The following is a 144,179-nucleotide window of genomic DNA, read 5'->3' as shown; positions in this document are numbered from 1 at the left end:
TCATGGGCGTATAAATTGGGAAAACTAAAAATCAGCAAGACACAAGCACCCCAAAGTTTAGGGCTGCTCTGTTGACAAAAACCTCCACTTTGTTACACCTTAAATATCCCACGAAAGAGAAAAATGGATAAAGAAGTTGTGGTCCTTATGTACAATGGAATATCACTCAGCCATGAAATCAACGTCATAAGGCTAGTAGCAGCATGATGAGTGGATTTAGGTACGACGATTCTAAGTGCAATAAGTCACACAGAAAAAGACACTTATCATAAGATATCACTTATAGAGGGAATGTAAAAACCAATACCCTTGAACTGAATTACAAAACAGAACAGAGTCACACGGTTAGAAAACACACTATGGCTGCCTAACGGGAAAGGTGAGGTGGGGTGATGCATAAAACAAGGGTTTCAAATTAGCTCAGATACCGTTCCAAAAACCCAATATGTAATAGACAAGACCTACTCCTTGCTCAGTGAACTGGACTCAACACCCCCTATTCACCGCCCAAGAATATATCTGACTAGAAAGAATCTTAAAACCTATGTATTCTTATCTCTCTGTAAGTTAGTCAAGTGAGTGTAAAGCTGCATAAACACAGCAGTGAAAAGCAGCTAAACCCCATTATGAAACTCAATTAATTTTAAAAACCCGTGAAACAAAGACAGTGAAAGAGAGAGAAATTCTTACAAAATTCGTTCAGGGGCTGTGATGCCACCTGGGTTGACCATATCTAGACCCGCAGCTGATTGAGACATAAGGGTGGACACTCTTGGGGCTGAGAGGTTTGGTGAGGTTGGGTGAGCAAACACAGACGCTTTAAAGTAATACTGCGTGGTACCCATCCCATGGGTCCCAAATCTCCAGGTTCAAGGGCATCTTCCTACATCGAAAACATGCATGAGAAACCCAGAAGACGGTACACCGAGTGATCGGGAAAGGTTTCTAAAACGCACCTCATTTCTCATCTCCTTGTGCTCGGGTTCGCCATTCCAGCCGCTTTACTAGCAATCTCCCTCCTTAGAGAATCAGCACCTTTAACCTCCTGTTCCGTACAGGTTGCAAAGTGTTCTGAGGATGAACGGGAAGAGGGGGAACCAATGAGAGACTAGCTCTAGGTGTTGCGACAGGCACAGATCACTCTATTTTCCCATCAGGAAGAAGAATTAACCACAGGCTCAGTCTGCCGCCCGGAAGCAGAATAGGGCCTAAAGCAATCCTGCGCTTTTTCGGCCAGCTCCCAAGAGAGCGAGTTGAAAAATGGAGCTCAGGGGCACTGCAATTCACAAACCTGCAGAATTATAAATGATAACTCTCGTCTAAAAATATATTGAGGGAAGGCAACAAAGAGGATTTGAAAGCAAGGCAGAATTGCAGGAAACAGATTTCAGGAGGCAGATTCGAATCGCCTTTAAAGCACAGGAAAAGTGGCAAAACCTCGACAATGATGCCCTTGGCCAAAAAGGGCGTATGCGTTTTTTCCTGAATATATTCAGGAAAAAACGCATACGCCCTTTTTGGCCAACCAAGCAACCTGGAAAGGCAAATCAGCGCTACAAAGAAGTCTCGCTTCCCATCGGTCAAAAGGGCCATGCTGAATAAAGTGTCAAAACCAGAAACGCAGGACAGGCCATGGAGAAACACGAGACTTGCTACGCTGATGGGCTGGATGTAAATTGCCAAGAGGCACTCTGGAGAAGTGTACGGTGTGTCCTGAAACATCTAAAAAACTCAGCTTAGAGAGCATAGGGCACTTCCACTCATGGGCGTATAAATTGGGAAAACTAAAAATCAGCACGACACAGGCACCCCAAAGTTTAGGGCTGCTCTGTTGACAAGAACCTCCACTTTGTTACACCTTAAATATCCCACGAAACAGAAAAATGGATAAAGAAGTTGTGGTCCTTATGTACAATGGAATATCACTCAGCCATGAAATCAACGTCATAAGGCTAGTAGCAGCATGATGAGTGGATTTAGGTACGACGATTCTAAGTGAAATAAGTCACACAGAAAAAGACACTTATCATAAGATATCACTTATAGAGGGAATGTAAAAACCTCTACCCTTGAACTGAATTACAAAACAGAACAGAGTCACACGTTTAGAAAACACACTATGGCTGCCTAACGGGAAAGGTGAGGTGAGGTGATGCATAAAACAAGGGTTTCAAATTAGCTCAGATACCGTTCCATAAACCCAATATGTAATAGACAAGACCTACTCCTTGCTCAGTGAACTGGACTCAACACCCCCTATTCACCGCCCAAGAATATATCTGACTAGTAAGAATCTTAAAACCTATGTATTGATATCTCTCTGTAAGTGAGTCAAGTGGGTGTAAAGATGCATAAACACAGCAGTGAAAAGCAGCTAAACCCCATTATAAAACTCAATTAATTTTAAAAACCCGTGAAACAAAGACAGTGAAAGAGAGAGAAATTCTTACAAAATTCGTTCAGGGGCTGTGATGCCACCTGGATTGACCATATCTAGACCCGCAGCTGATTGAGACATAAGGGTGGACACTCTTGGGGCTGAGAGGTTTGGTGAGGTTGGGTGAGAAAACGCAGACGCTTTAAAGTAATACTGCGTGGTACCCATCCCATGGGTCCCAAATCTCCAGGTTCAAGGGCATCTTCCTACATCGAAACCATGCATGAGAAACCCAGAAGAAGTTACACCGTGTGAACGGGAAAGGTTTCTAAACCGCACCTCATTTCTCATCTCCTTGTGCTCGGGTACGCCATTTCAGCCGCTTTACTAGCATTCTCCCACCTTGTAGAATCTGCACCTTTAACCTCCTGTTCCATACAGGTTGCAATTTGTCCTGAGGATGTACGGGAAGAGGGGGAAGCAATGATAGACTAGCTCTAGGTTTTGGGACAGGCACAGGTCACTCTATTTTCCCATCAGGAAGAAGAATTAACCGCAGGCTCAGTCTGCTGACCGGAACCAGAATAGGGCCTGAAGCAATCCTGCGCTTTTGCGGCTAGCTCCCAAAACAGCGAGTTGAAAAATGGAGCTCAGGGGCACTGCAATTCACAAACCTGCAGAGTTATAAATGTTAACTCTCGTCCACAAATAGATTGAGGAAAGGCAACGAAGAGGATTTGAAAGCAAGGCAGAATTGCAGGAAACAGATTTCAGGAGGCAGATTCGAATCGCCTTTAAAGCACAGGAAAAGCGGCAAAACCTCGACAATGATGCCCTTGGCCAAAAAGGGCGTATGCGTTTTTTCCTGAATATATTCAGGAAAAAACGCATACGCCCTTTTTGGCCAACCAAGCAACCTGGAAAGGCAAATCAGGGCTACAAAGAAGTCTCGCTTCCCATCGGTCAAAAGGGCCATGCTGAATAAAGTGTCAAAACCAGAAATGCAGGAAAGGCCACGGAGAAACGGGAGCCTTGCTACGCTGATGGGCGGGATGTAAATTGCCAACAGCCACTCTGGAGAAGTGTACGGTGTGTCCTGAAACATTTACAAAACTCAGCTTAGAGAGCAGAGGGCACTTCCACTCATGGGCGTATAAATTGGGAAAACTAAAAATCAGCAAGACACAAGCACCCCAAAGTTTAGGGCTGCTCTGTTGACAAGAACCTCCACTTTGTTACACCTTAAATATCCCACGAAAGAGAAAAATGGATAAAGAAGTTGTGGTCCTTATGTACAATGGAATATCACTCAGCCATGAAATCAACGTCATAAGGCTAGTAGCAGCATGATGAGTGGATTTAGGTACGACGATTCTAAGTGCAATAAGTCACACAGAAAAAGACACTTATCATAAGATATCACTTATAGAGGGAATGTAAAAACCAATACCCTTGAACTGAATTACAAAACAGAACAGAGTCACACGGTTAGAAAACACACTATGGCTGCCTAACGGGAAAGGTGAGGTGGGGTGATGCATAAAACAAGGGTTTCAAATTAGCTCAGATACCGTTCCAAAAACCCAATATGTAATAGACAAGACCTACTCCTTGCTCAGTGAACTGGACTCAACACCCCCTATTCACCGCCCAAGAATATATCTGACTAGAAAGAATCTTAAAACCTATGTATTCTTATCTCTCTGTAAGTGAGTCAAGTGAGTGTAAAGCTGCATAAACACAGCAGTGAAAAGCAGCTAAACCCCATTATGAAACTCAATTAATTTTAAAAACCCGTGAAACAAAGACAGTGAAAGAGAGAGAAATTCTTACAAAATTCGTTCAGGGGCTGTGATGCCACCTGGGTTGACCATATCTAGACCCGCAGCTGATTGAGACATAAGGGTGGACACTCTTGGGGCTGAGAGGTTTGGTGAGGTTGGGTGAGCAAACACAGACGCTTTAAAGTAATACTGCGTGGTACCCATCCCATGGGTCCCAAATCTCCAGGTTGAAGGGCATCTTCCTACATCGAAAACATGCATGAGAAACCCAGAAGACGGTACACCGAGTGATCGGGAAAGGTTTCTAAAACGCACCTCATTTCTCATCTCCTTGTGCTCGGGTTCGCCATTCCAGCCGCTTTACTAGCAATCTCCCTCCTTAGAGAATCAGCACCTTTAACCTCCTGTTCCGTACAGGTTGCAAAGTGTTCTGAGGATGAACGGGAAGAGGGGGAACCAATGAGAGACTAGCTCTAGGTGTTGCGACAGGCACAGATCACTCTATTTTCCCATCAGGAAGAAGAATTAACCACAGGCTCAGTCTGCCGCCCGGAAGCAGAATAGGGCCTAAAGCAATCCTGCGCTTTTTCGGCCAGCTCCCAAGAGAGCGAGTTGAAAAATGGAGCTCAGGGGCACTGCAATTCACAAACCTGCAGAATTATAAATGATAACTCTCGTCTAAAAATATATTGAGGGAAGGCAACAAAGAGGATTTGAAAGCAAGGCAGAATTGCAGGAAACAGATTTCAGGAGGCAGATTCGAATCGCCTTTAAAGCACAGGAAAAGTGGCAAAACCTCGACAATGATGCCCTTGGCCAAAAAGGGCGTATGCGTTTTTTCCTGAATATATTCAGGAAAAAACGCATACGCCCTTTTTGGCCAACCAAGCAACCTGGAAAGGCAAATCAGCGCTACAAAGAAGTCTCGCTTCCCATCGGTCAAAAGGGCCATGCTGAATAAAGTGTCAAAACCAGAAACGCAGGACAGGCCATGGAGAAACACGAGACTTGCTACGCTGATGGGCTGGATGTAAATTGCCAAGAGGCACTCTGGAGAAGTGTACGGTGTGTCCTGAAACATCTAAAAAACTCAGCTTAGAGAGCATAGGGCACTTCCACTCATGGGCGTATAAATTGGGAAAACTAAAAATCAGCACGACACAGGCACCCCAAAGTTTAGGGCTGCTCTGTTGACAAGAACCTCCACTTTGTTACACCTTAAATACCCCACGAAAGAGAAAAATGGATAAAGAAGTTGTGGTCCTTATGTACAATGGAATATCACTCAGCCATGAAATCAACGTCATAAGGCTAGTAGCAGCATGATGAGTGGATTTAGGTACGACGATTCTAAGTGAAATAAGTCACACAGAAAAAGACACTTATCATAAGATATCACTTATAGAGGGAATGTGAAAACCTCTACCCTTGAACTGAATTACAAAACAGAACAGAGTCACACGTTTAGAAAACACACTATGGCTGCCTAACGGGAAAGGTGAGGTGAGGTGATGCATAAAACAAGGGTTTCAAATTAGCTCAGATACCGTTCCATAAACCCAATATGTAATAGACAAGACCTACTCCTTGCTCAGTGAACTGGACTCAACACCCCCTATTCACCGCCTAAGAATATATCTGACTAGTAAGAATCTTAAAACCTATGTATTGATATCTCTCTGTAAGTGAGTCAAGTGGGTGTAAAGATGCATAAACACAGCAGTGAAAAGCAGCTAAACCCCATTATAAAACTCAATTAATTTTAAAAACCCGTGAAACAAAGACAGTGAAAGAGAGAGAAATTCTTACAAAATTCGTTCAGGGGCTGTGTTGCCACCTGGATTGACCATATCTAGACCCGCAGCTGATTGAGACATAAGGGTGGACACTCTAGGGGCTGAGAGGTTTGGTGAGGTTGGGTGACCAAACGCAGACCCTTTAAAGTAATACTGCGTGGTACCCATCCCATGAGTCCCAAATCTCCAGGTTCAAGGGCATCTTCCTACATCGAAACCATGCATGAGAAACTCAGAAGAAGTTACACCGTGTGAACGGGAAAGGTTTCTAAACCGCACCTCATTTCTCATCTCCTTGTGCTCGGGTACGCCATTCCAGCCGCTTTACTAGCATTCTCCCACCTTGGAGAATCAGCACCTTTAACCTCCTGTTCCATACAGGTTGCAATTTGTCCTGAGGATGTACGGGAAGAGGGGGAAGCAATGATAGACTAGCTCTAGGTTTTGGGACAGGCACAGGTCACTCTATTTTCCCATCAGGAAGAAGAATTAACCGCAGGCTCAGTCTGCTGACCGGAACCAGAATAGGGCCTGAAGCAATCCTGCGCTTTTGCGGCTAGCTCCCAAAACAGCGAGTTGAAAAATGGAGCTCAGGGGCACTGCAATTCACAAACCTGCAGAGTTATAAATGTTAACTCTCGTCCAAAAATAGATTGAGGAAAGGCAACGAAGAGGATTTGAAAGCAAGGCAGAATTGCAGGAAACAGATTTCAGGAGGTAGATTCGAATCGCCTTTAAAGCACAGGAAAAGCGGCAAAACCTCGACAATGATGCCCTTGGCCAAAAAGGGCGTATGCGTTTTTTCCTGAATATATTCAGGAAAAAACGCATACGCCCTTTTTGGCCAACCAAGCAACCTGGAAAGGCAAATCAGCGCTACAAAGAAGTCTCGCTTCCCATCGGTCAAAAGGGCCATGCTGAATAAAGTGTCAAAACCAGAAATGCAGGAAAGGCCACGGAGAAACGGGAGCCTTGCTACGCTGATGGGCGGGATGTAAATTGCCAACAGCCACTCTGGAGAAGTGTACGGTGTGTCCTGAAACATTTACAAAACTCAGCTTAGAGAGCATAGGGCACTTCCACTCATGGGCGTATAAATTGGGAAAACTAAAAATCAGCAAGACACAAGCACCCCAAAGTTTAGGGCTGCTCTGTTGACAAGAACCTCCACTTTGTTACACCTTAAATATCCCACGAAAGAGAAAAATGGATAAAGAAGTTGTGGTCCTTATGTACAATGGAATATCACTCAGCCATGAAATCAACGTCATAAGGCTAGTAGCAGCATGATGAGTGGATTTAGGTACGACGATGCTAAGTGCAATAAGTCACACAGAAAAAGACACTTATCATAAGATATCACTTATAGAGGGAATGTAAAAACCAATACCTTTGAACTGAATTACAAAACAGAACAGAGTCACACGGTTAGAAAACACACTATGGCTACCTAACGGGAAAGGTGAGGTGGGGTGATGCATAAAACAAGGGTTTCAAATTAGCTCAGATACCGTTCCAAAAACCCAATATGTAATAGACAAGACCTACTCCTTGCTCAGTGAACTGGACTCAACACCCCCTATTCAGCGCCCAAGAATATATCTGACTAGAAAGAATCTTAAAACCTATGTATTCTTATCTCTCTGTAAGTGAGTCAAGTGAGTGTAAAGCTGCATAAACACAGCAGTGAAAAGCAGCTAAACCCCATTATGAAACTCAATTAATTTTAAAAACCCGTGAAACAAAGACAGTGAAAGAGAGAGAAATTCTTACAAAATTCGTTCAGGGGCTGTGATGCCACCTGGATTGACCATATCTAAACCTGCAGCTGATTGAGACATAAGGGTGGACACTCTTGGGGCTGAGAGGTTTGGTGAGGTTGGGTGAGCAAACGCAGATGCTTTAAAGTAATACTGCGTGGTACTCATCCCATGGGTGCCAAATCTCCAGGATCAAGGGCATCTTCCTACATCGAAAACATGCATGAGAAACCCAGAGGATGGTCCACCGAGTGATCGGGAAAGGTTTCTAAAACGCACCTCATTTCTCATCTCCTTGTGCTCGGGTTCGCCATTCCAGCCACTTTACTAGCAATCTCCCTCCTTGGAGAATCAGCACCTTTAACCTCCTGTTCCATACAGGTTGCAATTTGTCCTGAGGATGAACGGGAAGAGGGGGAACCAATGAGAGACTAGCTCTAGGTTTTGTGACAGGCACAGGTCACTCTATTTTCCCATCAGGAAGAAGAATTAACCACAAGCTCAGTCTGCCGCCCGGAAGCAGAATAGGGCCTAAAGCAATCCTGCGCTTTTGCGGCCAGCTCCCAAGAGAGCGAGTTGAAATATGGAGCTCAGGGGCACTGCAATTCACAAACCTGCAGACTTATAAATGATAACTCTCGTCTACAAATATATTGAGGGAAGGCAACAAAGAGGATTTGAAAGCAAGGCAGATTTGCAGGAAACAGATTTCAGGAGGCAGATTCGAATCGCCTTTAAAGCACAGGAAAAGCGGCAAAACCTCGACAATGATGCCCTTGGCCAAAAAGGGCGTATGCGTTTTTTCCTAAATATATTCAGGAAAAAACGCATACGCCCTTTTTGGCCAACCAAGCAACCTGGAAAGGCAAATCAGCGCTACAAAGAAGTCTCGCTTCCCATCGGTCAAAAGGGCCATGCTGAATAAAGGGTCAAAACCAGAAATGCAGGACAGGCCACGGAGAAACGGGAGCCTTGCTACGCTGATGGGCGGGATGTAAATTGCCAACAGCCACTCTGGAGAAGTGTACGGTGTGTCCTGAAACATTTACAAAACTCAGCTTAGAGAGCATAGGGCACTTCCACTCATGGGCGTATAAATTGGGAAAACTAAAAATCAGCAAGACACAAGCAGCCCAAAGTTTAGGGCTGCTCTGTTGACAAGAACCTCCACTTCGTTACACCTTAAATATCCCAGGAAAGAGAAAAATGGATAAAGAAGTTGTGGTCCTTATGTACAATGGAATATCACTCAGCCATGAAATCAACGTCATAAGGCTAGTAGCAGCATGATGAGTGGATTTAGGTACGGCGATTCTAAGTGAAATAAGTCACACAGAAAAAGACACTTATCATAAGATATCACTTATAGTGGGAATGTAAAAACCGCTACCCTTGAACTGAATTACAAAACAGAACAGAGTCACACGGTTAGAAAACACACTATGGCTGCCTAACGGGAAAGGTGAGGTGGGGTGATGCATAAAACAAGGGTTTCAAATTAGCTCAGATACCGTTCCATAAACGCAATATGTAATAGACAAGACTTACTCCTTGCTCAGGGAACTGGACTCAACACCCCCTATTCACCACCCAAGAATATATCTGACTAGTAAGAATCTTAAAACCTATGTATTGATATCTCTCTGTAAGTGAGTCAAGTGGGTGTAAAGCTGCATAAACACAGCAGTGAAAAGCAGCTAAACCCCATTATAAAACTCAATTAATTTTAAATACCCTTGAAACAAAGACAGTGAAAGAGAGAGAAATTCTTACAAAATTCGTTCAGGGGCTGTGATGCCACCTGGATTGACCATATCTAGACCTGCAGCTGATTGAGACATAAGGGTGGACACTCTTGGGGCTGAGAGGTTTGGTGAGGTTGGGTGAGCAAACGCAGACGCTTTAAAGTAATACTGCGTGGTACCCATCCCATGGGTCCCAAATCTCCAGGTTCAAGGGCATCTTCCTACATCGAAAACATGCATGAGAAACCCAGAGGATGGTCCACCGAGTGATCGGGAAAGGTTTCTAAAACGCACCTCATTTCTCATCTCCTTGTGCTCGGGTTCGCCATTCCAGCCACTTTACTAGCAATCTCCCTCCTTGGAGAATCAGCACCTTTAACCTCCTGTTCCATACAGGTTGCAATTTGTCCTGAGGATGAACTGAAAGAGGGGGAACCAATGAGAGACTAGCTCTAGGTGTTGGGACAGGCACAGGTCACTCTATTTTCCCATCAGGAAGAAGAATTAACCACAAGCTCAGTCTGCCGCCCGGAAGCAGAATAGGGCCTAAAGCAATCCTGCGCTTTTGCGGCCAGCTCCCAAGAGAGCGAGTTGAAACATGGAGCTCAGGGGCACTGCAATTCACAAACCTGCAGACTTATAAATGATAACTCTCGTCTACAAATATATTGAGGGAAGGCAACAAAGAGGATTTGAAAGCAAGGCAGATTTGCAGGAAACAGATTTCAGGAGGCAGATTCGAATCGCCTTTAAAGCACAGGAAAAGCGGCAAAACCTCGACAATGATGCCCTTGGCCAAAAAGGGCGTATGCGTTTTTTCCTGAATATATTCAGGAAAAAACGCATACGCCCTTTTTGGCCAACCAAGCAACCTGGAAAGGCAAATCAGCGCTACAAAGAAGTCTCGCTTCCCATCGGTCAAAAGGGCCATGCTGAATAAAGTGTCAAAACCAGAAACGCAGGACAGGCCATGGAGAAACACGAGACTTGCTACGCTGATGGGCTGGATGTAAATTGCCAAGAGGCACTCTGGAGAAGTGTACGGTGTGTCCTGAAACATCTAAAAAACTCAGCTTAGAGAGCATAGGGCACTTCCACTCATGGGCGTATAAATTGGGAAAACTAAAAATCAACACGACACAGGCACCCCAAAGTTTAGGGCTGCTCTGTTGACAAGAACCTCCACTTTGTTACACCTTAAATATCCCACGAAAGAGAAAAATGGATAAAGAAGTTGTGGTCCTTATGTACAATGGAATATCACTCAGCCATGAAATCAACGTCATAAGGCTAGTAGCAGCATGATGAGTGGATTTAGGTACGACGATTCTAAGTGAAATAAGTCACACAGAAAAAGACACTTATCATAAGATATCACTTATAGAGGGAATGTAAAAACCTCTACCCTTGAACTGAATTACAAAACAGAACAGAGTCACACGTTTAGAAAACACACTATGGCTGCCTAACGGGAAAGGTGAGGTGAGGTGATGCATAAAACAAGGGTTTCAAATTAGCTCAGATACCGTTCCATAAACCCAATATGTAATAGACAAGACCTACTCCTTGCTCAGTGAACTGGACTCAACACCCCCTATTCACCGCCCAAGAATATATCTGACTAGTAAGAATCTTAAAACCTATGTATTGATATCTCTCTGTAAGTGAGTCAAGTGCGTGTAAAGATGCATAAACACAGCAGTGAAAAGCAGCTAAACCCCATTATAAAACTCAATTAATTTTAAAAACCCGTGAAACAAAGACAGTGAAAGAGAGAGAAATTCTTACAAAATTCGTTCAGGGGCTGTGATGCCACCTGGATTGACCATATCTAGACCTGCAGCTGATTGAGACATAAGGGTGGACACTCTTGGGGCTGAGAGGTTTGGTGAGGTTGGGTGACCAAACGCAGACCCTTTAAAGTAATACTGCGTGGTACCCATCCCATGAGTCCCAAATCTCCAGGTTCAAGGGCATCTTCCTACATCAAAACCATGCATGAGAAACCCAGAAGAAGTTACACCGTGTGAACGGGAAAGGTTTCTAAACCGCACCTCATTTCTCATCTCCTTGTGCTCGGGTACGCCATTCCAGCCGCTTTACTAGCATTCTCCCACCTTGGAGAATCAGCACCTTTAACCTCCTGTTCCATACAGGTTGCAATTTGTCCTGAGGATGTACGGGAAGAGGGGGAAGCAATGATAGACTAGCTCTAGGTTTTGGGACAGGCACAGGTCACTCTATTTTCCCATCAGGAAGAAGAATTAACCGCAGGCTCAGTCTGCTGACCGGAACCAGAATAGGGCCTGAAGCAATCCTGCGCTTTTGCGGCTAGCTCCCAAAACAGCGAGTTGAAAAATGGAGCTCAGGGGCACTGCAATTCACAAACCTGCAGAGTTATAAATGTTAACTCTCGTCCACAAATAGATTGAGGAAAGGCAACGAAGAGGATTTGAAAGCAAGGCAGAATTGCAGGAAACAGATTTCAGGAGGCAGATTCGAATCGCCTTTAAAGCACAGGAAAAGCGGCAAAACCTCGACAATGATGCCCTTGGCCAAAAAGGGCGTATGCGTTTTTTCCTGAATATATTCAGGAAAAAACGCATACGCCCTTTTTGGCCAACCAAGCAACCTGGAAAGGCAATTCAGGGCTACAAAGAAGTCTCGCTTCCCATCGGTCAAAAGGGCCATGCTGAATAAAGTGTCAAAACCAGAAATGCAGGACAGGCCACGGAGAAACGGGAGCCTTGCTACGCTGATGGGCGGGATGTAAATTGCCAACAGCCACTCTGGAGAAGTGTACGGTGTGTCCTGAAACATTTACAAAACTCAGCTTAGAGAGCATAGGGCACTTCCACTCATGGGCGTATAAATTGGGAAAACTAAAAATCAGCAAGACACAAGCACCCCAAAGTTTAGGGCTGCTCTGTTGACAAAAACCTCCACTTTGTTACACCTTAAATATCCCACGAAAGAGAAAAATGGATAAAGAAGTTGTGGTCCTTATGTACAATGGAATATCACTCAGCCAGGAAATCAACGTCATAAGGCTAGTAGCAGCATGATGAGTGGATTTAGGTACGACGATTCTAAGTGAAATAAGTCACACAGAAAAAGACACTTATCATAAGATATCACTTATAGAGGGAATGTAAAAACCAATACCCTTGAACTGAATTACAAAACAGAACAGAGTCACACGGTTAGAAAACACCCTATGGCTGCCTAACGGGAAAGGTGAGGTGGGGTGTTGCATAAAACAAGGGTTTCAAATTAGCTCAGATACCGTTCCAAAAACCCAATATGTAATAGACAAGACCTACTCCTTGCTCAGTGAACTGGACTCAACACCCCCTATTCACCGCCCAAGAATATATCTGACTAGAAAGAATCTTAAAACCTATGTATTCTTATCTCTCTGTAAGTGAGTCAAGTGAGTGTAAAGCTGCATAAACACAGCAGTGAAAAGCAGCTAAACCCCATTATGAAACTCAATTAATTTTAAAAACCCGTGAAACAAAGACAGTGAAAGAGAGAGAAATTCTTACAAAATTCGTTCAGGGGCTGTGATGCCACCTGGGTTGACCATATCTAGACCCGCAGCTGATTGAGACATAAGGGTGGACACTCTTGGGGCTGAGAGGTTTGGTGAGGTTGGGTGAGCAAACACAGACGCTTTAAAGTAATACTGCGTGGTACCCATCCCATGGGTCCCAAATCTCCAGGTTCAAGGGCATCTTCCTACATCGAAAACATGCATGAGAAACCCAGAAGACGGTACACCGAGTGATCGGGAAAGGTTTCTAAAACGCACCTCATTTCTCATCTCCTTGTGCTCGGGTTCGCCATTCCAGCCGCTTTACTAGCAATCTCCCTCCTTAGAGAATCAGCACCTTTAACCTCCTGTTCCGTACAGGTTGCAAAGTGTTCTGAGGATGAACGGGAAGAGGGGGAACCAATGAGAGACTCGCTCTAGGTGTTGCGACAGGCACAGATCACTCTATTTTCCCATCAGGAAGAAGAATTAACCACAGGCTCAGTCTGCCGCCCGGAAGCAGAATAGGGCCTAAAGCAATCCTGCGCTTTTTCGGCCAGCTCCCAAGAGAGCGAGTTGAAAAATGGAGCTCAGGGGCACTGCAATTCACAAACCTGCAGAATTATAAATGATAACTCTCGTCTAAAAATATATTGAGGGAAGGCAACAAAGAGGATTTGAAAGCAAGGCAGAATTGCAGGAAACAGATTTCAGGAGGCAGATTCGAATCGCCTTTAAAGCACAGGAAAAGTGGCAAAACCTCGACAATGATGCCCTTGTCCAAAAAGGGCGTATGCGTTTTTTCCTGAATATATTCAGGAAAAAACGCATACGCCCTTTTTGGCCAACCAAGCAACCTGGAAAGGCAAATCAGCGCTACAAAGAAGTCTCGCTTCCCATCGGTCAAAACGGCCATGCTGAATAAAGTGTCAAAACCAGAAACGCAGGACAGGCCATGGAGAAACACGAGACTTGCTACGCTGATGGGCTGGATGTAAATTGCCAAGAGGCACTCTGGAGAAGTGTACGGTGTGTCCTGAAACATCTAAAAAACTCAGCTTAGAGAGCATAGGGCACTTCCACTCATGGGCGTATAAATTTGGAAAACTAAAAATCAGCACGACACAGGCACCCCAAAGTTTAGGGCTGCTCTGTTGACAAGAACCTCCACTTTGTTACACCTTAAATATCCCACGAAAGAGAAAAATGGATAAAGAAGTTGTGGTCCTTATGTACAATGGAATATCACTCAGCCATGAAATCAACGTCATAAGGCTAGTAGCAGCATGATGAGTGGATTTAGGTACGACGATTCTAAGTGAAATAAGTCACACAGAAAAAGACACTTATCATAAGATATCACTTATAGAGGGAATGTAAAAACCTCTACCCTTGAACTGAATTACAAAACAGAACAGAGTCACACGTTTAGAAAACACACTATGGCTGCCTAACGGGAAAGGTGAGGTGAGGTGATGCATAAAACAAGGGTTTCAAATTAGCTCAGATACCGTTCCATAAACCCAATATGTAATAGACAAGACCTACTCCTTGCTCAGTGAACTGGACTCAACACCCCCTATTCACCGCCCAAGAATATATCTGACTAGTAAGAATCTTAAAACCTATGTATTGATATCTCTCTGTAAGTGAGTCAAGTGGGTGTAAAGATGCATAAACACAGCAGTGAAAAGCAGCTAAACCCCATTATAAAACTCAATTAATTTTAAAAACCCGTGAAACAAAGACAGTGAAAGAGAGAGAAATTCTTACAAAATTCGTTCAGGGGCTGTGATGCCACCTGGATTGACCATATCTAGACCCGCAGCTGATTGAGACATAAGGGTGGACACTCTTGGGGCTGAGAGGTTTGGTGAGGTTGGGTGACCAAACGCAGACCCTTTAAAGTAATACTGCGTGGTACCCATCCCATGGGTCCCAAATCTCCAGGTTCAAGGGCATCTTCCTACATCGAAACCATGCATGAGAAACCCAGAAGAAGTTACACCGTGTGAACGGGAAAGGTTTCTAAACCGCACCTCATTTCTCATCTCCTTGTGCTCGGGTACGCCATTTCAGCCGCTTTACTAGCATTCTCCCACCTTGTAGAATCTGCACCTTTAACCTCCTGTTCCATACAGGTTGCAATTTGTCCTGAGGATGTACGGGAAGAGGGGGAAGCAATGATAGACTAGCTCTAGGTTTTGGGACAGGCACAGGTCACTCTATTTTCCCATCAGGAAGAAGAATTAACCGCAGGCTCAGTCTGCTGACCGGAACCAGAATAGGGCCTGAAGCAATCCTGCGCTTTTGCGGCTAGCTCCCAAAACAGCGAGTTGAAAAATGGAGCTCAGGGGCACTGCAATTCACAAACCTGCAGAGTTATAAATGTTAACTCTCGTCCACAAATAGATTGAGGAAAGGCAACGAAGAGGATTTGAAAGCAAGGCAGAATTGCAGGAAACAGATTTCAGGAGGCAGATTCGAATCGCCTTTAAAGCACAGGAAAAGCGGCAAAACCTCGACAATGATGCCCTTGGCCAAAAAGGGCGTATGCGTTTTTTCCTAATATATTCAGGAAAAAACGCATACGCCCTTTTTGGCCAACCAAGCAACCTGGAAAGGCAAATCAGGGCTACAAAGAAGTCTCGCTTCCCATCGGTCAAAAGGGCCATGCTGAATAAAGTGTCACAACCAGAAATGCAGGAAAGGCCACGGAGAAACGGGAGCCTTGCTACGCTGATGGGCGGGATGTAAATTGCCAACAGCCACTCTGGAGAAGTGTACGGTGTGTCCTGAAACATTTACAAAACTCAGCTTAGAGAGCATAGGGCACTTCCACTCATGGGCGTATAAATTGGGAAAACTAAAAATCAGCAAGACACAAGCACCCCAAAGTTTAGGGCTGCTCTGTTGACAAGAACCTCCACTTTGTTACACCTTAAATATCCCACGAAAGAGAAAAATGGATAAAGAAGTTGTGGTCCTTATGTACAATGGAATATCACTCAGCCATGAAATCAACGTCATAAGGCTAGTAGCAGCATGATGAGTGGATTTAGGTACGACGATTCTAAGTGCAATAAGTCACACAGAAAAAGACACTTATCATAAGATATCACTTATAGAGGGAATGTAAAAACCAATACCCTTGAACTGAATTACAAAACAGAACAGAGTCACACGGTTAGAAAACACTATGGCTACCTAACGGGAAAGGTGAGGTGGGGTGATGCATAAAACAAGGGTTTCAAATTAGCTCAGATACCGTTCCAAAAACCCAATATGTAATAGACAAGACCTACTCCTTGCTCAGTGAACTGGACTCAACACCCCCTATTCACCGCCAAAGAATATATCTGACTAGAAAGAATCTTAAAACCTATGTATTCTTATCTCTCTGTAAGTGAGTCAAGTGAGTGTAAAGCTGCATAAACACAGCAGTGAAAAGCAGCTAAACCCCATTATGAAACTCAATTAATTTTAAAAACCCGTGAAACAAAGACAGTGAAAGAGAGAGAAATTCTTACAAAATTCGTTCAGGGGCTGTGATGCCACCTGGGTTGACCATATCTAGACCCGCAGCTGATTGAGACATAAGGGTGGACACTCTTGGGGCTGAGAGGTTTGGTGAGGTTGGGTGAGCAAACACAGACGCTTTAAAGTAATACTGCGTGGTACCCATCCCATGGGTCCCAAATCTCCAGGTTCAAGGGCATCTTCGTACATCGAAAACATGCATGAGAAACCCAGAAGACGGTACACCGAGTGATCGGGAAAGGTTTCTAAAACGCACCTCATTTCTCATCTCCTTGTGCTCGGGTTCGCCATTCCAGCCGCTTTACTAGCAATCTCCCTCCTTAGAGAATCAGCACCTTTAACCTCCTGTTCCGTACAGGTTGCAATGTGTTCTGAGGATGAACGGGAAGAGGGGGAACCAATGAGAGACTAGCTCTAGGTGTTGCGACAGGCACAGATCACTCTATTTTCCCATCAGGAAGAAGAATTAACCACAGGCTCAGTCTGCCGCCCGGAAGCAGAATAGGGCCTAAAGCAATCCTGCGCTTTTTCGGCCAGCTCCCAAGAGAGCGAGTTGAAAAATGGAGCTCAGGGGCACTGCAATTCACAAACCTGCAGAATTATAAATGATAACTCTCGTCTAAAAATATATTGAGGGAAGGCAACAAAGAGGATTTGAAAGCAAGGCAGAATTGCAGGAAACAGATTTCAGGTGGCAGATTCGAATCGCCTTTAAAGCACAGGAAAAGTGGCAAAACCTCGACAATGATGCCCTTGGCCAAAAAGGGCGTATGCGTTTTTTCCTGAATATATTCAGGAAAAAACGCATACGCCCTTTTTGGCCAACCAAGCAACCTGGAAAGGCAAATCAGCGCTACAAAGAAGTCTCGCTTCCCATCGGTCAAAAGGGCCATGCTGAATAAAGTGTCAAAACCAGAAACGCAGGACAGGCCATGGAGAAACACGAGACTTGCTACGCTGATGGGCTGGATGTAAATTGCCAAGAGGCACTCTGGAGAAGTGTACGGTGTGTCCTGAAACATCTAAAAAACTCAGCTTAGAGAGCATAGGGCACTTCCACTCATGGGCGTATAAATTGGGAAAACTAAAAATCAGCACGACACAGGCACCCCAAAGTTTAGGGCTGATCTGTTGACAAGAACCTCCACTTTGTTACACCTTAAATATCCCACGAAAGAGAAAAATGGATAAAGAAGTTGTGGTCCTTATGTACAATGGAATATCACTCAGCCATGAAATCAACGTCATAAGGCTAGTAGCAGCATGATGAGTGGATTTAGGTACGACGATTCTAAGTGAAATAAGTCACACAGAAAAAGACACTTATCATAAGATATCACTTATAGAGGGAATGTAAAAACCTCTACCCTTGAACTGAATTACAAAACAGAACAGAGTCACACGTTTAGAAAACACACTATGGCTGCCTAACGGGAAAGGTGAGGTGAGGTGATGCATAAAACAAGGGTTTCAAATTAGCTCAGATACCGTTCCATAAACCCAATATGTAATAGACAAGACCTACTCCTTGCTCAGTGAACTGGACTCAACACCCCCTATTCACCGCCCAAGAATATATCTGACTAGTAAGAATCTTAAAACCTATGTATTGATATCTCTCTGTAAGTGAGTCAAGTGGGTGTAAAGATGCATAAACACAGCAGTGAAAAGCAGCTAAACCCCATTATAAAACTCAATTAATTTTAAAAACCCGTGAAACAAAGACAGTGAAAGAGAGAGAAATTCTTACAAAATTCGTTCAGGGGCTGTGATGCCACCTGGATTGACCATATCTAGACCCGCAGCTGATTGAGACATAAGGGTGGACACTCTTGGGGCTGAGAGGTTTGGTGAGGTTGGGTGACCAAACGCAGACCCTTTAAAGTAATACTGCGTGGTACCCATCCCATGAGTCCCAAATCTCCAGGTTCAAGGGCATCTTCCTACATCGAAACCATGCATGAGAAACCCAGAAGAAGTTACACCGTGTGAACGGGAAAGGTTTCTAAACCGCACCTCATTTCTCATCTCCTTGTGCTCGGGTACGCCATTTCAGCCGCTTTACTAGCATTCTCCCACCTTGTAGAATCTGCACCTTTAACCTCCTGTTCCATACAGGTTGCAATTTGTCCTGAGGATGTACGGGAAGAGGGGGAAGCAATGATAGACTAGCTCTAGGTTTTGGGACAGGCACAGGTCACTCTATTTTCCCATCAGGAAGAAGAATTAACCGCAGGCTCAGTCTGCTGACCGGAACCAGAATAGGGCCTGAAGCAATCCTGCGCTTTTGCGGCTAGCTCCCAAAACAGCGAGTTGAAAAATGGAGCTCAGGGGCACTGCAATTCACAAACCTGCAGAGTTATAAATGTTAACTCTCGTCCACAAATAGATTGAGGAAAGGCAACGAAGAGGATTTGAAAGCAAGGCAGAATTGCTGGAAACAGATTTCAAGAGGCAGATTCGAATCGCCTTTAAAGCACAGGAAAAGCGGCAAAACCTCGACAATGATGCCCTTGGCCAAAAAGGGCGTATGCGTTTTTTCCTGAATATATTCAGGAAAAAACGCATACGCCCTTTTTGGCCAACCAAGCAACCTGGAAAGGCAAATCAGGGCTACAAAGAAGTCTCGCTTCCCATCGGTCAAAAGGGCCATGCTGAATAAAGTGTCAAAACCAGAAATGCAGGAAAGGCCACGGAGAAACGGGAGCCTTGCTACGCTGATGGGCGGGATGTAAGTTGCCAACAGCCACTCTGGAGAAGTGTACGGTGTGTCCTGAAACATTTACAAAACTCAGCTTAGAGAGCATAGGGCACTTCCACTCATGGGCGTATAAATTGGGAAAACTAAAAATCAGCAAGACACAAGCACCCCAAAGTTTAGGGCTGCTCTGTTGACAAGAACCTCCACTTTGTTACACCTTAAATATCCTACGAAAGAGAAAAATGGATAAAGAAGTTGTGGTCCTTATGTACAATGGAATATCACTCAGCCATGAAATCAACGTCATAAGGCTAGTAGCAGCATGATGAGAGGATTTAGGTACGACGATTCTAAGTGCAATAAGTCACACAGAAAAAGACACTTATCATAAGATATCACTTATAGAGGGAATGTAAAAACCAATACCCTTGAACTGAATTACAAAACAGAACAGAGTCACACGGTTAGAAAACACACTATGGCTACCTAACGGGAAAGGTGAGGTGGGGTGATGCATAAAACAAGGGTTTCAAATTAGCTCAGATACCGTTCCAAAAACCCAATATGTAATAGACAAGACCTACTCCTTGCTCAGTGAACTGGACTCAACACCCCCTATTCACCGCCAAAGAATATATCTGACTAGAAAGAATCTTAAAACCTATGTATTCTTATCTCTCTGTAAGTGAGTCAAGTGAGTGTAAAGCTGCATAAACACAGCAGTGAAAAGCAGCTAAACCCCATTATGAAACTCAATTAATTTTAAAAACCCGTGAAACAAAGACAGTGAAAGAGAGAGAAATTCTTACAAAATTCGTTCAGGGGCTGTGATGCCACCTGGGTTGACCATATCTAGACCCGCAGCTGATTGAGACATAAGGGTGGACACTCTTGGGGCTGAGAGGTTTGGTGAGGTTGGGTGAGCAAACACAGACGCTTTAAAGTAATACTGCGTGGTACCCATCCCATGGGTCCCAAATCTCCAGGTTCAAGGGCATCTTCCTACATCGAAAACATGCATGAGAAACCCAGAAGACGGTACACCGAGTGATCGGGAAAGGTTTCTAAAACGCACCTCATTTCTCATCTCCTTGTGCTCGGGTTCGCCATTCCAGCCGCTTTACTAGCAATCTCCCTCCTTAGAGAATCAGCACCTTTAACCTCCTGTTCCGTACAGGTTGCAATGTGTTCTGAGGATGAACGGGAAGAGGGGGAACCAATGAGAGACTAGCTCTAGGTGTTGCGACAGGCACAGATCACTCTATTTTCCCATCAGGAAGAAGAATTAACCACAGGCTCAGTCTGCCGCCCGGAAGCAGAATAGGGCCTAAAGCAATCCTGCGCTTTTTCGGCCAGCTCCCAAGAGAGCGAGTTGAAAAATGGAGCTCAGGGGCACTGCAATTCACAAACCTGCAGAATTATAAATGATAACTCTCGTCTAAAAATATATTGAGGGAAGGCAACAAAGAGGATTTGAAAGCAAGGCAGAATTGCAGGAAACAGATTTCAGGAGGCAGATTCGAATCGCCTTTAAAGCACAGGAAAAGTGGCAAAACCTCGACAATGATGCCCTTGGCCAAAAAGGGCGTATGCGTTTTTTCCTGAATATATTCAGGAAAAAACGCATACGCCCTTTTTGGCCAACCAAGCAACCTGGAAAGGCAAATCAGCGCTACAAAGAAGTCTCGCTTCCCATCGGTCAAAAGGGCCATGCTGAATAAAGTGTCAAAACCAGAAACGCAGGACAGGCCATGGAGAAACACGAGACTTGCTACGCTGATGGGCTGGATGTAAATTGCCAAGAGGCACTCTGGAGAAGTGTACGGTGTGTCCTGAAACATCTAAAAAACTCAGCTTAGAGAGCATAGGGCACTTCCACTCATGGGCGTATAAATTGGGAAAACTAAAAATCAGCACGACACAGGCACCCCAAAGTTTAGGGCTGCTCTGTTGACAAGAACCTCCACTTTGTTACACCTTAAATATCCCACGAAAGAGAAAAATGGATAAAGAAGTTGTGGTCCTTATGTACAATGGAATATCACTCAGCCATGAAATCAACGTCATAAGGCTAGTAGCAGCATGATGAGTGGATTTAGGTACGACGATTCTAAGTGAAATAAGTCACACAGAAAAAGACACTTATCATAAGATATCACTTATAGAGGGAATGTAAAAACCTCTACCCTTGAACTGAATTACAAAACAGAACAGAGTCACACGTTTAGAAAACACACTATGGCTGCCTAACGGGAAAGGTGAGGTGAGGTGATGCATAAAACAAGGGTTTCAAATTAGCTCAGATACCGTTCCATAAACCCAATATGTAATAGACAAGACCTACTCCTTGCTCAGTGAACTGGACTCAACACCCCCTATTCACCGCCCAAGAATATATCTGACTGTAAGAATCTTAAAACCTATGTATTGATATCTCTCTGTAAGTGAGTCAAGTGGGTGTAAAGATGCATAAACACAGCAGTGAAAAGCAGCTAAACCCCATTATAAAACTCAATTAATTTTAAAAACCCGTGAAACAAAGACAGTGAAAGAGAGAGAAATTCTTACAAAATTCGTTCAGGGGCTGTGATGCCACCTGGATTGACCATATCTAGACCCGCAGCTGATTGAGACATAAGGGTGGACACTCTAGGGGCTGAGAGGTTTGGTGAGGTTGGGTGACCAAACGCAGACCCTTTAAAGTAATACTGCGTGGTACCCATCCCATGAGTCCCAAATCTCCAGGTTCAAGGGCATCTTCCTACATCGAAACCATGCATGAGAAACCCAGAAGAAGTTACACCGTGTGAACGGGAAAGGTTTCTAAACCGCACCTCATTTCTCATCTCCTTGTGCTCGGGTACGCCATTCCAGCCGCTTTACTAGCATTCTCCCACCTTGGAGAATCAGCACCTTTAACCTCCTGTTCCATACAGGTTGCAATTTGTCCTGAGGATGTACGGGAAGAGGGGGAAGCAATGATAGACTAGCTCTAGGTTTTGGGACAGGCACAGGTCACTCTATTTTCCCATCAGGAAGAAGAATTAACCGCAGGCTCAGTCTGCTGACCGGAACCAGAATAGGGCCTGAAGCAATCCTGCGCTTTTGCGGCTAGCTCCCAAAACAGCGAGTTGAAAAATGGAGCTCAGGGGCACTGCAATTCACAAACCTGCAGAGTTATAAATGTTAACTCTCGTCCAAAAATAGATTGAGAAAAGGCAACGAAGAGGATTTGAAAGCAAGGCAGAATTGCAGGAAACAGATTTCAGGAGGCAGATTCGAATCGCCTTTAAAGCACAGGAAAAGCGGCAAAACCTCGACAATGATGCCCTTGGCCAAAAAGGGCGTATGCGTTTTTTCCTGAATATATTCAGGAAAAAACGCATACGCCCTTTTTGGCCAACCAAGCAACCTGGAAAGGCAAATCAGGGCTACAAAGAAGTCTCGCTTCCCATCGGTCAAAAGGGCCATGCTGAATAAAGTGTCAAAACCAGAAATGCAGGAAAGGCCACGGAGAAACGGGAGCCTTGCTACGCTGATGGGCGGGATGTAAATTGCCAACAGCCACTCTGGAGAAGTGTACGGTGTGTCCTGAAACATTTACAAAACTCAGCTTAGAGAGCATAGGGCACTTCCACTCATGGGCGTATAAATTGGGAAAACTAAAAATCAGCAAGACACAAGCACCCCAAAGTTTAGGGCTGCTCTGTTGACAAGAACCTCCACTTTGTTACACCTTAAATATCCCACGAAAGAGAAAAATGGATAAAGAAGTTGTGGTCCTTATGTACAATGGAATATCACTCAGCCATGAAATCAACGTCATAAGGCTAGTAGCAGCATGATGAGTGGATTTAGGTACGACGATTCTAAGTGCAATAAGTCACACAGAAAAAGACACTTATCATAAGATATCACTTATAGAGGGAATGTAAAAACCAATACCTTTGAACTGAATTACAAAACAGAACAGAGTCACACGGTTAGAAAACACACTATGGCTACCTAACGGGAAAGGTGAGGTGGGGTGATGCATAAAACAAGGGTTTCAAATTAGCTCAGATACCGTTCCAAAAACCCAATATGTAATAGACAAGACCTACTCCTTGCTCAGTGAACTGGACTCAACACCCCCTATTCACCGCCAAAGAATATATCTGACTAGAAAGAATCTTAAAACCTATGTATTCTTATCTCTCTGTAAGTGAGTCAAGTGAGTGTAAAGCTGCATAAACACAGCAGTGAAAAGCAGCTAAACCCCATTATGAAACTCAATTAATTTTAAAAACCCGTGAAACAAAGACAGTGAAAGAGAGAGAAATTCTTACAAAATTCGTTCAGGGGCTGTGATGCCACCTGGGTTGACCATATCTAGACCCGCAGCTGATTGAGACATAAGGGTGGACACTCTTGGGGCTGAGAGGTTTGGTGAGGTTGGGTGAGCAAACACAGACGCTTTAAAGTAATACTGCGTGGTACCCATCCCATGGGTCCCAAATCTCCAGGTTCAAGGGCATCTTCCTACATCGAAATCATGCATGAGAAACCCAGAAGACGGTACACCGAGTGATCGGGAAAGGTTTCTAAAACGCACCTCATTTCTCATCTCCTTGTGCTCGGGTTCGCCATTCCAGCCGCTTTACTAGCAATCTCCCTCCTTAGAGAATCAGCACCTTTAACCTCCTGTTCCATACAGGTTGCAATGTGTTCTGAGGATGAACGGGAAGAGGGGGAACCAATGAGAGACTAGCTCTAGGTGTTGCGACAGGCACAGATCACTCTATTTTCCCATCAGGAAGAAGAATTATCCACAGGCTCAGTCTGCCGCCCGGAAGCAGAATAGGGCCTAAAGCAATCCTGCGCTTTTTCGGCCAGCTCCCAAGAGAGCGAGTTGAAAAATGGAGCTCAGGGGCACTGCAATTCACAAACCTGCAGAATTATAAATGATAACTCTCGTCTAAAAATATATTGAGGGAAGGCAACAAAGAGGATTTGAAAGCAAGGCAGAATTGCAGGAAACAGATTTCAGGAGGCAGATTCGAATCGCCTTTAAAGCACAGGAAAAGTGGCAAAACCTCGACAATGATGCCCTTGTCCAAGAAGGGCGTATGCGTTTTTTCCTGAATATAATCAGGAAAAAACGCATACGCCCTTCTTGGCCAACCAAGCAACCTGGAAAGGCAAATCAGCGCTACAAAGAAGTCTCGCTTCCCATCGGTCAAAAGGGCCATGCTGAATAAAGTGTCAAAACCAGAAACGCAGGACAGGCCATGGAGAAACACGAGACTTGCTACGCAGATGGGCTGGAGGTAAATTGCCAAGAGGCACTCTGGAGAAGTGTACGGTGTGTCCTGAAACATCTAAAAAACTCAGCTTAGAGAGCATAGGGCACTTCCACTCATGGGCGTATAAATTGGGAAAACTAAAAATCAGCACGACACAGGCACCCCAAAGTTTAGGGCTGCTCTGTTGACAAGAACCTCCACTTTGTTACACCTTAAATATCCCACGAAAGAGAAAAATGGATAAAGAAGTTGTGGTCCTTATGTACAATGGAATATCACTCAGCCATGAAATCAACGTCATAAGGCTAGTAGCAGCATGATGAGTGGATTTAGGTACGACGATTCTAAGTGAAATAAGTCACACAGAAAAAGACACTTATCATAAGATATCACTTATAGAGGGAATGTAAAAACCTCTACCCTTGAACTGAATTACAAAACAGAACAGAGTCACACGGTTAGAAAACACACTATGGCTGCCTAACGGGAAAGGTGAGGTGAGGTGATGCATAAAACAAGGGTTTCAAATTAGCTCAGATACCGTTCCATAAACCCAATATGTAATAGACAAGACCTACTCCTTGCTCAGTGAACTGGACTCAACACCCCCTATTCACCGCCCAAGAATATATCTGACTAGTAAGAATCTTAAAACCTATGTATTGATATCTCTCTGTAAGTGAGTCAAGTGGGTGTAAAGATGCATAAACACAGCAGTGAAAAGCAGCTAAACCCCATTATAAAACTCAATTAATTTTAAAAACCCGTGAAACAAAGACAGTGAAAGAGAGAGAAATTCTTACAAAATTCGTTCAGGGGCTGTGATGCCACCTGGATTGACCATATCTAGACCCGCAGCTGATTGAGACATAAGGGTGGACACTCTTGGGGCTGAGAGGTTTGGTGAGGTTGGGTGACCAAACGCAGACCCTTTAAAGTAATACTGCGTGGTACCCATCCCATGGGTCCCAAATCTCCAGGTTCAAGGGCATCTTCCTACATCGAAACCATGCATGAGAAACCCAGAAGAAGTTACACCGTGTGAACGGGAAAGGTTTCTAAACCGCACCTCATTTCTCATCTCCTTGTGCTCGGGTACGCCATTTCAGCCGCTTTACTAGCATTCTCCCACCTTGTAGAATCTGCACCTTTAACCTCCTGTTCCATACAGGTTGCAATTTGTCCTGAGGATGTACGGGAAGAGGGGGAAGCAATGATAGACTAGCTCTAGGTTTTGGGACAGGCACAGGTCACTCTATTTTCCCATCAGGAAGAAGAATTAACCGCAGGCTCAGTCTGCTGACCGGAACCAGAATAGGGCCTGAAGCAATCCTGCGCTTTTGCGGCTAGCTCCCAAAACAGCGAGTTGAAAAATGGAGCTCAGGGGCACTGCAATTCACAAACCTGCAGAGTTATAAATGTTAACTCTCGTCCACAAATAGATTGAGGAAAGGCAACGAAGAGGATTTGAAAGCAAGGCAGAATTGCAGGAAACAGATTTCAGGAGGCAGATTCGAATCGCCTTTAAAGCACAGGAAAAGCGGCAAAACCTCGACAATGATGCCCTTGGCCAAAAAGGGCGTATGCGTTTTTTCCTGAATATATTCAGGAAAAAACGCATACGCCCTTTTTGGCCAACCAAGCAACCTGGAAAGGCAAATCAGGGCTACAAAGAAGTCTCGCTTCCCATCGGTCAAAAGGGCCATGCTGAATAAAGTGTCAAAACCAGAAATGCAGGAAAGGCCACGGAGAAACGGGAGCCTTGCTACGCTGATGGGCGGGATGTAAATTGCCAACAGCCACTCTGGAGAAGTGTACGGTGTGTCCTGAAACATTTACAAAACTCAGCTTAGAGAGCATAGGGCACTTCCACTCATGGGCGTATAAATTGGGAAAACTAAAAATCAGCAAGACACAAGCACCCCAAAGTTTAGGGCTGCTCTGTTGACAAGAACCTCCACTTTGTTACACCTTAAATATCCCACGAAAGAGAAAAATGGATAAAGAAGTTGTGGTCCTTATGTACAATGGAATATCACTCAGCCATGAAATCAACGTCATAAGGCTAGTAGCAGCATGATGAGTGGATTTAGGTACGACGATTCTAAGTGCAATAAGTCACACAGAAAAAGACACTTATCATAAGATATCACTTATAGAGGGAATGTAAAAACCAATACCTTTGAACTGAATTACAAAACAGAACAGAGTCACACGGTTAGAAAACACACTATGGCTACCTAACGGGAAAGGTGAGGTGGGGTGATGCATAAAACAAGGGTTTCAAATTAGCTCAGATACCGTTCCAAAAACCCAATATGTAATAGACAAGACCTACTCCTTGCTCAGTGAACTGGACTCAACACCCCCTATTCAGCGCCCAAGAATATATCTGACTAGAAAGAATCTTAAAACCTATGTATTCTTATCTCTCTGTAAGTGAGTCAAGTGAGTGTAAAGCTGCATAAACACAGCAGTGAAAAGCAGCTAAACCCCATTATGAAACTCAATTAATTTTAAAAACCCGTGAAACAAAGACAGTGAAAGAGAGAGAAATTCTTACAAAATTCGTTCAGGGGCTGTGATGCCACCTGGGTTGACCATATCTAGACCCGCAGCTGATTGAGACATAAGGGTGGACACTCTTGGGGCTGAGAGGTTTGGTGAGGTTGGGTGAGCAAACACAGACGCTTTAAAGTAATACTGCGTGGTACCCATCCCATGGGTCCCAAATCTCCAGGTTCAAGGGCATCTTCCTACATCGAAATCATGCATGAGAAACCCAGAAGACGGTACACCGAGTGATCGGGAAAGGTTTCTAAAACGCACCTCATTTCTCATCTCCTTGTGCTCGGGTTCGCCATTCCAGCCGCTTTACTAGCAATCTCCCTCCTTAGAGAATCAGCACCTTTAACCTCCTGTTCCATACAGGTTGCAATGTGTTCTGAGGATGAACGGGAAGAGGGGGAACCAATGAGAGACTAGCTCTAGGTGTTGCGACAGGCACAGATCACTCTATTTTCCCATCAGGAAGAAGAATTATCCACAGGCTCAGTCTGCCGCCCGGAAGCAGAATAGGGCCTAAAGCAATCCTGCGCTTTTTCGGCCAGCTCCCAAGAGAGCGAGTTGAAAAATGGAGCTCAGGGGCACTGCAATTCACAAACCTGCAGAATTATAAATGATAACTCTCGTCTAAAAATATATTGAGGGAAGGCAACAAAGAGGATTTGAAAGCAAGGCAGAATTGCAGGAAACAGATTTCAGGAGGCAGATTCGAATCGCCTTTAAAGCACAGGAAAAGTGGCAAAACCTCGACAATGATGCCCTTGTCCAAGAAGGGCGTATGCGTTTTTTCCTGAATATAATCAGGAAAAAACGCATACGCCCTTCTTGGCCAACCAAGCAACCTGGAAAGGCAAATCAGCGCTACAAAGAAGTCTCGCTTCCCATCGGTCAAAAGGGCCATGCTGAATAAAGTGTCAAAACCAGAAACGCAGGACAGGCCATGGAGAAACACGAGACTTGCTACGCAGATGGGCTGGAGGTAAATTGCCAAGAGGCACTCTGGAGAAGTGTACGGTGTGTCCTGAAACATCTAAAAAACTCAGCTTAGAGAGCATAGGGCACTTCCACTCATGGGCGTATAAATTGGGAAAACTAAAAATCAGCACGACACAGGCACCCCAAAGTTTAGGGCTGCTCTGTTGACAAGAACCTCCACTTTGTTACACCTTAAATATCCCACGAAAGAGAAAAATGGATAAAGAAGTTGTGGTCCTTATGTACAATGGAATATCACTCAGCCATGAAATCAACGTCATAAGGCTAGTAGCAGCATGATGAGTGGATTTAGGTACGACGATTCTAAGTGAAATAAGTCACACAGAAAAAGACACTTATCATAAGATATCACTTATAGAGGGAATGTAAAAACCTCTACCCTTGAACTGAATTACAAAACAGAACAGAGTCACACGGTTAGAAAACACACTATGGCTGCCTAACGGGAAAGGTGAGGTGAGGTGATGCATAAAACAAGGGTTTCAAATTAGCTCAGATACCGTTCCATAAACCCAATATGTAATAGACAAGACCTACTCCTTGCTCAGTGAACTGGACTCAACACCCCCTATTCACCGCCCAAGAATATATCTGACTAGTAAGAATCTTAAAACCTATGTATTGATATCTCTCTGTAAGTGAGTCAAGTGGGTGTAAAGATGCATAAACACAGCAGTGAAAAGCAGCTAAACCCCATTATAAAACTCAATTAATTTTAAAAACCCGTGAAACAAAGACAGTGAAAGAGAGAGAAATTCTTACAAAATTCGTTCAGGGGCTGTGATGCCACCTGGATTGACCATATCTAGACCCGCAGCTGATTGAGACATAAGGGTGGACACTCTTGGGGCTGAGAGGTTTGGTGAGGTTGGGTGACCAAACGCAGACCCTTTAAAGTAATACTGCGTGGTACCCATCCCATGGGTCCCAAATCTCCAGGTTCAAGGGCATCTTCCTACATCGAAACCATGCATGAGAAACCCAGAAGAAGTTACACCGTGTGAACGGGAAAGGTTTCTAAACCGCACCTCATTTCTCATCTCCTTGTGCTCGGGTACGCCATTTCAGCCGCTTTACTAGCATTCTCCCACCTTGTAGAATCTGCACCTTTAACCTCCTGTTCCATACAGGTTGCAATTTGTCCTGAGGATGTACGGGAAGAGGGGGAAGCAATGATAGACTAGCTCTAGGTTTTGGGACAGGCACAGGTCACTCTATTTTCCCATCAGGAAGAAGAATTAACCGCAGGCTCAGTCTGCTGACCGGAACCAGAATAGGGCCTGAAGCAATCCTGCGCTTTTGCGGCTAGCTCCCAAAACAGCGAGTTGAAAAATGGAGCTCAGGGGCACTGCAATTCACAAACCTGCAGAGTTATAAATGTTAACTCTCGTCCACAAATAGATTGAGGAAAGGCAACGAAGAGGATTTGAAAGCAAGGCAGAATTGCTGGAAACAGATTTCAAGAGGCAGATTCGAATCGCCTTTAAAGCACAGGAAAAGCGGCAAAACCTCGACAATGATGCCCTTGGCCAAAAAGGGCGTATGCGTTTTTTCCTGAATATATTCAGGAAAAAACGCATACGCCCTTTTTGGCCAACCAAGCAACCTGGAAAGGCAAATCAGGGCTACAAAGAAGTCTCGCTTCCCATCGGTCAAAAGGGCCATGCTGAATAAAGTGTCAAAACCAGAAATGCAGGAAAGGCCACGGAGAAACGGGAGCCTTGCTACGCTGATGGGCGGGATGTAAATTGCCAACAGCCACTCTGGAGAAGTGTACGGTGTGTCCTGAAACATTTACAAAACTCAGCTTAGAGAGCATAGGGCACTTCCACTCATGGGCGTATAAATTGGGAAAACTAAAAATCAGCAAGACACAAGCACCCCAAAGTTTAGGGCTGCTCTGTTGACAAGAACCTCCACTTTGTTACACCTTAAATATCCCAGGAAAGAGAAAAATGGATAAAGAAGTTGTGGTCCTTATGTACAATGGAATATCACTCAGCCATGAAATCAACGTCATAAGGCTAGTAGCAGCATGATGAGTGGATTTAGGTACGACGATTCTAAGTGCAATAAGTCACACAGAAAAAGACACTTATCATAAGATATCACTTATAGAGGGAATGTAAAAACCAATACCCTTGAACTGAATTACAAAACAGAACAGAGTCACACGGTTAGAAAACACACTATGGCTACCTAACGGGAAAGGTGAGGTGGGGTGATGCATAAAACAAGGGTTTCAAATTAGCTCAGATACCGTTCCAAAAACCCAATATGTAATAGACAAGACCTACTCCTTGCTCAGTGAACTGGACTCAACACCCCCTATTCACCGCCAAAGAATATATCTGACTAGAAAGAATCTTAAAACCTATGTATTCTTATCTCTCTGTAAGTGAGTCAAGTGAGTGTAAAGCTGCATAAACACAGCAGTGAAAAGCAGCTAAACCCCATTATGAAACTCAATTAATTTTAAAAACCCGTGAAACAAAGTCAGTGAAAGAGAGAGAAATTCTTACAAAATTCGTTCAGGGGCTGTGATGCCACCTGGGTTGACCATATCTAGACCCGCAGCTGATTGAGACATAAGGGTGGACACTCTTGGGGCTGAGAGGTTTGGTGAGGTTGGGTGAGCAAACACAGACGCTTTAAAGTAATACTGCGTGGTACCCATCCCATGGGTCCCAAATCTCCAGGTTCAAGGGCATCTTCCTACATCGAAAACATGCATGAGAAACCCAGAAGACGGTACACCGAGTGATCGGGAAAGGTTTCTAAAACGCACCTCATTTCTCATCTCCTTGTGCTCGGGTTCGCCATTCCAGCCGCTTTACTAGCAATCTCCCTCCTTAGAGAATCAGCACCTTTAACCTCCTGTTCCGTACAGGTTGCAATGTGTTCTGAGGATGAACGGGAAGAGGGGGAACCAATGAGAGACTAGCTCTAGGTGTTGCGACAGGCACAGATCACTCTATTTTCCCATCAGGAAGAAGAATTAACCACAGGCTCAGTCTGCCGCCCGGAAGCAGAATAGGGCCTAAAGCAATCCTGCGCTTTTTCGGCCAGCTCCCAAGAGAGCGAGTTGAAAAATGGAGCTCAGGGGCACTGCAATTCACAAACCTGCAGAATTATAAATGATAACTCTCGTCTAAAAATATATTGAGGGAAGGCAACAAAGAGGATTTGAAAGCAAGGCAGAATTGCAGGAAACAGATTTCAGGAGGCAGATTCGAATCGCCTTTAAAGCACAGGAAAAGTGGCAAAACCTCGACAATGATGCCCTTGTCCAAAAAGGGCGTATGCGTTTTTTCCTGAATATATTCAGGAAAAAATGCATACGCCCTTTTTGGCCAACCAAGCAACCTGGAAAGGCAAATCAGCGCTACAAAGAAGTCTCGCTTCCCATCGGTCAAAAGGGCCATGCTGAATAAAGTGTCAAAACCAGAAACGCAGGACAGGCCATGGAGAAACACGAGACTTGCTACGCTGATGGGCTGGATGTAAATTGCCAAGAGGCACTCTGGAGAAGTGTACGGTGTGTCCTGAAACATCTAAAAAACTCAGCTTAGAGAGCATAGGGCACTTCCACTCATGGGCGTATAAATTGGGAAAACTAAAAATCAGCACGACACAGGCACCCCAAAGTTTAGGGCTGCTCTGTTGACAAGAACCTCCACTTTGTTACACCTTAAATATCCCACGAAAGAGAAAAATGGATAAAGAAGTTGTGGTCCTTATGTACAATGGAATATCACTCAGCCATGAAATCAACGTCATAAGGCTAGTAGCAGCATGATGAGTGGATTTAGGTACGACGATTCTAAGTGAAATAAGTCACACAGAAAAAGACACTTATCATAAGATATCACTTATAGAGGGAATGTAAAAACCTCTACCCTTGAACTGAATTACAAAACAGAACAGAGTCACACGTTTAGAAAACACACTATGGCTGCCTAACGGGAAAGGTGAGGTGAGGTGATGCATAAAACAAGGGTTTCAAATTAGCTCAGATACCGTTCCATAAACCCAATATGTAATAGACAAGACCTACTCCTTGCTCAGTGAACTGGACTCAACACCCCCTATTCACCGCCCAAGAATATATCTGACTGTAAGAATCTTAAAACCTATGTATTGATATCTCTCTGTAAGTGAGTCAAGTGGGTGTAAAGATGCATAAACACAGCAGTGAAAAGCAGCTAAACCCCATTATAAAACTCAATTAATTTTAAAAACCCGTGAAACAAAGACAGTGAAAGAGAGAGAAATTCTTACAAAATTCGTTCAGGGGCTGTGATGCCACCTGGATTGACCATATCTAGACCCGCAGCTGATTGAGACATAAGGGTGGACACTCTAGGGGCTGAGAGTTTTGGTGAGGTTGGGTGACCAAACGCAGACCCTTTAAAGTAATACTGCGTGGTACCCATCCCATGAGTCCCAAATCTCCAGGTTCAAGGGCATCTTCCTACATCGAAACCATGCATGAGAAACCCAGAAGAAGTTACACCGTGTGAACGGGAAAGGTTTCTAAACCGCACCTCATTTCTCATCTCCTTGTGCTCGGGTACGCCATTCCAGCCGCTTTACTAGCATTCTCCCACCTTGGAGAATCAGCACCTTTAACCTCCTGTTCCATACAGGTTGCAATTTGTCCTGAGGATGTACGGGAAGAGGGGGAAGCAATGATAGACTAGCTCTAGGTTTTGGGACAGGCACAGGTCACTCTATTTTCCCATCAGGAAGAAGAATTAACCGCAGGCTCAGTCTGCTGACCGGAACCAGAATAGGGCCTGAAGCAATCCTGCGCTTTTGCGGCTAGCTCCCAAAACAGCGAGTTGAAAAATGGAGCTCAGGGGCACTGCAATTCACAAACCTGCAGAGTTATAAATGTTAACTCTCGTCCAAAAATAGATTGAGGAAAGGCAACGAAGAGGATTTGAAAGCAAGGCAGAATTGCAGGAAACAGATTTCAGGAGGCAGATTCGAATCGCCTTTAAAGCACAGGAAAAGCGGCAAAACCTCGACAATGATGCCCTTGGCCAAAAAGGGCGTATGCGTTTTTTCCTGAATATATTCAGGAAAAAACGCATACGCCCTTTTTGGCCAACCAAGCAACCTGGAAAGGCAAATCAGGGCTACAAAGAAGTCTCGCTTCCCATCGGTCAAAAGGGCCATGCTGAATAAAGTGTCAAAACCAGAAATGCAGGAAAGGCCACGGAGAAACGGGAGCCTTGCTACGCTGATGGGCGGGATGTAAATTGCCAACAGCCACTCTGGAGAAGTGTACGGTGTGTCCTGAAACATTTACAAAACTCAGCTTAGAGAGCATAGGGCACTTCCACTCATGGGCGTATAAATTGGGAAAACTAAAAATCAGCAAGACACAAGCACCCCAAAGTTTAGGGCTGCTCTGTTGACAAGAACCTCCACTTTGTTACACCTTAAATATCCCACGAAAGAGAAAAATGGATAAAGAAGTTGTGGTCCTTATGTACAATGGAATATCACTCAGCCATGAAATCAACGTCATAAGGCTAGTAGCAGCATGATGAGTGGATTTAGGTACGACGATTCTAAGTGCAATAAGTCACACAGAAAAAGACACTTATCATAAGATATCACTTATAGAGGGAATGTAAAAACCAATACCTTTGAACTGAATTACAAAACAGAACAGAGTCACACGGTTAGAAAACACACTATGGCTACCTAACGGGAAAGGTGAGGTGGGGTGATGCATAAAACAAGGGTTTCAAATTAGCTCAGATACCGTTCCAAAAACCCAATATGTAATAGACAAGACCTACTCCTTGCTCAGTGAACTGGACTCAACACCCCCTATTCACCGCCAAAGAATATATCTGACTAGAAAGAATCTTAAAACCTATGTATTCTTATCTCTCTGTAAGTGAGTCAAGTGAGTGTAAAGCTGCATAAACACAGCAGTGAAAAGCAGCTAAACCCCATTATGAAACTCAATTAATTTTAAAAACCCGTGAAACAAAGACAGTGAAAGAGAGAGAAATTCTTACAAAATTCGTTCAGGGGCTGTGATGCCACCTGGGTTGACCATATCTAGACCCGCAGCTGATTGAGACATAAGGGTGGACACTCTTGGGGCTGAGAGGTTTGGTGAGGTTGGGTGAGCAAACACAGACGCTTTAAAGTAATACTGCGTGGTACCCATCCCATGGGTCCCAAATCTCCAGGTTCAAGGGCATCTTCCTACATCGAAATCATGCATGAGAAACCCAGAAGACGGTACACCGAGTGATCGGGAAAGGTTTCTAAAACGCACCTCATTTCTCATCTCCTTGTGCTCGGGTTCGCCATTCCAGCCGCTTTACTAGCAATCTCCCTCCTTAGAGAATCAGCACCTTTAACCTCCTGTTCCATACAGGTTGCAATGTGTTCTGAGGATGAACGGGAAGAGGGGGAACCAATGAGAGACTAGCTCTAGGTGTTGCGACAGGCACAGATCACTCTATTTTCCCATCAGGAAGAAGAATTATCCACAGGCTCAGTCTGCCGCCCGGAAGCAGAATAGGGCCTAAAGCAATCCTGCGCTTTTTCGGCCAGCTCCCAAGAGAGCGAGTTGAAAAATGGAGCTCAGGGGCACTGCAATTCACAAACCTGCAGAATTATAAATGATAACTCTCGTCTAAAAATATATTGAGGGAAGGCAACAAAGAGGATTTGAAAGCAAGGCAGAATTGCAGGAAACAGATTTCAGGAGGCAGATTCGAATCGCCTTTAAAGCACAGGAAAAGTGGCAAAACCTCGACAATGATGCCCTTGTCCAAGAAGGGCGTATGCGTTTTTTCCTGAATATAATCAGGAAAAAACGCATACGCCCTTCTTGGCCAACCAAGCAACCTGGAAAGGCAAATCAGCGCTACAAAGAAGTCTCGCTTCCCATCGGTCAAAAGGGCCATGCTGAATAAAGTGTCAAAACCAGAAACGCAGGACAGGCCATGGAGAAACACGAGACTTGCTACGCAGATGGGCTGGAGGTAAATTGCCAAGAGGCACTCTGGAGAAGTGTACGGTGTGTCCTGAAACATCTAAAAAACTCAGCTTAGAGAGCATAGGGCACTTCCACTCATGGGCGTATAAATTGGGAAAACTAAAAATCAGCACGACACAGGCACCCCAAAGTTTAGGGCTGCTCTGTTGACAAGAACCTCCACTTTGTTACACCTTAAATATCCCACGAAAGAGAAAAATGGATAAAGAAGTTGTGGTCCTTATGTACAATGGAATATCACTCAGCCATGAAATCAACGTCATAAGGCTAGTAGCAGCATGATGAGTGGATTTAGGTACGACGATTCTAAGTGAAATAAGTCACACAGAAAAAGACACTTATCATAAGATATCACTTATAGAGGGAATGTAAAAACCTCTACCCTTGAACTGAATTACAAAACAGAACAGAGTCACACGGTTAGAAAACACACTATGGCTGCCTAACGGGAAAGGTGAGGTGAGGTGATGCATAAAACAAGGGTTTCAAATTAGCTCAGATACCGTTCCATAAACCCAATATGTAATAGACAAGACCTACTCCTTGCTCAGTGAACTGGACTCAACACCCCCTATTCACCGCCCAAGAATATATCTGACTAGTAAGAATCTTAAAACCTATGTATTGATATCTCTCTGTAAGTGAGTCAAGTGGGTGTAAAGATGCATAAACACAGCAGTGAAAAGCAGCTAAACCCCATTATAAAACTCAATTAATTTTAAAAACCCGTGAAACAAAGACAGTGAAAGAGAGAGAAATTCTTACAAAATTCGTTCAGGGGCTGTGATGCCACCTGGATTGACCATATCTAGACCCGCAGCTGATTGAGACATAAGGGTGGACACTCTTGGGGCTGAGAGGTTTGGTGAGGTTGGGTGACCAAACGCAGACCCTTTAAAGTAATACTGCGTGGTACCCATCCCATGGGTCCCAAATCTCCAGGTTCAAGGGCATCTTCCTACATCGAAACCATGCATGAGAAACCCAGAAGAAGTTACACCGTGTGAACGGGAAAGGTTTCTAAACCGCACCTCATTTCTCATCTCCTTGTGCTCGGGTACGCCATTTCAGCCGCTTTACTAGCATTCTCCCACCTTGTAGAATCTGCACCTTTAACCTCCTGTTCCATACAGGTTGCAATTTGTCCTGAGGATGTACGGGAAGAGGGGGAAGCAATGATAGACTAGCTCTAGGTTTTGGGACAGGCACAGGTCACTCTATTTTCCCATCAGGAAGAAGAATTAACCGCAGGCTCAGTCTGCTGACCGGAACCAGAATAGGGCCTGAAGCAATCCTGCGCTTTTGCGGCTAGCTCCCAAAACAGCGAGTTGAAAAATGGAGCTCAGGGGCACTGCAATTCACAAACCTGCAGAGTTATAAATGTTAACTCTCGTCCACAAATAGATTGAGGAAAGGCAACGAAGAGGATTTGAAAGCAAGGCAGAATTGCTGGAAACAGATTTCAAGAGGCAGATTCGAATCGCCTTTAAAGCACAGGAAAAGCGGCAAAACCTCGACAATGATGCCCTTGGCCAAAAAGGGCGTATGCGTTTTTTCCTGAATATATTCAGGAAAAAACGCATACGCCCTTTTTGGCCAACCAAGCAACCTGGAAAGGCAAATCAGGGCTACAAAGAAGTCTCGCTTCCCATCGGTCAAAAGGGCCATGCTGAATAAAGTGTCAAAACCAGAAATGCAGGAAAGGCCACGGAGAAACGGGAGCCTTGCTACGCTGATGGGCGGGATGTAAATTGCCAACAGCCACTCTGGAGAAGTGTACGGTGTGTCCTGAAACATTTACAAAACTCAGCTTAGAGAGCATAGGGCACTTCCACTCATGGGCGTATAAATTGGGAAAACTAAAAATCAGCAAGACACAAGCACCCCAAAGTTTAGGGCTGCTCTGTTGACAAGAACCTCCACTTTGTTACACCTTAAATATCCCACGAAAGAGAAAAATGGATAAAGAAGTTGTGGTCCTTATGTACAATGGAATATCACTCAGCCATGAAATCAACGTCATAAGGCTAGTAGCAGCATGATGAGTGGATTTAGGTACGACGATTCTAAGTGCAATAAGTTACACAGAAAAAGACACTTATCATAAGATATCACTTATAGAGGGAATGTAAAAACCAATACCCTTGAACTGAATTACAAAACAGAACAGAGTCACACGGTTAGAAAACACACTATGGCTACCTAACGGGAAAGGTGAGGTGGGGTGATGCATAAAACAAGGGTTTCAAATTAGCTCAGATACCGTTCCAAAAACCCAATATGTAATAGACAAGACCTACTCCTTGCTCAGTGAACTGGACTCAACACCCCCTATTCACCGCCAAAGAATATATCTGACTAGAAAGAATCTTAAAACCTATGTATTCTTATCTCTCTGTAAGTGAGTCAAGTGAGTGTAAAGCTGCATAAACACAGCAGTGAAAAGCAGCTAAACCCCATTATGAAACTCAATTAATTTTAAAAACCCGTGAAACAAAGACAGTGAAAGAGAGAGAAATTCTTACAAAATTCGTTCAGGGGCTGTGATGCCACCTGGGTTGACCATATCTAGACCCGCAGCTGATTGAGACATAAGGGTGGACACTCTTGGGGCTGAGAGGTTTGGTGAGGTTGGGTGAGCAAACACAGACGCTTTAAAGTAATACTGCGTGGTACCCATCCCATGGGTCCCAAATCTCCAGGTTCAAGGGCATCTTCCTACATCGAAAACATGCATGAGAAACCCAGAAGACGGTACACCGAGTGATCGGGAAAGGTTTCTAAAACGCACCTCATTTCTCATCTCCTTGTGCTCGGGTTCGCCATTCCAGCCGCTTTACTAGCAATCTCCCTCCTTAGAGAATCAGCACCTTTAACCTCCTGTTCCGTACAGGTTGCAATGTGTTCTGAGGATGAACGGGAATAGGGGGAACCAATGAGAGACTAGCTCTAGGTGTTGCGACAGGCACAGATCACTCTATTTTCCCATCAGGAAGAAGAATTAACCACAGGCTCAGTCTGCCGCCCGGAAGCAGAATAGGGCCTAAAGCAATCCTGCGCTTTTTCGGCCAGCTCCCAAGAGAGCGAGTTGAAAAATGGAGCTCAGGGGCACTGCAATTCACAAACCTGCAGAATTATAAATGATAACTCTCGTCTAAAAATATATTGAGGGAAGGCAACAAAGAGGATTTGAAAGCAAGGCAGAATTGCAGGAAACAGATTTCAGGAGGCAGATTCGAATCGCCTTTAAAGCACAGGAAAAGTGGCAAAACCTCGACAATGATGCCCTTGTCCAAAAAGGGCGTATGCGTTTTTTCCTGAATATATTCAGGAAAAAACGCATACGCCCTTTTTGGCCAACCAAGCAACCTGGAAAGGCAAATCAGCGCTACAAAGAAGTCTCGCTTCCCATCGGTCAAAAGGGCCATGCTGAATAAAGTGTCAAAACCAGAAACGCAGGACAGGCCATGGAGAAACACGAGACTTGCTACGCTGATGGGCTGGATGTAAATTGCCAAGAGGCACTCTGGAGAAGTGTACGGTGTGTCCTGAAACATCTAAAAAACTCAGCTTAGAGAGCATAGGGCACTTCCACTCATGGGCGTATAAATTGGGAAAACTAAAAATCAGCACGACACAGGCACCCCAAAGTTTAGGGCTGCTCTGTTGACAAGAACCTCCACTTTGTTACACCTTAAATATCCCACGAAAGAGAAAAATGGATAAAGAAGTTGTGGTCCTTATGTACAATGGAATATCACTCAGCCATGAAATCAACGTCATAAGGCTAGTAGCAGCATGATGAGTGGATTTAGGTACGACGATTCTAAGTGAAATAAGTCACACAGAAAAAGACACTTATCATAAGATATCACTTATAGAGGGAATGTAAAAACCTCTACCCTTGAACTGAATTACAAAACAGAACAGAGTCACACGTTTAGAAAACACACTATGGCTGCCTAACGGGAAAGGTGAGGTGAGGTGATGCATAAAACAAGGGTTTCAAATTAGCTCAGATACCGTTCCATAAACCCAATATGTAATAGACAAGACCTACTCCTTGCTCAGTGAACTGGACTCAACACCCCCTATTCACCGCCCAAGAATATATCTGACTGTAAGAATCTTAAAACCTATGTATTGATATCTCTCTGTAAGTGAGTCAAGTGGGTGTAAAGATGCATAAACACAGCAGTGAAAAGCAGCTAAACCCCATTATAAAACTCAATTAATTTTAAAAACCCGTGAAACAAAGACAGTGAAAGAGAGAGAAATTCTTACAAAATTCGTTCAGGGGCTGTGATGCCACCTGGATTGACCATATCTAGACCCGCAGCTGATTGAGACATAAGGGTGGACACTCTAGGGGCTGAGAGGTTTGGTGAGGTTGGGTGACCAAACGCAGACCCTTTAAAGTAATACTGCGTGGTACCCATCCCATGAGTCCCAAATCTCCAGGTTCAAGGGCATCTTCCTACATCGAAACCATGCATGAGAAACCCAGAAGAAGTTACACCGTGTGAACGGGAAAGGTTTCTAAACCGCACCTCATTTCTCATCTCCTTGTGCTCGGGTACGCCATTCCAGCCGCTCTACTAGCATTCTCCCACCTTGGAGAATCAGCACCTTTAACCTCCTGTTCCATACAGGTTGCAATTTGTCCTGAGGATGTACGGGAAGAGGGGGAAGCAATGATAGACTAGCTCTAGGTTTTGGGACAGGCACAGGTCACTCTATTTTCCCATCAGGAAGAAGAATTAACCGCAGGCTCAGTCTGCTGACCGGAACCAGAATAGGGCCTGAAGCAATCCTGCGCTTTTGCGGCTAGCTCCCAAAACAGCGAGTTGAAAAATGGAGCTCAGGGGCACTGCAATTCACAAACCTGCAGAGTTATAAATGTTAACTCTCGTCCAAAAATAGATTGAGGAAAGGCAACGAAGAGGATTTGAAAGCAAGGCAGAATTGCAGGAAACAGATTTCAGGAGGCAGATTCGAATCGCCTTTAAAGCACAGGAAAAGCGGCAAAACCTCGACAATGATGCCCTTGGCCAAAAAGGGCGTATGCGTTTTTTCCTGAATATATTCAGGAAAAAACGCATACGCCCTTTTTGGCCAACCAAGCAACCTGGAAAGGCAAATCAGGGCTACAAAGAAGTCTCGCTTCCCATCGGTCAAAAGGGCCATGCTGAATAAAGTGTCAAAACCAGAAATGCAGGAAAGGCCACGGAGAAACGGGAGCCTTGCTACGCTGATGGGCGGGATGTAAATTGCCAACAGCCACTCTGGAGAAGTGTACGGTGTGTCCTGAAACATTTACAAAACTCAGCTTAGAGAGCATAGGGCACTTCCACTCATGGGCGTATAAATTGGGAAAACTAAAAATCAGCAAGACACAAGCACCCCAAAGTTTAGGGCTGCTCTGTTGACAAGAACCTCCACTTTGTTACACCTTAAATATCCCACGAAAGAGAAAAATGGATAAAGAAGTTGTGGTCCTTATGTACAATGGAATATCACTCAGCCATGAAATCAACGTCATAAGGCTAGTAGCAGCATGATGAGTGGATTTAGGTACGACGATTCTAAGTGCAATAAGTCACACAGAAAAAGACACTTATCATAAGATATCACTTATAGAGGGAATGTAAAAACCAATACCTTTGAACTGAATTACAAAACAGAACAGAGTCACACGGTTAGAAAACACACTATGGCTACCTAACGGGAAAGGTGAGGTGGGGTGATGCATAAAACAAGGGTTTCAAATTAGCTCAGATACCGTTCCAAAAACCCAATATGTAATAGACAAGACCTACTCCTTGCTCAGTGAACTGGACTCAACACCCCCTATTCAGCGCCCAAGAATATATCTGACTAGAAAGAATCTTAAAACCTATGTATTCTTATCTCTCTGTAAGTGAGTCAAGTGAGTGTAAAGCTGCATAAACACAGCAGTGAAAAGCAGCTAAACCCCATTATGAAACTCAATTAATTTTAAAAACCCGTGAAACAAAGACAGTGAAAGAGAGAGAAATTCTTACAAAATTCGTTCAGGGGCTGTGATGCCACCTGGGTTGACCATATCTAGACCCGCAGCTGATTGAGACATAAGGGTGGACACTCTTGGGGCTGAGAGGTTTGGTGAGGTTGGGTGAGCAAACACAGACGCTTTAAAGTAATACTGCGTGGTACCCATCCCATGGGTCCCAAATCTCCAGGTTCAAGGGCATCTTCCTACATCGAAATCATGCATGAGAAACCCAGAAGACGGTACACCGAGTGATCGGGAAAGGTTTCTAAAACGCACCTCATTTCTCATCTCCTTGTGCTCGGGTTCGCCATTCCAGCCGCTTTACTAGCAATCTCCCTCCTTAGAGAATCAGCACCTTTAACCTCCTGTTCCATACAGGTTGCAATGTGTTCTGAGGATGAACGGGAAGAGGGGGAACCAATGAGAGACTAGCTCTAGGTGTTGCGACAGGCACAGATCACTCTATTTTCCCATCAGGAAGAAGAATTAACCACAGGCTCAGTCTGCCGCCCGGAAGCAGAATAGGGCCTAAAGCAATCCTGCGCTTTTTCGGCCAGCTCCCAAGAGAGCGAGTTGAAAAATGGAGCTCAGGGGCACTGCAATTCACAAACCTGCAGAATTATAAATGATAACTCTCGTCTAAAAATATATTGAGGGAAGGCAACAAAGAGGATTTGAAAGCAAGGCAGAATTGCAGGAAACAGATTTCAGGAGGCAGATTCGAATCGCCTTTAAAGCACAGGAAAAGTGGCAAAACCTCGACAATGATGCCCTTGTCCAAGAAGGGCGTATGCGTTTTTTCCTGAATATAATCAGGAAAAAACGCATACGCCCTTCTTGGCCAACCAAGCAACCTGGAAAGGCAAATCAGCGCTACAAAGAAGTCTCGCTTCCCATCGGTCAAAAGGGCCATGCTGAATAAAGTGTCAAAACCAGAAACGCAGGACAGGCCATGGAGAAACACGAGACTTGCTACGCAGATGGGCTGGATGTAAATTGCCAAGAGGCACTCTGGAGAAGTGTACGGTGTGTCCTGAAACATCTAAAAAACTCAGCTTAGAGAGCATAGGGCACTTCCACTCATGGGCGTATAAATTGGGAAAACTAAAAATCAGCACGACACAGGCACCCCAAAGTTTAGGGCTGCTCTGTTGACAAGAACCTCCACTTTGTTACACCTTAAATATCCCACGAAAGAGAAAAATGGATAAAGAAGTTGTGGTCCTTATGTACAATGGAATATCACTCAGCCATGAAATCAACGTCATAAGGCTAGTAGCAGCATGATGAGTGGGTTTAGGTACGACGATTCTAAGTGAAATAAGTCACACAGAAAAAGACACTTATCATAAGATATCACTTATAGAGGGAATGTAAAAACCGCTACCCTTGAACTGAATTACAAAAGAGAACAGAGTCACACGGTTAGAAAACACACTATGGCTGCCTAACGGGAAAGGTGAGGTGGGGTGATGCATAAAACAAGGGTTTCAAATTAGCTCAGATACCGTTCCATAAACGCAATATGTAATAGACAAGACCTACACCTTGCTCAGGGAACTGGACTCAACACCCCCTATTCACAACCCAAAAATATATCTGACTAGTAAGAATCTTAAAACCTATGTATTGATATCACTCTGTAAGTGAGTCAAGTGGGTGTAAAGCTGCATAAACACAGCAGTGAAAAGCAGCTAAACCCCATTATAAAACTCAATTAATTTTAAAAACCCTTGAAACAGAGACAGTGAAAGAGAGAGAAATTCTTACAAAATTCGTTCAGGGGCTGTGATGCCACCTGGATTGACCATATCTAGACCTGCAGCTGATTGAGACATAAGGGTGGACACTCTTGGGGCTGAGAGGTTTGGTGAGGTTGGGTGAGCAAACGCAGACGCTTTAAAGTAATACCGCGTGGTACCCATCCCATGCGTCCCAAATCTCCAGGTTCAAGGGCATTTCCTACATCGAAAACATGCATGAGAAACCCAGAGGATGGTCCACCGAGTGATCGGGAAAGGTTTCTAAAACGCACCTCATTTCTCATCTCCTTGTGCTCGGGTTCGCCATTCCAGCCACTTTACTAGCAATCTCCCTCCTTGGAGAATCAGCACCTTTAACCTCCTGTTCCATACAGGTTGCAATTTGTCCTGAGGATGCACTGAAAGAGGGGGAACCAATGAGAGACTAGCTCTAGGTGTTGGGACAGGCACAGGTCACTCTATTTTCCCATCAGGAAGAAGAATTAACCACATGCTCAGTCTGCCGCCCGGAAGCAGAATAGGGCCTAAAGCAATCCTGCGCTTTTGCGGCCAGCTCCCAAGAGAGCGAGTTGAAACATGGAGCTCAGGGGCACTGCAATTCACAAACCTGCAGACTTATAAATGATAACTCTCGTCTAAAAATATATTGAGGGAAGGCAACAAAGAGGATTTGAAAGCAAGGCAGAATTGCAGGAAACAGATTTCAGGAGGCAGATTCGAATCGCCTTTAAAGCACAGGAAAAGTGGCAAAACCTCGACAATGATGCCCTTGGCCAAAAAGGGCGTATGCGTTTCTTCCTGAATATATTCAGGAAAAAACGCATACGCCCTTTTTGGCCAACCAAGCAACCTGGAAAGGCCAATCAGCGCTACAAAGAAGTCTCGCTTCCCATCGGTCAAAAGGGCCATGCTGAATAAAGTGTCAAAACCAGAAACGCAGGACAGGCCATGGAGAAACACGAGACTTGCTACGCTGATGGGCTGGATGTAAATTGCCAAGAGGCACTCTGGAGAAGTGTACGGTGTGTCCTGAAACATCTAAAAAACTCAGCTTAGAGAGCATAGGGCACTTCCACTCATGGGCGTATAAATTGGGAAAACTAAAAATCAGCACGACACAGGCACCCCAAAGTTTAGGGCTGCTCTGTTGACAAGAACCTCCACTTTGTTACACCTTAAATATCCCACGAAAGAGAAAAATGGATAAAGAAGTTGTGGTCCTTATGTACAATGGAATATCACTCAGCCATGAAATCAACGTCATAAGGCTAGTAGCAGCATGATGAGTGGATTTAGGTACGACGATTCTAAGTGAAATAAGTCACACAGAAAAAGACACTTATCATAAGATATCACTTATAGAGGGAATGTAAAAACCTCTACCCTTGAACTGAATTACAAAACAGAACAGAGTCACACGGTTAGAAAACACACTATGGCTGCCTAACGGGAAAGGTGAGGTGAGGTGATGCATAAAACAAGGGTTTCAAATTAGCTCAGATACCGTTCCATAAACCCAATATGTAATAGACAAGACCTACTCCTTGCTCAGTGAACTGGACTCAACACCCCCTATTCACCGCCCAAGAATATATCTGACTAGTAAGAATCTTAAAACCTATGTATTGATATCTCTCTGTAAGTGAGTCAAGTGGGTGTAAAGATGCATAAACACAGCAGTGAAAAGCAGCTAAACCCCATTATAAAACTCAATTAATTTTAAAAACCCGTGAAACAAAGACAGTGAAAGAGAGAGAAATTCTTACAAAATTCGTTCAGGGGCTGTGATGCCACCTGGATTGACCATATCTAGACCCGCAGCTGATTGAGACATAAGGGTGGACACTCTTGGGGCTGAGAGGTTTGGTGAGGTTGGGTGACCAAACGCAGACCCTTTAAAGTAATACTGCGTGGTACCCATCCCATGGGTCCCAAATCTCCAGGTTCAAGGGCATCTTCCTACATCGAAACCATGCATGAGAAACTCAGAAGAAGTTACACCGTGTGAACGGGAAAGGTTTCTAAACCGCACCTCATTTCTCATCTCCTTGTGCTCGGGTACGCCATTTCAGCCGCTTTACTAGCATTCTCCCACCTTGTAGAATCTGCACCTTTAACCTCCTGTTCCATACAGGTTGCAATTTGTCCTGAGGATGTACGGGAAGAGGGGGAAGCAATGATAGACTAGCTCTAGGTTTTGGGACAGGCACAGGTCACTCTATTTTCCCATCAGGAAGAAGAATTAACCGCAGGCTCAGTCTGCTGACCGGAACCAGAATAGGGCCTGAAGCAATCCTGCGCTTTTGCGGCTAGCTCCCAAAACAGCGAGTTGAAAAATGGAGCTCAGGGGCACTGCAATTCACAAACCTGCAGAGTTATAAATGTTAACTCTCGTCCACAAATAGATTGAGGAAAGGCAACGAAGAGGATTTGAAAGCAAGGCAGAATTGCTGGAAACAGATTTCAAGAGGCAGATTCGAATCGCCTTTAAAGCACAGGAAAAGCGGCAAAACCTCGACAATGATGCCCTTGGCCAAAAAGGGCGTATGCGTTTTTTCCTGAATATATTCAGGAAAAAACGCATACGCCCTTTTTGGCCAACCAAGCAACCTGGAAAGGCAAATCAGGGCTACAAAGAAGTCTCGCTTCCCATCGGTCAAAAGGGCCATGCTGAATAAAGTGTCAAAACCAGAAATGCAGGAAAGGCCACGGAGAAACGGGAGCCTTGCTACGCTGATGGGCGGGATGTAAATTGCCAACAGCCACTCTGGAGAAGTGTACGGTGTGTCCTGAAACATTTACAAAACTCAGCTTAGAGAGCATAGGGCACTTCCACTCATGGGCGTATAAATTGGGAAAACTAAAAATCAGCAAGACACAAGCACCCCAAAGTTTAGGGCTGCTCTGTTGACAAGAACCTCCACTTTGTTACACCTTAAATATCCCACGAAAGAGAAAAATGGATAAAGAAGTTGTGGTCCTTATGTACAATGGAATATCACTCAGCCATGAAATCAACGTCATAAGGCTAGTAGCAGCATGATGAGTGGATTTAGGTACGACGATTCTAAGTGCAATAAGTCACACAGAAAAAGACACTTATCATAAGATATCACTTATAGAGGGAATGTAAAAACCAATACCCTTGAACTGAATTACAAAACAGAACAGAGTCACACGGTTAGAAAACACACTATGGCTACCTAACGGGAAAGGTGAGGTGGGGTGATGCATAAAACAAGGGTTTCAAATTAGCTCAGATACCGTTCCAAAAACCCAATATGTAATAGACAAGACCTACTCCTTGCTCAGTGAACTGGACTCAACACCCCCTATTCACCGCCAAAGAATATATCTGACTAGAAAGAATCTTAAAACCTATGTATTCTTATCTCTCTGTAAGTGAGTCAAGTGAGTGTAAAGCTGCATAAACACAGCAGTGAAAAGCAGCTAAACCCCATTATGAAACTCAATTAATTTTAAAAACCCGTGAAACAAAGACAGTGAAAGAGAGAGAAATTCTTACAAAATTCGTTCAGGGGCTGTGATGCCACCTGGGTTGACCATATCTAGACCCGCAGCTGATTGAGACATAAGGGTGGACACTCTTGGGGCTGAGAGGTTTGGTGAGGTTGGGTGAGCAAACACAGACGCTTTAAAGTAATACTGCGTGGTACCCATCCCATGGGTCCCAAATCTCCAGGTTCAAGGGCATCTTCGTACATCGAAAACATGCATGAGAAACCCAGAAGACGGTACACCGAGTGATCGGGAAAGGTTTCTAAAACGCACCTCATTTCTCATCTCCTTGTGCTCGGGTTCGCCATTCCAGCCGCTTTACTAGCAATCTCCCTCCTTAGAGAATCAGCACCTTTAACCTCCTGTTCCGTACAGGTTGCAATGTGTTCTGAGGATGAACGGGAAGAGGGGGAACCAATGAGAGACTAGCTCTAGGTGTTGCGACAGGCACAGATCACTCTATTTTCCCATCAGGAAGAAGAATTAACCACAGGCTCAGTCTGCCGCCCGGAAGCAGAATAGGGCCTAAAGCAATCCTGCGCTTTTTCGGCCAGCTCCCAAGAGAGCGAGTTGAAAAATGGAGCTCAGGGGCACTGCAATTCACAAACCTGCAGAATTATAAATGATAACTCTCGTCTAAAAATATATTGAGGGAAGGCAACAAAGAGGATTTGAAAGCAAGGCAGAATTGCAGGAAACAGATTTCAGGAGGCAGATTCGAATCGCCTTTAAAGCACAGGAAAAGTGGCAAAACCTCGACAATGATGCCCTTGGCCAAAAAGGGCGTATGCGTTTTTTCCTGAATATATTCAGGAAAAAACGCATACGCCCTTTTTGGCCAACCAAGCAACCTGGAAAGGCAAATCAGCGCTACAAAGAAGTCTCGCTTCCCATCGGTCAAAAGGGCCATGCTGAATAAAGTGTCAAAACCAGAAACGCAGGACAGGCCATGGAGAAACACGAGACTTGCTACGCTGATGGGCTGGATGTAAATTGCCAAGAGGCACTCTGGAGAAGTGTACGGTGTGTCCTGAAACATCTAAAAAACTCAGCTTAGAGAGCATAGGGCACTTCCACTCATGGGCGTATAAATTGGGAAAACTAAAAATCAGCACGACACAGGCACCCCAAAGTTTAGGGCTGCTCTGTTGACAAGAACCTCCACTTTGTTACACCTTAAATATCCCACGAAAGAGAAAAATGGATAAAGAAGTTGTGGTCCTTATGTACAATGGAATATCACTCAGCCATGAAATCAACGTCATAAGGCTAGTAGCAGCATGATGAGTGGATTTAGGTACGACGATTCTAAGTGAAATAAGTCACACAGAAAAAGACACTTATCATAAGATATCACTTATAGAGGGAATGTAAAAACCTCTACCCTTGAACTGAATTACAAAACAGAACAGAGTCACACGTTTAGAAAACACACTATGGCTGCCTAACGGGAAAGGTGAGGTGAGGTGATGCATAAAACAAGGGTTTCAAATTAGCTCAGATACCGTTCCATAAACCCAATATGTAATAGACAAGACCTACTCCTTGCTCAGTGAACTGGACTCAACACCCCCTATTCACCGCCCAAGAATATATCTGACTGTAAGAATCTTAAAACCTATGTATTGATATCTCTCTGTAAGTGAGTCAAGTGGGTGTAAAGATGCATAAACACAGCAGTGAAAAGCAGCTAAACCCCATTATAAAACTCAATTAATTTTAAAAACCCGTGAAACAAAGACAGTGAAAGAGAGAGAAATTCTTACAAAATTCGTTCAGGGGCTGTGATGCCACCTGGATTGACCATATCTAGACCCGCAGCTGATTGAGACATAAGGGTGGACACTCTAGGGGCTGAGAGGTTTGGTGAGGTTGGGTGACCAAACGCAGACCCTTTAAAGTAATACTGCGTGGTACCCATCCCATGAGTCCCAAATCTCCAGGTTCAAGGGCATCTTCCTACATCGAAACCATGCATGAGAAACCCAGAAGAAGTTACACCGTGTGAACGGGAAAGGTTTCTAAACCGCACCTCATTTCTCATCTCCTTGTGCTCGGGTACGCCATTCCAGCCGCTTTACTAGCATTCTCCCACCTTGGAGAATCAGCACCTTTAACCTCCTGTTCCATACAGGTTGCAATTTGTCCTGAGGATGTACGGGAAGAGGGGGAAGCAATGATAGACTAGCTCTAGGTTTTGGGACAGGCACAGGTCACTCTATTTTCCCATCAGGAAGAAGAATTAACCGCAGGCTCAGTCTGCTGACCGGAACCAGAATAGGGCCTGAAGCAATCCTGCGCTTTTGCGGCTAGCTCCCAAAACAGCGAGTTGAAAAATGGAGCTCAGGGGCACTGCAATTCACAAACCTGCAGAGTTATAAATGTTAACTCTCGTCCAAAAATAGATTGAGAAAAGGCAACGAAGAGGATTTGAAAGCAAGGCAGAATTGCAGGAAACAGATTTCAGGAGGCAGATTCGAATCGCCTTTAAAGCACAGGAAAAGCGGCAAAACCTCGACAATGATGCCCTTGGCCAAAAAGGGCGTATGCGTTTTTTCCTGAATATATTCAGGAAAAAACGCATACGCCCTTTTTGGCCAACCAAGCAACCTGGAAAGGCAAATCAGGGCTACAAAGAAGTCTCGCTTCCCATCGGTCAAAAGGGCCATGCTGAATAAAGTGTCAAAACCAGAAATGCAGGAAAGGCCACGGAGAAACGGGAGCCTTGCTACGCTGATGGGCGGGATGTAAATTGCCAACAGCCACTCTGGAGAAGTGTACGGTGTGTCCTGAAACATTTACAAAACTCAGCTTAGAGAGCATAGGGCACTTCCACTCATGGGCGTATAAATTGGGAAAACTAAAAATCAGCAAGACACAAGCACCCCAAAGTTTAGGGCTGCTCTGTTGACAAGAACCTCCACTTTGTTACACCTTAAATATCCCACGAAAGAGAAAAATGGATAAAGAAGTTGTGGTCCTTATGTACAATGGAATATCACTCAGCCATGAAATCAACGTCATAAGGCTAGTAGCAGCATGATGAGTGGATTTAGGTACGACGATTCTAAGTGCAATAAGTCACACAGAAAAAGACACTTATCATAAGATATCACTTATAGAGGGAATGTAAAAACCAATACCTTTGAACTGAATTACAAAACAGAACAGAGTCACACGGTTAGAAAACACACTATGGCTACCTAACGGGAAAGGTGAGGTGGGGTGATGCATAAAACAAGGGTTTCAAATTAGCTCAGATACCGTTCCAAAAACCCAATATGTAATAGACAAGACCTACTCCTTGCTCAGTGAACTGGACTCAACACCCCCTATTCACCGCCAAAGAATATATCTGACTAGAAAGAATCTTAAAACCTATGTATTCTTATCTCTCTGTAAGTGAGTCAAGTGAGTGTAAAGCTGCATAAACACAGCAGTGAAAAGCAGCTAAACCCCATTATGAAACTCAATTAATTTTAAAAACCCGTGAAACAAAGACAGTGAAAGAGAGAGAAATTCTTACAAAATTCGTTCAGGGGCTGTGATGCCACCTGGGTTGACCATATCTAGACCCGCAGCTGATTGAGACATAAGGGTGGACACTCTTGGGGCTGAGAGGTTTGGTGAGGTTGGGTGAGCAAACACAGACGCTTTAAAGTAATACTGCGTGGTACCCATCCCATGGGTCCCAAATCTCCAGGTTCAAGGGCATCTTCCTACATCGAAATCATGCATGAGAAACCCAGAAGACGGTACACCGAGTGATCGGGAAAGGTTTCTAAAACGCACCTCATTTCTCATCTCCTTGTGCTCGGGTTCGCCATTCCAGCCGCTTTACTAGCAATCTCCCTCCTTAGAGAATCAGCACCTTTAACCTCCTGTTCCATACAGGTTGCAATGTGTTCTGAGGATGAACGGGAAGAGGGGGAACCAATGAGAGACTAGCTCTAGGTGTTGCGACAGGCACAGATCACTCTATTTTCCCATCAGGAAGAAGAATTATCCACAGGCTCAGTCTGCCGCCCGGAAGCAGAATAGGGCCTAAAGCAATCCTGCGCTTTTTCGGCCAGCTCCCAAGAGAGCGAGTTGAAAAATGGAGCTCAGGGGCACTGCAATTCACAAACCTGCAGAATTATAAATGATAACTCTCGTCTAAAAATATATTGAGGGAAGGCAACAAAGAGGATTTGAAAGCAAGGCAGAATTGCAGGAAACAGATTTCAGGAGGCAGATTCGAATCGCCTTTAAAGCACAGGAAAAGTGGCAAAACCTCGACAATGATGCCCTTGTCCAAGAAGGGCGTATGCGTTTTTTCCTGAATATAATCAGGAAAAAACGCATACGCCCTTCTTGGCCAACCAAGCAACCTGGAAAGGCAAATCAGCGCTACAAAGAAGTCTCGCTTCCCATCGGTCAAAAGGGCCATGCTGAATAAAGTGTCAAAACCAGAAACGCAGGACAGGCCATGGAGAAACACGAGACTTGCTACGCAGATGGGCTGGAGGTAAATTGCCAAGAGGCACTCTGGAGAAGTGTACGGTGTGTCCTGAAACATCTAAAAAACTCAGCTTAGAGAGCATAGGGCACTTCCACTCATGGGCGTATAAATTGGGAAAACTAAAAATCAGCACGACACAGGCACCCCAAAGTTTAGGGCTGCTCTGTTGACAAGAACCTCCACTTTGTTACACCTTAAATATCCCACGAAAGAGAAAAATGGATAAAGAAGTTGTGGTCCTTATGTACAATGGAATATCACTCAGCCATGAAATCAACGTCATAAGGCTAGTAGCAGCATGATGAGTGGATTTAGGTACGACGATTCTAAGTGAAATAAGTCACACAGAAAAAGACACTTATCATAAGATATCACTTATAGAGGGAATGTAAAAACCTCTACCCTTGAACTGAATTACAAAACAGAACAGAGTCACACGGTTAGAAAACACACTATGGCTGCCTAACGGGAAAGGTGAGGTGAGGTGATGCATAAAACAAGGGTTTCAAATTAGCTCAGATACCGTTCCATAAACCCAATATGTAATAGACAAGACCTACTCCTTGCTCAGTGAACTGGACTCAACACCCCCTATTCACCGCCCAAGAATATATCTGACTAGTAAGAATCTTAAAACCTATGTATTGATATCTCTCTGTAAGTGAGTCAAGTGGGTGTAAAGATGCATAAACACAGCAGTGAAAAGCAGCTAAACCCCATTATAAAACTCAATTAATTTTAAAAACCCGTGAAACAAAGACAGTGAAAGAGAGAGAAATTCTTACAAAATTCGTTCAGGGGCTGTGATGCCACCTGGATTGACCATATCTAGACCCGCAGCTGATTGAGACATAAGGGTGGACACTCTTGGGGCTGAGAGGTTTGGTGAGGTTGGGTGACCAAACGCAGACCCTTTAAAGTAATACTGCGTGGTACCCATCCCATGGGTCCCAAATCTCCAGGTTCAAGGGCATCTTCCTACATCGAAACCATGCATGAGAAACCCAGAAGAAGTTACACCGTGTGAACGGGAAAGGTTTCTAAACCGCACCTCATTTCTCATCTCCTTGTGCTCGGGTACGCCATTTCAGCCGCTTTACTAGCATTCTCCCACCTTGTAGAATCTGCACCTTTAACCTCCTGTTCCATACAGGTTGCAATTTGTCCTGAGGATGTACGGGAAGAGGGGGAAGCAATGATAGACTAGCTCTAGGTTTTGGGACAGGCACAGGTCACTCTATTTTCCCATCAGGAAGAAGAATTAACCGCAGGCTCAGTCTGCTGACCGGAACCAGAATAGGGCCTGAAGCAATCCTGCGCTTTTGCGGCTAGCTCCCAAAACAGCGAGTTGAAAAATGGAGCTCAGGGGCACTGCAATTCACAAACCTGCAGAGTTATAAATGTTAACTCTCGTCCACAAATAGATTGAGGAAAGGCAACGAAGAGGATTTGAAAGCAAGGCAGAATTGCAGGAAACAGATTTCAGGAGGCAGATTCGAATCGCCTTTAAAGCACAGGAAAAGCGGCAAAACCTCGACAATGATGCCCTTGGCCAAAAAGGGCGTATGCGTTTTTTCCTGAATATATTCAGGAAAAAACGCATACGCCCTTTTTGGCCAACCAAGCAACCTGGAAAGGCAAATCAGGGCTACAAAGAAGTCTCGCTTCCCATCGGTCAAAAGGGCCATGCTGAATAAAGTGTCAAAACCAGAAATGCAGGAAAGGCCACGGAGAAACGGGAGCCTTGCTACGCTGATGGGCGGGATGTAAATTGCCAACAGCCACTCTGGAGAAGTGTACGGTGTGTCCTGAAACATTTACAAAACTCAGCTTAGAGAGCATAGGGCACTTCCACTCATGGGCGTATAAATTGGGAAAACTAAAAATCAGCAAGACACAAGCACCCCAAAGTTTAGGGCTGCTCTGTTGACAAGAACCTCCACTTTGTTACACCTTAAATATCCCACGAAAGAGAAAAATGGATAAAGAAGTTGTGGTCCTTATGTACAATGGAATATCACTCAGCCATGAAATCAACGTCATAAGGCTAGTAGCAGCATGATGAGTGGATTTAGGTACGACGATTCTAAGTGCAATAAGTCACACAGAAAAAGACACTTATCATAAGATATCACTTATAGAGGGAATGTAAAAACCAATACCTTTGAACTGAATTACAAAACAGAACAGAGTCACACGGTTAGAAAACACACTATGGCTACCTAACGGGAAAGGTGAGGTGGGGTGATGCATAAAACAAGGGTTTCAAATTAGCTCAGATACCGTTCCAAAAACCCAATATGTAATAGACAAGACCTACTCCTTGCTCAGTGAACTGGACTCAACACCCCCTATTCAGCGCCCAAGAATATATCTGACTAGAAAGAATCTTAAAACCTATGTATTCTTATCTCTCTGTAAGTGAGTCAAGTGAGTGTAAAGCTGCATAAACACAGCAGTGAAAAGCAGCTAAACCCCATTATGAAACTCAATTAATTTTAAAAACCCGTGAAACAAAGACAGTGAAAGAGAGAGAAATTCTTACAAAATTCGTTCAGGGGCTGTGATGCCACCTGGGTTGACCATATCTAGACCCGCAGCTGATTGAGACATAAGGGTGGACACTCTTGGGGCTGAGAGGTTTGGTGAGGTTGGGTGAGCAAACACAGACGCTTTAAAGTAATACTGCGTGGTACCCATCCCATGGGTCCCAAATCTCCAGGTTCAAGGGCATCTTCCTACATCGAAATCATGCATGAGAAACCCAGAAGACGGTACACCGAGTGATCGGGAAAGGTTTCTAAAACGCACCTCATTTCTCATCTCCTTGTGCTCGGGTTCGCCATTCCAGCCGCTTTACTAGCAATCTCCCTCCTTAGAGAATCAGCACCTTTAACCTCCTGTTCCATACAGGTTGCAATGTGTTCTGAGGATGAACGGGAAGAGGGGGAACCAATGAGAGACTAGCTCTAGGTGTTGCGACAGGCACAGATCACTCTATTTTCCCATCAGGAAGAAGAATTATCCACAGGCTCAGTCTGCCGCCCGGAAGCAGAATAGGGCCTAAAGCAATCCTGCGCTTTTTCGGCCAGCTCCCAAGAGAGCGAGTTGAAAAATGGAGCTCAGGGGCACTGCAATTCACAAACCTGCAGAATTATAAATGATAACTCTCGTCTAAAAATATATTGAGGGAAGGCAACAAAGAGGATTTGAAAGCAAGGCAGAATTGCAGGAAACAGATTTCAGGAGGCAGATTCGAATCGCCTTTAAAGCACAGGAAAAGTGGCAAAACCTCGACAATGATGCCCTTGTCCAAGAAGGGCGTATGCGTTTTTTCCTGAATATAATCAGGAAAAAACGCATACGCCCTTCTTGGCCAACCAAGCAACCTGGAAAGGCAAATCAGCGCTACAAAGAAGTCTCGCTTCCCATCGGTCAAAAGGGCCATGCTGAATAAAGTGTCAAAACCAGAAACGCAGGACAGGCCATGGAGAAACACGAGACTTGCTACGCAGATGGGCTGGAGGTAAATTGCCAAGAGGCACTCTGGAGAAGTGTACGGTGTGTCCTGAAACATCTAAAAAACTCAGCTTAGAGAGCATAGGGCACTTCCACTCATGGGCGTATAAATTGGGAAAACTAAAAATCAGCACGACACAGGCACCCCAAAGTTTAGGGCTGCTCTGTTGACAAGAACCTCCACTTTGTTACACCTTAAATATCCCACGAAAGAGAAAAATGGATAAAGAAGTTGTGGTCCTTATGTACAATGGAATATCACTCAGCCATGAAATCAACGTCATAAGGCTAGTAGCAGCATGATGAGTGGATTTAGGTACGACGATTCTAAGTGAAATAAGTCACACAGAAAAAGACACTTATCATAAGATATCACTTATAGAGGGAATGTAAAAACCTCTACCCTTGAACTGAATTACAAAACAGAACAGAGTCACACGGTTAGAAAACACACTATGGCTGCCTAACGGGAAAGGTGAGGTGAGGTGATGCATAAAACAAGGGTTTCAAATTAGCTCAGATACCGTTCCATAAACCCAATATGTAATAGACAAGACCTACTCCTTGCTCAGTGAACTGGACTCAACACCCCCTATTCACCGCCCAAGAATATATCTGACTAGTAAGAATCTTAAAACCTATGTATTGATATCTCTCTGTAAGTGAGTCAAGTGGGTGTAAAGATGCATAAACACAGCAGTGAAAAGCAGCTAAACCCCATTATAAAACTCAATTAATTTTAAAAACCCGTGAAACAAAGACAGTGAAAGAGAGAGAAATTCTTACAAAATTCGTTCAGGGGCTGTGATGCCACCTGGATTGACCATATCTAGACCCGCAGCTGATTGAGACATAAGGGTGGACACTCTTGGGGCTGAGAGGTTTGGTGAGGTTGGGTGACCAAACGCAGACCCTTTAAAGTAATACTGCGTGGTACCCATCCCATGGGTCCCAAATCTCCAGGTTCAAGGGCATCTTCCTACATCGAAACCATGCATGAGAAACCCAGAAGAAGTTACACCGTGTGAACGGGAAAGGTTTCTAAACCGCACCTCATTTCTCATCTCCTTGTGCTCGGGTACGCCATTTCAGCCGCTTTACTAGCATTCTCCCACCTTGTAGAATCTGCACCTTTAACCTCCTGTTCCATACAGGTTGCAATTTGTCCTGAGGATGTACGGGAAGAGGGGGAAGCAATGATAGACTAGCTCTAGGTTTTGGGACAGGCACAGGTCACTCTATTTTCCCATCAGGAAGAAGAATTAACCGCAGGCTCAGTCTGCTGACCGGAACCAGAATAGGGCCTGAAGCAATCCTGCGCTTTTGCGGCTAGCTCCCAAAACAGCGAGTTGAAAAATGGAGCTCAGGGGCACTGCAATTCACAAACCTGCAGAGTTATAAATGTTAACTCTCGTCCACAAATAGATTGAGGAAAGGCAACGAAGAGGATTTGAAAGCAAGGCAGAATTGCTGGAAACAGATTTCAAGAGGCAGATTCGAATCGCCTTTAAAGCACAGGAAAAGCGGCAAAACCTCGACAATGATGCCCTTGGCCAAAAAGGGCGTATGCGTTTTTTCCTGAATATATTCAGGAAAAAACGCATACGCCCTTTTTGGCCAACCAAGCAACCTGGAAAGGCAAATCAGGGCTACAAAGAAGTCTCGCTTCCCATCGGTCAAAAGGGCCATGCTGAATAAAGTGTCAAAACCAGAAATGCAGGAAAGGCCACGGAGAAACGGGAGCCTTGCTACGCTGATGGGCGGGATGTAAATTGCCAACAGCCACTCTGGAGAAGTGTACGGTGTGTCCTGAAACATTTACAAAACTCAGCTTAGAGAGCATAGGGCACTTCCACTCATGGGCGTATAAATTGGGAAAACTAAAAATCAGCAAGACACAAGCACCCCAAAGTTTAGGGCTGCTCTGTTGACAAGAACCTCCACTTTGTTACACCTTAAATATCCCAGGAAAGAGAAAAATGGATAAAGAAGTTGTGGTCCTTATGTACAATGGAATATCACTCAGCCATGAAATCAACGTCATAAGGCTAGTAGCAGCATGATGAGTGGATTTAGGTACGACGATTCTAAGTGCAATAAGTCACACAGAAAAAGACACTTATCATAAGATATCACTTATAGAGGGAATGTAAAAACCAATACCCTTGAACTGAATTACAAAACAGAACAGAGTCACACGGTTAGAAAACACACTATGGCTACCTAACGGGAAAGGTGAGGTGGGGTGATGCATAAAACAAGGGTTTCAAATTAGCTCAGATACCGTTCCAAAAACCCAATATGTAATAGACAAGACCTACTCCTTGCTCAGTGAACTGGACTCAACACCCCCTATTCACCGCCAAAGAATATATCTGACTAGAAAGAATCTTAAAACCTATGTATTCTTATCTCTCTGTAAGTGAGTCAAGTGAGTGTAAAGCTGCATAAACACAGCAGTGAAAAGCAGCTAAACCCCATTATGAAACTCAATTAATTTTAAAAACCCGTGAAACAAAGTCAGTGAAAGAGAGAGAAATTCTTACAAAATTCGTTCAGGGGCTGTGATGCCACCTGGGTTGACCATATCTAGACCCGCAGCTGATTGAGACATAAGGGTGGACACTCTTGGGGCTGAGAGGTTTGGTGAGGTTGGGTGAGCAAACACAGACGCTTTAAAGTAATACTGCGTGGTACCCATCCCATGGGTCCCAAATCTCCAGGTTCAAGGGCATCTTCCTACATCGAAAACATGCATGAGAAACCCAGAAGACGGTACACCGAGTGATCGGGAAAGGTTTCTAAAACGCACCTCATTTCTCATCTCCTTGTGCTCGGGTTCGCCATTCCAGCCGCTTTACTAGCAATCTCCCTCCTTAGAGAATCAGCACCTTTAACCTCCTGTTCCGTACAGGTTGCAATGTGTTCTGAGGATGAACGGGAAGAGGGGGAACCAATGAGAGACTAGCTCTAGGTGTTGCGACAGGCACAGATCACTCTATTTTCCCATCAGGAAGAAGAATTAACCACAGGCTCAGTCTGCCGCCCGGAAGCAGAATAGGGCCTAAAGCAATCCTGCGCTTTTTCGGCCAGCTCCCAAGAGAGCGAGTTGAAAAATGGAGCTCAGGGGCACTGCAATTCACAAACCTGCAGAATTATAAATGATAACTCTCGTCTAAAAATATATTGAGGGAAGGCAACAAAGAGGATTTGAAAGCAAGGCAGAATTGCAGGAAACAGATTTCAGGAGGCAGATTCGAATCGCCTTTAAAGCACAGGAAAAGTGGCAAAACCTCGACAATGATGCCCTTGTCCAAAAAGGGCGTATGCGTTTTTTCCTGAATATATTCAGGAAAAAATGCATACGCCCTTTTTGGCCAACCAAGCAACCTGGAAAGGCAAATCAGCGCTACAAAGAAGTCTCGCTTCCCATCGGTCAAAAGGGCCATGCTGAATAAAGTGTCAAAACCAGAAACGCAGGACAGGCCATGGAGAAACACGAGACTTGCTACGCTGATGGGCTGGATGTAAATTGCCAAGAGGCACTCTGGAGAAGTGTACGGTGTGTCCTGAAACATCTAAAAAACTCAGCTTAGAGAGCATAGGGCACTTCCACTCATGGGCGTATAAATTGGGAAAACTAAAAATCAGCACGACACAGGCACCCCAAAGTTTAGGGCTGCTCTGTTGACAAGAACCTCCACTTTGTTACACCTTAAATATCCCACGAAAGAGAAAAATGGATAAAGAAGTTGTGGTCCTTATGTACAATGGAATATCACTCAGCCATGAAATCAACGTCATAAGGCTAGTAGCAGCATGATGAGTGGATTTAGGTACGACGATTCTAAGTGAAATAAGTCACACAGAAAAAGACACTTATCATAAGATATCACTTATAGAGGGAATGTAAAAACCTCTACCCTTGAACTGAATTACAAAACAGAACAGAGTCACACGTTTAGAAAACACACTATGGCTGCCTAACGGGAAAGGTGAGGTGAGGTGATGCATAAAACAAGGGTTTCAAATTAGCTCAGATACCGTTCCATAAACCCAATATGTAATAGACAAGACCTACTCCTTGCTCAGTGAACTGGACTCAACACCCCCTATTCACCGCCCAAGAATATATCTGACTGTAAGAATCTTAAAACCTATGTATTGATATCTCTCTGTAAGTGAGTCAAGTGGGTGTAAAGATGCATAAACACAGCAGTGAAAAGCAGCTAAACCCCATTATAAAACTCAATTAATTTTAAAAACCCGTGAAACAAAGACAGTGAAAGAGAGAGAAATTCTTACAAAATTCGTTCAGGGGCTGTGATGCCACCTGGATTGACCATATCTAGACCCGCAGCTGATTGAGACATAAGGGTGGACACTCTAGGGGCTGAGAGTTTTGGTGAGGTTGGGTGACCAAACGCAGACCCTTTAAAGTAATACTGCGTGGTACCCATCCCATGAGTCCCAAATCTCCAGGTTCAAGGGCATCTTCCTACATCGAAACCATGCATGAGAAACCCAGAAGAAGTTACACCGTGTGAACGGGAAAGGTTTCTAAACCGCACCTCATTTCTCATCTCCTTGTGCTCGGGTACGCCATTCCAGCCGCTTTACTAGCATTCTCCCACCTTGGAGAATCAGCACCTTTAACCTCCTGTTCCATACAGGTTGCAATTTGTCCTGAGGATGTACGGGAAGAGGGGGAAGCAATGATAGACTAGCTCTAGGTTTTGGGACAGGCACAGGTCACTCTATTTTCCCATCAGGAAGAAGAATTAACCGCAGGCTCAGTCTGCTGACCGGAACCAGAATAGGGCCTGAAGCAATCCTGCGCTTTTGCGGCTAGCTCCCAAAACAGCGAGTTGAAAAATGGAGCTCAGGGGCACTGCAATTCACAAACCTGCAGAGTTATAAATGTTAACTCTCGTCCAAAAATAGATTGAGGAAAGGCAACGAAGAGGATTTGAAAGCAAGGCAGAATTGCAGGAAACAGATTTCAGGAGGCAGATTCGAATCGCCTTTAAAGCACAGGAAAAGCGGCAAAACCTCGACAATGATGCCCTTGGCCAAAAAGGGCGTATGCGTTTTTTCCTGAATATATTCAGGAAAAAACGCATACGCCCTTTTTGGCCAACCAAGCAACCTGGAAAGGCAAATCAGGGCTACAAAGAAGTCTCGCTTCCCATCGGTCAAAAGGGCCATGCTGAATAAAGTGTCAAAACCAGAAATGCAGGAAAGGCCACGGAGAAACGGGAGCCTTGCTACGCTGATGGGCGGGATGTAAATTGCCAACAGCCACTCTGGAGAAGTGTACGGTGTGTCCTGAAACATTTACAAAACTCAGCTTAGAGAGCATAGGGCACTTCCACTCATGGGCGTATAAATTGGGAAAACTAAAAATCAGCAAGACACAAGCACCCCAAAGTTTAGGGCTGCTCTGTTGACAAGAACCTCCACTTTGTTACACCTTAAATATCCCACGAAAGAGAAAAATGGATAAAGAAGTTGTGGTCCTTATGTACAATGGAATATCACTCAGCCATGAAATCAACGTCATAAGGCTAGTAGCAGCATGATGAGTGGATTTAGGTACGACGATTCTAAGTGCAATAAGTCACACAGAAAAAGACACTTATCATAAGATATCACTTATAGAGGGAATGTAAAAACCAATACCTTTGAACTGAATTACAAAACAGAACAGAGTCACACGGTTAGAAAACACACTATGGCTACCTAACGGGAAAGGTGAGGTGGGGTGATGCATAAAACAAGGGTTTCAAATTAGCTCAGATACCGTTCCAAAAACCCAATATGTAATAGACAAGACCTACTCCTTGCTCAGTGAACTGGACTCAACACCCCCTATTCACCGCCAAAGAATATATCTGACTAGAAAGAATCTTAAAACCTATGTATTCTTATCTCTCTGTAAGTGAGTCAAGTGAGTGTAAAGCTGCATAAACACAGCAGTGAAAAGCAGCTAAACCCCATTATGAAACTCAATTAATTTTAAAAACCCGTGAAACAAAGACAGTGAAAGAGAGAGAAATTCTTACAAAATTCGTTCAGGGGCTGTGATGCCACCTGGGTTGACCATATCTAGACCCGCAGCTGATTGAGACATAAGGGTGGACACTCTTGGGGCTGAGAGGTTTGGTGAGGTTGGGTGAGCAAACACAGACGCTTTAAAGTAATACTGCGTGGTACCCATCCCATGGGTCCCAAATCTCCAGGTTCAAGGGCATCTTCCTACATCGAAATCATGCATGAGAAACCCAGAAGACGGTACACCGAGTGATCGGGAAAGGTTTCTAAAACGCACCTCATTTCTCATCTCCTTGTGCTCGGGTTCGCCATTCCAGCCGCTTTACTAGCAATCTCCCTCCTTAGAGAATCAGCACCTTTAACCTCCTGTTCCATACAGGTTGCAATGTGTTCTGAGGATGAACGGGAAGAGGGGGAACCAATGAGAGACTAGCTCTAGGTGTTGCGACAGGCACAGATCACTCTATTTTCCCATCAGGAAGAAGAATTATCCACAGGCTCAGTCTGCCGCCCGGAAGCAGAATAGGGCCTAAAGCAATCCTGCGCTTTTTCGGCCAGCTCCCAAGAGAGCGAGTTGAAAAATGGAGCTCAGGGGCACTGCAATTCACAAACCTGCAGAATTATAAATGATAACTCTCGTCTAAAAATATATTGAGGGAAGGCAACAAAGAGGATTTGAAAGCAAGGCAGAATTGCAGGAAACAGATTTCAGGAGGCAGATTCGAATCGCCTTTAAAGCACAGGAAAAGTGGCAAAACCTCGACAATGATGCCCTTGTCCAAGAAGGGCGTATGCGTTTTTTCCTGAATATAATCAGGAAAAAACGCATACGCCCTTCTTGGCCAACCAAGCAACCTGGAAAGGCAAATCAGCGCTACAAAGAAGTCTCGCTTCCCATCGGTCAAAAGGGCCATGCTGAATAAAGTGTCAAAACCAGAAACGCAGGACAGGCCATGGAGAAACACGAGACTTGCTACGCAGATGGGCTGGAGGTAAATTGCCAAGAGGCACTCTGGAGAAGTGTACGGTGTGTCCTGAAACATCTAAAAAACTCAGCTTAGAGAGCATAGGGCACTTCCACTCATGGGCGTATAAATTGGGAAAACTAAAAATCAGCACGACACAGGCACCCCAAAGTTTAGGGCTGCTCTGTTGACAAGAACCTCCACTTTGTTACACCTTAAATATCCCACGAAAGAGAAAAATGGATAAAGAAGTTGTGGTCCTTATGTACAATGGAATATCACTCAGCCATGAAATCAACGTCATAAGGCTAGTAGCAGCATGATGAGTGGATTTAGGTACGACGATTCTAAGTGAAATAAGTCACACAGAAAAAGACACTTATCATAAGATATCACTTATAGAGGGAATGTAAAAACCTCTACCCTTGAACTGAATTACAAAACAGAACAGAGTCACACGGTTAGAAAACACACTATGGCTGCCTAACGGGAAAGGTGAGGTGAGGTGATGCATAAAACAAGGGTTTCAAATTAGCTCAGATACCGTTCCATAAACCCAATATGTAATAGACAAGACCTACTCCTTGCTCAGTGAACTGGACTCAACACCCCCTATTCACCGCCCAAGAATATATCTGACTAGTAAGAATCTTAAAACCTATGTATTGATATCTCTCTGTAAGTGAGTCAAGTGGGTGTAAAGATGCATAAACACAGCAGTGAAAAGCAGCTAAACCCCATTATAAAACTCAATTAATTTTAAAAACCCGTGAAACAAAGACAGTGAAAGAGAGAGAAATTCTTACAAAATTCGTTCAGGGGCTGTGATGCCACCTGGATTGACCATATCTAGACCCGCAGCTGATTGAGACATAAGGGTGGACACTCTTGGGGCTGAGAGGTTTGGTGAGGTTGGGTGACCAAACGCAGACCCTTTAAAGTAATACTGCGTGGTACCCATCCCATGGGTCCCAAATCTCCAGGTTCAAGGGCATCTTCCTACATCGAAACCATGCATGAGAAACCCAGAAGAAGTTACACCGTGTGAACGGGAAAGGTTTCTAAACCGCACCTCATTTCTCATCTCCTTGTGCTCGGGTACGCCATTTCAGCCGCTTTACTAGCATTCTCCCACCTTGTAGAATCTGCACCTTTAACCTCCTGTTCCATACAGGTTGCAATTTGTCCTGAGGATGTACGGGAAGAGGGGGAAGCAATGATAGACTAGCTCTAGGTTTTGGGACAGGCACAGGTCACTCTATTTTCCCATCAGGAAGAAGAATTAACCGCAGGCTCAGTCTGCTGACCGGAACCAGAATAGGGCCTGAAGCAATCCTGCGCTTTTGCGGCTAGCTCCCAAAACAGCGAGTTGAAAAATGGAGCTCAGGGGCACTGCAATTCACAAACCTGCAGAGTTATAAATGTTAACTCTCGTCCACAAATAGATTGAGGAAAGGCAACGAAGAGGATTTGAAAGCAAGGCAGAATTGCTGGAAACAGATTTCAAGAGGCAGATTCGAATCGCCTTTAAAGCACAGGAAAAGCGGCAAAACCTCGACAATGATGCCCTTGGCCAAAAAGGGCGTATGCGTTTTTTCCTGAATATATTCAGGAAAAAACGCATACGCCCTTTTTGGCCAACCAAGCAACCTGGAAAGGCAAATCAGGGCTACAAAGAAGTCTCGCTTCCCATCGGTCAAAAGGGCCATGCTGAATAAAGTGTCAAAACCAGAAATGCAGGAAAGGCCACGGAGAAACGGGAGCCTTGCTACGCTGATGGGCGGGATGTAAATTGCCAACAGCCACTCTGGAGAAGTGTACGGTGTGTCCTGAAACATTTACAAAACTCAGCTTAGAGAGCATAGGGCACTTCCACTCATGGGCGTATAAATTGGGAAAACTAAAAATCAGCAAGACACAAGCACCCCAAAGTTTAGGGCTGCTCTGTTGACAAGAACCTCCACTTTGTTACACCTTAAATATCCCACGAAAGAGAAAAATGGATAAAGAAGTTGTGGTCCTTATGTACAATGGAATATCACTCAGCCATGAAATCAACGTCATAAGGCTAGTAGCAGCATGATGAGTGGATTTAGGTACGACGATTCTAAGTGCAATAAGTTACACAGAAAAAGACACTTATCATAAGATATCACTTATAGAGGGAATGTAAAAACCAATACCCTTGAACTGAATTACAAAACAGAACAGAGTCACACGGTTAGAAAACACACTATGGCTACCTAACGGGAAAGGTGAGGTGGGGTGATGCATAAAACAAGGGTTTCAAATTAGCTCAGATACCGTTCCAAAAACCCAATATGTAATAGACAAGACCTACTCCTTGCTCAGTGAACTGGACTCAACACCCCCTATTCACCGCCAAAGAATATATCTGACTAGAAAGAATCTTAAAACCTATGTATTCTTATCTCTCTGTAAGTGAGTCAAGTGAGTGTAAAGCTGCATAAACACAGCAGTGAAAAGCAGCTAAACCCCATTATGAAACTCAATTAATTTTAAAAACCCGTGAAACAAAGACAGTGAAAGAGAGAGAAATTCTTACAAAATTCGTTCAGGGGCTGTGATGCCACCTGGGTTGACCATATCTAGACCCGCAGCTGATTGAGACATAAGGGTGGACACTCTTGGGGCTGAGAGGTTTGGTGAGGTTGGGTGAGCAAACACAGACGCTTTAAAGTAATACTGCGTGGTACCCATCCCATGGGTCCCAAATCTCCAGGTTCAAGGGCATCTTCCTACATCGAAAACATGCATGAGAAACCCAGAAGACGGTACACCGAGTGATCGGGAAAGGTTTCTAAAACGCACCTCATTTCTCATCTCCTTGTGCTCGGGTTCGCCATTCCAGCCGCTTTACTAGCAATCTCCCTCCTTAGAGAATCAGCACCTTTAACCTCCTGTTCCGTACAGGTTGCAATGTGTTCTGAGGATGAACGGGAATAGGGGGAACCAATGAGAGACTAGCTCTAGGTGTTGCGACAGGCACAGATCACTCTATTTTCCCATCAGGAAGAAGAATTAACCACAGGCTCAGTCTGCCGCCCGGAAGCAGAATAGGGCCTAAAGCAATCCTGCGCTTTTTCGGCCAGCTCCCAAGAGAGCGAGTTGAAAAATGGAGCTCAGGGGCACTGCAATTCACAAACCTGCAGAATTATAAATGATAACTCTCGTCTAAAAATATATTGAGGGAAGGCAACAAAGAGGATTTGAAAGCAAGGCAGAATTGCAGGAAACAGATTTCAGGAGGCAGATTCGAATCGCCTTTAAAGCACAGGAAAAGTGGCAAAACCTCGACAATGATGCCCTTGTCCAAAAAGGGCGTATGCGTTTTTTCCTGAATATATTCAGGAAAAAACGCATACGCCCTTTTTGGCCAACCAAGCAACCTGGAAAGGCAAATCAGCGCTACAAAGAAGTCTCGCTTCCCATCGGTCAAAAGGGCCATGCTGAATAAAGTGTCAAAACCAGAAACGCAGGACAGGCCATGGAGAAACACGAGACTTGCTACGCTGATGGGCTGGATGTAAATTGCCAAGAGGCACTCTGGAGAAGTGTACGGTGTGTCCTGAAACATCTAAAAAACTCAGCTTAGAGAGCATAGGGCACTTCCACTCATGGGCGTATAAATTGGGAAAACTAAAAATCAGCACGACACAGGCACCCCAAAGTTTAGGGCTGCTCTGTTGACAAGAACCTCCACTTTGTTACACCTTAAATATCCCACGAAAGAGAAAAATGGATAAAGAAGTTGTGGTCCTTATGTACAATGGAATATCACTCAGCCATGAAATCAACGTCATAAGGCTAGTAGCAGCATGATGAGTGGATTTAGGTACGACGATTCTAAGTGAAATAAGTCACACAGAAAAAGACACTTATCATAAGATATCACTTATAGAGGGAATGTAAAAACCTCTACCCTTGAACTGAATTACAAAACAGAACAGAGTCACACGTTTAGAAAACACACTATGGCTGCCTAACGGGAAAGGTGAGGTGAGGTGATGCATAAAACAAGGGTTTCAAATTAGCTCAGATACCGTTCCATAAACCCAATATGTAATAGACAAGACCTACTCCTTGCTCAGTGAACTGGACTCAACACCCCCTATTCACCGCCCAAGAATATATCTGACTGTAAGAATCTTAAAACCTATGTATTGATATCTCTCTGTAAGTGAGTCAAGTGGGTGTAAAGATGCATAAACACAGCAGTGAAAAGCAGCTAAACCCCATTATAAAACTCAATTAATTTTAAAAACCCGTGAAACAAAGACAGTGAAAGAGAGAGAAATTCTTACAAAATTCGTTCAGGGGCTGTGATGCCACCTGGATTGACCATATCTAGACCCGCAGCTGATTGAGACATAAGGGTGGACACTCTAGGGGCTGAGAGGTTTGGTGAGGTTGGGTGACCAAACGCAGACCCTTTAAAGTAATACTGCGTGGTACCCATCCCATGAGTCCCAAATCTCCAGGTTCAAGGGCATCTTCCTACATCGAAACCATGCATGAGAAACCCAGAAGAAGTTACACCGTGTGAACGGGAAAGGTTTCTAAACCGCACCTCATTTCTCATCTCCTTGTGCTCGGGTACGCCATTCCAGCCGCTCTACTAGCATTCTCCCACCTTGGAGAATCAGCACCTTTAACCTCCTGTTCCATACAGGTTGCAATTTGTCCTGAGGATGTACGGGAAGAGGGGGAAGCAATGATAGACTAGCTCTAGGTTTTGGGACAGGCACAGGTCACTCTATTTTCCCATCAGGAAGAAGAATTAACCGCAGGCTCAGTCTGCTGACCGGAACCAGAATAGGGCCTGAAGCAATCCTGCGCTTTTGCGGCTAGCTCCCAAAACAGCGAGTTGAAAAATGGAGCTCAGGGGCACTGCAATTCACAAACCTGCAGAGTTATAAATGTTAACTCTCGTCCAAAAATAGATTGAGGAAAGGCAACGAAGAGGATTTGAAAGCAAGGCAGAATTGCAGGAAACAGATTTCAGGAGGCAGATTCGAATCGCCTTTAAAGCACAGGAAAAGCGGCAAAACCTCGACAATGATGCCCTTGGCCAAAAAGGGCGTATGCGTTTTTTCCTGAATATATTCAGGAAAAAACGCATACGCCCTTTTTGGCCAACCAAGCAACCTGGAAAGGCAAATCAGGGCTACAAAGAAGTCTCGCTTCCCATCGGTCAAAAGGGCCATGCTGAATAAAGTGTCAAAACCAGAAATGCAGGAAAGGCCACGGAGAAACGGGAGCCTTGCTACGCTGATGGGCGGGATGTAAATTGCCAACAGCCACTCTGGAGAAGTGTACGGTGTGTCCTGAAACATTTACAAAACTCAGCTTAGAGAGCATAGGGCACTTCCACTCATGGGCGTATAAATTGGGAAAACTAAAAATCAGCAAGACACAAGCACCCCAAAGTTTAGGGCTGCTCTGTTGACAAGAACCTCCACTTTGTTACACCTTAAATATCCCACGAAAGAGAAAAATGGATAAAGAAGTTGTGGTCCTTATGTACAATGGAATATCACTCAGCCATGAAATCAACGTCATAAGGCTAGTAGCAGCATGATGAGTGGATTTAGGTACGACGATTCTAAGTGCAATAAGTCACACAGAAAAAGACACTTATCATAAGATATCACTTATAGAGGGAATGTAAAAACCAATACCTTTGAACTGAATTACAAAACAGAACAGAGTCACACGGTTAGAAAACACACTATGGCTACCTAACGGGAAAGGTGAGGTGGGGTGATGCATAAAACAAGGGTTTCAAATTAGCTCAGATACCGTTCCAAAAACCCAATATGTAATAGACAAGACCTACTCCTTGCTCAGTGAACTGGACTCAACACCCCCTATTCAGCGCCCAAGAATATATCTGACTAGAAAGAATCTTAAAACCTATGTATTCTTATCTCTCTGTAAGTGAGTCAAGTGAGTGTAAAGCTGCATAAACACAGCAGTGAAAAGCAGCTAAACCCCATTATGAAACTCAATTAATTTTAAAAACCCGTGAAACAAAGACAGTGAAAGAGAGAGAAATTCTTACAAAATTCGTTCAGGGGCTGTGATGCCACCTGGGTTGACCATATCTAGACCCGCAGCTGATTGAGACATAAGGGTGGACACTCTTGGGGCTGAGAGGTTTGGTGAGGTTGGGTGAGCAAACACAGACGCTTTAAAGTAATACTGCGTGGTACCCATCCCATGGGTCCCAAATCTCCAGGTTCAAGGGCATCTTCCTACATCGAAATCATGCATGAGAAACCCAGAAGACGGTACACCGAGTGATCGGGAAAGGTTTCTAAAACGCACCTCATTTCTCATCTCCTTGTGCTCGGGTTCGCCATTCCAGCCGCTTTACTAGCAATCTCCCTCCTTAGAGAATCAGCACCTTTAACCTCCTGTTCCATACAGGTTGCAATGTGTTCTGAGGATGAACGGGAAGAGGGGGAACCAATGAGAGACTAGCTCTAGGTGTTGCGACAGGCACAGATCACTCTATTTTCCCATCAGGAAGAAGAATTAACCACAGGCTCAGTCTGCCGCCCGGAAGCAGAATAGGGCCTAAAGCAATCCTGCGCTTTTTCGGCCAGCTCCCAAGAGAGCGAGTTGAAAAATGGAGCTCAGGGGCACTGCAATTCACAAACCTGCAGAATTATAAATGATAACTCTCGTCTAAAAATATATTGAGGGAAGGCAACAAAGAGGATTTGAAAGCAAGGCAGAATTGCAGGAAACAGATTTCAGGAGGCAGATTCGAATCGCCTTTAAAGCACAGGAAAAGTGGCAAAACCTCGACAATGATGCCCTTGTCCAAGAAGGGCGTATGCGTTTTTTCCTGAATATAATCAGGAAAAAACGCATACGCCCTTCTTGGCCAACCAAGCAACCTGGAAAGGCAAATCAGCGCTACAAAGAAGTCTCGCTTCCCATCGGTCAAAAGGGCCATGCTGAATAAAGTGTCAAAACCAGAAACGCAGGACAGGCCATGGAGAAACACGAGACTTGCTACGCAGATGGGCTGGATGTAAATTGCCAAGAGGCACTCTGGAGAAGTGTACGGTGTGTCCTGAAACATCTAAAAAACTCAGCTTAGAGAGCATAGGGCACTTCCACTCATGGGCGTATAAATTGGGAAAACTAAAAATCAGCACGACACAGGCACCCCAAAGTTTAGGGCTGCTCTGTTGACAAGAACCTCCACTTTGTTACACCTTAAATATCCCACGAAAGAGAAAAATGGATAAAGAAGTTGTGGTCCTTATGTACAATGGAATATCACTCAGCCATGAAATCAACGTCATAAGGCTAGTAGCAGCATGATGAGTGGGTTTAGGTACGACGATTCTAAGTGAAATAAGTCACACAGAAAAAGACACTTATCATAAGATATCACTTATAGAGGGAATGTAAAAACCGCTACCCTTGAACTGAATTACAAAAGAGAACAGAGTCACACGGTTAGAAAACACACTATGGCTGCCTAACGGGAAAGGTGAGGTGGGGTGATGCATAAAACAAGGGTTTCAAATTAGCTCAGATACCGTTCCATAAACGCAATATGTAATAGACAAGACCTACACCTTGCTCAGGGAACTGGACTCAACACCCCCTATTCACAACCCAAAAATATATCTGACTAGTAAGAATCTTAAAACCTATGTATTGATATCACTCTGTAAGTGAGTCAAGTGGGTGTAAAGCTGCATAAACACAGCAGTGAAAAGCAGCTAAACCCCATTATAAAACTCAATTAATTTTAAAAACCCTTGAAACAGAGACAGTGAAAGAGAGAGAAATTCTTACAAAATTCGTTCAGGGGCTGTGATGCCACCTGGATTGACCATATCTAGACCTGCAGCTGATTGAGACATAAGGGTGGACACTCTTGGGGCTGAGAGGTTTGGTGAGGTTGGGTGAGCAAACGCAGACGCTTTAAAGTAATACCGCGTGGTACCCATCCCATGCGTCCCAAATCTCCAGGTTCAAGGGCATTTCCTACATCGAAAACATGCATGAGAAACCCAGAGGATGGTCCACCGAGTGATCGGGAAAGGTTTCTAAAACGCACCTCATTTCTCATCTCCTTGTGCTCGGGTTCGCCATTCCAGCCACTTTACTAGCAATCTCCCTCCTTGGAGAATCAGCACCTTTAACCTCCTGTTCCATACAGGTTGCAATTTGTCCTGAGGATGCACTGAAAGAGGGGGAACCAATGAGAGACTAGCTCTAGGTGTTGGGACAGGCACAGGTCACTCTATTTTCCCATCAGGAAGAAGAATTAACCACATGCTCAGTCTGCCGCCCGGAAGCAGAATAGGGCCTAAAGCAATCCTGCGCTTTTGCGGCCAGCTCCCAAGAGAGCGAGTTGAAACATGGAGCTCAGGGGCACTGCAATTCACAAACCTGCAGACTTATAAATGATAACTCTCGTCTAAAAATATATTGAGGGAAGGCAACAAAGAGGATTTGAAAGCAAGGCAGAATTGCAGGAAACAGATTTCAGGAGGCAGATTCGAATCGCCTTTAAAGCACAGGAAAAGTGGCAAAACCTCGACAATGATGCCCTTGGCCAAAAAGGGCGTATGCGTTTCTTCCTGAATATATTCAGGAAAAAACGCATACGCCCTTTTTGGCCAACCAAGCAACCTGGAAAGGCCAATCAGCGCTACAAAGAAGTCTCGCTTCCCATCGGTCAAAAGGGCCATGCTGAATAAAGTGTCAAAACCAGAAACGCAGGACAGGCCATGGAGAAACACGAGACTTGCTACGCTGATGGGCTGGATGTAAATTGCCAAGAGGCACTCTGGAGAAGTGTACGGTGTGTCCTGAAACATCTAAAAAACTCAGCTTAGAGAGCATAGGGCACTTCCACTCATGGGCGTATAAATTGGGAAAACTAAAAATCAGCACGACACAGGCACCCCAAAGTTTAGGGCTGCTCTGTTGACAAGAACCTCCACTTTGTTACACCTTAAATATCCCACGAAAGAGAAAAATGGATAAAGAAGTTGTGGTCCTTATGTACAATGGAATATCACTCAGCCATGAAATCAACGTCATAAGGCTAGTAGCAGCATGATGAGTGGATTTAGGTACGACGATTCTAAGTGAAATAAGTCACACAGAAAAAGACACTTATCATAAGATATCACTTATAGAGGGAATGTAAAAACCTCTACCCTTGAACTGAATTACAAAACAGAACAGAGTCACACGGTTAGAAAACACACTATGGCTGCCTAACGGGAAAGGTGAGGTGAGGTGATGCATAAAACAAGGGTTTCAAATTAGCTCAGATACCGTTCCATAAACCCAATATGTAATAGACAAGACCTACTCCTTGCTCAGTGAACTGGACTCAACACCCCCTATTCACCGCCCAAGAATATATCTGACTAGTAAGAATCTTAAAACCTATGTATTGATATCTCTCTGTAAGTGAGTCAAGTGGGTGTAAAGATGCATAAACACAGCAGTGAAAAGCAGCTAAACCCCATTATAAAACTCAATTAATTTTAAAAACCCGTGAAACAAAGACAGTGAAAGAGAGAGAAATTCTTACAAAATTCGTTCAGGGGCTGTGATGCCACCTGGATTGACCATATCTAGACCCGCAGCTGATTGAGACATAAGGGTGGACACTCTTGGGGCTGAGAGGTTTGGTGAGGTTGGGTGACCAAACGCAGACCCTTTAAAGTAATACTGCGTGGTACCCATCCCATGGGTCCCAAATCTCCAGGTTCAAGGGCATCTTCCTACATCGAAACCATGCATGAGAAACTCAGAAGAAGTTACACCGTGTGAACGGGAAAGGTTTCTAAACCGCACCTCATTTCTCATCTCCTTGTGCTCGGGTACGCCATTTCAGCCGCTTTACTAGCATTCTCCCACCTTGTAGAATCTGCACCTTTAACCTCCTGTTCCATACAGGTTGCAATTTGTCCTGAGGATGTACGGGAAGAGGGGGAAGCAATGATAGACTAGCTCTAGGTTTTGGGACAGGCACAGGTCACTCTATTTTCCCATCAGGAAGAAGAATTAACCGCAGGCTCAGTCTGCTGACCGGAACCAGAATAGGGCCTGAAGCAATCCTGCGCTTTTGCGGCTAGCTCCCAAAACAGCGAGTTGAAAAATGGAGCTCAGGGGCACTGCAATTCACAAACCTGCAGAGTTATAAATGTTAACTCTCGTCCACAAATAGATTGAGGAAAGGCAACGAAGAGGATTTGAAAGCAAGGCAGAATTGCTGGAAACAGATTTCAAGAGGCAGATTCGAATCGCCTTTAAAGCACAGGAAAAGCGGCAAAACCTCGACAATGATGCCCTTGGCCAAAAAGGGCGTATGCGTTTTTTCCTGAATATATTCAGGAAAAAACGCATACGCCCTTTTTGGCCAACCAAGCAACCTGGAAAGGCAAATCAGGGCTACAAAGAAGTCTCGCTTCCCATCGGTCAAAAGGGCCATGCTGAATAAAGTGTCAAAACCAGAAATGCAGGAAAGGCCACGGAGAAACGGGAGCCTTGCTACGCTGATGGGCGGGATGTAAATTGCCAACAGCCACTCTGGAGAAGTGTACGGTGTGTCCTGAAACATTTACAAAACTCAGCTTAGAGAGCATAGGGCACTTCCACTCATGGGCGTATAAATTGGGAAAACTAAAAATCAGCAAGACACAAGCACCCCAAAGTTTAGGGCTGCTCTGTTGACAAGAACCTCCACTTTGTTACACCTTAAATATCCCACGAAAGAGAAAAATGGATAAAGAAGTTGTGGTCCTTATGTACAATGGAATATCACTCAGCCATGAAATCAACGTCATAAGGCTAGTAGCAGCATGATGAGTGGATTTAGGTACGACGATTCTAAGTGCAATAAGTCACACAGAAAAAGACACTTATCATAAGATATCACTTATAGAGGGAATGTAAAAACCAATACCCTTGAACTGAATTACAAAACAGAACAGAGTCACACGGTTAGAAAACACACTATGGCTACCTAACGGGAAAGGTGAGGTGGGGTGATGCATAAAACAAGGGTTTCAAATTAGCTCAGATACCGTTCCAAAAACCCAATATGTAATAGACAAGACCTACTCCTTGCTCAGTGAACTGGACTCAACACCCCCTATTCACCGCCAAAGAATATATCTGACTAGAAAGAATCTTAAAACCTATGTATTCTTATCTCTCTGTAAGTGAGTCAAGTGAGTGTAAAGCTGCATAAACACAGCAGTGAAAAGCAGCTAAACCCCATTATGAAACTCAATTAATTTTAAAAACCCGTGAAACAAAGACAGTGAAAGAGAGAGAAATTCTTACAAAATTCGTTCAGGGGCTGTGATGCCACCTGGGTTGACCATATCTAGACCCGCAGCTGATTGAGACATAAGGGTGGACACTCTTGGGGCTGAGAGGTTTGGTGAGGTTGGGTGAGCAAACACAGACGCTTTAAAGTAATACTGCGTGGTACCCATCCCATGGGTCCCAAATCTCCAGGTTCAAGGGCATCTTCGTACATCGAAAACATGCATGAGAAACCCAGAAGACGGTACACCGAGTGATCGGGAAAGGTTTCTAAAACGCACCTCATTTCTCATCTCCTTGTGCTCGGGTTCGCCATTCCAGCCGCTTTACTAGCAATCTCCCTCCTTAGAGAATCAGCACCTTTAACCTCCTGTTCCGTACAGGTTGCAATGTGTTCTGAGGATGAACGGGAAGAGGGGGAACCAATGAGAGACTAGCTCTAGGTGTTGCGACAGGCACAGATCACTCTATTTTCCCATCAGGAAGAAGAATTAACCACAGGCTCAGTCTGCCGCCCGGAAGCAGAATAGGGCCTAAAGCAATCCTGCGCTTTTTCGGCCAGCTCCCAAGAGAGCGAGTTGAAAAATGGAGCTCAGGGGCACTGCAATTCACAAACCTGCAGAATTATAAATGATAACTCTCGTCTAAAAATATATTGAGGGAAGGCAACAAAGAGGATTTGAAAGCAAGGCAGAATTGCAGGAAACAGATTTCAGGAGGCAGATTCGAATCGCCTTTAAAGCACAGGAAAAGTGGCAAAACCTCGACAATGATGCCCTTGGCCAAAAAGGGCGTATGCGTTTTTTCCTGAATATATTCAGGAAAAAACGCATACGCCCTTTTTGGCCAACCAAGCAACCTGGAAAGGCAAATCAGCGCTACAAAGAAGTCTCGCTTCCCATCGGTCAAAAGGGCCATGCTGAATAAAGTGTCAAAACCAGAAACGCAGGACAGGCCATGGAGAAACACGAGACTTGCTACGCTGATGGGCTGGATGTAAATTGCCAAGAGGCACTCTGGAGAAGTGTACGGTGTGTCCTGAAACATCTAAAAAACTCAGCTTAGAGAGCATAGGGCACTTCCACTCATGGGCGTATAAATTGGGAAAACTAAAAATCAGCACGACACAGGCACCCCAAAGTTTAGGGCTGCTCTGTTGACAAGAACCTCCACTTTGTTACACCTTAAATATCCCACGAAAGAGAAAAATGGATAAAGAAGTTGTGGTCCTTATGTACAATGGAATATCACTCAGCCATGAAATCAACGTCATAAGGCTAGTAGCAGCATGATGAGTGGATTTAGGTACGACGATTCTAAGTGAAATAAGTCACACAGAAAAAGACACTTATCATAAGATATCACTTATAGAGGGAATGTAAAAACCTCTACCCTTGAACTGAATTACAAAACAGAACAGAGTCACACGTTTAGAAAACACACTATGGCTGCCTAACGGGAAAGGTGAGGTGAGGTGATGCATAAAACAAGGGTTTCAAATTAGCTCAGATACCGTTCCATAAACCCAATATGTAATAGACAAGACCTACTCCTTGCTCAGTGAACTGGACTCAACACCCCCTATTCACCGCCCAAGAATATATCTGACTGTAAGAATCTTAAAACCTATGTATTGATATCTCTCTGTAAGTGAGTCAAGTGGGTGTAAAGATGCATAAACACAGCAGTGAAAAGCAGCTAAACCCCATTATAAAACTCAATTAATTGTAAAAACCCGTGAAACAAAGACAGTGAAAGAGAGAGAAATTCTTACAAAATTCGTTCAGGGGCTGTGATGCCACCTGGATTGACCATATCTAGACCCGCAGCTGATTGAGACATAAGGGTGGACACTCTAGGGGCTGAGAGGTTTGGTGAGGTTGGGTGACCAAACGCAGACCCTTTAAAGTAATACTGCGTGGTACCCATCCCATGAGTCCCAAATCTCCAGGTTCAAGGGCATCTTCCTACATCGAAACCATGCATGAGAAACCCAGAAGAAGTTACACCGTGTGAACGGGAAAGGTTTCTAAACCGCACCTCATTTCTCATCTCCTTGTGCTCGGGTACGCCATTCCAGCCGCTTTACTAGCATTCTCCCACCTTGGAGAATCAGCACCTTTAACCTCCTGTTCCATACAGGTTGCAATTTGTCCTGAGGATGTACGGGAAGAGGGGGAAGCAATGATAGACTAGCTCTAGGTTTTGGGACAGGCACAGGTCACTCTATTTTCCCATCAGGAAGAAGAATTAACCGCAGGCTCAGTCTGCTGACCGGAACCAGAATAGGGCCTGAAGCAATCCTGCGCTTTTGCGGCTAGCTCCCAAAACAGCGAGTTGAAAAATGGAGCTCAGGGGCACTGCAATTCACAAACCTGCAGAGTTATAAATGTTAACTCTCGTCCAAAAATAGATTGAGGAAAGGCAACGAAGAGGATTTGAAAGCAAGGCAGAATTGCAGGAAACAGATTTCAGGAGGCAGATTCGAATCGCCTTTAAAGCACAGGAAAAGCGGCAAAACCTCGACAATGATGCCCTTGGCCAAAAAGGGCGTATGCGTTTTTTCCTGAATATATTCAGGAAAAAACGCATACGCCCTTTTTGGCCAACCAAGCAACCTGGAAAGGCAAATCAGGGCTACAAAGAAGTCTCGCTTCCCATCGGTCAAAAGGGCCATGCTGAATAAAGTGTCAAAACCAGAAATGCAGGAAAGGCCACGGAGAAACGGGAGCCTTGCTACGCTGATGGGCGGGATGTAAATTGCCAACAGCCACTCTGGAGAAGTGTACGGTGTGTCCTGAAACATTTACAAAACTCAGCTTAGAGAGCATAGGGCACTTCCACTCATGGGCGTATAAATTGGGAAAACTAAAAATCAGCAAGACACAAGCACCCCAAAGTTTAGGGCTGCTCTGTTGACAAGAACCTCCACTTTGTTACACCTTAAATATCCCACGAAAGAGAAAAATGGATAAAGAAGTTGTGGTCCTTATGTACAATGGAATATCACTCAGCCATGAAATCAACGTCATAAGGCTAGTAGCAGCATGATGAGTGGATTTAGGTACGACGATTCTAAGTGCAATAAGTCACACAGAAAAAGACACTTATCATAAGATATCACTTATAGAGGGAATGTAAAAACCAATACCTTTGAACTGAATTACAAAACAGAACAGAGTCACACGGTTAGAAAACACACTATGGCTACCTAACGGGAAAGGTGAGGTGGGGTGATGCATAAAACAAGGGTTTCAAATTAGCTCAGATACCGTTCCAAAAACCCAATATGTAATAGACAAGACCTACTCCTTGCTCAGTGAACTGGACTCAACACCCCCTATTCAGCGCCCAAGAATATATCTGACTAGAAAGAATCTTAAAACCTATGTATTCTTATCTCTCTGTAAGTGAGTCAAGTGAGTGTAAAGCTGCATAAACACAGCAGTGAAAAGCAGCTAAACCCCATTATGAAACTCAATTAATTTTAAAAACCCGTGAAACAAAGACAGTGAAAGAGAGAGAAATTCTTACAAAATTCGTTCAGGGGCTGTGATGCCACCTGGGTTGACCATATCTAGACCCGCAGCTGATTGAGACATAAGGGTGGACACTCTTGGGGCTGAGAGGTTTGGTGAGGTTGGGTGAGCAAACACAGACGCTTTAAAGTAATACTGCGTGGTACCCATCCCATGGGTCCCAAATCTCCAGGTTCAAGGGCATCTTCCTACATCGAAATCATGCATGAGAAACCCAGAAGACGGTACACCGAGTGATCGGGAAAGGTTTCTAAAACGCACCTCATTTCTCATCTCCTTGTGCTCGGGTTCGCCATTCCAGCCGCTTTACTAGCAATCTCCCTCCTTAGAGAATCAGCACCTTTAACCTCCTGTTCCATACAGGTTGCAATGTGTTCTGAGGATGAACGGGAAGAGGGGGAACCAATGAGAGACTAGCTCTAGGTGTTGCGACAGGCACAGATCACTCTATTTTCCCATCAGGAAGAAGAATTAACCACAGGCTCAGTCTGCCGCCCGGAAGCAGAATAGGGCCTAAAGCAATCCTGCGCTTTTTCGGCCAGCTCCCAAGAGAGCGAGTTGAAAAATGGAGCTCAGGGGCACTGCAATTCACAAACCTGCAGAATTATAAATGATAACTCTCGTCTAAAAATATATTGAGGGAAGGCAACAAAGAGGATTTGAAAGCAAGGCAGAATTGCAGGAAACAGATTTCAGGAGGCAGATTCGAATCGCCTTTAAAGCACAGGAAAAGTGGCAAAACCTCGACAATGATGCCCTTGTCCAAGAAGGGCGTATGCGTTTTTTCCTGAATATAATCAGGAAAAAACGCATACGCCCTTCTTGGCCAACCAAGCAACCTGGAAAGGCAAATCAGCGCTACAAAGAAGTCTCGCTTCCCATCGGTCAAAAGGGCCATGCTGAATAAAGTGTCAAAACCAGAAACGCAGGACAGGCCATGGAGAAACACGAGACTTGCTACGCAGATGGGCTGGAGGTAAATTGCCAAGAGGCACTCTGGAGAAGTGTACGGTGTGTCCTGAAACATCTAAAAAACTCAGCTTAGAGAGCATAGGGCACTTCCACTCATGGGCGTATAAATTGGGAAAACTAAAAATCAGCACGACACAGGCACCCCAAAGTTTAGGGCTGCTCTGTTGACAAGAACCTCCACTTTGTTACACCTTAAATATCCCACGAAAGAGAAAAATGGATAAAGAAGTTGTGGTCCTTGTGTACAATGGAATATCACTCAGCCATGAAATCAACGTCATAAGGCTAGTAGCAGCATGATGAGTGGATTTAGGTACGACGATTCTAAGTGAAATAAGTCACACAGAAAAAGACACTTATCATAAGATATCACTTATAGAGGGAATGTAAAAACCTCTACCCTTGAACTGAATTACAAAACAGAACAGAGTCACACGGTTAGAAAACACACTATGGCTGCCTAACGGGAAAGGTGAGGTGAGGTGATGCATAAAACAAGGGTTTCAAATTAGCTCAGATACCGTTCCATAAACCCAATATGTAATAGACAAGACCTACTCCTTGCTCAGTGAACTGGACTCAACACCCCCTATTCACCGCCCAAGAATATATCTGACTAGTAAGAATCTTAAAACCTATGTATTGATATCTCTCTGTAAGTGAGTCAAGTGGGTGTAAAGATGCATAAACACAGCAGTGAAAAGCAGCTAAACCCCATTATAAAACTCAATTAATTTTAAAAACCCGTGAAACAAAGACAGTGAAAGAGAGAGAAATTCTTACAAAATTCGTTCAGGGGCTGTGATGCCACCTGGATTGACCATATCTAGACCCGCAGCTGATTGAGACATAAGGGTGGACACTCTTGGGGCTGAGAGGTTTGGTGAGGTTGGGTGACCAAACGCAGACCCTTTAAAGTAATACTGCGTGGTACCCATCCCATGGGTCCCAAATCTCCAGGTTCAAGGGCATCTTCCTACATCGAAACCATGCATGAGAAACCCAGAAGAAGTTACACCGTGTGAACGGGAAAGGTTTCTAAACCGCACCTCATTTCTCATCTCCTTGTGCTCGGGTACGCCATTTCAGCCGCTTTACTAGCATTCTCCCACCTTGTAGAATCTGCACCTTTAACCTCCTGTTCCATACAGGTTGCAATTTGTCCTGAGGATGTACGGGAAGAGGGGGAAGCAATGATAGACTAGCTCTAGGTTTTGGGACAGGCACAGGTCACTCTATTTTCCCATCAGGAAGAAGAATTAACCGCAGGCTCAGTCTGCTGACCGGAACCAGAATAGGGCCTGAAGCAATCCTGCGCTTTTGCGGCTAGCTCCCAAAACAGCGAGTTGAAAAATGGAGCTCAGGGGCACTGCAATTCACAAACCTGCAGAGTTATAAATGTTAACTCTCGTCCACAAATAGATTGAGGAAAGGCAACGAAGAGGATTTGAAAGCAAGGCAGAATTGCTGGAAACAGATTTCAAGAGGCAGATTCGAATCGCCTTTAAAGCACAGGAAAAGCGGCAAAACCTCGACAATGATGCCCTTGGCCAAAAAGGGCGTATGCGTTTTTTCCTGAATATATTCAGGAAAAAACGCATACGCCCTTTTTGGCCAACCAAGCAACCTGGAAAGGCAAATCAGGGCTACAAAGAAGTCTCGCTTCCCATCGGTCAAAAGGGCCATGCTGAATAAAGTGTCAAAACCAGAAATGCAGGAAAGGCCACGGAGAAACGGGAGCCTTGCTACGCTGATGGGCGGGATGTAAATTGCCAACAGCCACTCTGGAGAAGTGTACGGTGTGTCCTGAAACATTTACAAAACTCAGCTTAGAGAGCATAGGGCACTTCCACTCATGGGCGTATAAATTGGGAAAACTAAAAATCAGCAAGACACAAGCACCCCAAAGTTTAGGGCTGCTCTGTTGACAAGAACCTCCACTTTGTTACACCTTAAATATCCCACGAAAGAGAAAAATGGATAAAGAAGTTGTGGTCCTTATGTACAATGGAATATCACTCAGCCATGAAATCAACGTCATAAGGCTAGTAGCAGCATGATGAGTGGATTTAGGTACGACGATTCTAAGTGCAATAAGTCACACAGAAAAAGACACTTATCATAAGATATCACTTATAGAGGGAATGTAAAAACCAATACCTTTGAACTGAATTACAAAACAGAACAGAGTCACACGGTTAGAAAACACACTATGGCTACCTAACGGGAAAGGTGAGGTGGGGTGATGCATAAAACAAGGGTTTCAAATTAGCTCAGATACCGTTCCAAAAACCCAATATGTAATAGACAAGACCTACTCCTTGCTCAGTGAACTGGACTCAACACCCCCTATTCAGCGCCCAAGAATATATCTGACTAGAAAGAATCTTAAAACCTATGTATTCTTATCTCTCTGTAAGTGAGTCAAGTGAGTGTAAAGCTGCATAAACACAGCAGTGAAAAGCAGCTAAACCCCATTATGAAACTCAATTAATTTTAAAAACCCGTGAAACAAAGACAGTGAAAGAGAGAGAAATTCTTACAAAATTCGTTCAGGGGCTGTGATGCCACCTGGGTTGACCATATCTAGACCCGCAGCTGATTGAGACATAAGGGTGGACACTCTTGGGGCTGAGAGGTTTGGTGAGGTTGGGTGAGCAAACACAGACGCTTTAAAGTAATACTGCGTGGTACCCATCCCATGGGTCCCAAATCTCCAGGTTCAAGGGCATCTTCCTACATCGAAATCATGCATGAGAAACCCAGAAGACGGTACACCGAGTGATCGGGAAAGGTTTCTAAAACGCACCTCATTTCTCATCTCCTTGTGCTCGGGTTCGCCATTCCAGCCGCTTTACTAGCAATCTCCCTCCTTAGAGAATCAGCACCTTTAACCTCCTGTTCCATACAGGTTGCAATGTGTTCTGAGGATGAACGGGAAGAGGGGGAACCAATGAGAGACTAGCTCTAGGTGTTGCGACAGGCACAGATCACTCTATTTTCCCATCAGGAAGAAGAATTAACCACAGGCTCAGTCTGCCGCCCGGAAGCAGAATAGGGCCTAAAGCAATCCTGCGCTTTTTCGGCCAGCTCCCAAGAGAGCGAGTTGAAAAATGGAGCTCAGGGGCACTGCAATTCACAAACCTGCAGAATTATAAATGATAACTCTCGTCTAAAAATATATTGAGGGAAGGCAACAAAGAGGATTTGAAAGCAAGGCAGAATTGCAGGAAACAGATTTCAGGAGGCAGATTCGAATCGCCTTTAAAGCACAGGAAAAGTGGCAAAACCTCGACAATGATGCCCTTGTCCAAGAAGGGCGTATGCGTTTTTTCCTGAATATAATCAGGAAAAAACGCATACGCCCTTCTTGGCCAACCAAGCAACCTGGAAAGGCAAATCAGCGCTACAAAGAAGTCTCGCTTCCCATCGGTCAAAAGGGCCATGCTGAATAAAGTGTCAAAACCAGAAACGCAGGACAGGCCATGGAGAAACACGAGACTTGCTACGCAGATGGGCTGGATGTAAATTGCCAAGAGGCACTCTGGAGAAGTGTACGGTGTGTCCTGAAACATCTAAAAAACTCAGCTTAGAGAGCATAGGGCACTTCCACTCATGGGCGTATAAATTGGGAAAACTAAAAATCAGCACGACACAGGCACCCCAAAGTTTAGGGCTGCTCTGTTGACAAGAACCTCCACTTTGTTACACCTTAAATATCCCACGAAAGAGAAAAATGGATAAAGAAGTTGTGGTCCTTATGTACAATGGAATATCACTCAGCCATGAAATCAACGTCATAAGGCTAGTAGCAGCATGATGAGTGGATTTAGGTACGACGATTCTAAGTGAAATAAGTCACACAGAAAAAGACACTTATCATAAGATATCACTTATAGAGGGAATGTAAAAACCTCTACCCTTGAACTGAATTACAAAACAGAACAGAGTCACACGGTTAGAAAACACACTATGGCTGCCTAACGGGAAAGGTGAGGTGAGGTGATGCATAAAACAAGGGTTTCAAATTAGCTCAGATACCGTTCCATAAACCCAATATGTAATAGACAAGACCTACTCCTTGCTCAGTGAACTGGACTCAACACCCCCTATTCACCGCCCAAGAATATATCTGACTAGTAAGAATCTTAAAACCTATGTATTGATATCTCTCTGTAAGTGAGTCAAGTGGGTGTAAAGATGCATAAACACAGCAGTGAAAAGCAGCTAAACCCCATTATAAAACTCAATTAATTTTAAAAACCCGTGAAACAAAGACAGTGAAAGAGAGAGAAATTCTTACAAAATTCGTTCAGGGGCTGTGATGCCACCTGGATTGACCATATCTAGACCCGCAGCTGATTGAGACATAAGGGTGGACACTCTTGGGGCTGAGAGGTTTGGTGAGGTTGGGTGACCAAACGCAGACCCTTTAAAGTAATACTGCGTGGTACCCATCCCATGGGTCCCAAATCTCCAGGTTCAAGGGCATCTTCCTACATCGAAACCATGCATGAGAAACCCAGAAGAAGTTACACCGTGTGAACGGGAAAGGTTTCTAAACCGCACCTCATTTCTCATCTCCTTGTGCTCGGGTACGCCATTTCAGCCGCTTTACTAGCATTCTCCCACCTTGTAGAATCTGCACCTTTAACCTCCTGTTCCATACAGGTTGCAATTTGTCCTGAGGATGTACGGGAAGAGGGGGAAGCAATGATAGACTAGCTCTAGGTTTTGGGACAGGCACAGGTCACTCTATTTTCCCATCAGGAAGAAGAATTAACCGCAGGCTCAGTCTGCTGACCGGAACCAGAATAGGGCCTGAAGCAATCCTGCGCTTTTGCGGCTAGCTCCCAAAACAGCGAGTTGAAAAATGGAGCTCAGGGGCACTGCAATTCACAAACCTGCAGAGTTATAAATGTTAACTCTCGTCCACAAATAGATTGAGGAAAGGCAACGAAGAGGATTTGAAAGCAAGGCAGAATTGCTGGAAACAGATTTCAAGAGGCAGATTCGAATCGCCTTTAAAGCACAGGAAAAGCGGCAAAACCTCGACAATGATGCCCTTGGCCAAAAAGGGCGTATGCGTTTTTTCCTGAATATATTCAGGAAAAAACGCATACGCCCTTTTTGGCCAACCAAGCAACCTGGAAAGGCAAATCAGGGCTACAAAGAAGTCTCGCTTCCCATCGGTCAAAAGGGCCATGCTGAATAAAGTGTCAAAACCAGAAATGCAGGAAAGGCCACGGAGAAACGGGAGCCTTGCTACGCTGATGGGCGGGATGTAAATTGCCAACAGCCACTCTGGAGAAGTGTACGGTGTGTCCTGAAACATTTACAAAACTCAGCTTAGAGAGCATAGGGCACTTCCACTCATGGGCGTATAAATTGGGAAAACTAAAAATCAGCAAGACACAAGCACCCCAAAGTTTAGGGCTGCTCTGTTGACAAGAACCTCCACTTTGTTACACCTTAAATATCCCACGAAAGAGAAAAATGGATAAAGAAGTTGTGGTCCTTATGTACAATGGAATATCACTCAGCCATGAAATCAACGTCATAAGGCTAGTAGCAGCATGATGAGTGGATTTAGGTACGACGATTCTAAGTGCAATAAGTCACACAGAAAAAGACACTTATCATAAGATATCACTTATAGAGGGAATGTAAAAACCAATACCTTTGAACTGAATTACAAAACAGAACAGAGTCACACGGTTAGAAAACACACTATGGCTACCTAACGGGAAAGGTGAGGTGGGGTGATGCATAAAACAAGGGTTTCAAATTAGCTCAGATACCGTTCCAAAAACCCAATATGTAATAGACAAGACCTACTCCTTGCTCAGTGAACTGGACTCAACACCCCCTATTCAGCGCCCAAGAATATATCTGACTAGAAAGAATCTTAAAACCTATGTATTCTTATCTCTCTGTAAGTGAGTCAAGTGAGTGTAAAGCTGCATAAACACAGCAGTGAAAAGCAGCTAAACCCCATTATGAAACTCAATTAATTTTAAAAACCCGTGAAACAAAGACAGTGAAAGAGAGAGAAATTCTTACAAAATTCGTTCAGGGGCTGTGATGCCACCTGGGTTGACCATATCTAGACCCGCAGCTGATTGAGACATAAGGGTGGACACTCTTGGGGCTGAGAGGTTTGGTGAGGTTGGGTGAGCAAACACAGACGCTTTAAAGTAATACTGCGTGGTACCCATCCCATGGGTCCCAAATCTCCAGGTTCAAGGGCATCTTCCTACATCGAAATCATGCATGAGAAACCCAGAAGACGGTACACCGAGTGATCGGGAAAGGTTTCTAAAACGCACCTCATTTCTCATCTCCTTGTGCTCGGGTTCGCCATTCCAGCCGCTTTACTAGCAATCTCCCTCCTTAGAGAATCAGCACCTTTAACCTCCTGTTCCATACAGGTTGCAATGTGTTCTGAGGATGAACGGGAAGAGGGGGAACCAATGAGAGACTAGCTCTAGGTGTTGCGACAGGCACAGATCACTCTATTTTCCCATCAGGAAGAAGAATTATCCACAGGCTCAGTCTGCCGCCCGGAAGCAGAATAGGGCCTAAAGCAATCCTGCGCTTTTTCGGCCAGCTCCCAAGAGAGCGAGTTGAAAAATGGAGCTCAGGGGCACTGCAATTCACAAACCTGCAGAATTATAAATGATAACTCTCGTCTAAAAATATATTGAGGGAAGGCAACAAAGAGGATTTGAAAGCAAGGCAGAATTGCAGGAAACAGATTTCAGGAGGCAGATTCGAATCGCCTTTAAAGCACAGGAAAAGTGGCAAAACCTCGACAATGATGCCCTTGTCCAAGAAGGGCGTATGCGTTTTTTCCTGAATATAATCAGGAAAAAACGCATACGCCCTTCTTGGCCAACCAAGCAACCTGGAAAGGCAAATCAGCGCTACAAAGAAGTCTCGCTTCCCATCGGTCAAAAGGGCCATGCTGAATAAAGTGTCAAAACCAGAAACGCAGGACAGGCCATGGAGAAACACGAGACTTGCTACGCAGATGGGCTGGAGGTAAATTGCCAAGAGGCACTCTGGAGAAGTGTACGGTGTGTCCTGAAACATCTAAAAAACTCAGCTTAGAGAGCATAGGGCACTTCCACTCATGGGCGTATAAATTGGGAAAACTAAAAATCAGCACGACACAGGCACCCCAAAGTTTAGGGCTGCTCTGTTGACAAGAACCTCCACTTTGTTACACCTTAAATATCCCACGAAAGAGAAAAATGGATAAAGAAGTTGTGGTCCTTATGTACAATGGAATATCACTCAGCCATGAAATCAACGTCATAAGGCTAGTAGCAGCATGATGAGTGGATTTAGGTACGACGATTCTAAGTGAAATAAGTCACACAGAAAAAGACACTTATCATAAGATATCACTTATAGAGGGAATGTAAAAACCTCTACCCTTGAACTGAATTACAAAACAGAACAGAGTCACACGGTTAGAAAACACACTATGGCTGCCTAACGGGAAAGGTGAGGTGAGGTGATGCATAAAACAAGGGTTTCAAATTAGCTCAGATACCGTTCCATAAACCCAATATGTAATAGACAAGACCTACTCCTTGCTCAGTGAACTGGACTCAACACCCCCTATTCACCGCCCAAGAATATATCTGACTAGTAAGAATCTTAAAACCTATGTATTGATATCTCTCTGTAAGTGAGTCAAGTGGGTGTAAAGATGCATAAACACAGCAGTGAAAAGCAGCTAAACCCCATTATAAAACTCAATTAATTTTAAAAACCCGTGAAACAAAGACAGTGAAAGAGAGAGAAATTCTTACAAAATTCGTTCAGGGGCTGTGATGCCACCTGGATTGACCATATCTAGACCCGCAGCTGATTGAGACATAAGGGTGGACACTCTTGGGGCTGAGAGGTTTGGTGAGGTTGGGTGACCAAACGCAGACCCTTTAAAGTAATACTGCGTGGTACCCATCCCATGGGTCCCAAATCTCCAGGTTCAAGGGCATCTTCCTACATCGAAACCATGCATGAGAAACCCAGAAGAAGTTACACCGTGTGAACGGGAAAGGTTTCTAAACCGCACCTCATTTCTCATCTCCTTGTGCTCGGGTACGCCATTTCAGCCGCTTTACTAGCATTCTCCCACCTTGTAGAATCTGCACCTTTAACCTCCTGTTCCATACAGGTTGCAATTTGTCCTGAGGATGTACGGGAAGAGGGGGAAGCAATGATAGACTAGCTCTAGGTTTTGGGACAGGCACAGGTCACTCTATTTTCCCATCAGGAAGAAGAATTAACCGCAGGCTCAGTCTGCTGACCGGAACCAGAATAGGGCCTGAAGCAATCCTGCGCTTTTGCGGCTAGCTCCCAAAACAGCGAGTTGAAAAATGGAGCTCAGGGGCACTGCAATTCACAAACCTGCAGAGTTATAAATGTTAACTCTCGTCCACAAATAGATTGAGGAAAGGCAACGAAGAGGATTTGAAAGCAAGGCAGAATTGCTGGAAACAGATTTCAAGAGGCAGATTCGAATCGCCTTTAAAGCACAGGAAAAGCGGCAAAACCTCGACAATGATGCCCTTGGCCAAAAAGGGCGTATGCGTTTTTTCCTGAATATATTCAGGAAAAAACGCATACGCCCTTTTTGGCCAACCAAGCAACCTGGAAAGGCAAATCAGGGCTACAAAGAAGTCTCGCTTCCCATCGGTCAAAAGGGCCATGCTGAATAAAGTGTCAAAACCAGAAATGCAGGAAAGGCCACGGAGAAACGGGAGCCTTGCTACGCTGATGGGCGGGATGTAAATTGCCAACAGCCACTCTGGAGAAGTGTACGGTGTGTCCTGAAACATTTACAAAACTCAGCTTAGAGAGCATAGGGCACTTCCACTCATGGGCGTATAAATTGGGAAAACTAAAAATCAGCAAGACACAAGCACCCCAAAGTTTAGGGCTGCTCTGTTGACAAGAACCTCCACTTTGTTACACCTTAAATATCCCAGGAAAGAGAAAAATGGATAAAGAAGTTGTGGTCCTTATGTACAATGGAATATCACTCAGCCATGAAATCAACGTCATAAGGCTAGTAGCAGCATGATGAGTGGATTTAGGTACGACGATTCTAAGTGCAATAAGTCACACAGAAAAAGACACTTATCATAAGATATCACTTATAGAGGGAATGTAAAAACCAATACCCTTGAACTGAATTACAAAACAGAACAGAGTCACACGGTTAGAAAACACACTATGGCTACCTAACGGGAAAGGTGAGGTGGGGTGATGCATAAAACAAGGGTTTCAAATTAGCTCAGATACCGTTCCAAAAACCCAATATGTAATAGACAAGACCTACTCCTTGCTCAGTGAACTGGACTCAACACCCCCTATTCACCGCCAAAGAATATATCTGACTAGAAAGAATCTTAAAACCTATGTATTCTTATCTCTCTGTAAGTGAGTCAAGTGAGTGTAAAGCTGCATAAACACAGCAGTGAAAAGCAGCTAAACCCCATTATGAAACTCAATTAATTTTAAAAACCCGTGAAACAAAGTCAGTGAAAGAGAGAGAAATTCTTACAAAATTCGTTCAGGGGCTGTGATGCCACCTGGGTTGACCATATCTAGACCCGCAGCTGATTGAGACATAAGGGTGGACACTCTTGGGGCTGAGAGGTTTGGTGAGGTTGGGTGAGCAAACACAGACGCTTTAAAGTAATACTGCGTGGTACCCATCCCATGGGTCCCAAATCTCCAGGTTCAAGGGCATCTTCCTACATCGAAAACATGCATGAGAAACCCAGAAGACGGTACACCGAGTGATCGGGAAAGGTTTCTAAAACGCACCTCATTTCTCATCTCCTTGTGCTCGGGTTCGCCATTCCAGCCGCTTTACTAGCAATCTCCCTCCTTAGAGAATCAGCACCTTTAACCTCCTGTTCCGTACAGGTTGCAATGTGTTCTGAGGATGAACGGGAAGAGGGGGAACCAATGAGAGACTAGCTCTAGGTGTTGCGACAGGCACAGATCACTCTATTTTCCCATCAGGAAGAAGAATTAACCACAGGCTCAGTCTGCCGCCCGGAAGCAGAATAGGGCCTAAAGCAATCCTGCGCTTTTTCGGCCAGCTCCCAAGAGAGCGAGTTGAAAAATGGAGCTCAGGGGCACTGCAATTCACAAACCTGCAGAATTATAAATGATAACTCTCGTCTAAAAATATATTGAGGGAAGGCAACAAAGAGGATTTGAAAGCAAGGCAGAATTGCAGGAAACAGATTTCAGGAGGCAGATTCGAATCGCCTTTAAAGCACAGGAAAAGTGGCAAAACCTCGACAATGATGCCCTTGTCCAAAAAGGGCGTATGCGTTTTTTCCTGAATATATTCAGGAAAAAATGCATACGCCCTTTTTGGCCAACCAAGCAACCTGGAAAGGCAAATCAGCGCTACAAAGAAGTCTCGCTTCCCATCGGTCAAAAGGGCCATGCTGAATAAAGTGTCAAAACCAGAAACGCAGGACAGGCCATGGAGAAACACGAGACTTGCTACGCTGATGGGCTGGATGTAAATTGCCAAGAGGCACTCTGGAGAAGTGTACGGTGTGTCCTGAAACATCTAAAAAACTCAGCTTAGAGAGCATAGGGCACTTCCACTCATGGGCGTATAAATTGGGAAAACTAAAAATCAGCACGACACAGGCACCCCAAAGTTTAGGGCTGCTCTGTTGACAAGAACCTCCACTTTGTTACACCTTAAATATCCCACGAAAGAGAAAAATGGATAAAGAAGTTGTGGTCCTTATGTACAATGGAATATCACTCAGCCATGAAATCAACGTCATAAGGCTAGTAGCAGCATGATGAGTGGATTTAGGTACGACGATTCTAAGTGAAATAAGTCACACAGAAAAAGACACTTATCATAAGATATCACTTATAGAGGGAATGTAAAAACCTCTACCCTTGAACTGAATTACAAAACAGAACAGAGTCACACGTTTAGAAAACACACTATGGCTGCCTAACGGGAAAGGTGAGGTGAGGTGATGCATAAAACAAGGGTTTCAAATTAGCTCAGATACCGTTCCATAAACCCAATATGTAATAGACAAGACCTACTCCTTGCTCAGTGAACTGGACTCAACACCCCCTATTCACCGCCCAAGAATATATCTGACTGTAAGAATCTTAAAACCTATGTATTGATATCTCTCTGTAAGTGAGTCAAGTGGGTGTAAAGATGCATAAACACAGCAGTGAAAAGCAGCTAAACCCCATTATAAAACTCAATTAATTTTAAAAACCCGTGAAACAAAGACAGTGAAAGAGAGAGAAATTCTTACAAAATTCGTTCAGGGGCTGTGATGCCACCTGGATTGACCATATCTAGACCCGCAGCTGATTGAGACATAAGGGTGGACACTCTAGGGGCTGAGAGTTTTGGTGAGGTTGGGTGACCAAACGCAGACCCTTTAAAGTAATACTGCGTGGTACCCATCCCATGAGTCCCAAATCTCCAGGTTCAAGGGCATCTTCCTACATCGAAACCATGCATGAGAAACCCAGAAGAAGTTACACCGTGTGAACGGGAAAGGTTTCTAAACCGCACCTCATTTCTCATCTCCTTGTGCTCGGGTACGCCATTCCAGCCGCTTTACTAGCATTCTCCCACCTTGGAGAATCAGCACCTTTAACCTCCTGTTCCATACAGGTTGCAATTTGTCCTGAGGATGTACGGGAAGAGGGGGAAGCAATGATAGACTAGCTCTAGGTTTTGGGACAGGCACAGGTCACTCTATTTTCCCATCAGGAAGAAGAATTAACCGCAGGCTCAGTCTGCTGACCGGAACCAGAATAGGGCCTGAAGCAATCCTGCGCTTTTGCGGCTAGCTCCCAAAACAGCGAGTTGAAAAATGGAGCTCAGGGGCACTGCAATTCACAAACCTGCAGAGTTATAAATGTTAACTCTCGTCCAAAAATAGATTGAGGAAAGGCAACGAAGAGGATTTGAAAGCAAGGCAGAATTGCAGGAAACAGATTTCAGGAGGCAGATTCGAATCGCCTTTAAAGCACAGGAAAAGCGGCAAAACCTCGACAATGATGCCCTTGGCCAAAAAGGGCGTATGCGTTTTTTCCTGAATATATTCAGGAAAAAACGCATACGCCCTTTTTGGCCAACCAAGCAACCTGGAAAGGCAAATCAGGGCTACAAAGAAGTCTCGCTTCCCATCGGTCAAAAGGGCCATGCTGAATAAAGTGTCAAAACCAGAAATGCAGGAAAGGCCACGGAGAAACGGGAGCCTTGCTACGCTGATGGGCGGGATGTAAATTGCCAACAGCCACTCTGGAGAAGTGTACGGTGTGTCCTGAAACATTTACAAAACTCAGCTTAGAGAGCATAGGGCACTTCCACTCATGGGCGTATAAATTGGGAAAACTAAAAATCAGCAAGACACAAGCACCCCAAAGTTTAGGGCTGCTCTGTTGACAAGAACCTCCACTTTGTTACACCTTAAATATCCCACGAAAGAGAAAAATGGATAAAGAAGTTGTGGTCCTTATGTACAATGGAATATCACTCAGCCATGAAATCAACGTCATAAGGCTAGTAGCAGCATGATGAGTGGATTTAGGTACGACGATTCTAAGTGCAATAAGTCACACAGAAAAAGACACTTATCATAAGATATCACTTATAGAGGGAATGTAAAAACCAATACCTTTGAACTGAATTACAAAACAGAACAGAGTCACACGGTTAGAAAACACACTATGGCTACCTAACGGGAAAGGTGAGGTGGGGTGATGCATAAAACAAGGGTTTCAAATTAGCTCAGATACCGTTCCAAAAACCCAATATGTAATAGACAAGACCTACTCCTTGCTCAGTGAACTGGACTCAACACCCCCTATTCACCGCCAAAGAATATATCTGACTAGAAAGAATCTTAAAACCTATGTATTCTTATCTCTCTGTAAGTGAGTCAAGTGAGTGTAAAGCTGCATAAACACAGCAGTGAAAAGCAGCTAAACCCCATTATGAAACTCAATTAATTTTAAAAACCCGTGAAACAAAGACAGTGAAAGAGAGAGAAATTCTTACAAAATTCGTTCAGGGGCTGTGATGCCACCTGGGTTGACCATATCTAGACCCGCAGCTGATTGAGACATAAGGGTGGACACTCTTGGGGCTGAGAGGTTTGGTGAGGTTGGGTGAGCAAACACAGACGCTTTAAAGTAATACTGCGTGGTACCCATCCCATGGGTCCCAAATCTCCAGGTTCAAGGGCATCTTCCTACATCGAAATCATGCATGAGAAACCCAGAAGACGGTACACCGAGTGATCGGGAAAGGTTTCTAAAACGCACCTCATTTCTCATCTCCTTGTGCTCGGGTTCGCCATTCCAGCCGCTTTACTAGCAATCTCCCTCCTTAGAGAATCAGCACCTTTAACCTCCTGTTCCATACAGGTTGCAATGTGTTCTGAGGATGAACGGGAAGAGGGGGAACCAATGAGAGACTAGCTCTAGGTGTTGCGACAGGCACAGATCACTCTATTTTCCCATCAGGAAGAAGAATTAACCACAGGCTCAGTCTGCCGCCCGGAAGCAGAATAGGGCCTAAAGCAATCCTGCGCTTTTTCGGCCAGCTCCCAAGAGAGCGAGTTGAAAAATGGAGCTCAGGGGCACTGCAATTCACAAACCTGCAGAATTATAAATGATAACTCTCGTCTAAAAATATATTGAGGGAAGGCAACAAAGAGGCTTTGAAAGCAAGGCAGAATTGCAGGAAACAGATTTCAGGAGGCAGATTCGAATCGCCTTTAAAGCACAGGAAAAGTGGCAAAACCTCGACAATGATGCCCTTGTCCAAGAAGGGCGTATGCGTTTTTTCCTGAATATAATCAGGAAAAAACGCATACGCCCTTCTTGGCCAACCAAGCAACCTGGAAAGGCAAATCAGCGCTACAAAGAAGTCTCGCTTCCCATCGGTCAAAAGGGCCATGCTGAATAAAGTGTCAAAACCAGAAACGCAGGACAGGCCATGGAGAAACACGAGACTTGCTACGCAGATGGGCTGGAGGTAAATTGCCAAGAGGCACTCTGGAGAAGTGTACGGTGTGTCCTGAAACATCTAAAAAACTCAGCTTAGAGAGCATAGGGCACTTCCACTCATGGGCGTATAAATTGGGAAAACTAAAAATCAGCACGACACAGGCACCCCAAAGTTTAGGGCTGCTCTGTTGACAAGAACCTCCACTTTGTTACACCTTAAATATCCCACGAAAGAGAAAAATGGATAAAGAAGTTGTGGTCCTTATGTACAATGGAATATCACTCAGCCATGAAATCAACGTCATAAGGCTAGTAGCAGCATGATGAGTGGATTTAGGTACGACGATTCTAAGTGAAATAAGTCACACAGAAAAAGACACTTATCATAAGATATCACTTATAGAGGGAATGTAAAAACCTCTACCCTTGAACTGAATTACAAAACAGAACAGAGTCACACGGTTAGAAAACACACTATGGCTGCCTAACGGGAAAGGTGAGGTGAGGTGATGCATAAAACAAGGGTTTCAAATTAGCTCAGATACCGTTCCATAAACCCAATATGTAATAGACAAGACCTACTCCTTGCTCAGTGAACTGGACTCAACACCCCCTATTCACCGCCCAAGAATATATCTGACTAGTAAGAATCTTAAAACCTATGTATTGATATCTCTCTGTAAGTGAGTCAAGTGGGTGTAAAGATGCATAAACACAGCAGTGAAAAGCAGCTAAACCCCATTATAAAACTCAATTAATTTTAAAAACCCGTGAAACAAAGACAGTGAAAGAGAGAGAAATTCTTACAAAATTCGTTCAGGGGCTGTGATGCCACCTGGATTGACCATATCTAGACCCGCAGCTGATTGAGACATAAGGGTGGACACTCTTGGGGCTGAGAGGTTTGGTGAGGTTGGGTGACCAAACGCAGACCCTTTAAAGTAATACTGCGTGGTACCCATCCCATGGGTCCCAAATCTCCAGGTTCAAGGGCATCTTCCTACATCGAAACCATGCATGAGAAACCCAGAAGAAGTTACACCGTGTGAACGGGAAAGGTTTCTAAACCGCACCTCATTTCTCATCTCCTTGTGCTCGGGTACGCCATTTCAGCCGCTTTACTAGCATTCTCCCACCTTGTAGAATCTGCACCTTTAACCTCCTGTTCCATACAGGTTGCAATTTGTCCTGAGGATGTACGGGAAGAGGGGGAAGCAATGATAGACTAGCTCTAGGTTTTGGGACAGGCACAGGTCACTCTATTTTCCCATCAGGAAGAAGAATTAACCGCAGGCTCAGTCTGCTGACCGGAACCAGAATAGGGCCTGAAGCAATCCTGCGCTTTTGCGGCTAGCTCCCAAAACAGCGAGTTGAAAAATGGAGCTCAGGGGCACTGCAATTCACAAACCTGCAGAGTTATAAATGTTAACTCTCGTCCACAAATAGATTGAGGAAAGGCAACGAAGAGGATTTGAAAGCAAGGCAGAATTGCTGGAAACAGATTTCAAGAGGCAGATTCGAATCGCCTTTAAAGCACAGGAAAAGCGGCAAAACCTCGACAATGATGCCCTTGGCCAAAAAGGGCGTATGCGTTTTTTCCTGAATATATTCAGGAAAAAACGCATACGCCCTTTTTGGCCAACCAAGCAACCTGGAAAGGCAAATCAGGGCTACAAAGAAGTCTCGCTTCCCATCGGTCAAAAGGGCCATGCTGAATAAAGTGTCAAAACCAGAAATGCAGGAAAGGCCACGGAGAAACGGGAGCCTTGCTACGCTGATGGGCGGGATGTAAATTGCCAACAGCCACTCTGGAGAAGTGTACGGTGTGTCCTGAAACATTTACAAAACTCAGCTTAGAGAGCATAGGGCACTTCCACTCATGGGCGTATAAATTGGGAAAACTAAAAATCAGCAAGACACAAGCACCCCAAAGTTTAGGGCTGCTCTGTTGACAAGAACCTCCACTTTGTTACACCTTAAATATCCCACGAAAGAGAAAAATGGATAAAGAAGTTGTGGTCCTTATGTACAATGGAATATCACTCAGCCATGAAATCAACGTCATAAGGCTAGTAGCAGCATGATGAGTGGATTTAGGTACGACGATTCTAAGTGCAATAAGTTACACAGAAAAAGACACTTATCATAAGATATCACTTATAGAGGGAATGTAAAAACCAATACCCTTGAACTGAATTACAAAACAGAACAGAGTCACACGGTTAGAAAACACACTATGGCTACCTAACGGGAAAGGTGAGGTGGGGTGATGCATAAAACAAGGGTTTCAAATTAGCTCAGATACCGTTCCAAAAACCCAATATGTAATAGACAAGACCTACTCCTTGCTCAGTGAACTGGACTCAACACCCCCTATTCACCGCCAAAGAATATATCTGACTAGAAAGAATCTTAAAACCTATGTATTCTTATCTCTCTGTAAGTGAGTCAAGTGAGTGTAAAGCTGCATAAACACAGCAGTGAAAAGCAGCTAAACCCCATTATGAAACTCAATTAATTTTAAAAACCCGTGAAACAAAGACAGTGAAAGAGAGAGAAATTCTTACAAAATTCGTTCAGGGGCTGTGATGCCACCTGGGTTGACCATATCTAGACCCGCAGCTGATTGAGACATAAGGGTGGACACTCTTGGGGCTGAGAGGTTTGGTGAGGTTGGGTGAGCAAACACAGACGCTTTAAAGTAATACTGCGTGGTACCCATCCCATGGGTCCCAAATCTCCAGGTTCAAGGGCATCTTCCTACATCGAAAACATGCATGAGAAACCCAGAAGACGGTACACCGAGTGATCGGGAAAGGTTTCTAAAACGCACCTCATTTCTCATCTCCTTGTGCTCGGGTTCGCCATTCCAGCCGCTTTACTAGCAATCTCCCTCCTTAGAGAATCAGCACCTTTAACCTCCTGTTCCGTACAGGTTGCAATGTGTTCTGAGGATGAACGGGAATAGGGGGAACCAATGAGAGACTAGCTCTAGGTGTTGCGACAGGCACAGATCACTCTATTTTCCCATCAGGAAGAAGAATTAACCACAGGCTCAGTCTGCCGCCCGGAAGCAGAATAGGGCCTAAAGCAATCCTGCGCTTTTTCGGCCAGCTCCCAAGAGAGCGAGTTGAAAAATGGAGCTCAGGGGCACTGCAATTCACAAACCTGCAGAATTATAAATGATAACTCTCGTCTAAAAATATATTGAGGGAAGGCAACAAAGAGGATTTGAAAGCAAGGCAGAATTGCAGGAAACAGATTTCAGGAGGCAGATTCGAATCGCCTTTAAAGCACAGGAAAAGTGGCAAAACCTCGACAATGATGCCCTTGTCCAAAAAGGGCGTATGCGTTTTTTCCTGAATATATTCAGGAAAAAACGCATACGCCCTTTTTGGCCAACCAAGCAACCTGGAAAGGCAAATCAGCGCTACAAAGAAGTCTCGCTTCCCATCGGTCAAAAGGGCCATGCTGAATAAAGTGTCAAAACCAGAAACGCAGGACAGGCCATGGAGAAACACGAGACTTGCTACGCTGATGGGCTGGATGTAAATTGCCAAGAGGCACTCTGGAGAAGTGTACGGTGTGTCCTGAAACATCTAAAAAACTCAGCTTAGAGAGCATAGGGCACTTCCACTCATGGGCGTATAAATTGGGAAAACTAAAAATCAGCACGACACAGGCACCCCAAAGTTTAGGGCTGCTCTGTTGACAAGAACCTCCACTTTGTTACACCTTAAATATCCCACGAAAGAGAAAAATGGATAAAGAAGTTGTGGTCCTTATGTACAATGGAATATCACTCAGCCATGAAATCAACGTCATAAGGCTAGTAGCAGCATGATGAGTGGATTTAGGTACGACGATTCTAAGTGAAATAAGTCACACAGAAAAAGACACTTATCATAAGATATCACTTATAGAGGGAATGTAAAAACCTCTACCCTTGAACTGAATTACAAAACAGAACAGAGTCACACGTTTAGAAAACACACTATGGCTGCCTAACGGGAAAGGTGAGGTGAGGTGATGCATAAAACAAGGGTTTCAAATTAGCTCAGATACCGTTCCATAAACCCAATATGTAATAGACAAGACCTACTCCTTGCTCAGTGAACTGGACTCAACACCCCCTATTCACCGCCCAAGAATATATCTGACTGTAAGAATCTTAAAACCTATGTATTGATATCTCTCTGTAAGTGAGTCAAGTGGGTGTAAAGATGCATAAACACAGCAGTGAAAAGCAGCTAAACCCCATTATAAAACTCAATTAATTTTAAAAACCCGTGAAACAAAGACAGTGAAAGAGAGAGAAATTCTTACAAAATTCGTTCAGGGGCTGTGATGCCACCTGGATTGACCATATCTAGACCCGCAGCTGATTGAGACATAAGGGTGGACACTCTAGGGGCTGAGAGGTTTGGTGAGGTTGGGTGACCAAACGCAGACCCTTTAAAGTAATACTGCGTGGTACCCATCCCATGAGTCCCAAATCTCCAGGTTCAAGGGCATCTTCCTACATCGAAACCATGCATGAGAAACCCAGAAGAAGTTACACCGTGTGAACGGGAAAGGTTTCTAAACCGCACCTCATTTCTCATCTCCTTGTGCTCGGGTACGCCATTCCAGCCGCTCTACTAGCATTCTCCCACCTTGGAGAATCAGCACCTTTAACCTCCTGTTCCATACAGGTTGCAATTTGTCCTGAGGATGTACGGGAAGAGGGGGAAGCAATGATAGACTAGCTCTAGGTTTTGGGACAGGCACAGGTCACTCTATTTTCCCATCAGGAAGAAGAATTAACCGCAGGCTCAGTCTGCTGACCGGAACCAGAATAGGGCCTGAAGCAATCCTGCGCTTTTGCGGCTAGCTCCCAAAACAGCGAGTTGAAAAATGGAGCTCAGGGGCACTGCAATTCACAAACCTGCAGAGTTATAAATGTTAACTCTCGTCCAAAAATAGATTGAGGAAAGGCAACGAAGAGGATTTGAAAGCAAGGCAGAATTGCAGGAAACAGATTTCAGGAGGCAGATTCGAATCGCCTTTAAAGCACAGGAAAAGCGGCAAAACCTCGACAATGATGCCCTTGGCCAAAAAGGGCGTATGCGTTTTTTCCTGAATATATTCAGGAAAAAACGCATACGCCCTTTTTGGCCAACCAAGCAACCTGGAAAGGCAAATCAGGGCTACAAAGAAGTCTCGCTTCCCATCGGTCAAAAGGGCCATGCTGAATAAAGTGTCAAAACCAGAAATGCAGGAAAGGCCACGGAGAAACGGGAGCCTTGCTACGCTGATGGGCGGGATGTAAATTGCCAACAGCCACTCTGGAGAAGTGTACGGTGTGTCCTGAAACATTTACAAAACTCAGCTTAGAGAGCATAGGGCACTTCCACTCATGGGCGTATAAATTGGGAAAACTAAAAATCAGCAAGACACAAGCACCCCAAAGTTTAGGGCTGCTCTGTTGACAAGAACCTCCACTTTGTTACACCTTAAATATCCCACGAAAGAGAAAAATGGATAAAGAAGTTGTGGTCCTTATGTACAATGGAATATCACTCAGCCATGAAATCAACGTCATAAGGCTAGTAGCAGCATGATGAGTGGATTTAGGTACGACGATTCTAAGTGCAATAAGTCACACAGAAAAAGACACTTATCATAAGATATCACTTATAGAGGGAATGTAAAAACCAATACCTTTGAACTGAATTACAAAACAGAACAGAGTCACACGGTTAGAAAACACACTATGGCTACCTAACGGGAAAGGTGAGGTGGGGTGATGCATAAAACAAGGGTTTCAAATTAGCTCAGATACCGTTCCAAAAACCCAATATGTAATAGACAAGACCTACTCCTTGCTCAGTGAACTGGACTCAACACCCCCTATTCAGCGCCCAAGAATATATCTGACTAGAAAGAATCTTAAAACCTATGTATTCTTATCTCTCTGTAAGTGAGTCAAGTGAGTGTAAAGCTGCATAAACACAGCAGTGAAAAGCAGCTAAACCCCATTATGAAACTCAATTAATTTTAAAAACCCGTGAAACAAAGACAGTGAAAGAGAGAGAAATTCTTACAAAATTCGTTCAGGGGCTGTGATGCCACCTGGGTTGACCATATCTAGACCCGCAGCTGATTGAGACATAAGGGTGGACACTCTTGGGGCTGAGAGGTTTGGTGAGGTTGGGTGAGCAAACACAGACGCTTTAAAGTAATACTGCGTGGTACCCATCCCATGGGTCCCAAATCTCCAGGTTCAAGGGCATCTTCCTACATCGAAATCATGCATGAGAAACCCAGAAGACGGTACACCGAGTGATCGGGAAAGGTTTCTAAAACGCACCTCATTTCTCATCTCCTTGTGCTCGGGTTCGCCATTCCAGCCGCTTTACTAGCAATCTCCCTCCTTAGAGAATCAGCACCTTTAACCTCCTGTTCCATACAGGTTGCAATGTGTTCTGAGGATGAACGGGAAGAGGGGGAACCAATGAGAGACTAGCTCTAGGTGTTGCGACAGGCACAGATCACTCTATTTTCCCATCAGGAAGAAGAATTAACCACAGGCTCAGTCTGCCGCCCGGAAGCAGAATAGGGCCTAAAGCAATCCTGCGCTTTTTCGGCCAGCTCCCAAGAGAGCGAGTTGAAAAATGGAGCTCAGGGGCACTGCAATTCACAAACCTGCAGAATTATAAATGATAACTCTCGTCTAAAAATATATTGAGGGAAGGCAACAAAGAGGATTTGAAAGCAAGGCAGAATTGCAGGAAACAGATTTCAGGAGGCAGATTCGAATCGCCTTTAAAGCACAGGAAAAGTGGCAAAACCTCGACAATGATGCCCTTGTCCAAGAAGGGCGTATGCGTTTTTTCCTGAATATAATCAGGAAAAAACGCATACGCCCTTCTTGGCCAACCAAGCAACCTGGAAAGGCAAATCAGCGCTACAAAGAAGTCTCGCTTCCCATCGGTCAAAAGGGCCATGCTGAATAAAGTGTCAAAACCAGAAACGCAGGACAGGCCATGGAGAAACACGAGACTTGCTACGCAGATGGGCTGGATGTAAATTGCCAAGAGGCACTCTGGAGAAGTGTACGGTGTGTCCTGAAACATCTAAAAAACTCAGCTTAGAGAGCATAGGGCACTTCCACTCATGGGCGTATAAATTGGGAAAACTAAAAATCAGCACGACACAGGCACCCCAAAGTTTAGGGCTGCTCTGTTGACAAGAACCTCCACTTTGTTACACCTTAAATATCCCACGAAAGAGAAAAATGGATAAAGAAGTTGTGGTCCTTATGTACAATGGAATATCACTCAGCCATGAAATCAACGTCATAAGGCTAGTAGCAGCATGATGAGTGGGTTTAGGTACGACGATTCTAAGTGAAATAAGTCACACAGAAAAAGACACTTATCATAAGATATCACTTATAGAGGGAATGTAAAAACCGCTACCCTTGAACTGAATTACAAAAGAGAACAGAGTCACACGGTTAGAAAACACACTATGGCTGCCTAACGGGAAAGGTGAGGTGGGGTGATGCATAAAACAAGGGTTTCAAATTAGCTCAGATACCGTTCCATAAACGCAATATGTAATAGACAAGACCTACACCTTGCTCAGGGAACTGGACTCAACACCCCCTATTCACAACCCAAAAATATATCTGACTAGTAAGAATCTTAAAACCTATGTATTGATATCACTCTGTAAGTGAGTCAAGTGGGTGTAAAGCTGCATAAACACAGCAGTGAAAAGCAGCTAAACCCCATTATAAAACTCAATTAATTTTAAAAACCCTTGAAACAGAGACAGTGAAAGAGAGAGAAATTCTTACAAAATTCGTTCAGGGGCTGTGATGCCACCTGGATTGACCATATCTAGACCTGCAGCTGATTGAGACATAAGGGTGGACACTCTTGGGGCTGAGAGGTTTGGTGAGGTTGGGTGAGCAAACGCAGACGCTTTAAAGTAATACCGCGTGGTACCCATCCCATGCGTCCCAAATCTCCAGGTTCAAGGGCATTTCCTACATCGAAAACATGCATGAGAAACCCAGAGGATGGTCCACCGAGTGATCGGGAAAGGTTTCTAAAACGCACCTCATTTCTCATCTCCTTGTGCTCGGGTTCGCCATTCCAGCCACTTTACTAGCAATCTCCCTCCTTGGAGAATCAGCACCTTTAACCTCCTGTTCCATACAGGTTGCAATTTGTCCTGAGGATGCACTGAAAGAGGGGGAACCAATGAGAGACTAGCTCTAGGTGTTGGGACAGGCACAGGTCACTCTATTTTCCCATCAGGAAGAAGAATTAACCACATGCTCAGTCTGCCGCCCGGAAGCAGAATAGGGCCTAAAGCAATCCTGCGCTTTTGCGGCCAGCTCCCAAGAGAGCGAGTTGAAACATGGAGCTCAGGGGCACTGCAATTCACAAACCTGCAGACTTATAAATGATAACTCTCGTCTAAAAATATATTGAGGGAAGGCAACAAAGAGGATTTGAAAGCAAGGCAGAATTGCAGGAAACAGATTTCAGGAGGCAGATTCGAATCGCCTTTAAAGCACAGGAAAAGTGGCAAAACCTCGACAATGATGCCCTTGGCCAAAAAGGGCGTATGCGTTTTTTCCTGAATATATTCAGGAAAAAACGCATACGCCCTTTTTGGCCAACCAAGCAACCTGGAAAGGCCAATCAGCGCTACAAAGAAGTCTCGCTTCCCATCGGTCAAAAGGGCCATGCTGAATAAAGTGTCAAAACCAGAAACGCAGGACAGGCCATGGAGAAACACGAGACTTGCTACGCTGATGGGCTGGATGTAAATTGCCAAGAGGCACTCTGGAGAAGTGTACGGTGTGTCCTGAAACATCTAAAAAACTCAGCTTAGAGAGCATAGGGCACTTCCACTCATGGGCGTATAAATTGGGAAAACTAAAAATCAGCACGACACAGGCACCCCAAAGTTTAGGGCTGCTCTGTTGACAAGAACCTCCACTTTGTTACACCTTAAATATCCCACGAAAGAGAAAAATGGATAAAGAAGTTGTGGTCCTTATGTACAATGGAATATCACTCAGCCATGAAATCAACGTCATAAGGCTAGTAGCAGCATGATGAGTGGATTTAGGTACGACGATTCTAAGTGAAATAAGTCACACAGAAAAAGACACTTATCATAAGATATCACTTATAGAGGGAATGTAAAAACCTCTACCCTTGAACTGAATTACAAAACAGAACAGAGTCACACGGTTAGAAAACACACTATGGCTGCCTAACGGGAAAGGTGAGGTGAGGTGATGCATAAAACAAGGGTTTCAAATTAGCTCAGATACCGTTCCATAAACCCAATATGTAATAGACAAGACCTACTCCTTGCTCAGTGAACTGGACTCAACACCCCCTATTCACCGCCCAAGAATATATCTGACTAGTAAGAATCTTAAAACCTATGTATTGATATCTCTCTATAAGTGAGTCAAGTGGGTGTAAAGATGCATAAACACAGCAGTGAAAAGCAGCTAAACCCCATTATAAAACTCAATTAATTTTAAAAACCCGTGAAACAAAGACAGTGAAAGAGAGAGAAATTCTTACAAAATTCGTTCAGGGGCTGTGATGCCACCTGGATTGACCATATCTAGACCCGCAGCTGATTGAGACATAAGGGTGGACACTCTTGGGGCTGAGAGGTTTGGTGAGGTTGGGTGACCAAACGCAGACCCTTTAAAGTAATACTGCGTGGTACCCATCCCATGGGTCCCAAATCTCCAGGTTCAAGGGCATCTTCCTACATCGAAACCATGCATGAGAAACTCAGAAGAAGTTACACCGTGTGAACGGGAAAGGTTTCTAAACCGCACCTCATTTCTCATCTCCTTGTGCTCGGGTACGCCATTTCAGCCGCTTTACTAGCATTCTCCCACCTTGTAGAATCTGCACCTTTAACCTCCTGTTCCATACAGGTTGCAATTTGTCCTGAGGATGTACGGGAAGAGGGGGAAGCAATGATAGACTAGCTCTAGGTTTTGGGACAGGCACAGGTCACTCTATTTTCCCATCAGGAAGAAGAATTAACCGCAGGCTCAGTCTGCTGACCGGAACCAGAATAGGGCCTGAAGCAATCCTGCGCTTTTGCGGCTAGCTCCCAAAACAGCGAGTTGAAAAATGGAGCTCAGGGGCACTGCAATTCACAAACCTGCAGAGTTATAAATGTTAACTCTCGTCCACAAATAGATTGAGGAAAGGCAACGAAGAGGATTTGAAAGCAAGGCAGAATTGCTGGAAACAGATTTCAAGAGGCAGATTCGAATCGCCTTTAAAGCACAGGAAAAGCGGCAAAACCTCGACAATGATGCCCTTGGCCAAAAAGGGCGTATGCGTTTTTTCCTGAATATATTCAGGAAAAAACGCATACGCCCTTTTTGGCCAACCAAGCAACCTGGAAAGGCAAATCAGGGCTACAAAGAAGTCTCGCTTCCCATCGGTCAAAAGGGCCATGCTGAATAAAGTGTCAAAACCAGAAATGCAGGAAAGGCCACGGAGAAACGGGAGCCTTGCTACGCTGATGGGCGGGATGTAAATTGCCAACAGCCACTCTGGAGAAGTGTACGGTGTGTCCTGAAACATTTACAAAACTCAGCTTAGAGAGCATAGGGCACTTCCACTCATGGGCGTATAAATTGGGAAAACTAAAAATCAGCAAGACACAAGCACCCCAAAGTTTAGGGCTGCTCTGTTGACAAGAACCTCCACTTTGTTACACCTTAAATATCCCACGAAAGAGAAAAATGGATAAAGAAGTTGTGGTCCTTATGTACAATGGAATATCACTCAGCCATGAAATCAACGTCATAAGGCTAGTAGCAGCATGATGAGTGGATTTAGGTACGACGATTCTAAGTGCAATAAGTCACACAGAAAAAGACACTTATCATAAGATATCACTTATAGAGGGAATGTAAAAACCAATACCCTTGAACTGAATTACAAAACAGAACAGAGTCACACGGTTAGAAAACACACTATGGCTACCTAACGGGAAAGGTGAGGTGGGGTGATGCATAAAACAAGGGTTTCAAATTAGCTCAGATACCGTTCCAAAAACCCAATATGTAATAGACAAGACCTACTCCTTGCTCAGTGAACTGGACTCAACACCCCCTATTCACCGCCAAAGAATATATCTGACTAGAAAGAATCTTAAAACCTATGTATTCTTATCTCTCTGTAAGTGAGTCAAGTGAGTGTAAAGCTGCATAAACACAGCAGTGAAAAGCAGCTAAACCCCATTATGAAACTCAATTAATTTTAAAAACCCGTGAAACAAAGACAGTGAAAGAGAGAGAAATTCTTACAAAATTCGTTCAGGGGCTGTGATGCCACCTGGGTTGACCATATCTAGACCCGCAGCTGATTGAGACATAAGGGTGGACACTCTTGGGGCTGAGAGGTTTGGTGAGGTTGGGTGAGCAAACACAGACGCTTTAAAGTAATACTGCGTGGTACCCATCCCATGGGTCCCAAATCTCCAGGTTCAAGGGCATCTTCGTACATCGAAAACATGCATGAGAAACCCAGAAGACGGTACACCGAGTGATCGGGAAAGGTTTCTAAAACGCACCTCATTTCTCATCTCCTTGTGCTCGGGTTCGCCATTCCAGCCGCTTTACTAGCAATCTCCCTCCTTAGAGAATCAGCACCTTTAACCTCCTGTTCCGTACAGGTTGCAATGTGTTCTGAGGATGAACGGGAAGAGGGGGAACCAATGAGAGACTAGCTCTAGGTGTTGCGACAGGCACAGATCACTCTATTTTCCCATCAGGAAGAAGAATTAACCACAGGCTCAGTCTGCCGCCCGGAAGCAGAATAGGGCCTAAAGCAATCCTGCGCTTTTTCGGCCAGCTCCCAAGAGAGCGAGTTGAAAAATGGAGCTCAGGGGCACTGCAATTCACAAACCTGCAGAATTATAAATGATAACTCTCGTCTAAAAATATATTGAGGGAAGGCAACAAAGAGGATTTGAAAGCAAGGCAGAATTGCAGGAAACAGATTTCAGGAGGCAGATTCGAATCGCCTTTAAAGCACAGGAAAAGTGGCAAAACCTCGACAATGATGCCCTTGGCCAAAAAGGGCGTATGCGTTTTTTCCTGAATATATTCAGGAAAAAACGCATACGCCCTTTTTGGCCAACCAAGCAACCTGGAAAGGCAAATCAGCGCTACAAAGAAGTCTCGCTTCCCATCGGTCAAAAGGGCCATGCTGAATAAAGTGTCAAAACCAGAAACGCAGGACAGGCCATGGAGAAACACGAGACTTGCTACGCTGATGGGCTGGATGTAAATTGCCAAGAGGCACTCTGGAGAAGTGTATGGTGTGTCCTGAAACATCTAAAAAACTCAGCTTAGAGAGCATAGGGCACTTCCACTCATGGGCGTATAAATTGGGAAAACTAAAAATCAGCACGACACAGGCACCCCAAAGTTTAGGGCTGCTCTGTTGACAAGAACCTCCACTTTGTTACACCTTAAATATCCCACGAAAGAGAAAAATGGATAAAGAAGTTGTGGTCCTTATGTACAATGGAATATCACTCAGCCATGAAATCAACGTCATAAGGCTAGTAGCAGCATGATGAGTGGATTTAGGTACGACGATTCTAAGTGAAATAAGTCACACAGAAAAAGACACTTATCATAAGATATCACTTATAGAGGGAATGTAAAAACCTCTACCCTTGAACTGAATTACAAAACAGAACAGAGTCACACGTTTAGAAAACACACTATGGCTGCCTAACGGGAAAGGTGAGGTGAGGTGATGCATAAAACAAGGGTTTCAAATTAGCTCAGATACCGTTCCATAAACCCAATATGTAATAGACAAGACCTACTCCTTGCTCAGTGAACTGGACTCAACACCCCCTATTCACCGCCCAAGAATATATCTGACTGTAAGAATCTTAAAACCTATGTATTGATATCTCTCTGTAAGTGAGTCAAGTGGGTGTAAAGATGCATAAACACAGCAGTGAAAAGCAGCTAAACCCCATTATAAAACTCAATTAATTGTAAAAACCCGTGAAACAAAGACAGTGAAAGAGAGAGAAATTCTTACAAAATTCGTTCAGGGGCTGTGATGCCACCTGGATTGACCATATCTAGACCCGCAGCTGATTGAGACATAAGGGTGGACACTCTAGGGGCTGAGAGGTTTGGTGAGGTTGGGTGACCAAACGCAGACCCTTTAAAGTAATACTGCGTGGTACCCATCCCATGAGTCCCAAATCTCCAGGTTCAAGGGCATCTTCCTACATCGAAACCATGCATGAGAAACCCAGAAGAAGTTACACCGTGTGAACGGGAAAGGTTTCTAAACCGCACCTCATTTCTCATCTCCTTGTGCTCGGGTACGCCATTCCAGCCGCTTTACTAGCATTCTCCCACCTTGGAGAATCAGCACCTTTAACCTCCTGTTCCATACAGGTTGCAATTTGTCCTGAGGATGTACGGGAAGAGGGGGAAGCAATGATAGACTAGCTCTAGGTTTTGGGACAGGCACAGGTCACTCTATTTTCCCATCAGGAAGAAGAATTAACCGCAGGCTCAGTCTGCTGACCGGAACCAGAATAGGGCCTGAAGCAATCCTGCGCTTTTGCGGCTAGCTCCCAAAACAGCGAGTTGAAAAATGGAGCTCAGGGGCACTGCAATTCACAAACCTGCAGAGTTATAAATGTTAACTCTCGTCCAAAAATAGATTGAGGAAAGGCAACGAAGAGGATTTGAAAGCAAGGCAGAATTGCAGGAAACAGATTTCAGGAGGCAGATTCGAATCGCCTTTAAAGCACAGGAAAAGCGGCAAAACCTCGACAATGATGCCCTTGGCCAAAAAGGGCGTATGCGTTTTTTCCTGAATATATTCAGGAAAAAACGCATACGCCCTTTTTGGCCAACCAAGCAACCTGGAAAGGCAAATCAGGGCTACAAAGAAGTCTCGCTTCCCATCGGTCAAAAGGGCCATGCTGAATAAAGTGTCAAAACCAGAAATGCAGGAAAGGCCACGGAGAAACGGGAGCCTTGCTACGCTGATGGGCGGGATGTAAATTGCCAACAGCCACTCTGGAGAAGTGTACGGTGTGTCCTGAAACATTTACAAAACTCAGCTTAGAGAGCATAGGGCACTTCCACTCATGGGCGTATAAATTGGGAAAACTAAAAATCAGCAAGACACAAGCACCCCAAAGTTTAGGGCTGCTCTGTTGACAAGAACCTCCACTTTGTTACACCTTAAATATCCCACGAAAGAGAAAAATGGATAAAGAAGTTGTGGTCCTTATGTACAATGGAATATCACTCAGCCATGAAATCAACGTCATAAGGCTAGTAGCAGCATGATGAGTGGATTTAGGTACGACGATTCTAAGTGCAATAAGTCACACAGAAAAAGACACTTATCATAAGATATCACTTATAGAGGGAATGTAAAAACCAATACCTTTGAACTGAATTACAAAACAGAACAGAGTCACACGGTTAGAAAACACACTATGGCTACCTAACGGGAAAGGTGAGGTGGGGTGATGCATAAAACAAGGGTTTCAAATTAGCTCAGATACCGTTCCAAAAACCCAATATGTAATAGACAAGACCTACTCCTTGCTCAGTGAACTGGACTCAACACCCCCTATTCAGCGCCCAAGAATATATCTGACTAGAAAGAATCTTAAAACCTATGTATTCTTATCTCTCTGTAAGTGAGTCAAGTGAGTGTAAAGCTGCATAAACACAGCAGTGAAAAGCAGCTAAACCCCATTATGAAACTCAATTAATTTTAAAAACCCGTGAAACAAAGACAGTGAAAGAGAGAGAAATTCTTACAAAATTCGTTCAGGGGCTGTGATGCCACCTGGGTTGACCATATCTAGACCCGCAGCTGATTGAGACATAAGGGTGGACACTCTTGGGGCTGAGAGGTTTGGTGAGGTTGGGTGAGCAAACACAGACGCTTTAAAGTAATACTGCGTGGTACCCATCCCATGGGTCCCAAATCTCCAGGTTCAAGGGCATCTTCCTACATCGAAATCATGCATGAGAAACCCAGAAGACGGTACACCGAGTGATCGGGAAAGGTTTCTAAAACGCACCTCATTTCTCATCTCCTTGTGCTCGGGTTCGCCATTCCAGCCGCTTTACTAGCAATCTCCCTCCTTAGAGAATCAGCACCTTTAACCTCCTGTTCCATACAGGTTGCAATGTGTTCTGAGGATGAACGGGAAGAGGGGGAACCAATGAGAGACTAGCTCTAGGTGTTGCGACAGGCACAGATCACTCTATTTTCCCATCAGGAAGAAGAATTAACCACAGGCTCAGTCTGCCGCCCGGAAGCAGAATAGGGCCTAAAGCAATCCTGCGCTTTTTCGGCCAGCTCCCAAGAGAGCGAGTTGAAAAATGGAGCTCAGGGGCACTGCAATTCACAAACCTGCAGAATTATAAATGATAACTCTCGTCTAAAAATATATTGAGGGAAGGCAACAAAGAGGATTTGAAAGCAAGGCAGAATTGCAGGAAACAGATTTCAGGAGGCAGATTCGAATCGCCTTTAAAGCACAGGAAAAGTGGCAAAACCTCGACAATGATGCCCTTGTCCAAGAAGGGCGTATGCGTTTTTTCCTGAATATAATCAGGAAAAAACGCATACGCCCTTCTTGGCCAACCAAGCAACCTGGAAAGGCAAATCAGCGCTACAAAGAAGTCTCGCTTCCCATCGGTCAAAAGGGCCATGCTGAATAAAGTGTCAAAACCAGAAACGCAGGACAGGCCATGGAGAAACACGAGACTTGCTACGCAGATGGGCTGGAGGTAAATTGCCAAGAGGCACTCTGGAGAAGTGTACGGTGTGTCCTGAAACATCTAAAAAACTCAGCTTAGAGAGCATAGGGCACTTCCACTCATGGGCGTATAAATTGGGAAAACTAAAAATCAGCACGACACAGGCACCCCAAAGTTTAGGGCTGCTCTGTTGACAAGAACCTCCACTTTGTTACACCTTAAATATCCCACGAAAGAGAAAAATGGATAAAGAAGTTGTGGTCCTTGTGTACAATGGAATATCACTCAGCCATGAAATCAACGTCATAAGGCTAGTAGCAGCATGATGAGTGGATTTAGGTACGACGATTCTAAGTGAAATAAGTCACACAGAAAAAGACACTTATCATAAGATATCACTTATAGAGGGAATGTAAAAACCTCTACCCTTGAACTGAATTACAAAACAGAACAGAGTCACACGGTTAGAAAACACACTATGGCTGCCTAACGGGAAAGGTGAGGTGAGGTGATGCATAAAACAAGGGTTTCAAATTAGCTCAGATACCGTTCCATAAACCCAATATGTAATAGACAAGACCTACTCCTTGCTCAGTGAACTGGACTCAACACCCCCTATTCACCGCCCAAGAATATATCTGACTAGTAAGAATCTTAAAACCTATGTATTGATATCTCTCTGTAAGTGAGTCAAGTGGGTGTAAAGATGCATAAACACAGCAGTGAAAAGCAGCTAAACCCCATTATAAAACTCAATTAATTTTAAAAACCCGTGAAACAAAGACAGTGAAAGAGAGAGAAATTCTTACAAAATTCGTTCAGGGGCTGTGATGCCACCTGGATTGACCATATCTAGACCCGCAGCTGATTGAGACATAAGGGTGGACACTCTTGGGGCTGAGAGGTTTGGTGAGGTTGGGTGACCAAACGCAGACCCTTTAAAGTAATACTGCGTGGTACCCATCCCATGGGTCCCAAATCTCCAGGTTCAAGGGCATCTTCCTACATCGAAACCATGCATGAGAAACCCAGAAGAAGTTACACCGTGTGAACGGGAAAGGTTTCTAAACCGCACCTCATTTCTCATCTCCTTGTGCTCGGGTACGCCATTTCAGCCGCTTTACTAGCATTCTCCCACCTTGTAGAATCTGCACCTTTAACCTCCTGTTCCATACAGGTTGCAATTTGTCCTGAGGATGTACGGGAAGAGGGGGAAGCAATGATAGACTAGCTCTAGGTTTTGGGACAGGCACAGGTCACTCTATTTTCCCATCAGGAAGAAGAATTAACCGCAGGCTCAGTCTGCTGACCGGAACCAGAATAGGGCCTGAAGCAATCCTGCGCTTTTGCGGCTAGCTCCCAAAACAGCGAGTTGAAAAATGGAGCTCAGGGGCACTGCAATTCACAAACCTGCAGAGTTATAAATGTTAACTCTCGTCCACAAATAGATTGAGGAAAGGCAACGAAGAGGATTTGAAAGCAAGGCAGAATTGCTGGAAACAGATTTCAAGAGGCAGATTCGAATCGCCTTTAAAGCACAGGAAAAGCGGCAAAACCTCGACAATGATGCCCTTGGCCAAAAAGGGCGTATGCGTTTTTTCCTGAATATATTCAGGAAAAAACGCATACGCCCTTTTTGGCCAACCAAGCAACCTGGAAAGGCAAATCAGGGCTACAAAGAAGTCTCGCTTCCCATCGGTCAAAAGGGCCATGCTGAATAAAGTGTCAAAACCAGAAATGCAGGAAAGGCCACGGAGAAACGGGAGCCTTGCTACGCTGATGGGCGGGATGTAAATTGCCAACAGCCACTCTGGAGAAGTGTACGGTGTGTCCTGAAACATTTACAAAACTCAGCTTAGAGAGCATAGGGCACTTCCACTCATGGGCGTATAAATTGGGAAAACTAAAAATCAGCAAGACACAAGCACCCCAAAGTTTAGGGCTGCTCTGTTGACAAGAACCTCCACTTTGTTACACCTTAAATATCCCACGAAAGAGAAAAATGGATAAAGAAGTTGTGGTCCTTATGTACAATGGAATATCACTCAGCCATGAAATCAACGTCATAAGGCTAGTAGCAGCATGATGAGTGGATTTAGGTACGACGATTCTAAGTGCAATAAGTCACACAGAAAAAGACACTTATCATAAGATATCACTTATAGAGGGAATGTAAAAACCAATACCTTTGAACTGAATTACAAAACAGAACAGAGTCACACGGTTAGAAAACACACTATGGCTACCTAACGGGAAAGGTGAGGTGGGGTGATGCATAAAACAAGGGTTTCAAATTAGCTCAGATACCGTTCCAAAAACCCAATATGTAATAGACAAGACCTACTCCTTGCTCAGTGAACTGGACTCAACACCCCCTATTCAGCGCCCAAGAATATATCTGACTAGAAAGAATCTTAAAACCTATGTATTCTTATCTCTCTGTAAGTGAGTCAAGTGAGTGTAAAGCTGCATAAACACAGCAGTGAAAAGCAGCTAAACCCCATTATGAAACTCAATTAATTTTAAAAACCCGTGAAACAAAGACAGTGAAAGAGAGAGAAATTCTTACAAAATTCGTTCAGGGGCTGTGATGCCACCTGGGTTGACCATATCTAGACCCGCAGCTGATTGAGACATAAGGGTGGACACTCTTGGGGCTGAGAGGTTTGGTGAGGTTGGGTGAGCAAACACAGACGCTTTAAAGTAATACTGCGTGGTACCCATCCCATGGGTCCCAAATCTCCAGGTTCAAGGGCATCTTCCTACATCGAAATCATGCATGAGAAACCCAGAAGACGGTACACCGAGTGATCGGGAAAGGTTTCTAAAACGCACCTCATTTCTCATCTCCTTGTGCTCGGGTTCGCCATTCCAGCCGCTTTACTAGCAATCTCCCTCCTTAGAGAATCAGCACCTTTAACCTCCTGTTCCATACAGGTTGCAATGTGTTCTGAGGATGAACGGGAAGAGGGGGAACCAATGAGAGACTAGCTCTAGGTGTTGCGACAGGCACAGATCACTCTATTTTCCCATCAGGAAGAAGAATTAACCACAGGCTCAGTCTGCCGCCCGGAAGCAGAATAGGGCCTAAAGCAATCCTGCGCTTTTTCGGCCAGCTCCCAAGAGAGCGAGTTGAAAAATGGAGCTCAGGGGCACTGCAATTCACAAACCTGCAGAATTATAAATGATAACTCTCGTCTAAAAATATATTGAGGGAAGGCAACAAAGAGGATTTGAAAGCAAGGCAGAATTGCAGGAAACAGATTTCAGGAGGCAGATTCGAATCGCCTTTAAAGCACAGGAAAAGTGGCAAAACCTCGACAATGATGCCCTTGTCCAAGAAGGGCGTATGCGTTTTTTCCTGAATATAATCAGGAAAAAACGCATACGCCCTTCTTGGCCAACCAAGCAACCTGGAAAGGCAAATCAGCGCTACAAAGAAGTCTCGCTTCCCATCGGTCAAAAGGGCCATGCTGAATAAAGTGTCAAAACCAGAAACGCAGGACAGGCCATGGAGAAACACGAGACTTGCTACGCAGATGGGCTGGATGTAAATTGCCAAGAGGCACTCTGGAGAAGTGTACGGTGTGTCCTGAAACATCTAAAAAACTCAGCTTAGAGAGCATAGGGCACTTCCACTCATGGGCGTATAAATTGGGAAAACTAAAAATCAGCACGACACAGGCACCCCAAAGTTTAGGGCTGCTCTGTTGACAAGAACCTCCACTTTGTTACACCTTAAATATCCCACGAAAGAGAAAAATGGATAAAGAAGTTGTGGTCCTTATGTACAATGGAATATCACTCAGCCATGAAATCAACGTCATAAGGCTAGTAGCAGCATGATGAGTGGATTTAGGTACGACGATTCTAAGTGAAATAAGTCACACAGAAAAAGACACTTATCATAAGATATCACTTATAGAGGGAATGTAAAAACCTCTACCCTTGAACTGAATTACAAAACAGAACAGAGTCACACGGTTAGAAAACACACTATGGCTGCCTAACGGGAAAGGTGAGGTGAGGTGATGCATAAAACAAGGGTTTCAAATTAGCTCAGATACCGTTCCATAAACCCAATATGTAATAGACAAGACCTACTCCTTGCTCAGTGAACTGGACTCAACACCCCCTATTCACCGCCCAAGAATATATCTGACTAGTAAGAATCTTAAAACCTATGTATTGATATCTCTCTGTAAGTGAGTCAAGTGGGTGTAAAGATGCATAAACACAGCAGTGAAAAGCAGCTAAACCCCATTATAAAACTCAATTAATTTTAAAAACCCGTGAAACAAAGACAGTGAAAGAGAGAGAAATTCTTACAAAATTCGTTCAGGGGCTGTGATGCCACCTGGATTGACCATATCTAGACCCGCAGCTGATTGAGACATAAGGGTGGACACTCTTGGGGCTGAGAGGTTTGGTGAGGTTGGGTGACCAAACGCAGACCCTTTAAAGTAATACTGCGTGGTACCCATCCCATGGGTCCCAAATCTCCAGGTTCAAGGGCATCTTCCTACATCGAAACCATGCATGAGAAACCCAGAAGAAGTTACACCGTGTGAACGGGAAAGGTTTCTAAACCGCACCTCATTTCTCATCTCCTTGTGCTCGGGTACGCCATTTCAGCCGCTTTACTAGCATTCTCCCACCTTGTAGAATCTGCACCTTTAACCTCCTGTTCCATACAGGTTGCAATTTGTCCTGAGGATGTACGGGAAGAGGGGGAAGCAATGATAGACTAGCTCTAGGTTTTGGGACAGGCACAGGTCACTCTATTTTCCCATCAGGAAGAAGAATTAACCGCAGGCTCAGTCTGCTGACCGGAACCAGAATAGGGCCTGAAGCAATCCTGCGCTTTTGCGGCTAGCTCCCAAAACAGCGAGTTGAAAAATGGAGCTCAGGGGCACTGCAATTCACAAACCTGCAGAGTTATAAATGTTAACTCTCGTCCACAAATAGATTGAGGAAAGGCAACGAAGAGGATTTGAAAGCAAGGCAGAATTGCTGGAAACAGATTTCAAGAGGCAGATTCGAATCGCCTTTAAAGCACAGGAAAAGCGGCAAAACCTCGACAATGATGCCCTTGGCCAAAAAGGGCGTATGCGTTTTTTCCTGAATATATTCAGGAAAAAACGCATACGCCCTTTTTGGCCAACCAAGCAACCTGGAAAGGCAAATCAGGGCTACAAAGAAGTCTCGCTTCCCATCGGTCAAAAGGGCCATGCTGAATAAAGTGTCAAAACCAGAAATGCAGGAAAGGCCACGGAGAAACGGGAGCCTTGCTACGCTGATGGGCGGGATGTAAATTGCCAACAGCCACTCTGGAGAAGTGTACGGTGTGTCCTGAAACATTTACAAAACTCAGCTTAGAGAGCATAGGGCACTTCCACTCATGGGCGTATAAATTGGGAAAACTAAAAATCAGCAAGACACAAGCACCCCAAAGTTTAGGGCTGCTCTGTTGACAAGAACCTCCACTTTGTTACACCTTAAATATCCCACGAAAGAGAAAAATGGATAAAGAAGTTGTGGTCCTTATGTACAATGGAATATCACTCAGCCATGAAATCAACGTCATAAGGCTAGTAGCAGCATGATGAGTGGATTTAGGTACGACGATTCTAAGTGCAATAAGTCACACAGAAAAAGACACTTATCATAAGATATCACTTATAGAGGGAATGTAAAAACCAATACCCTTGAACTGAATTACAAAACAGAACAGAGTCACACGGTTAGAAAACACACTATGGCTACCTAACGGGAAAGGTGAGGTGGGGTGATGCATAAAACAAGGGTTTCAAATTAGCTCAGATACCGTTCCAAAAACCCAATATGTAATAGACAAGACCTACTCCTTGCTCAGTGAACTGGACTCAACACCCCCTATTCAGCGCCCAAGAATATATCTGACTAGAAAGAATCTTAAAACCTATGTATTCTTATCTCTCTGTAAGTGAGTCAAGTGAGTGTAAAGCTGCATAAACACAGCAGTGAAAAGCAGCTAAACCCCATTATGAAACTCAATTAATTTTAAAAACCCGTGAAACAAAGACAGTGAAAGAGAGAGAAATTCTTACAAAATTCGTTCAGGGGCTGTGATGCCACCTGGGTTGACCATATCTAGACCCGCAGCTGATTGAGACATAAGGGTGGACACTCTTGGGGCTGAGAGGTTTGGTGAGGTTGGGTGAGCAAACACAGACGCTTTAAAGTAATACTGCGTGGTACCCATCCCATGGGTCCCAAATCTCCAGGTTCAAGGGCATCTTCCTACATCGAAATCATGCATGAGAAACCCAGAAGACGGTACACCGAGTGATCGGGAAAGGTTTCTAAAACGCACCTCATTTCTCATCTCCTTGTGCTCGGGTTCGCCATTCCAGCCGCTTTACTAGCAATCTCCCTCCTTAGAGAATCAGCACCTTTAACCTCCTGTTCCATACAGGTTGCAATGTGTTCTGAGGATGAACGGGAAGAGGGGGAACCAATGAGAGACTAGCTCTAGGTGTTGCGACAGGCACAGATCACTCTATTTTCCCATCAGGAAGAAGAATTAACCACAGGCTCAGTCTGCCGCCCGGAAGCAGAATAGGGCCTAAAGCAATCCTGCGCTTTTTCGGCCAGCTCCCAAGAGAGCGAGTTGAAAAATGGAGCTCAGGGGCACTGCAATTCACAAACCTGCAGAATTATAAATGATAACTCTCGTCTAAAAATATATTGAGGGAAGGCAACAAAGAGGATTTGAAAGCAAGGCAGAATTGCAGGAAACAGATTTCAGGAGGCAGATTCGAATCGCCTTTAAAGCACAGGAAAAGTGGCAAAACCTCGACAATGATGCCCTTGTCCAAGAAGGGCGTATGCGTTTTTTCCTGAATATAATCAGGAAAAAACGCATACGCCCTTCTTGGCCAACCAAGCAACCTGGAAAGGCAAATCAGCGCTACAAAGAAGTCTCGCTTCCCATCGGTCAAAAGGGCCATGCTGAATAAAGTGTCAAAACCAGAAACGCAGGACAGGCCATGGAGAAACACGAGACTTGCTACGCAGATGGGCTGGATGTAAATTGCCAAGAGGCACTCTGGAGAAGTGTACGGTGTGTCCTGAAACATCTAAAAAACTCAGCTTAGAGAGCATAGGGCACTTCCACTCATGGGCGTATAAATTGGGAAAACTAAAAATCAGCACGACACAGGCACCCCAAAGTTTAGGGCTGCTCTGTTGACAAGAACCTCCACTTTGTTACACCTTAAATATCCCACGAAAGAGAAAAATGGATAAAGAAGTTGTGGTCCTTATGTACAATGGAATATCACTCAGCCATGAAATCAACGTCATAAGGCTAGTAGCAGCATGATGAGTGGATTTAGGTACGACGATTCTAAGTGAAATAAGTCACACAGAAAAAGACACTTATCATAAGATATCACTTATAGAGGGAATGTAAAAACCTCTACCCTTGAACTGAATTACAAAACAGAACAGAGTCACACGTTTAGAAAACACACTATGGCTGCCTAACGGGAAAGGTGAGGTGAGGTGATGCATAAAACAAGGGTTTCAAATTAGCTCAGATACCGTTCCATAAACCCAATATGTAATAGACAAGACCTACTCCTTGCTCAGTGAACTGGACTCAACACCCCCTATTCACCGCCCAAGAATATATCTGACTGTAAGAATCTTAAAACCTATGTATTGATATCTCTCTGTAAGTGAGTCAAGTGGGTGTAAAGATGCATAAACACAGCAGTGAAAAGCAGCTAAACCCCATTATAAAACTCAATTAATTGTAAAAACCCGTGAAACAAAGACAGTGAAAGAGAGAGAAATTCTTACAAAATTCGTTCAGGGGCTGTGATGCCACCTGGATTGACCATATCTAGACCCGCAGCTGATTGAGACATAAGGGTGGACACTCTAGGGGCTGAGAGGTTTGGTGAGGTTGGGTGACCAAACGCAGACCCTTTAAAGTAATACTGCGTGGTACCCATCCCATGAGTCCCAAATCTCCAGGTTCAAGGGCATCTTCCTACATCGAAACCATGCATGAGAAACCCAGAAGAAGTTACACCGTGTGAACGGGAAAGGTTTCTAAACCGCACCTCATTTCTCATCTCCTTGTGCTCGGGTACGCCATTCCAGCCGCTTTACTAGCATTCTCCCACCTTGGAGAATCAGCACCTTTAACCTCCTGTTCCATACAGGTTGCAATTTGTCCTGAGGATGTACGGGAAGAGGGGGAAGCAATGATAGACTAGCTCTAGGTTTTGGGACAGGCACAGGTCACTCTATTTTCCCATCAGGAAGAAGAATTAACCGCAGGCTCAGTCTGCTGACCGGAACCAAAATAGGGCCTGAAGCAATCCTGCGCTTTTGCGGCTAGCTCCCAAAACAGCGAGTTGAAAAATGGAGCTCAGGGGCACTGCAATTCACAAACCTGCAGAGTTATAAATGTTAACTCTCGTCCAAAAATAGATTGAGGAAAGGCAACGAAGAGGATTTGAAAGCAAGGCAGAATTGCAGGAAACAGATTTCAGGAGGCAGATTCGAATCGCCTTTAAAGCACAGGAAAAGCGGCAAAACCTCGACAATGATGCCCTTGGCCAAAAAGGGCGTATGCGTTTTTTCCTGAATATATTCAGGAAAAAACGCATACGCCCTTTTTGGCCAACCAAGCAACCTGGAAAGGCAAATCAGGGCTACAAAGAAGTCTCGCTTCCCATCGGTCAAAAGGGCCATGCTGAATAAAGTGTCAAAACCAGAAATGCAGGAAAGGCCACGGAGAAACGGGAGCCTTGCTACGCTGATGGGCGGGATGTAAATTGCCAACAGCCACTCTGGAGAAGTGTACGGTGTGTCCTGAAACATTTACAAAACTCAGCTTAGAGAGCATAGGGCACTTCCACTCATGGGCGTATAAATTGGGAAAACTAAAAATCAGCAAGACACAAGCACCCCAAAGTTTAGGGCTGCTCTGTTGACAAGAACCTCCACTTTGTTACACCTTAAATATCCCACGAAAGAGAAAAATGGATAAAGAAGTTGTGGTCCTTATGTACAATGGAATATCACTCAGCCATGAAATCAACGTCATAAGGCTAGTAGCAGCATGATGAGTGGATTTAGGTACGACGATTCTAAGTGCAATAAGTCACACAGAAAAAGACACTTATCATAAGATATCACTTATAGAGGGAATGTAAAAACCAATACCTTTGAACTGAATTACAAAACAGAACAGAGTCACACGGTTAGAAAACACACTATGGCTACCTAACGGGAAAGGTGAGGTGGGGTGATGCATAAAACAAGGGTTTCAAATTAGCTCAGATACCGTTCCAAAAACCCAATATGTAATAGACAAGACCTACTCCTTGCTCAGTGAACTGGACTCAACACCCCCTATTCAGCGCCCAAGAATATATCTGACTAGAAAGAATCTTAAAACCTATGTATTCTTATCTCTCTGTAAGTGAGTCAAGTGAGTGTAAAGCTGCATAAACACAGCAGTGAAAAGCAGCTAAACCCCATTATGAAACTCAATTAATTTTAAAAACCCGTGAAACAAAGACAGTGAAAGAGAGAGAAATTCTTACAAAATTCGTTCAGGGGCTGTGATGCCACCTGGGTTGACCATATCTAGACCCGCAGCTGATTGAGACATAAGGGTGGACACTCTTGGGGCTGAGAGGTTTGGTGAGGTTGGGTGAGCAAACACAGACGCTTTAAAGTAATACTGCGTGGTACCCATCCCATGGGTCCCAAATCTCCAGGTTCAAGGGCATCTTCCTACATCGAAATCATGCATGAGAAACCCAGAAGACGGTACACCGAGTGATCGGGAAAGGTTTCTAAAACGCACCTCATTTCTCATCTCCTTGTGCTCGGGTTCGCCATTCCAGCCGCTTTACTAGCAATCTCCCTCCTTAGAGAATCAGCACCTTTAACCTCCTGTTCCATACAGGTTGCAATGTGTTCTGAGGATGAACGGGAAGAGGGGGAACCAATGAGAGACTAGCTCTAGGTGTTGCGACAGGCACAGATCACTCTATTTTCCCATCAGGAAGAAGAATTAACCACAGGCTCAGTCTGCCGCCCGGAAGCAGAATAGGGCCTAAAGCAATCCTGCGCTTTTTCGGCCAGCTCCCAAGAGAGCGAGTTGAAAAATGGAGCTCAGGGGCACTGCAATTCACAAACCTGCAGAATTATAAATGATAACTCTCGTCTAAAAATATATTGAGGGAAGGCAACAAAGAGGATTTGAAAGCAAGGCAGAATTGCAGGAAACAGATTTCAGGAGGCAGATTCGAATTGCCTTTAAAGCACAGGAAAAGTGGCAAAACCTCGACAATGATGCCCTTGTCCAAGAAGGGCGTATGCGTTTTTTCCTGAATATAATCAGGAAAAAACGCATACGCCCTTCTTGGCCAACCAAGCAACCTGGAAAGGCAAATCAGCGCTACAAAGAAGTCTCGCTTCCCATCGGTCAAAAGGGCCATGCTGAATAAAGTGTCAAAACCAGAAACGCAGGACAGGCCATGGAGAAACACGAGACTTGCTACGCAGATGGGCTGGAGGTAAATTGCCAAGAGGCACTCTGGAGAAGTGTACGGTGTGTCCTGAAACATCTAAAAAACTCAGCTTAGAGAGCATAGGGCACTTCCACTCATGGGCGTATAAATTGGGAAAACTAAAAATCAGCACGACACAGGCACCCCAAAGTTTAGGGCTGCTCTGTTGACAAGAACCTCCACTTTGTTACACCTTAAATATCCCACGAAAGAGAAAAATGGATAAAGAAGTTGTGGTCCTTGTGTACAATGGAATATCACTCAGCCATGAAATCAACGTCATAAGGCTAGTAGCAGCATGATGAGTGGATTTAGGTACGACGATTCTAAGTGAAATAAGTCACACAGAAAAAGACACTTATCATAAGATATCACTTATAGAGGGAATGTAAAAACCTCTACCCTTGAACTGAATTACAAAACAGAACAGAGTCACACGGTTAGAAAACACACTATGGCTGCCTAACGGGAAAGGTGAGGTGAGGTGATGCATAAAACAAGGGTTTCAAATTAGCTCAGATACCGTTCCATAAACCCAATATGTAATAGACAAGACCTACTCCTTGCTCAGTGAACTGGACTCAACACCCCCTATTCACCGCCCAAGAATATATCTGACTAGTAAGAATCTTAAAACCTATGTATTGATATCTCTCTGTAAGTGAGTCAAGTGGGTGTAAAGATGCATAAACACAGCAGTGAAAAGCAGCTAAACCCCATTATAAAACTCAATTAATTTTAAAAACCCGTGAAACAAAGACAGTGAAAGAGAGAGAAATTCTTACAAAATTCGTTCAGGGGCTGTGATGCCACCTGGATTGACCATATCTAGACCCGCAGCTGATTGAGACATAAGGGTGGACACTCTTGGGGCTGAGAGGTTTGGTGAGGTTGGGTGACCAAACGCAGACCCTTTAAAGTAATACTGCGTGGTACCCATCCCATGGGTCCCAAATCTCCAGGTTCAAGGGCATCTTCCTACATCGAAACCATGCATGAGAAACCCAGAAGAAGTTACACCGTGTGAACGGGAAAGGTTTCTAAACCGCACCTCATTTCTCATCTCCTTGTGCTCGGGTACGCCATTTCAGCCGCTTTACTAGCATTCTCCCACCTTGTAGAATCTGCACCTTTAACCTCCTGTTCCATACAGGTTGCAATTTGTCCTGAGGATGTACGGGAAGAGGGGGAAGCAATGATAGACTAGCTCTAGGTTTTGGGACAGGCACAGGTCACTCTATTTTCCCATCAGGAAGAAGAATTAACCGCAGGCTCAGTCTGCTGACCGGAACCAGAATAGGGCCTGAAGCAATCCTGCGCTTTTGCGGCTAGCTCCCAAAACAGCGAGTTGAAAAATGGAGCTCAGGGGCACTGCAATTCACAAACCTGCAGAGTTATAAATGTTAACTCTCGTCCACAAATAGATTGAGGAAAGGCAACGAAGAGGATTTGAAAGCAAGGCAGAATTGCTGGAAACAGATTTCAAGAGGCAGATTCGAATCGCCTTTAAAGCACAGGAAAAGCGGCAAAACCTCGACAATGATGCCCTTGGCCAAAAAGGGCGTATGCGTTTTTTCCTGAATATATTCAGGAAAAAACGCATACGCCCTTTTTGGCCAACCAAGCAACCTGGAAAGGCAAATCAGGGCTACAAAGAAGTCTCGCTTCCCATCGGTCAAAAGGGCCATGCTGAATAAAGTGTCAAAACCAGAAATGCAGGAAAGGCCACGGAGAAACGGGAGCCTTGCTACGCTGATGGGCGGGATGTAAATTGCCAACAGCCACTCTGGAGAAGTGTACGGTGTGTCCTGAAACATTTACAAAACTCAGCTTAGAGAGCATAGGGCACTTCCACTCATGGGCGTATAAATTGGGAAAACTAAAAATCAGCAAGACACAAGCACCCCAAAGTTTAGGGCTGCTCTGTTGACAAGAACCTCCACTTTGTTACACCTTAAATATCCCACGAAAGAGAAAAATGGATAAAGAAGTTGTGGTCCTTATGTACAATGGAATATCACTCAGCCATGAAATCAACGTCATAAGGCTAGTAGCAGCATGATGAGTGGATTTAGGTACGACGATTCTAAGTGCAATAAGTCACACAGAAAAAGACACTTATCATAAGATATCACTTATAGAGGGAATGTAAAAACCAATACCTTTGAACTGAATTACAAAACAGAACAGAGTCACACGGTTAGAAAACACACTATGGCTACCTAACGGGAAAGGTGAGGTGGGGTGATGCATAAAACAAGGGTTTCAAATTAGCTCAGATACCGTTCCAAAAACCCAATATGTAATAGACAAGACCTACTCCTTGCTCAGTGAACTGGACTCAACACCCCCTATTCAGCGCCCAAGAATATATCTGACTAGAAAGAATCTTAAAACCTATGTATTCTTATCTCTCTGTAAGTGAGTCAAGTGAGTGTAAAGCTGCATAAACACAGCAGTGAAAAGCAGCTAAACCCCATTATGAAACTCAATTAATTTTAAAAACCCGTGAAACAAAGACAGTGAAAGAGAGAGAAATTCTTACAAAATTCGTTCAGGGGCTGTGATGCCACCTGGGTTGACCATATCTAGACCCGCAGCTGATTGAGACATAAGGGTGGACACTCTTGGGGCTGAGAGGTTTGGTGAGGTTGGGTGAGCAAACACAGACGCTTTAAAGTAATACTGCGTGGTACCCATCCCATGGGTCCCAAATCTCCAGGTTCAAGGGCATCTTCCTACATCGAAATCATGCATGAGAAACCCAGAAGACGGTACACCGAGTGATCGGGAAAGGTTTCTAAAACGCACCTCATTTCTCATCTCCTTGTGCTCGGGTTCGCCATTCCAGCCGCTTTACTAGCAATCTCCCTCCTTAGAGAATCAGCACCTTTAACCTCCTGTTCCATACAGGTTGCAATGTGTTCTGAGGATGAACGGGAAGAGGGGGAACCAATGAGAGACTAGCTCTAGGTGTTGCGACAGGCACAGATCACTCTATTTTCCCATCAGGAAGAAGAATTAACCACAGGCTCAGTCTGCCGCCCGGAAGCAGAATAGGGCCTAAAGCAATCCTGCGCTTTTTCGGCCAGCTCCCAAGAGAGCGAGTTGAAAAATGGAGCTCAGGGGCACTGCAATTCACAAACCTGCAGAATTATAAATGATAACTCTCGTCTAAAAATATATTGAGGGAAGGCAACAAAGAGGATTTGAAAGCAAGGCAGAATTGCAGGAAACAGATTTCAGGAGGCAGATTCGAATCGCCTTTAAAGCACAGGAAAAGTGGCAAAACCTCGACAATGATGCCCTTGTCCAAGAAGGGCGTATGCGTTTTTTCCTGAATATAATCAGGAAAAAACGCATACGCCCTTCTTGGCCAACCAAGCAACCTGGAAAGGCAAATCAGCGCTACAAAGAAGTCTCGCTTCCCATCGGTCAAAAGGGCCATGCTGAATAAAGTGTCAAAACCAGAAACGCAGGACAGGCCATGGAGAAACACGAGACTTGCTACGCAGATGGGCTGGATGTAAATTGCCAAGAGGCACTCTGGAGAAGTGTACGGTGTGTCCTGAAACATCTAAAAAACTCAGCTTAGAGAGCATAGGGCACTTCCACTCATGGGCGTATAAATTGGGAAAACTAAAAATCAGCACGACACAGGCACCCCAAAGTTTAGGGCTGCTCTGTTGACAAGAACCTCCACTTTGTTACACCTTAAATATCCCACGAAAGAGAAAAATGGATAAAGAAGTTGTGGTCCTTATGTACAATGGAATATCACTCAGCCATGAAATCAACGTCATAAGGCTAGTAGCAGCATGATGAGTGGATTTAGGTACGACGATTCTAAGTGAAATAAGTCACACAGAAAAAGACACTTATCATAAGATATCACTTATAGAGGGAATGTAAAAACCTCTACCCTTGAACTGAATTACAAAACAGAACAGAGTCACACGGTTAGAAAACACACTATGGCTGCCTAACGGGAAAGGTGAGGTGAGGTGATGCATAAAACAAGGGTTTCAAATTAGCTCAGATACCGTTCCATAAACCCAATATGTAATAGACAAGACCTACTCCTTGCTCAGTGAACTGGACTCAACACCCCCTATTCACCGCCCAAGAATATATCTGACTAGTAAGAATCTTAAAACCTATGTATTGATATCTCTCTGTAAGTGAGTCAAGTGGGTGTAAAGATGCATAAACACAGCAGTGAAAAGCAGCTAAACCCCATTATAAAACTCAATTAATTTTAAAAACCCGTGAAACAAAGACAGTGAAAGAGAGAGAAATTCTTACAAAATTCGTTCAGGGGCTGTGATGCCACCTGGATTGACCATATCTAGACCCGCAGCTGATTGAGACATAAGGGTGGACACTCTTGGGGCTGAGAGGTTTGGTGAGGTTGGGTGACCAAACGCAGACCCTTTAAAGTAATACTGCGTGGTACCCATCCCATGGGTCCCAAATCTCCAGGTTCAAGGGCATCTTCCTACATCGAAACCATGCATGAGAAACCCAGAAGAAGTTACACCGTGTGAACGGGAAAGGTTTCTAAACCGCACCTCATTTCTCATCTCCTTGTGCTCGGGTACGCCATTTCAGCCGCTTTACTAGCATTCTCCCACCTTGTAGAATCTGCACCTTTAACCTCCTGTTCCATACAGGTTGCAATTTGTCCTGAGGATGTACGGGAAGAGGGGGAAGCAATGATAGACTAGCTCTAGGTTTTGGGACAGGCACAGGTCACTCTATTTTCCCATCAGGAAGAAGAATTAACCGCAGGCTCAGTCTGCTGACCGGAACCAGAATAGGGCCTGAAGCAATCCTGCGCTTTTGCGGCTAGCTCCCAAAACAGCGAGTTGAAAAATGGAGCTCAGGGGCACTGCAATTCACAAACCTGCAGAGTTATAAATGTTAACTCTCGTCCACAAATAGATTGAGGAAAGGCAACGAAGAGGATTTGAAAGCAAGGCAGAATTGCTGGAAACAGATTTCAAGAGGCAGATTCGAATCGCCTTTAAAGCACAGGAAAAGCGGCAAAACCTCGACAATGATGCCCTTGGCCAAAAAGGGCGTATGCGTTTTTTCCTGAATATATTCAGGAAAAAACGCATACGCCCTTTTTGGCCAACCAAGCAACCTGGAAAGGCAAATCAGGGCTACAAAGAAGTCTCGCTTCCCATCGGTCAAAAGGGCCATGCTGAATAAAGTGTCAAAACCAGAAATGCAGGAAAGGCCACGGAGAAACGGGAGCCTTGCTACGCTGATGGGCGGGATGTAAATTGCCAACAGCCACTCTGGAGAAGTGTACGGTGTGTCCTGAAACATTTACAAAACTCAGCTTAGAGAGCATAGGGCACTTCCACTCATGGGCGTATAAATTGGGAAAACTAAAAATCAGCAAGACACAAGCACCCCAAAGTTTAGGGCTGCTCTGTTGACAAGAACCTCCACTTTGTTACACCTTAAATATCCCACGAAAGAGAAAAATGGATAAAGAAGTTGTGGTCCTTATGTACAATGGAATATCACTCAGCCATGAAATCAACGTCATAAGGCTAGTAGCAGCATGATGAGTGGATTTAGGTACGACGATTCTAAGTGCAATAAGTCACACAGAAAAAGACACTTATCATAAGATATCACTTATAGAGGGAATGTAAAAACCAATACCCTTGAACTGAATTACAAAACAGAACAGAGTCACACGGTTAGAAAACACACTATGGCTACCTAACGGGAAAGGTGAGGTGGGGTGATGCATAAAACAAGGGTTTCAAATTAGCTCAGATACCGTTCCAAAAACCCAATATGTAATAGACAAGACCTACTCCTTGCTCAGTGAACTGGACTCAACACCCCCTATTCAGCGCCCAAGAATATATCTGACTAGAAAGAATCTTAAAACCTATGTATTCTTATCTCTCTGTAAGTGAGTCAAGTGAGTGTAAAGCTGCATAAACACAGCAGTGAAAAGCAGCTAAACCCCATTATGAAACTCAATTAATTTTAAAAACCCGTGAAACAAAGACAGTGAAAGAGAGAGAAATTCTTACAAAATTCGTTCAGGGGCTGTGATGCCACCTGGGTTGACCATATCTAGACCCGCAGCTGATTGAGACATAAGGGTGGACACTCTTGGGGCTGAGAGGTTTGGTGAGGTTGGGTGAGCAAACACAGACGCTTTAAAGTAATACTGCGTGGTACCCATCCCATGGGTCCCAAATCTCCAGGTTCAAGGGCATCTTCCTACATCGAAATCATGCATGAGAAACCCAGAAGACGGTACACCGAGTGATCGGGAAAGGTTTCTAAAACGCACCTCATTTCTCATCTCCTTGTGCTCGGGTTCGCCATTCCAGCCGCTTTACTAGCAATCTCCCTCCTTAGAGAATCAGCACCTTTAACCTCCTGTTCCATACAGGTTGCAATGTGTTCTGAGGATGAACGGGAAGAGGGGGAACCAATGAGAGACTAGCTCTAGGTGTTGCGACAGGCACAGATCACTCTATTTTCCCATCAGGAAGAAGAATTAACCACAGGCTCAGTCTGCCGCCCGGAAGCAGAATAGGGCCTAAAGCAATCCTGCGCTTTTTCGGCCAGCTCCCAAGAGAGCGAGTTGAAAAATGGAGCTCAGGGGCACTGCAATTCACAAACCTGCAGAATTATAAATGATAACTCTCGTCTAAAAATATATTGAGGGAAGGCAACAAAGAGGATTTGAAAGCAAGGCAGAATTGCAGGAAACAGATTTCAGGAGGCAGATTCGAATCGCCTTTAAAGCACAGGAAAAGTGGCAAAACCTCGACAATGATGCCCTTGTCCAAGAAGGGCGTATGCGTTTTTTCCTGAATATAATCAGGAAAAAACGCATACGCCCTTCTTGGCCAACCAAGCAACCTGGAAAGGCAAATCAGCGCTACAAAGAAGTCTCGCTTCCCATCGGTCAAAAGGGCCATGCTGAATAAAGTGTCAAAACCAGAAACGCAGGACAGGCCATGGAGAAACACGAGACTTGCTACGCAGATGGGCTGGATGTAAATTGCCAAGAGGCACTCTGGAGAAGTGTACGGTGTGTCCTGAAACAACTAAAAAACTCAGCTTAGAGAGCATAGGGCACTTCCACTCATGGGCGTATAAATTGGGAAAACTAAAAATCAGCACGACACAGGCACCCCAAAGTTTAGGGCTGCTCTGTTGACAAGAACCTCCACTTTGTTACACCTTAAATATCCCAGGAAAGAGAAAAATGGATAAAGAAGTTGTGGTCCTTATGTACAATGGAATATCACTCAGCCATGAAATCAACGTCATAAGGCTAGTAGCAGCATGATGAGTGGGTTTAGGTACGACGATTCTAAGTGAAATAAGTCACACAGAAAAAGACACTTATCATAAGATATCACTTATACAGGGAATGTAAAAACCGCTACCCTTGAACTGAATTACAAAAGAGAACAGAGTCACACGGTTAGAAAACACACTATGGCTGCCTAACGGGAAAGGTGAGGTGGGGTGATGCATAAAACAAGGGTTTCAAATTAGCTCAGATACCGTTCCATAAACGCAATATGTAATAGACAAGACCTACTCCTTGCTCAGGGAACTGGACTCAACACCCCCTATTCACCACCCAAGAATATATCTGACTAGTAAGAATCTTAAAACCTATGTATTGATATCACTCTGTAAGTGAGTCAAGTGGGTGTAAAGCTGCATAAACACAGCAGTGAAAAGCAGCTAAACCCCATTATAAAACTCAATTAATTTTAAAAACCCTTGAAACAGAGACAGTGAAAGAGAGAGAAATTCTTACAAAATTCGTTCAGGGGCTGTGATGCCACCTGGATTGACCATATCTAGACCTGCAGCTGATTGAGACATAAGGGTGGACACTCTTGGGGCTGAGAGGTTTGGTGAGGTTGGGTGAGCAAACGCAGACGCTTTAAAGTAATACCGCGTGGTACCCATCCCATGGGTCCCAAATCTCCAGGTTCAAGGGCATTTCCTACATCGAAAACATGCATGAGAAACCCAGAGGATGGTCCACCGAGTGATCGGGAAAGGTTTCTAAAACGCACCTCATTTCTCATCTCCTTGTGCTCGGGTTCGCCATTCCAGCCACTTTACTAGCAATCTCCCTCCTTGGAGAATCAGCACCTTTAACCTCCTGTTCCATACAGGTTGCAATTTGTCCTGAGGATGAACTGAAAGAGGGGGAACCAATGAGAGACTAGCTCTAGGTGTTGGGACAGGCACAGGTCACTCTATTTTCCCATCAGGAAGAAGAATTAACCACATGCTCAGTCTGCCGCCCGGAAGCAGAATAGGGCCTAAAGCAATCCTGCGCTTTTGCGGCCAGCTCCCAAGAGAGCGAGTTGAAACATGGAGCTCAGGGGCACTGCAATTCACAAACCTGCAGACTTATAAATGATAACTCTCGTCTAAAAATATATTGAGGGAAGGCAACAAAGAGGATTTGAAAGCAAGGCAGAATTGCAGGAAACAGATTTCAGGAGGCAGATTCGAATCGCCTTTAAAGCACAGGAAAAGTGGCAAAACCTCGACAATGATGCCCTTGGCCAAAAAGGGCGTATGCGTTTTTTCCTGAATATATTCAGGAAAAAACGCATACGCCCTTTTTGGCCAACCAAGCAACCTGGAAAGGCCAATCAGCGCTACAAAGAAGTCTCGCTTCCCATCGGTCAAAAGGGCCATGCTGAATAAAGTGTCAAAACCAGAAACGCAGGACAGGCCATGGAGAAACACGAGACTTGCTACGCTGATGGGCTGGATGTAAATTGCCAAGAGGCACTCTGGAGAAGTGTACGGTGTGTCCTGAAACATCTAAAAAACTCAGCTTAGAGAGCATAGGGCACTTCCACTCATGGGCGTATAAATTGGGAAAACTAAAAATCAGCACGACACAGGCACCCCAAAGTTTAGGGCTGCTCTGTTGACAAGAACCTCCACTTTGTTACACCTTAAATATCCCACGAAAGAGAAAAATGGATAAAGAAGTTGTGGTCCTTATGTACAATGGAATATCACTCAGCCATGAAATCAACGTCATAAGGCTAGTAGCAGCATGATGAGTGGATTTAGGTACGACGATTCTAAGTGAAATAAGTCACACAGAAAAAGACACTTATCATAAGATATCACTTATAGAGGGAATGTAAAAACCTCTACCCTTGAACTGAATTACAAAACAGAACAGAGTCACACGGTTAGAAAACACACTATGGCTGCCTAACGGGAAAGGTGAGGTGAGGTGATGCATAAAACAAGGGTTTCAAATTAGCTCAGATACCGTTCCATAAACCCAATATGTAATAGACAAGACCTACTCCTTGCTCAGTGAACTGGACTCAACACCCCCTATTCACCGCCCAAGAATATATCTGACTAGTAAGAATCTTAAAACCTATGTATTGATATCTCTCTGTAAGTGAGTCAAGTGGGTGTAAAGATGCATAAACACAGCAGTGAAAAGCAGCTAAACCCCATTATAAAACTCAATTAATTTTAAAAACCCGTGAAACAAAGACAGTGAAAGAGAGAGAAATTCTTACAAAATTCGTTCAGGGGCTGTGATGCCACCTGGATTGACCATATCTAGACCCGCAGCTGATTGAGACATAAGGGTGGACACTCTTGGGGCTGAGAGGTTTGGTGAGGTTGGGTGACCAAACGCAGACCCTTTAAAGTAATACTGCGTGGTACCCATCCCATGGGTCCCAAATCTCCAGGTTCAAGGGCATCTTCCTACATCGAAACCATGCATGAGAAACCCAGAAGAAGTTACACCGTGTGAACGGGAAAGGTTTCTAAACCGCACCTCATTTCTCATCTCCTTGTGCTCGGGTACGCCATTTCAGCCGCTTTACTAGCATTCTCCCACCTTGTAGAATCTGCACCTTTAACCTCCTGTTCCATACAGGTTGCAATTTGTCCTGAGGATGTACGGGAAGAGGGGGAAGCAATGATAGACTAGCTCTAGGTTTTGGGACAGGCACAGGTCACTCTATTTTCCCATCAGGAAGAAGAATTAACCGCAGGCTCAGTCTGCTGACCGGAACCAGAATAGGGCCTGAAGCAATCCTGCGCTTTTGCGGCTAGCTCCCAAAACAGCGAGTTGAAAAATGGAGCTCAGGGGCACTGCAATTCACAAACCTGCAGAGTTATAAATGTTAACTCTCGTCCACAAATAGATTGAGGAAAGGCAACGAAGAGGATTTGAAAGCAAGGCAGAATTGCTGGAAACAGATTTCAAGAGGCAGATTCGAATCGCCTTTAAAGCACAGGAAAAGCGGCAAAACCTCGACAATGATGCCCTTGGCCAAAAAGGGCGTATGCGTTTTTTCCTGAATATATTCAGGAAAAAACGCATACGCCCTTTTTGGCCAACCAAGCAACCTGGAAAGGCAAATCAGGGCTACAAAGAAGTCTCGCTTCCCATCGGTCAAAAGGGCCATGCTGAATAAAGTGTCAAAACCAGAAATGCAGGAAAGGCCACGGAGAAACGGGAGCCTTGCTACGCTGATGGGCGGGATGTAAATTGCCAACAGCCACTCTGGAGAAGTGTACGGTGTGTCCTGAAACATTTACAAAACTCAGCTTAGAGAGCATAGGGCACTTCCACTCATGGGCGTATAAATTGGGAAAACTAAAAATCAGCAAGACACAAGCACCCCAAAGTTTAGGGCTGCTCTGTTGACAAGAACCTCCACTTTGTTACACCTTAAATATCCCACGAAAGAGAAAAATGGATAAAGAAGTTGTGGTCCTTATGTACAATGGAATATCACTCAGCCATGAAATCAACGTCATAAGGCTAGTAGCAGCATGATGAGTGGATTTAGGTACGACGATTCTAAGTGCAATAAGTCACACAGAAAAAGACACTTATCATAAGATATCACTTATAGAGGGAATGTAAAAACCAATACCTTTGAACTGAATTACAAAACAGAACAGAGTCACACGGTTAGAAAACACACTATGGCTACCTAACGGGAAAGGTGAGGTGGGGTGATGCATAAAACAAGGGTTTCAAATTAGCTCAGATACCGTTCCAAAAACCCAATATGTAATAGACAAGACCTACTCCTTGCTCAGTGAACTGGACTCAACACCCCCTATTCAGCGCCCAAGAATATATCTGACTAGAAAGAATCTTAAAACCTATGTATTCTTATCTCTCTGTAAGTGAGTCAAGTGAGTGTAAAGCTGCATAAACACAGCAGTGAAAAGCAGCTAAACCCCATTATGAAACTCAATTAATTTTAAAAACCCGTGAAACAAAGACAGTGAAAGAGAGAGAAATTCTTACAAAATTCGTTCAGGGGCTGTGATGCCACCTGGGTTGACCATATCTAGACCCGCAGCTGATTGAGACATAAGGGTGGACACTCTTGGGGCTGAGAGGTTTGGTGAGGTTGGGTGAGCAAACACAGACGCTTTAAAGTAATACTGCGTGGTACCCATCCCATGGGTCCCAAATCTCCAGGTTCAAGGGCATCTTCCTACATCGAAATCATGCATGAGAAACCCAGAAGACGGTACACCGAGTGATCGGGAAAGGTTTCTAAAACGCACTTCATTTCTCATCTCCTTGTGCTCGGGTTCGCCATTCCAGCCGCTTTACTAGCAATCTCCCTCCTTAGAGAATCAGCACCTTTAACCTCCTGTTCCATACAGGTTGCAATGTGTTCTGAGGATGAACGGGAAGAGGGGGAACCAATGAGAGACTAGCTCTAGGTGTTGCGACAGGCACAGATCACTCTATTTTCCCATCAGGAAGAAGAATTAACCACAGGCTCAGTCTGCCGCCCGGAAGCAGAATAGGGCCTAAAGCAATCCTGCGCTTTTTCGGCCAGCTCCCAAGAGAGCGAGTTGAAAAATGGAGCTCAGGGGCACTGCAATTCACAAACCTGCAGAATTATAAATGATAACTCTCGTCTAAAAATATATTGAGGGAAGGCAACAAAGAGGATTTGAAAGCAAGGCAGAATTGCAGGAAACAGATTTCAGGAGGCAGATTCGAATCGCCTTTAAAGCACAGGAAAAGTGGCAAAACCTCGACAATGATGCCCTTGTCCAAGAAGGGCGTATGCGTTTTTTCCTGAATATAATCAGGAAAAAACGCATACGCCCTTCTTGGCCAACCAAGCAACCTGGAAAGGCAAATCAGCGCTACAAAGAAGTCTCGCTTCCCATCGGTCAAAAGGGCCATGCTGAATAAAGTGTCAAAACCAGAAACGCAGGACAGGCCATGGAGAAACACGAGACTTGCTACGCAGATGGGCTGGAGGTAAATTGCCAAGAGGCACTCTGGAGAAGTGTACGGTGTGTCCTGAAACATCTAAAAAACTCAGCTTAGAGAGCATAGGGCACTTCCACTCATGGGCGTATAAATTGGGAAAACTAAAAATCAGCACGACACAGGCACCCCAAAGTTTAGGGCTGCTCTGTTGACAAGAACCTCCACTTTGTTACACCTTAAATATCCCACGAAAGAGAAAAATGGATAAAGAAGTTGTGGTCCTTATGTACAATGGAATATCACTCAGCCATGAAATCAACGTCATAAGGCTAGTAGCAGCATGATGAGTGGATTTAGGTACGACGATTCTAAGTGAAATAAGTCACACAGAAAAAGACACTTATCATAAGATATCACTTATAGAGGGAATGTAAAAACCTCTACCCTTGAACTGAATTACAAAACAGAACAGAGTCACACGGTTAGAAAACACACTATGGCTGCCTAACGGGAAAGGTGAGGTGAGGTGATGCATAAAACAAGGGTTTCAAATTAGCTCAGATACCGTTCCATAAACCCAATATGTAATAGACAAGACCTACTCCTTGCTCAGTGAACTGGACTCAACACCCCCTATTCACCGCCCAAGAATATATCTGACTAGTAAGAATCTTAAAACCTATGTATTGATATCTCTCTGTAAGTGAGTCAAGTGGGTGTAAAGATGCATAAACACAGCAGTGAAAAGCAGCTAAACCCCATTATAAAACTCAATTAATTTTAAAAACCCGTGAAACAAAGACAGTGAAAGAGAGAGAAATTCTTACAAAATTCGTTCAGGGGCTGTGATGCCACCTGGATTGACCATATCTAGACCCGCAGCTGATTGAGACATAATGGTGGACACTCTTGGGGCTGAGAGGTTTGGTGAGGTTGGGTGACCAAACGCAGACCCTTTAAAGTAATACTGCGTGGTACCCATCCCATGGGTCCCAAATCTCCAGGTTCAAGGGCATCTTCCTACATCGAAACCATGCATGAGAAACCCAGAAGAAGTTACACCGTGTGAACGGGAAAGGTTTCTAAACCGCACCTCATTTCTCATCTCCTTGTGCTCGGGTACGCCATTTCAGCCGCTTTACTAGCATTCTCCCACCTTGTAGAATCTGCACCTTTAACCTCCTGTTCCATACAGGTTGCAATTTGTCCTGAGGATGTACGGGAAGAGGGGGAAGCAATGATAGACTAGCTCTAGGTTTTGGGACAGGCACAGGTCACTCTATTTTCCCATCAGGAAGAAGAATTAACCGCAGGCTCAGTCTGCTGACCGGAACCAGAATAGGGCCTGAAGCAATCCTGCGCTTTTGCGGCTAGCTCCCAAAACAGCGAGTTGAAAAATGGAGCTCAGGGGCACTGCAATTCACAAACCTGCAGAGTTATAAATGTTAACTCTCGTCCACAAATAGATTGAGGAAAGGCAACGAAGAGGATTTGAAAGCAAGGCAGAATTGCTGGAAACAGATTTCAAGAGGCAGATTCGAATCGCCTTTAAAGCACAGGAAAAGCGGCAAAACCTCGACAATGATGCCCTTGGCCAAAAAGGGCGTATGCGTTTTTTCCTGAATATATTCAGGAAAAAACGCATACGCCCTTTTTGGCCAACCAAGCAACCTGGAAAGGCAAATCAGGGCTACAAAGAAGTCTCGCTTCCCATCGGTCAAAAGGGCCATGCTGAATAAAGTGTCAAAACCAGAAATGCAGGAAAGGCCACGGAGAAACGGGAGCCTTGCTACGCTGATGGGCGGGATGTAAATTGCCAACAGCCACTCTGGAGAAGTGTACGGTGTGTCCTGAAACATTTACAAAACTCAGCTTAGAGAGCATAGGGCACTTCCACTCATGGGCGTATAAATTGGGAAAACTAAAAATCAGCAAGACACAAGCACCCCAAAGTTTAGGGCTGCTCTGTTGACAAGAACCTCCACTTTGTTACACCTTAAATATCCCAGGAAAGAGAAAAATGGATAAAGAAGTTGTGGTCCTTATGTACAATGGAATATCACTCAGCCATGAAATCAACGTCATAAGGCTAGTAGCAGCATGATGAGTGGATTTAGGTACGACGATTCTAAGTGCAATAAGTCACACAGAAAAAGACACTTATCATAAGATATCACTTATAGAGGGAATGTAAAAACCAATACCCTTGAACTGAATTACAAAACAGAACAGAGTCACACGGTTAGAAAACACACTATGGCTACCTAACGGGAAAGGTGAGGTGGGGTGATGCATAAAACAAGGGTTTCAAATTAGCTCAGATACCGTTCCAAAAACCCAATATGTAATAGACAAGACCTACTCCTTGCTCAGTGAACTGGACTCAACACCCCCTATTCACCGCCAAAGAATATATCTGACTAGAAAGAATCTTAAAACCTATGTATTCTTATCTCTCTGTAAGTGAGTCAAGTGAGTGTAAAGCTGCATAAACACAGCAGTGAAAAGCAGCTAAACCCCATTATGAAACTCAATTAATTTTAAAAACCCGTGAAACAAAGACAGTGAAAGAGAGAGAAATTCTTACAAAATTCGTTCAGGGGCTGTGATGCCAACTGGATTGACCATATCTAGACCCGCAGCTGATTGAGACATAAGGGTGGACACTCTTGGGGCTGAGAGGTTTGGTGAGGTTGGGTGAGCAAACACAGACGCTTTAAAGTAATACTGCGTGGTACCCATCCCATGGGTCCCAAATCTCCAGGTTCAAGGGCATCTTCGTACATCGAAAACATGCATGAGAAACCCAGAAGACGGTACACCGAGTGATCGGGAAAGGTTTCTAAAACGCACCTCATTTCTCATCTCCTTGTGCTCGGGTTCGCCATTCCAGCCGCTTTACTAGCAATCTCCCTCCTTAGAGAATCAGCACCTTTAACCTCCTGTTCCGTACAGGTTGCAATGTGTTCTGAGGATGAACGGGAAGAGGGGGAACCAATGAGAGACTAGCTCTAGGTGTTGCGACAGGCACAGATCACTCTATTTTCCCATCAGGAAGAAGAATTAACCACAGGCTCAGTCTGCCGCCCGGAAGCAGAATAGGGCCTAAAGCAATCCTGCGCTTTTTCGGCCAGCTCCCAAGAGAGCGAGTTGAAAAATGGAGCTCAGGGGCACTGCAATTCACAAACCTGCAGAATTATAAATGATAACTCTCGTCTAAAAATATATTGAGGGAAGGCAACAAAGAGGATTTGAAAGCAAGGCAGAATTGCAGGAAACAGATTTCAGGAGGCAGATTCGAATCGCCTTTAAAGCACAGGAAAAGTGGCAAAACCTCGACAATGATGCCCTTGGCCAAAAAGGGCGTATGCGTTTTTTCCTGAATATATTCAGGAAAAAATGCATACGCCCTTTTTGGCCAACCAAGCAACCTGGAAAGGCAAATCAGCGCTACAAAGAAGTCTCGCTTCCCATCGGTCAAAAGGGCCATGCTGAATAAAGTGTCAAAACCAGAAACGCAGGACAGGCCATGGAGAAACACGAGACTTGCTACGCTGATGGGCTGGATGTAAATTGCCAAGAGGCACTCTGGAGAAGTGTACGGTGTGTCCTGAAACATCTAAAAAACTCAGCTTAGAGAGCATAGGGAACTTCCACTCATGGGCGTATAAATTGGGAAAACTAAAAATCAGCACGACACAGGCACCCCAAAGTTTAGGGCTGCTCTGTTGACAAGAACCTCCACTTTGTTACACCTTAAATATCCCACGAAAGAGAAAAATGGATAAAGAAGTTGTGGTCCTTATGTACAATGGAATATCACTCAGCCATGAAATCAACGTCATAAGGCTAGTAGCAGCATGATGAGTGGATTTAGGTACGACGATTCTAAGTGAAATAAGTCACACAGAAAAAGACACTTATCATAAGATATCACTTATAGAGGGAATGTAAAAACCTCTACCCTTGAACTGAATTACAAAACAGAACAGAGTCACACGGTTAGAAAACACACTATGGCTGCCTAACGGGAAAGGTGAGGTGAGGTGATGCATAAAACAAGGGTTTCAAATTAGCTCAGATACCGTTCCATAAACCCAATATGTAATAGACAAGACCTACTCCTTGCTCAGTGAACTGGACTCAACACCCCCTATTCACCGCCCAAGAATATATCTGACTGTAAGAATCTTAAAACCTATGTATTGATATCTCTCTGTAAGTGAGTCAAGTGGGTGTAAAGATGCATAAACACAGCAGTGAAAAGCAGCTAAACCCCATTATAAAACTCAATTAATTTTAAAAACCCGTGAAACAAAGACAGTGAAAGAGAGAGAAATTCTTACAAAATTCGTTCAGGGGCTGTGATGCCACCTGGATTGACCATATCTAGACCCGCAGCTGATTGAGACATAAGGGTGGACACTCTAGGGGCTGAGAGGTTTGGTGAGGTTGGGTGACCAAACGCAGTCCCTTTAAAGTAATACTGCGTGGTACCCATCCCATGAGTCCCAAATCTCCAGGTTCAAGGGCATCTTCCTACATCGAAACCATGCATGAGAAACCCAGAAGAAGTTACACCGTGTGAACGGGAAAGGTTTCTAAACCGCACCTCATTTCTCATCTCCTTGTGCTCGGGTACGCCATTCCAGCCGCTTTACTAGCATTCTCCCACCTTGGAGAATCAGCACCTTTAACCTCCTGTTCCATACAGGTTGCAATTTGTCCTGAGGATGTACGGGAAGAGGGGGAAGCAATGATAGACTAGCTCTAGGTTTTGGGACAGGCAGAGGTCACTCTATTTTCCCATCAGGAAGAAGAATTAACCGCAGGCTCAGTCTGCTGACCGGAACCAGAATAGGGCCTGAAGCAATCCTGCGCTTTTGCGGCTAGCTCCCAAAACAGCGAGTTGAAAAATGGAGCTCAGGGGCACTGCAATTCACAAACCTGCAGAGTTATAAATGTTAACTCTCGTCCAAAAATAGATTGAGGAAAGGCAACGAAGAGGATTTGAAAGCAAGGCAGAATTGCAGGAAACAGATTTCAGGAGGCAGATTCGAATCGCCTTTAAAGCACAGGAAAAGCGGCAAAACCTCGACAATGATGCCCTTGGCCAAAAAGGGCGTATGCGTTTTTTCCTGAATATATTCAGGAAAAAACGCATACGCCCTTTTTGGCCAACCAAGCAACCTGGAAAGGCAAATCAGGGCTACAAAGAAGTCTCGCTTCCCATCGGTCAAAAGGGCCATGCTGAATAAAGTGTCAAAACCAGAAATGCAGGAAAGGCCACGGAGAAACGGGAGCCTTGCTACGCTGATGGGCGGGATGTAAATTGCCAACAGCCACTCTGGAGAAGTGTACGGTGTGTCCTGAAACATTTACAAAACTCAGCTTAGAGAGCATAGGGCACTTCCACTCATGGGCGTATAAATTGGGAAAACTAAAAATCAGCAAGACACAAGCACCCCAAAGTTTAGGGCTGCTCTGTTGACAAGAACCTCCACTTTGTTACACCTTAAATATCCCACGAAAGAGAAAAATGGATAAAGAAGTTGTGGTCCTTATGTACAATGGAATATCACTCAGCCATGAAATCAACGTCATAAGGCTAGTAGCAGCATGATGAGTGGATTTAGGTACGACGATTCTAAGTGCAATAAGTCACACAGAAAAAGACACTTATCATAAGATATCACTTATAGAGGGAATGTAAAAACCAATACCTTTGAACTGAATTACAAAACAGAACAGAGTCACACGGTTAGAAAACACACTATGGCTACCTAACGGGAAAGGTGAGGTGGGGTGATGCATAAAACAAGGGTTTCAAATTAGCTCAGATACCGTTCCAAAAACCCAATATGTAATAGACAAGACCTACTCCTTGCTCAGTGAACTGGACTCAACACCCCCTATTCAGCGCCCAAGAATATATCTGACTAGAAAGAATCTTAAAACCTATGTATTCTTATCTCTCTGTAAGTGAGTCAAGTGAGTGTAAAGCTGCATAAACACAGCAGTGAAAAGCAGCTAAACCCCATTATGAAACTCAATTAATTTTAAAAACCCGTGAAACAAAGACAGTGAAAGAGAGAGAAATTCTTACAAAATTCGTTCAGGGGCTGTGATGCCACCTGGGTTGACCATATCTAGACCCGCAGCTGATTGAGACATAAGGGTGGACACTCTTGGGGCTGAGAGGTTTGGTGAGGTTGGGTGAGCAAACACAGACGCTTTAAAGTAATACTGCGTGGTACCCATCCCATGGGTCCCAAATCTCCAGGTTCAAGGGCATCTTCCTACATCGAAATCATGCATGAGAAACCCAGAAGACGGTACACCGAGTGATCGGGAAAGGTTTCTAAAACGCACCTCATTTCTCATCTCCTTGTGCTCGGGTTCGCCATTCCAGCCGCTTTACTAGCAATCTCCCTCCTTAGAGAATCAGCACCTTTAACCTCCTGTTCCGTACAGGTTGCAATGTGTTCTGAGGATGAACGGGAAGAGGGGGAACCAATGAGAGACTAGCTCTAGGTGTTGCGACAGGCACAGATCACTCTATTTTCCCATCAGGAAGAAGAATTAACCACAGGCTCAGTCTGCCGCCCGGAAGCAGAATAGGGCCTAAAGCAATCCTGCGCTTTTTCGGCCAGCTCCCAAGAGAGCGAGTTGAAAAATGGAGCTCAGGGGCACTGCAATTCACAAACCTGCAGAATTATAAATGATAACTCTCGTCTAAAAATATATTGAGGGAAGGCAACAAAGAGGATTTGAAAGCAAGGCAGAATTGCAGGAAACAGATTTCAGGAGGCAGATTCGAATCGCCTTTAAAGCACAGGAAAAGTGGCAAAACCTCGACAATGATGCCCTTGTCCAAGAAGGGCGTATGCGTTTTTTCCTGAATATAATCAGGAAAAAACGCATACGCCCTTCTTGGCCAACCAAGCAACCTGGAAAGGCAAATCAGCGCTACAAAGAAGTCTCGCTTCCCATCGGTCAAAAGGGCCATGCTGAATAAAGTGTCAAAACCAGAAACGCAGGACAGGCCATGGAGAAACACGAGACTTGCTACGCAGATGGGCTGGATGTAAATTGCCAAGAGGCACTCTGGAGAAGTGTACGGTGTGTCCTGAAACATCTAAAAAACTCAGCTTAGAGAGCATAGGGCACTTCCACTCATGGGCGTATAAATTGGGAAAACTAAAAATCAGCACGACACAGGCACCCCAAAGTTTAGGGCTGCTCTGTTGACAAGAACCTCCACTTTGTTACACCTTAAATATCCCACGAAAGAGAAAAATGGATAAAGAAGTTGTGGTCCTTATGTACAATGGAATATCACTCAGCCATGAAATCAACGTCATAAGGCTAGTAGCAGCATGATGAGTGGATTTAGGTACGACGATTCTAAGTGAAATAAGTCACACAGAAAAAGACACTTATCATAAGATATCACTTATAGAGGGAATGTAAAAACCTCTACCCTTGAACTGAATTACAAAACAGAACAGAGTCACACGGTTAGAAAACACACTATGGCTGCCTAACGGGAAAGGTGAGGTGAGGTGATGCATAAAACAAGGGTTTCAAATTAGCTCAGATACCGTTCCATAAACCCAATATGTAATAGACAAGACCTACTCCTTGCTCAGTGAACTGGACTCAACACCCCCTATTCACCGCCCAAGAATATATCTGACTAGTAAGAATCTTAAAACCTATGTATTGATATCTCTCTGTAAGTGAGTCAAGTGGGTGTAAAGATGCATAAACACAGCAGTGAAAAGCAGCTAAACCCCATTATAAAACTCAATTAATTTTAAAAACCCGTGAAACAAAGACAGTGAAAGAGAGAGAAATTCTTACAAAATTCGTTCAGGGGCTGTGATGCCACCTGGATTGACCATATCTAGACCCGCAGCTGATTGAGACATAAGGGTGGACACTCTTGGGGCTGAGAGGTTTGGTGAGGTTGGGTGACCAAACGCAGACCCTTTAAAGTAATACTGCGTGGTACCCATCCCATGGGTCCCAAATCTCCAGGTTCAAGGGCATCTTCCTACATCGAAACCATGCATGAGAAACCCAGAAGAAGTTACACCGTGTGAACGGGAAAGGTTTCTAAACCGCACCTCATTTCTCATCTCCTTGTGCTCGGGTACGCCATTTCAGCCGCTTTACTAGCATTCTCCCACCTTGTAGAATCTGCACCTTTAACCTCCTGTTCCATACAGGTTGCAATTTGTCCTGAGGATGTACGGGAAGAGGGGGAAGCAATGATAGACTAGCTCTAGGTTTTGGGACAGGCACAGGTCACTCTATTTTCCCATCAGGAAGAAGAATTAACCGCAGGCTCAGTCTGCTGACCGGAACCAGAATAGGGCCTGAAGCAATCCTGCGCTTTTGCGGCTAGCTCCCAAAACAGCGAGTTGAAAAATGGAGCTCAGGGGCACTGCAATTCACAAACCTGCAGAGTTATAAATGTTAACTCTCGTCCACAAATAGATTGAGGAAAGGCAACGAAGAGGATTTGAAAGCAAGGCAGAATTGCTGGAAACAGATTTCAAGAGGCAGATTCGAATCGCCTTTAAAGCACAGGAAAAGCGGCAAAACCTCGACAATGATGCCCTTGGCCAAAAAGGGCGTATGCGTTTTTTCCTGAATATATTCAGGAAAAAACGCATACGCCCTTTTTGGCCAACCAAGCAACCTGGAAAGGCAAATCAGGGCTACAAAGAAGTCTCGCTTCCCATCGGTCAAAAGGGCCATGCTGAATAAAGTGTCAAAACCAGAAATGCAGGAAAGGCCACGGAGAAACGGGAGCCTTGCTACGCTGATGGGCGGGATGTAAATTGCCAACAGCCACTCTGGAGAAGTGTACGGTGTGTCCTGAAACATTTACAAAACTCAGCTTAGAGAGCATAGGGCACTTCCACTCATGGGCGTATAAATTGGGAAAACTAAAAATCAGCAAGACACAAGCACCCCAAAGTTTAGGGCTGCTCTGTTGACAAGAACCTCCACTTTGTTACACCTTAAATATCCCACGAAAGAGAAAAATGGATAAAGAAGTTGTGGTCCTTATGTACAATGGAATATCACTCAGCCATGAAATCAACGTCATAAGGCTAGTAGCAGCATGATGAGTGGATTTAGGTACGACGATTCTAAGTGCAATAAGTCACACAGAAAAAGACACTTATCATAAGATATCACTTATAGAGGGAATGTAAAAACCAATACCCTTGAACTGAATTACAAAACAGAACAGAGTCACACGGTTAGAAAACACACTATGGCTACCTAACGGGAAAGGTGAGGTGGGGTGATGCATAAAACAAGGGTTTCAAATTAGCTCAGATACCGTTCCAAAAACCCAATATGTAATAGACAAGACCTACTCCTTGCTCAGTGAACTGGACTCAACACCCCCTATTCAGCGCCCAAGAATATATCTGACTAGAAAGAATCTTAAAACCTATGTATTCTTATCTCTCTGTAAGTGAGTCAAGTGAGTGTAAAGCTGCATAAACACAGCAGTGAAAAGCAGCTAAACCCCATTATGAAACTCAATTAATTTTAAAAACCCGTGAAACAAAGACAGTGAAAGAGAGAGAAATTCTTACAAAATTCGTTCAGGGGCTGTGATGCCACCTGGGTTGACCATATCTAGACCCGCAGCTGATTGAGACATAAGGGTGGACACTCTTGGGGCTGAGAGGTTTGGTGAGGTTGGGTGAGCAAACACAGACGCTTTAAAGTAATACTGCGTGGTACCCATCCCATGGGTCCCAAATCTCCAGGTTCAAGGGCATCTTCCTACATCGAAATCATGCATGAGAAACCCAGAAGACGGTACACCGAGTGATCGGGAAAGGTTTCTAAAACGCACCTCATTTCTCATCTCCTTGTGCTCGGGTTCGCCATTCCAGCCGCTTTACTAGCAATCTCCCTCCTTAGAGAATCAGCACCTTTAACCTCCTGTTCCATACAGGTTGCAATGTGTTCTGAGGATGAACGGGAAGAGGGGGAACCAATGAGAGACTAGCTCTAGGTGTTGCGACAGGCACAGATCACTCTATTTTCCCATCAGGAAGAAGAATTAACCACAGGCTCAGTCTGCCGCCCGGAAGCAGAATAGGGCCTAAAGCAATCCTGCGCTTTTTCGGCCAGCTCCCAAGAGAGCGAGTTGAAAAATGGAGCTCAGGGGCACTGCAATTCACAAACCTGCAGAATTATAAATGATAACTCTCGTCTAAAAATATATTGAGGGAAGGCAACAAAGAGGATTTGAAAGCAAGGCAGAATTGCAGGAAACAGATTTCAGGAGGCAGATTCGAATCGCCTTTAAAGCACAGGAAAAGTGGCAAAACCTCGACAATGATGCCCTTGTCCAAGAAGGGCGTATGCGTTTTTTCCTGAATATAATCAGGAAAAAACGCATACGCCCTTCTTGGCCAACCAAGCAACCTGGAAAGGCAAATCAGCGCTACAAAGAAGTCTCGCTTCCCATCGGTCAAAAGGGCCATGCTGAATAAAGTGTCAAAACCAGAAACGCAGGACAGGCCATGGAGAAACACGAGACTTGCTACGCAGATGGGCTGGATGTAAATTGCCAAGAGGCACTCTGGAGAAGTGTACGGTGTGTCCTGAAACAACTAAAAAACTCAGCTTAGAGAGCATAGGGCACTTCCACTCATGGGCGTATAAATTGGGAAAACTAAAAATCAGCACGACACAGGCACCCCAAAGTTTAGGGCTGCTCTGTTGACAAGAACCTCCACTTTGTTACACCTTAAATATCCCAGGAAAGAGAAAAATGGATAAAGAAGTTGTGGTCCTTATGTACAATGGAATATCACTCAGCCATGAAATCAACGTCATAAGGCTAGTAGCAGCATGATGAGTGGGTTTAGGTACGACGATTCTAAGTGAAATAAGTCACACAGAAAAAGACACTTATCATAAGATATCACTTATAGAGGGAATGTAAAAACCGCTACCCTTGAACTGAATTACAAAAGAGAACAGAGTCACACGGTTAGAAAACACACTATGGCTGCCTAACGGGAAAGGTGAGGTGGGGTGATGCATAAAACAAGGGTTTCAAATTAGCTCAGATACCGTTCCATAAACGCAATATGTAATAGACAAGACCTACTCCTTGCTCAGGGAACTGGACTCAACACCCCCTATTCACCACCCGAGAATATATCTGACTAGTAAGAATCTTAAAACCTATGTATTGATATCGCTCTGTAAGTGAGTCAAGTGGGTGTAAAGCTGCATAAACACAGCAGTGAAAAGCAGCTAAACCCCATTATAAAACTCAATTAATTTTAAAAACCCTTGAAACAGAGACAGTGAAAGAGAGAGAAATTCTTACAAAATTCGTTCAGGGGCTGTGATGCCACCTGGATTGACCATATCTAGACCTGCAGCTGATTGAGACATAAGGGTGGACACTCTTGGGGCTGAGAGGTTTGGTGAGGTTGGGTGAGCAAACGCAGACGCTTTAAAGTAATACCGCGTGGTACCCATCCCATGGGTCCCAAATCTCCAGGTTCAAGGGCATTTCCTACATCGAAAACATGCATGAGAAACCCAGAGGATGGTCCACCGAGTGATCGGGAAAGGTTTCTAAAACGCACCTCATTTCTCATCTCCTTGTGCTCGGGTTCGCCATTCCAGCCACTTTACTAGCAATCTCCCTCCTTGGAGAATCAGCACCTTTAACCTCCTGTTCCATACAGGTTGCAATTTGTCCTGAGGATGAACTGAAAGAGGGGGAACCAATGAGAGACTAGCTCTAGGTGTTGGGACAGGCACAGGTCACTCTATTTTCCCATCAGGAAGAAGAATTAACCACATGCTCAGTCTGCCGCCCGGAAGCAGAATAGGGCCTAAAGCAATCCTGCGCTTTTGCGGCCAGCTCCCAAGAGAGCGAGTTGAAACATGGAGCTCAGGGGCACTGCAATTCACAAACCTGCAGACTTATAAATGATAACTCTCGTCTAAAAATATATTGAGGGAAGGCAACAAAGAGGATTTGAAAGCAAGGCAGAATTGCAGGAAACAGATTTCAGGAGGCAGATTCGAATCGCCTTTAAAGCACAGGAAAAGTGGCAAAACCTCGACAATGATGCCCTTGGCCAAAAAGGGCGTATGCGTTTTTTCCTGAATATATTCAGGAAAAAACGCATACGCCCTTTTTGGCCAACCAAGCAACCTGGAAAGGCCAATCAGCGCTACAAAGAAGTCTCGCTTCCCATCGGTCAAAAGGGCCATGCTGAATAAAGTGTCAAAACCAGAAACGCAGGACAGGCCATGGAGAAACACGAGACTTGCTACGCTGATGGGCTGGATGTAAATTGCCAAGAGGCACTCTGGAGAAGTGTACGGTGTGTCCTGAAACATCTAAAAAACTCAGCTTAGAGAGCATAGGGCACTTCCACTCATGGGCGTATAAATTGGGAAAACTAAAAATCAGCACGACACAGGCACCCCAAAGTTTAGGGCTGCTCTGTTGACAAGAACCTCCACTTTGTTACACCTTAAATATCCCACGAAAGAGAAAAATGGATAAAGAAGTTGTGGTCCTTATGTACAATGGAATATCACTCAGCCATGAAATCAACGTCATAAGGCTAGTAGCAGCATGATGAGTGGATTTAGGTACGACGATTCTAAGTGAAATAAGTCACACAGAAAAAGACACTTATCATAAGATATCACTTATAGAGGGAATGTAAAAACCTCTACCCTTGAACTGAATTACAAAACAGAACAGAGTCACACGGTTAGAAAACACACTATGGCTGCCTAACGGGAAAGGTGAGGTGAGGTGATGCATAAAACAAGGGTTTCAAATTAGCTCAGATACCGTTCCATAAACCCAATATGTAATAGACAAGACCTACTCCTTGCTCAGTGAACTGGACTCAACACCCCCTATTCACCGCCCAAGAATATATCTGACTAGTAAGAATCTTAAAACCTATGTATTGATATCTCTCTGTAAGTGAGTCAAGTGGGTGTAAAGATGCATAAACACAGCAGTGAAAAGCAGCTAAACCCCATTATAAAACTCAATTAATTTTAAAAACCCGTGAAACAAAGACAGTGAAAGAGAGAGAAATTCTTACAAAATTCGTTCAGGGGCTGTGATGCCACCTGGATTGACCATATCTAGACCCGCAGCTGATTGAGACATAAGGGTGGACACTCTAGGGGCTGAGAGGTTTGGTGAGGTTGGGTGACCAAACGCAGACCCTTTAAAGTAATACTGCGTGGTACCCATCCCATGGGTCCCAAATCTCCAGGTTCAAGGGCATCTTCCTACATCGAAACCATGCATGAGAAACCCAGAAGAAGTTACACCGTGTGAACGGGAAAGGTTTCTAAACCGCACCTCATTTCTCATCTCCTTGTGCTCGGGTACGCCATTTCAGCCGCTTTACTAGCATTCTCCCACCTTGTAGAATCTGCACCTTTAACCTCCTGTTCCATACAGGTTGCAATTTGTCCTGAGGATGTACGGGAAGAGGGGGAAGCAATGATAGACTAGCTCTAGGTTTTGGGACAGGCACAGGTCACTCTATTTTCCCATCAGGAAGAAGAATTAACCGCAGGCTCAGTCTGCTGACCGGAACCAGAATAGGGCCTGAAGCAATCCTGCGCTTTTGCGGCTAGCTCCCAAAACAGCGAGTTGAAAAATGGAGCTCAGGGGCACTGCAATTCACAAACCTGCAGAGTTATAAATGTTAACTCTCGTCCACAAATAGATTGAGGAAAGGCAACGAAGAGGATTTGAAAGCAAGGCAGAATTGCTGGAAACAGATTTCAAGAGGCAGATTCGAATCGCCTTTAAAGCACAGGAAAAGCGGCAAAACCTCGACAATGATGCCCTTGGCCAAAAAGGGCGTATGCGTTTTTTCCTGAATATATTCAGGAAAAAACGCATACGCCCTTTTTGGCCAACCAAGCAACCTGGAAAGGCAAATCAGGGCTACAAAGAAGTCTCGCTTCCCATCGGTCAAAAGGGCCATGCTGAATAAAGTGTCAAAACCAGAAATGCAGGAAAGGCCACGGAGA

This window comes from Eschrichtius robustus, chromosome 7 (assembly GCF_028021215.1).
Source record: "Eschrichtius robustus isolate mEscRob2 chromosome 7, mEscRob2.pri, whole genome shotgun sequence".
Classification (NCBI taxonomy): domain Eukaryota; kingdom Metazoa; phylum Chordata; class Mammalia; order Artiodactyla; family Eschrichtiidae; genus Eschrichtius; species Eschrichtius robustus.
The sequence above is the reverse complement of the archived record's forward strand: the minus strand, read 5'-3'. Positions refer to the sequence as shown.